This window comes from Mustela lutreola, chromosome 2 (assembly GCF_030435805.1).
Source record: "Mustela lutreola isolate mMusLut2 chromosome 2, mMusLut2.pri, whole genome shotgun sequence".
NCBI classification, from domain to species: Eukaryota; Metazoa; Chordata; class Mammalia; order Carnivora; family Mustelidae; genus Mustela; species Mustela lutreola.
The window spans coordinates 198,356,237-198,500,415 of NC_081291.1; the positions used below are offsets into that span (position 1 = coordinate 198,356,237).

A 144,179-nucleotide genomic window follows, 5' to 3' on the forward strand; every position below is an offset into this window, starting at 1 on the left:
GCCTCTCTGCCTACTTGTGATCTCTCTCTGCCAAATAAATAAATAAAATCTTTAAAAAAAATTAAAAAAAAAATTCAAGAGTGAGTGAAAGCTTAGAAAGAACCACATGTAACTCCTCTTGACAGGTATGTACTATTCGAAGGGTCCAACTGAATGTTATTTTTCCAATTTTTTACATATCAACTTTTCATTTATATGAGATTGGTTCTAAAAAAGACAAAAAATTTGAGATACTTGACCCCAAATTACTCTTCTCCCTAACTCATTTTCATTTATGGCACAGATATAAGGCTTATAGGCATAGTGTTCTTTCTGTCTAGGCTTGCTCATGGATATAGCCTTTATGTAAATCCTGAGCTCTATCCCTGGCTTGCTTATTACAGTGCCTATGATATTTTGGGAAATGTTTACTACTTAAAGAAATGACAACTAAATGCATTTATTAGCATGGTGTATTTTCTTGAAAGAAAATAAACTCAAGATTTCAAATCTAATGTTTTACAGTTCTTTTTCTGGAAAGGAAAAAAATTTTTATTCCTTAAAATTGATTAATACCAGGGTGGTAAAATCAGGGGAAAGAAGGAAAAAAAATGAAATCTCACCCTATCATGAATATCAGCAGATTTTGAAAGAGTTCCTAGTTTTAACTTAATTAAAAGAGTTTTTTTAGGGGCACCTGGGTAGCTCAGTCAGTTAAGTGTCCAACTCTTAATTTTAGCTCAGGTCACGATCCTGGGGTCCTGAGACGGAGCATGAATCGGGCTCTGCGCTGAGCATGGAGTTAGTTTGAGAATCTCTTTCTCCCTATCCCTCTATTCCTCCCCTACAACTTGCACATGCTCTCTAAATAAATAAATAAATAAATTTTTTTTAGCGGCCTGTTGTGTAACCACCCATTGACAGATCAATCAATCCTCCAAAGATAAAAACTCCCCTTGTAGATTTTTTACTTCTTCATATCTCCACAAATCTATAAGCCACTTTTACAGGAACTAAATCTCTGAGTGAAGGGATTAAACTACAAAATTATATATATATATATGTGTGTGTGTGTGTGTGTGTATACACACACATATAAAATTATATATATACATAAGTATACACATACATGTGTATGTAAATATATATGTATTTTATTTTTAAAAGTATGTTTATATGTATATATTATATATACCTACAGTCTTTATCTTTCCCAAAGAATTTATATAGGAATTAATGGTCTCTTCCTTCCTGACCTCTAGATTTTGACTAAGCCCTTGTGTAAAAACATTCTAAAATGGTTCATGATATCCAACTTTGTGACAAGGACTCAGTATATTTGATAATTCAGTCAAGGTATCAAAGTTTGATCATAATCTTATGATCTTTAATTCCTGATTACTTTCTCTTGTTATTTCCAATGGAACGAGTTTACCAAGATCCAACCCTGGGTAGAGATGTGACTGGACCTGCCAGAGTTTGACAGAGAAAAACCATCAACATTTAAAATTCCAAGGCCAGAGTAGACTTTCGAAAATCTTTATTCCTGATTATATGCAGTGGTGAGCTAAAATTTTAAAGATAAATCCGTCAGGATTTTGCAAGTCAGTGTAAGATCTGGTTCTCTTTTATCAGACATAGAGAAGAAATTGTTTAAATATTACACATTTTTCTTCAAATAGAAAAGAGACAAATTATTTCATTGAATAATCATCTAACTTGGGAGTATTATTTAATTCAAGAAGGTTCTAGAATATATGTGAAGAACCATCTTGTTTAATGAGTTCTTTCTCTGTTTCACCACATGGTGCCTCTCCAGCCCCACCTCCCTGCATTCTCCTCATGCCCATCTTTATGTAACAAAACAGGATTTCTCACCCCTCCCTGAATATGGATTTTTAGTACTTTCAACCTTGCCACATTTCAAACCACTTTAAATATGTAAAATTCTACCATTTTCCCATAGAGAGTGATACTTGAGTACCATTACTAATGAAGTATACATCTAAGCAAATGACTCATATAAATAAAAGTTACCTTGATGGTTAAAAAAATCAATTAGTAGGATTTAAAGGCCTTTGTTAAATAACAACTATAATTCTTTAAGCTAGTTTAATGGTAATTATATTTAAATACATACTTTTAAAATTTATCTCTGCAGAGCTAACGCAAAGAAATTGAAACTATTATTATCACACAAGATGATATGTAACATGCCTACCAAAGGATTTGGAATATTGATGAAATACAATGTCTTACCAGGACTTAAAAAAAGTCAGGCTAATATTAATGGACAAAATAATCTCTTAGCACGATAAGAGCAAAGTTCACAAATGGACATAGAGCATTTGCCTATTTTAGACCTTTAGTCTACCAGCTCAAAATTTAATGAGAAACCCATTCTTAGTTTCTTGAAGACAAGTGAGGACTGACAGCATTTTTAGATTCTAACGACTCATAATGACACAGGCCATTTTTCTGAGGTTTTCCTAGCCTATGTTACATGGATCCCATATTAAATATGTATTCCAAATCCTTTCTTAAGCATATTTCTATGACTCTGAAATTCTTAAAGGTAATCCTCATGACTGAGCAATTCATTATTTATTAAATTGACTTCTAAGCTGTGGATATTACAACATATTATCAGTTAGGAAATACTGACGTCAAATTACTTTCTAATAAGAACCTCCCCTCCTGTTTTCCTTCCAGCTGAAATTATCATGGGAAGTCTATTTTCTTTGTCTTGGTCTTAACAAGTGTCTGTGGAACATAACAATTTTTTATGCTGCTGGTACAGGTGATTTTCTATCATGGATTATGAAGATTTGGGGATATTTTTATTTTTATAAACATAATGTTTACTAGTATATATGTGTAGATATGTGGTATATATGTCATATGTTACAAATGTTTTAGAAATATTACACATTTAAATGAATATTTAGACATTAGGGATCACAGGATTCTGGGACACATGTGAATCCAAAGAACTAAAATGTTTATGAATAGCACAGGAAGCTCCAGTCCTGTGACTTTCTTCATAAAGCACCTTTAATACTGCAGTAGAGAGCAGAGTGTGGGAGCTGCCCAATTTTAGTCCTGTTTTAAGACAATGAGAGGTTTAACTGGTTGCTTAATATTTAATGACATATTCATAAAATTAAGCCACGTCTGTTCAAGAATTTTTCCCAGAAAGTTAACTTTCCCTCGACTCATCAAGAACAGGATATAGTGGATTCTGGTTATCTCTGGGTCAGTTGGTTCATTTCTTTAAAAAAAGACAGACTGTCTGCTGTTTTTTAAAATGGTGTTCATTCCCAAAGTGATGACATTCAAAAAGAAAATCTGGGATTTTACCTTTCAAGAAGAACAGGAGAAGCAGACATATATTGGGATTTCAAAGAATGTAGACAATGGAGCTGGGAAGGATATTAGATTCCTCTTTCACACACAGGGGATCCACTGGGCTGCCTTCCTCTAAATTCCCCAGCCAGTTGATACCAGTAGCGGACAAGAGGGCAGACCTCCTGGCTTTTGGTTAGATTCAATTTTCTAGGATCCTGAAATTCTTTATTTTTTTTATTTTTTTTATGTGTCTCTTATTTTTGGATCCTGAAATTCTTAAACTTCATTCTCATGACACTCAATATTTTATTATTTATTAAATTAGATTTCTCTCTGCTCCAGAGTATTTTTCTATAGCCTTTGTACCCAGCGACTGACATAAAAATCAGCCACATGTTTGTTCACCAAGTGAATGAATTTACACACTTGCATTTGAATTTAATATCTAACGGGGAATTGATCCCTGCCTGTCGTTCAGTAAACACTAAAAGTATACTTTATTTCCACTTGTTTTTTCACTTTTTTTTTTAAACAAGAGGTATAATTCATAAGGAAGTCCTGATTGAAATAGCCACATATTTGAGTAAGATGGCTAACTATTGAAGATAATTTGTTTACTTGTGTATTGACTTAACCAAAGGAGGAAAAAATAAAACACATGGGATTAGTTTGTGAATGGTTTTTTTGACACAATAAAAACTGTATTGAGAAGTTGGCCAGACACATACATTCATTCTCCCGAAGATGAATATCTCTGTGATGGCTTTAGTAAAGAAAATGATGTCTTTCAACTGATATATGATGTGTGATTTATTTATTTATTTAAGATTTTATTTATTTATTTGACAGAGAGAGATCACAAGTAGGCAGAGAGAGAGGGGGAAGCAGGCTCCCTGCTGAGCAGAGAGCCCGATGTGGGGCTTGATCCCAGGACCCTGAGACATGACCTGAGCCAAAGGCAGAGGCTTTAACCCACTGAGCCACCCAGGTGCCCCTCTGGTGTGTGATTTAAATGCCAAGCTACATTGCTTCTTCTGGGTTTGTTTGCTCTAAATTGATCCAACTTTTGCGGAAAGCTTTCTACTTCGAGGATGGCCTGTGTCAGTTTTTGTTGTGGTGGTGGTTGGGGGGGGGGTGGATTCTTAACTTCTGCTCTGTGTGCACGTATATGCTTCTAGGGTAAAGCAAAAAAAGCTGTTGATCTTGGTTTTTGTTTCTTATTGGGGGTGGGAAGGATTCTTTTCCAATGCCAGAATCACCTCCCTGTAATACTGCATGTGGAACATTCCTAATCAGGGTTTGTCTCTCCAGGACTCTGGCTCCTTAGGGATTTGCCTCCTGGCTTGATGGAGGTGTTCTAGCTCTGCCTTCTTTCGGATAGTGTTTCTCCTTTATTTTATCTAAATAGAGGATTATATTAGTTCAACAAGATTAAACTTGAGATATGAGTGGGTACATTTCTCGTATCTGCTTTTGTTACAGGTCCTTATAGTCCCTTTCTGCTTGTAACATAATGTTTTAATGTAACCATCTTTAAATAGCTACAACTCCTATGAAAAGTTGGGAAGAACCCTAAGCAAGTTGTTTGAAAGAAACAGGCATTTAAGTGCTTAATTCAATTAGCAACTCATAAAGTCTATACAGAGGAGGTTGCAAATAGCCTTTATAAGAATTAATTTCATGAAATGAACATTTTGCAAAAGTGAATGCGGAGTTTATAGATCCTTAGGCAAATCTTCACTGTTGGTTGAATTTATTTAAAGAGCTTTTCTGGTCACCTTTGAACCTCAATGATTTCTCCAGATGTACAGAAGTGAACAATGTAAAAATCTTGCTGTTTCAGCAGAACTGATTCCAGCTGGCTGGGAACTGGATCTGCAAGTCATTGGTTACAGCTGTGTTTCGATTTATGTGATGGTTGAAAAAATAAATTACCCGATTAGATGGCTAGAAAGAGGACTCTTTGTTTAGCCCTTGTGTGGGGACTGAAAGTGTTTATGGTGCTGTTTTCTACGCAGTCTTTGCAAAGTAAGCTGGACAAATAGACTTATTCAATGCTCCTAAGAAATGTTGCATATTCAGCTTTAATTCTTTGCTAAGGAAACTATTTTTTTTCTATAATGCTGTCATCCAGCAAATGTTTTAAAGGTTTAGCATTTAAGAGTACCAGTAAGTTTTCTGTCTTTCTGAGCACTGCATTTAGTAATGGAAAAGCTGTTCTCTTTTGTTTAATGTGTACTTTAAAACATGTCTTTGTCAGGCACAGGAATGGAAATATGTTTCTCCTAAATTCAAAGCTTTATAATGGCAGAGTGTCTGAACATAAACTTGAACCTTCTCAAATGAGTTATGGCTTGTGGCATGTAAGAGAAAATAAATTAATTAAATTGTTAAATAAAGAAATATAATCAAGCATGAGTGCAAAAAAAAATTTAAAAATAATAATATAAGGAAAAAAAAAAAAAACCCTGATGGGCCCCTGGGCCATTTGAGTTATGAGGTGTTTGAATTTTTATGAATATTTACTTTGTTACCAAAGTAAAATTTACAGGGTAAGAAGGGTGTTAAACAGCATGTAACTTTTCAAGACAATGAAAATCAAAATACTAGTAACTCCTGGAGGTTTCAAGTACAGGGCCTTACAAAATACCCTCATAATATAACACTGTATGAAGGTTTTTAAATAATTATTTTCCAAGGTAATTGGGATCCTTGAGTTTCTTGAAGTGATGAAGCTATCAGGACCTGTGGATGGGGTGCAGTTGGGCCCTTTCCACCAAGGCATTAAACAAATGAATGGGTAGGCGGCCCTGGAAAAGAAGACTACAATGATGTGTTTTCATTTTTATTTTCTCAAACAGACACTCATTTTCTAAATGGATTCAACATTTTTTAAGCTCCCCTCCCCCCCGCAAGACTTTGTAAAATCCTGAAAAGGGACAGGATTCTCGAGTGAACTAGAAAAGGAGGCCAATCCAATCTCTTGATCAGGTGATATAATATCCATCAAGTTCAAAAGCATTCAGGGTGAGGAAGATCCAGATATGTATCATTTTTTTTTTTCTGAGAAAATGAGTGATTCTTTATCCATTTCCTTTCTTAAACTAAGATATGTATTATGAAATTTAAGGGATGCAGAATGAATAACCATAAATGTATCCTAAAGGAAGCAAAGGTGGAATTGATCTGCCTTGACTTCTCAGAAAGTTTGCTGTGTCAGGCTGTTTCCTTGATCAATGAAAGTATACCCTCTAACCCTTAACAAATCAATACAATTGATTGGAAAGGATGGGAACAAAGCATGAGAGTGCAGGATACACTTGAACCTTTAGTGTTCAGATATAGTTAAATGAGATTTTTATGCTTAAAGCATTCCCCTGTACTCCCATGTGATGGAATCTTCTTCATCCATGAAATCGGATGGGAAACCTATGTAATAATGGTGGAGAGTACAGTATAGTGGCAGGATATGTTTTGAGATAATATATAAAATATTTTCATTTTAGAACTAAGGGAGGTAGCAATTTTTTAAGATTTAGAAAAATATGTATATACTGTTACGTTATATGCATTCTTTTCTAATGAAAATATGTTTTGAAGAGTTACATCTGTCTCCCAGTGTTTATACTTCTAAAAAAATATTAATCAGGAAACAGTTTCTATCACTGAGCATAGAGATAACAAAGTGAAAATTCAGCCTTGGACACATATGATTGAATGATGTGAGGTTTCAAAACTAAGCATTTTTAATAGAAAAAAATTAAGAAGGAAATGTAAGTATCTATAGAGAGAATACTTTTAAGATAACTTACTTAATCATTTGTGCTCCCTTCTTACCTATCATGATCAGTGGATAAAATATAAAAATATTAATATATAAAAATATAAAATACTTTTTTTCTTTATGAGGGATAAACCCCTATGAAATTAGCATATTTTTCATATTGAAGGAAACTAAAAAATCTAGAATAGGAATGATTATGAGCAATCAGAATAATAACTATCCATTAATAACTTTATTCCACCCAAATTAAGCAGCATTCAAAATGAGTATTTTTAAAAGGCAAAAAAAAGATGTTTTAAAAGTTTTTGGTAGTTGACAGAAATTTTCAAACCTATGATTCACCTGATTTTCTGATTTTTTTCATTTAAAATTTCAAAGAGCTACTTAAGGAGGTTTTATAACCTGACATATTTTAGCTTGACATTTTGAATGCATTATTAAAGCTGAAATAGGTCTATTCAACCAATTCTAAATTTTTTTTATCCATATAGGCTAATTTTCACAAGTGAGTTATCTAAGGAAACAATGACTTCCTCCCCTTAGTGCATGTACCATAACAGTATATATACATTTTTCTAAATCTTAAAAAGTTCCTATGTCCTTAGTTCTAAAATGAAAAATATTTTATATATTATTTCATGTTATTGAAAATTTAAATGTAAATAGGGTAAACCACATAAAATATCTAATAGAAATTTTAATATTACCGTATTCTGAAAATAATATGAAATGAAATTTTTGAGATTTAGTTATTACATGAGACATCACTGGGACATAGGAAAGGCTATCATTGATCTTTCTGGAGATAGATGTTACTAACAGTACTATGATGACCAAATGAGACAATCATGTATACAAATATCTAACTAGTAAGTAGTAATGACCAACACGTGTTTCTAATTTTACTCCTCTTCCATTGCACAATTCTTTAGAGCTGAATTAGGCCTTAATGATTAACCTAGTCATCCCTCCCAATTTTAAAGGGACAGGAACCACAGTTCTGAGAGTTAAGTGACTTATCCAAGCCCGTAAACTATTATTTACTGAATTGGCACTAAACCCAGTTTTTTGACTCATAGATTAGCTTCTTTCCCACTTCCAACTTCGTTTAGAAGTGTTGTATACAGAACGTAAAAAAAAAAAAAAAGGTATTTTTCTAGAATCATAGTAGCTAAAATAGACATTATTATTGCCCCTTTGTCATAATATTCAAGCTCTAAATATTCAATAATTCTGAAGTCAGTTGATATCATTTAAATCCTTTCTATTTATGTCCCATCTTAAAAAGTCAAGAATGATTCTTTTCTCATTCACTTGCACATCAACAAGCAGAAATGCCCTCTTATTATTGGTGTGCATAATCCTGCTAACTATCAGAAAATACTCTTCCAAATTTACATATAATTTGATATGGCATAATTTTTCATGGTCTCTAAATTGCCTCTCATTATCATACCCTGCCTTTTTCTTTTTTTTTTTTTTCCTTTTCTTTTTTTCTTGATTTCCTGGAATATTCCACCAGCATCCTCAAGACCTGTTTGTTCCGATGTGTGGCTGTTACTATCACTTTCCCCTCAAGACTTCCCTCAAGTTCATGTTCTTGCTCTAATTACCCTGCCTCAGACAAGCTCTCCTCATGGCTCATCTCACTGGTGTGGCGTTGAATGGGGTCCCTTGGTGGATATTGATGACAGGCTGGACGGACAAGGGGTTGCACACTTGGGGAAAGCAGAGGCAGGGAGGGGAAGAGGGGAAAAAAAAAAAGATAGGAAGAGAGATTCCCATTGAGAGTTACTATCATATGCATTTTCTTGAGAGAGGAATGAACATTCGATTTCATGTACCAGGGTCTAAAGGATAATCCCTGAAAGGAAGAGAAACCTATGTGATTATTTTTCCATCCCAGTTGCGATGCTCTGTACTGATCAAGAGAGAGATTAAAAAAAAAAAAAAAAAAAATCCAGGTTGACAAATAAGCCTTTTGCATCCCAGTCAAAAAGTGTCTGAGCTAAACACTGAATCACCCTCTAGTCCAAATACTAAACTTTGAGAGGAAGATGTAGGTCAGGTTTTTCCCTGGTTAAAAACTGTCTCCTTCACCATAAAATTTCTAGAATAGTAACTCAAATCTGTATTATACTTTATTTTTATTTTGTTTAAGATAATTGGTTCCAGAATCTCATTAGTAACTCAAAATTACCTTAAGGTACACACACACACGCGCACACCTGTTTTGCTTTTTTTTTTTTTTTTTTTTTTTTGCCAATGTCTTATTCAAAAGAAAATTCCCAACCAGATCAACCTTGTTTGTTGGCACCTGATTCTTATCTCCCTTACCCTTTAATTACTATTTTCTTTTTAAAAAATGTCTGACCGTAGTTGTTGATGCTCTTTAACTGCTACTCTTTCCTTATATGGGTAGGATTTTTAAAGATTGCTTTTTTCCCTGGATTTTTGCTTCTCACTACTATTATATCCCCCCCCCTTTTTTTTAAAGATTTTATTCATTTATTTGAAAGAGAGACAGAGCATGTGTTACAAGAGGGACAGTGGGAGAGGGAGAGAGACAAGCAGACTCCCTGCTGAGCTCCATCTCAGGACCCTGAGATCATGACCGGAGCCCAAATAGATGCTTAACTCAGTGAGACACCCAGGAGCCCCTATTACATCCCTTCTTTATTGAAAATGAAAATATTTTGAAATATTGAAAATGAAAGATGTAATATATGTTGTTGGACACGAGAAAGAACATGGCTCTCATTTCTGGAAAACTTAGACGAATAAGCATCTGTCAGATTTATTCAGAGACTTTAGCAGGAGTGTTTCTTTTTGGAACTATTTTTTTAAGGTTTTATTTATTTATTTGACACAGAGAGAGATCACAAGCTGGCAGAGAGGCAGGCAGAGACAGAGAGGAAAGCAGGCTTCCTGCTGAGCAGAGAGCCCAATGCGGGGCTCCATGTGGGGCTTGATCCTAGGACCCTGAGATTATGATCTGAGCTGAAGGCAGAGGCTTAACCCACTGAGCCACCCAGGTACTGCAGGAGTGTTTCTTTTTGCGTATGTCTTCTGATGGTTTTGTCACCAACTACCTTAAAGTTATTTTCTTTATAACCCCTCCCTTTAAGTAATCTTGCATATGTCAAAACTATTAGTAAACTAAAGCACTTGATGCTCTTCAGTTAGAAGAAGTTGTCTTCTTTTTGATGTTCAAAAAAATCAATATAAATTGATTCTTCCAGAATAGACTGGAATGAAAGCATCAGGACCCAATGATCAGTTATGCTACAAACTTTTCACAAGGACAGTTTAAGTCAGCAATGTCCAATAAAACTTTCTTCAAGAGTGGAAATGTTCTATAGCTGCATTGTCCAAAACGGTAACCACCAGCCATGTGTGCTGTTATACACTGAAATATGGCTAAGGCAACCGAGGAAATAAATTTTTACTTTTACTTATCTTTAATACCTACATGTACCTTCTTAGAGAGTGTAGGTTAAGTAAAACAAAGAAAATACTATGCAGCTAGTAAAATTATACACACACACACACACACACACATTTTTTTTTCCTACATAGCCATGAATTTTGAATGCAAGTTTGAACTGTAAATCTTTTTCTTGTCCTTTCTCTTACCCCAGACCCCACCAGTGTTTTTAAATATGATTCCCATAATTACACTGATTTCAAATGACCTTTATAAGAAATAAAAGATCCCTCACTGCCTTAGCAGTAAGGTGGAGGACAGGTTGTATTAAAGTATTGCAGAATAGTTATTGCTTCCTCTAGTTTAATATGTCATTTGATATACAGTCATATCTATCTTGGTTATATTTTTAAGAAAGGAAACATAGAAAATAACATATAAAAATAATTGCTCTAGCAAGACCATACTTGCATTAGTGTTGCTTAAATGAAATATAAAGCAGGGTGAAATTTTTCCTTTATAAACACTTCAGCCATAGTCAAAGCCTCACTCAGGGATATCTTAGTATTGATGATTAGAAATTAGAATCAGAAGAGACCTTAAACCCATATCTATGACAGCGGCAATTGAACTGATTGATTACAAGATCTTCTTTCAAATAAATATTGATTTAATCAAGTCTGCATTCCCATTGGTCCTAATGGTGGTCTTGACAGAAGCCTGGACACTCGAAACTGCCTAACTCCTGTTCGGATATAAATATTTTAAATGCATGGCCACTCAGTTATAATCATTATTTGTCTCCAAACATTTATTCCCCCTTGATTTTTTAACCTCCTTCGTTAATATTTTTATGCCTCCTGTAAAGTTGAGTGATGTGTGTGTCTGTCTCGGAATGTAAGAAAAAGAGATGTCGTGGATTCGGCCGGGGTGGGGGAAAGTTGTATTTGCATCTGTTGTTTCTGATTCGCAGAGCCAAAAGTGAGGTGCTTGTGCAGATAGTGCACAGAGCTAAGATATCAATAGGCAGTTTGCTGTAAGCGCATGTTCAATTATTAAAATAGTCGACATTTTATGTCTGATAGCCATAGCAAGGTCATGACATTAATTTATCCAGAGTATTGTGGGCACTGTCTAGAAAAGAAATAGCATAAAGGAGACAGATGCTAGAGAGCTTAAGAAAACAAAAAAACAAAAAAAACAAAAAAAAAAAACAAAAAAAGATGGTTTGAGCAAAGAGCAAAGAGACTTTGAGAGATGACCAGTTCTCTACACGTAGAACAGGAAGGAAGAAGTCAGCAGGCATCTGTTACCCGAAAATAAGAATCTTAAGCTATGCTGGACATGTGTTCATTTCTGTTGTCGTTTTTCATTAAGTTCTAAGCTTGAGCACGATTCCGGAGTCTCGAGTTTCTGAAGTCTAATTTCGTGTTAGTTGTTGCTTCATGGCCCAGGCGTTCTGTGCTCTTTTACTTCCTGTTTCTTTCTCCCCCTCTTTCATTCCTCCTCCCTCTTCCCATTTCTCCATTTCCTCTTCTTTCTCCCTCTCTCAAGCTTCTCTTTCCTGCCTTTCTCTCACGTGAGACAGTGTGTACTTAACTCCATGTTTTCTTGGGTGCCCACTTCTTTTATTATTTGTGGGGTTTTTTTTTGTTTGTTTGTTTTCGTGCTTAAGGTTTCCTTTTCTTCTGTGCTTTTTTCTTTTAAATCAGGAGCCTGTAGGAGCTGATTTGAGAGATACCTCTCCTCCTGCAGATGCGTCTTTCTCTGTAAGGGTTGTGTGATGTTTTCTTTGGAACCTCTGCAAATGGTTGTCCTTCATGTTTGTTGCCGCTCATCTGTGGCCAAACTGCTGCCTTGGTGGGGGCTGCGGCGCTGCAATGCATGCTGGGATCTGTCTGTGTGAGTAAACTGAAATTTCTACAGCACCAGACAGCATTACAGTGGGCTTGAGAATTGTCGTACTTTTCTTTCCTTTGTATGTATTTCCTGCATGCTGCAGAGTCACCGATGGCTAGATCTGGCTGGCAAGCAGTTCAGAAATATCGCTCACGTAGAAAGGAAAGGTAGGCAGCTTACCACATTCAGTTATTAAAAAGAACAATTGAAGAACAAATGAAGTGGCTAACCACCTATATGCTGTCTTTTCTGTTGTGAAATACTGTAGTACAAACACGACTGTGTTCAGCCCAACATTTTAGCTCCTTTTGTAACAAGGCACATAGTAGATTGTTTTCATATATGTACACAAATCCATATTTTATGTGAGCCTATATTCAGTCCTTAATAGTTATCGCCCGCAAGCATGTCTTAATCTCAAAAGCCTTTACCTATTCACCAACACGCCGCTATTTGCTCTTATTTTTATAAGTTCTTCAATCAAAAAATAAAAATAAAAGCTATATTAATATCCTGTTGGTTGATTTCCTTCCAGCAAATTAGGATTTCAACACAGTTTAAATCATGTTGATGATTCAGATCCTGGCAGACCTTATAATTCCTGTGAACTGAGAGCACAGCTAATAAAAATATTAAGCAATTATTTTTATTAAAATTGTAGTTTTGCTCATTAAATAGAAATGATGGATCTATACAGATCGGTCTCACTCGTGTGTCCCTTGGGATGTTTGGATCTCCATATAGAAGTGGAAACACTCCTTTTGCTCTTTCTTTAGCCGGTGGGGGGGTGCAAAAAAAAAGAAGGCGTAGAATGAAGTCTGGGACTGTTAAAAAATTGCTGGCATTTTGTGTCCCCCTCTCTCTCACACACGTGAGCCTGGCTGCCTGCTCTCTGAGGTAGTGGATCCGGGGTGCGACTGTGTCAGAGCCTGTTTCCACAGCTGCATTTGGAGATCCGTCTTATTGATTAGGGGGAGAAAGGGGTGGGGATCGGAGTGTGAGGGGAGGGGAGGGCCAACTGACTACTGGCTCATTGAAACACAAGACATTTTCTTCCGGAAAGATGTCAAACAACTGAGACCTAGCCACAGAGGAAGTAGAAAGGTAGAAAAATCAGGAGACCCTGGAAAAAACGAATGCATTTCTTACAAGAGTCTTGGGGCTTTTTTTTTTTCCAGTCCTTTTCTTTCTTTCCTTTCACCCCCCCCCCACCCCCATCATCTGACCTGCAAAGGCTAGAGTGACAGCGTCATGCAAATGCTGCAGTCCCGCAGGTCTGGGAGAGGGTGGATGCTAGACTGTGAGTTAATGTTAATGATGAACGCAGTGAAAATACCAGCCGCGGCCACCCCCTGCACACAGAAGCGCTCTGAGTCAGCATCAGATGCTGTGCCTCGCCACTCGCTGGGTGTCTGTGTGCCTGTGCGCGCGCGTGCTCGCTCGGGCATCCGTGTCTAGCCGAGGGGAGGGGGTGGCGTGTGAGTGCGTGGAGGGTAAAAGCCAGTCAGTCAGTGAGAAGCAAAGGTACGTTGGAGAGCAACTAAAATCTGACTGATTTCCATCTTTGGAGCATCAGATGTATTCCCTAAGGAGGATGGGTCTCCGTGATGGGGGTGGTATAATTATGTTAATGTCATATTTATGGAGGGGTGAGATTTTTCATTCTAATAATTGGTTGAATGCTATGGTCAAAAATTGTAAAGCCATATTCAGTTTTAAGGAAAAGCATGGACTTATATCTAAGGACTGTTTTCTTTTTTGCTTTTTGTGAGTGCTGCTTTTTTATTTTATTTTTTTTTTAACTATTTACTATTTTAAGCCATAACGGATTCAGTATGGAAAATCAAATGATAAACAGAAAGAGATCTTATATAATGATGCATTACATCATGGAGCAGAATATTTAAAGTCTTACAAGGCAAAGTAAAGATCTGGACAGGGGGTGGGGGGTGGTGGTTGGAAAGGGGTGTGGTACTAGGGTGGAGGAGGGGGGCCAGTTAGCAAATATTTTGTTCAGCATAGCTTTCCTTGCAGCTTACTTGGAAATGGATGATTCACCTGTTCTGCAGGAAAACATTCTAATTCTTTCCATTTTTTTTTCCTCCTCTTTTCCCTTTTAAGATCAACCACTTCAGAAGAACCTGAATCTACTTCTGTGGCCAGGACTGTTATGTTATGGCTGGTCCGATTGTTATACCCTGCGTTCTATGCTACTAAACCTTGGATCATTCCTAAAGTACCAATTCTGTTCTTGAACCACAAACAAGGCTAAAAGAGCGGAGGAAATTCAGTGAATATACAGGATTGGGATTGTGTATTGTCAAAAGTATTGAGCTTTATAATGCAATTATTTAAGAAATAGAGTCTTTTTTTTTTTCTTCTTATGTTGCCAGCATTTTAAGTTACATGTTTATTGAGTGGCATTGCTCAAATAGCTACAGAGTATGCATGGAAATATTTGGTGTCTGAATAGTTTGGAGATTCAGAGAGAAAAATCAAGCTTTGGAGGTATTAAATTATGACATGCAAAAAAGTTTTTGTTTTATTCTTAACTGCAGCAGTATATATTGAAATCAGATTTAAAGTGTTATGTGTCCTTGGCCCACCTTAACAGTTGTACTGTATAGAAGTGTAATGGGAAGCAAAATTTCAATTAGGGTCCCATTAACTGGCATATAATCCTTCTTTAATGTAATAGAGGCTATGGTGTTGCTGTACAAATCTGCTGGAAACCGATTTTAACCCATTTTTAGTCTCTTTCTTTGGAGCTGATGGAATGACTCTTAACTGTTCATTGTCTGCATTGTTTCTCATATTCTTCATTATTTTAAGGTCTGGAATTAGTCTATAAGTGGTCGTTGTGAATATTCAGCTAATCCTAACTTGTATATATCATATCTATTTCTACATATGTATTTTAATTAGTATTTAGAGGAAAAAGTTTAACTGAACCCAACTGTGATTTCTAAGCTAGCCTTATTACTGGAAGAAGAATTCTACCGCATCAAACCAGACTTTTCCTAGTCCCTGAGACCCTAACTTGTGAGGTATTTTAGGAACATCACAAGTCAGGCTCTTGGGACCTAGGCGGAGGGGAACCAGCAGCTTTGGACCTTATTGATTGTCTGCAGTTACCACCAGAACAAAAGAACATACATAGATTCTGCCTAGGAGAAAAGAACAATGCTCTTCTTTATAAATCAGCAATGTCTTCATCATGACCCACCCCCAAAAATACTATTTTCAGAAACTGTACTCAAAAGTGATTACTGAGTTGCACTGAATAGCATTTGTATGATATTAAAACAACCCTATAAAAACAGTGTAAGATAACTGTGTAAGAAGCAAAGTTAAAAGACAGGTGTTTTTAAAATGCTTCTTTGGATGTATTTTAAGGTGGCTAGTCTAAGAGAATATACCTCTTCAGTTAATACTGAAGAGAGTGGCTTATATTTATAACTTTGGTCATTTGCATAGAAATATATACATTAGCTTCTTAAATAAGTCCTATATGTCTCCATGTAACTGTGGCTCAGAATATGTAATGTGTAGCTATAATCGTGCTCGAGGCCTAGAAATAAATCATTTACAATCTTCTTTACTGACCCTATTAGATTTTACTACTGATTTAAGAAGAATGTTACTTTATACTTTGTATTTATTGCCAGAGTTTTCCTTAGTCTTTTAACCAGACAAAATACTCTGTATGTCCTATTATAACAAGACATTCTCTTGTCATAAGAGTTATCAATAATTAGCAAAAATATGGTGCCTTTTAGTCTTTATATTTTACTTTGTATGTATCATGGACCTATGGGAGATAAATCAGTAAATACCACCTCTAAAGTCAGACTGCTCTGGTTCATCTGTCAACGGACCCTGAGCTGCATAGTTTGAGTTTGATGAGAATTTTAGTTTTATAAACTACTCCAACTATAAGTAATGTGTCATATTTGAACACTGTTAGACATTGCCACATCAAATATTGATTTCTTATAAGTAGAATCAATATATTAAATCTATTTACAAATTTTACAATAATATTGCAGATACCAAGATACACAATGGAGATGAGAGACTGCTCATAATAGAAGATACAAAATGATTTCATTCTTTTAACTCTAATGCTTTACATGGGTGCTATAAATTCTATGTACCTTCTGCATTGTTAAAATAAATTTATGAATGTACTTTAGAACACTGTATGGAGTCGTTGTTCACCTTTTCATTGGATTTGTTACAATTACTCATGTTTGGACTATCATACGCTACAAATCACCCATGAGTTATATTTCCTAAAAAATTTGATACTGCCATATCGTAAACATGTTCTTCCTCTATACAAGCCACGTAAAATATGTTAAAGCATGTATCCACATTGTGCCTATTCAGATTCCTTATATCACCTATTTTATTTATGGAGAATCTCTGAAATTTTAAGTGCATGTATGTGTGTGTATGAACATTCGTCTTAAAACTCCAACTGAAAGGAGGTAATATAAACAGTAGACTTTTGATAGTGTTTATCTTTTACTTCTTTGAACCACATTTTCATTATCTTTAAACACTTCTAAAAGCCCAAGTTTCTCAATACAAAGAACTCTATATGTGTGTGTATCTACAAGTGCAAGAAACCTGATTATATTTAATAGCAATGTTTATCCAACAGATCAGAAACTATCTCGTATATAAAACAATATCACACACAGGTATATAGCTACAGACACCTGATTTATCATAATCATAAATAATATGTAAATGATGTTTCATAAATTTAGTTCTAAAATCATGTAAGGGATGGTTGTTTATTGTTTATAGTGATATCAGATATAATCTATTTCAAATGCAGTATTTTTTGTGTTATTATATCTATGAATTAGACTATATGTTAACTTCTTTTTCGTAGAGGAAAGGTACCAAAGCTGAATTTAGAATGCAGTGATGTTTATTTTTTACTAATCATCATGCATTCTTTGAACCCTCCCTGTGTAACCTTCCTGCATATTAACTATCTTTTCTAAGACTATCATTGATAAAGCTTTTCTCTTACTCCTTAAAGGTGAGTAGAGATTTAAGTGGGTGACTTTGTTTATATAAACTACTTTATGCTGTATATGGATAGATGGATGCCACTTTTTTCTGCATTTCTGTCTAAGCTGTCACAGAATAATATTATTTGGAGCTATAAAATATGATTTGGAAAATCAGATCATACTAAGCTTAAAATAAAAGGAGAGGTCTACGACAAAGAGCGAGAAAATGATGTGTGTTGCATACAAAAAAAGCAGTGATATTAACAATTCGATGGCTTCCTGGTTGGGAGACCAGCCTGAGCCAGACGCATATATTAAGAGCTGTCTGCTGCCGATGTGAGCTTGCTCAATGCGGTGGAAATGAGGAATCACCTCCTCTCTGACACCAGCTTATTTTCACATTTTAATTTGGAAATAGCAAATCACTGTTTTACATAAACACACTAACTCCCGCTCGGTTCTTTCTCCTTTGCTTGTTAATTTACTATGAACTTCAAGTTCCTTTTTTTTTTTTTTTTACAATCCTCACTCACTTTAAACTTACCAGCTAAAATCGATCAAAGACCAATGAAGTATTAGTTGTTTCTCTCTCTTTTGTACTGCTCTGTGAATATTGTGATATTCGTGCATTTAACTTTTAATCTTTGTAAGGAACACATCAGTTTTCCAAAATGGTGTTTTTGTTTGTTTGTTTGTTTGTCTTTAAAATCTTTTAGGACCCATCAAGGAAGCCACTTCTGGAATTTTGCCATATCTAAATATGATTATTTTTCATTTCAGGGTTCATGGGATCAATATTTTCTTAGTATAAAAGTCTGTAACACTTTAGTGTTCCAGTGAAGCTGAAGGAGAGCTATATACAGATATTCTTAAGCATTAGGCTATATTAATAATACCTAGAAGAGATGTAAGTATCACAGGGGAATTATAGTACAAGTTAATTACTAATAAAATGAGAAAAGGTGTATACTACTTTATGTTCTTCTTCGAATGGACGTGCCTAGGCTTGGTCGAACTCACCTGATAAATATGTAAATGGTTTTACAAGTTGTCATGTTTGGATGAGTTTGGAGAAAACAGTACATAAAGGGTTAGCTAACGCCCAAATTTTCTTGCCATTTACACACACAGTGCAGCCTACATTTCAGTAGGAGCAAATACAGGCATCGTTTTGATTACTTGGATTCTTTTGTTTAATTTCTTACTAGACCTTTAACTCGGTACTCAAATTCCACTGATCTCTTAGTGACTGTATTTGGAAAAGGAAAACGAAGTTTCTCATACAGAGAAGTTTTTAAAAATCCTGGGCATTTGTAAACATTTCAAAAATAAGACTTTTTAGTGTAGCTCTGCAAATGTACATTTAGTACGCAGAAATTTAGATGTTATTATTATTTGTCATCTGCATACTTAGTTTTCCGATAATCAGTAACCAAATACACAGAAGCATATATACACATATATTATATATGCATATATATGTATATGTATCTTCAGTTTTTAAAAAACATCAGTAAAATCAGTGTAAAAATGAAGACATCTTCATAAAATCATCCACAGCATTTTTTCAATGAGCTAGCTTCAAGCTTCAACTTTCATTCCTTTTTTCCCCAACTCTCTCTATGTTCAATGTAGTTTTAGCACATGAAATACATTAACTAGCCAACAACATTAACTCATATGTAATGTTTTACTTGTGAAGGTTTAAAAGTAAGAGGAACTTGAAAGGTAATGATATTAAGTGAATTTAAGATTTAAATAGTTTTATATAATCAACTAATTTCATGCATGTTGTACAGGGAAATTAGAAGTGAAAAATTATCATATGGTGAACTAAATCTTTCATTGTTCATGTAAGTAATGTGATTTTAAGTTTGTTACCTTAAAAGTTAATTCCTAAACAAGCGTGTTAATAATCATGGTCTGTCTCTCTCTGTTAGGTCAACCGCATAAAAATAATAACTTCCAGGTTTCATCCTAGCCTTGTAAGGCATTTTGGTGTCTTTTGTGTAGGTGGATTTAACCATTCCTTTTTTTCTAAGAAGTTTCTCCCTCTCTGTTGGTAGGTGTCTGACGATTTGTGAGCACCAAGGGACTATTCTGTGGAATCATCTTTCCTTGCCTTTGAATTAGCTTTCCCTAGGCCATGAGTCAACCTCAATCTTTTGTACATCCAAATTGGTAGGTCTTTCTTGAAACCCTTCTATTTATTTTCCTAGACATACAAGGGAATTGTGAGAGATTATAGATTTGCTTTGTGATTATCTTTCCAGTTTCCGGACATCTTCAGTAAGACATTTGGGTGGTGGTGAAACACTAGCCAGTGGAAGGATTTGGTTCTGTAGGATTTAAAAAGTGTAACATCTTTCTCATAGTAGACTTCATATTCTTAGTGGGGAGAGGGAAACCGGGCTGTGGCTAGGTTATCACTCTCTTATATACCACACTAGAAGCCCAGCCTGTGCATTTGTAAACCTTGGGGAGGTTTCTACATTAGACAACATTTTTTGTTGGGGGATTACACCACAGTTGGTTCACTTCACTTCTGTCTCTCTTCCTGCCCCCACCCCCCACCCAACATGGAGTCTTTTCAACTTCTTCAAAGAAGTGAGAAAAAAAGTAGACTCTTTATTAATGGCAGAAAACAAACTGGCTGCTGGACTTCCGAGACAGCCTTCTAATAATAAAGCAGAGTAGGCACTGCGACAAAGAATTCTTGAATGTACTAAATATATAGGGAAGCCTATTTAAATTCACCAGAGGGGCTTAGAGGACAAGCAGCAGAAAGTTTAGAATTCAATTCAAGCCATGCCAGAAAATGAAAATGTACTTAAAAAAGGATTTCTGATACAATTGTTCAAAGACATGTCAACTTTTAAGGTTCTTTCTAGAATAATGAAATTTGTATTCTAATTTCTGTGGTGACTTTTTCAATTAGAAGGAAAATTGATTAATGGATCTCAAAGGAGTTGTATCTTATGTTTAAAGAAAATGTGTTTTCTTTCCATAGAATGTGCTCTAGTGAGGGCCACCTAGTGCACTGTCTAAATCACTTACATATATACATGAAACAAAGAGATAATGTATTTTTCGACAATTAGACGTATCACAACAGGGAATGCGCTGGCTACTTTGGGAGAACGATAACACAACTTACATGTTCTTTCTAGCTCATTTCCTCCCATCCATTTCTATGATTTATAATATTATAAATAAATGTAATAAAATAATCCTGAAAGAGCAAATTGCTGATAAATAATAGCTCTGTATGATGCCAAATTTGAAAGATAAAATAATGATCCCTACCGTATCTGTTATTGACTCTAGAGAATGCTCTTTACCCTTTATTTATCTATAAGACATGCATCTATAAGGAGTAAGAATTTATAACTTATTACTTATTACTTACATCTGTAAGAATTTATAACTTATTACTCCTAGTGTTGAGCGAAAGAACTGCTTATAAAATCCATATAAAGGCCAGTATGGCCCACTCAGGGATGAAATTTCTAGCAACTTCTTTCCTAACGTCTTCCTTTAGAATTAATATAGGTTCTGGAAAAAGATTGTCATTCTTTGTCTCATGGATTATAAGTTGTAAAGAGGACAGAAACTTTGACTCACTAGTGATGCATCTTTGTTACTGCTGTGGAAAGATCCTGCTTGAGAATGAAAACCAGTTCATAAATATAATTTGTCAACTTAAAATAAGTTGTTGATTCATTAATGTATCCATTTATTTGTAAATGTATTATCTAGCTTAAAAAAAAACAAAAACCTCAGTGTATTAAGGTTACATCAACACATGGGACCACTGTGGCCAGTTAAGACTTAATTATTTAGTAAAATGTGATTGGCTTTAAAGTGTAATGTCAGGATACCTGGGTGGCTCAGTGGGTTAAGCCTCTGCCTGTGGCTTGGGTCATGGTCTCAGGGTCCTGGGATCCAGCCCTGCATTAGGCTCTCTGCTCAGCAAGGAGCTGCTTCCCCCTCTCTCTGTCTGCCTGCCTCTCTGCCTATGTGTGATCTCTGTGAAGTAAATAAACAAAATCGTCTATTAAAAAAAAAATAATGTGAAATGTCAGATGTATGAATATTAGTTACGGATTTGAGATATTAATGATAAAAAGTAATTGTTGCCATCGATGCATTGAGATATAGCCTGAGTCATAATTTACCAAACAGCCAAACTGATTTCCATTGAAGTTTTAATGACTCTCTTTGATTTTTTTTAATTTTTTTAATGATGTTTTAATATCAAGGATTTAAGTAGACTTAATGATTGATCAATGAAATAATCCAAGTAGACTTCTTAGCCTAGTTTCTAGCACCAAGAAAACATTCAAAGAATATTAGTTTGTTTCTTCTTAGTTGGGTCTCAGTATTTGCTTTAGCTAAACACACTATTGTTTTCATCACCAAAATTTATTGGGTGTACATTGTCCCCAAGGGTGAGAGGCAGACACCATTGGGAAATTATTTCAGATCCAGGAACACTCAAAAATTGTGTGCTATCAGTGTCTTTATCAGATGTTTCCTGAGTGCCCACTAGAGGAAAGACAAAGAGAAATTCTGCTGTCAAATAGCTTATGATCTACAAAAGATAGCTCTCACTCATCTAACACTTTTTGTCCTTTTTATGTAACTTAGCATTTTATGAATCTTGTAATTTGGCAGTTTTATTCTTTTTTTATTTTATGGATGAGTCTTCTATGTGGTTTGTCCTATTTTCTAGTTGCAGATAAAGCAACCTACCTATCTACTTTGAGTTGCTTTGGGCAAGATATGGATTGTTGTTAGAATTTTGCAGTGTCTACTTGTTGGTTTTATGATTTCCTATATTAGGCAAAGGTCTGGTGATCTAAAACCATAGACTATGAAAATGTTAATAATCACGTTTATAAACATGGTATTTCCAGAATAATTGGACTAAAATGTAGTATTTATATATGATTTCAATCCCTCTAAAAAAGCCATCATTTAATTTCTTAAAAAAAAAAGAAGTAAGTTAATAATATTGATCTTGCAGTTTCTTTTTTCTTTTAATTTTTTAAAAGATTTTATTTATTTATTTGACAGAGATCTCAAGTAGGCAGAGAGGCAGGCGGGAGGGGGGGCAGGCTCCCCACTGAGCAGAGAGCCTGATGTGGGGCTCAATCCCAGGACCCTGGGATCATGACCTGAACCGAAGACAGAAGCTTTAACCCTCTGAGCCACCCAGACACCCCTGATCATGCAGTTTCTTGAAGTAGCAATTACATTACTTAGTCAAAGGGCCAATGCATTCTATTTGGGCTGTTCTCTGGGAGTTAACAGAATATGCAAAATAAACTTGGAGCTTTTGATATCTGCATCATAAATGCCACCATTAAATTTGAATAGTGGAGTAGAAGCTAGAAGACAAGAATTCTAGCACTGGTGCAACCACTAGTTCTCTTATGGAACCGAAACTCTCTTCTTTTCACTTTCCTCATTAACACCTGATTTATCAAATAAAGATGTAAAGGAAAATACTTTTAAAGTGAATTTTGGGTAAAAAAAAAAAAATTAGTTTGTGATTAAGCTGTTGGGTACTATTCCATTCCACAAGGGACTTTTTGAGTCAAAGGGTAGGAAGACTAGCCTTAGCATAAATCACGGCATTAATCAGACTCTTTCAGTAGCTAAGGCTCAAAAGGGAGCTCAACTGTGAAGTGTGTAAACCTGGCGATTCACAGACCTGTACCCCTGGGGCTAAAAATAAATTATATTTTCATAAAAAATTAAAAAATTTTTTTAAAAATACATAAAGCTGAATGTAAAAAAACAAGAACAACAACAAAAACAACCGAGCTCAAATTAGGAAGCTCCTCTACTCCTGTTCTACCCAGGTCCTCCCCTCCACGCCCTCTCCCACTCCATCTCTCTCTCTCTCTTTCTTTCTCCAGTGTGGTATTAACCTCACTCTCAGGCAGTTGACTTTGTTCTCACATTTTCTCTCTGTGGTGGCAAAGATGGCTACCGCATCACGCATCCTTCCTAGAGCCGGGGGTTCCAGAAAGAAAAAATGAAATGTTCTCTCTACCCCAACATCAACCTTATTTCTCAGAAAGTCTCTGATGGGTTCTGTCTTGGAGCCACTTCTCTGTCCAGATGAGAGTTACTCAGCTTAGACAGGCTGTGTAGGGAGGCAGAGTAAGACTAACATAGCAAGGTTAATGTCTAGGGCAGAAGTTGAAGGAAGTTCCAACAGGCAAAATATAGCAGGGCTCCCAACAACCACTACAGATTTCTAAATTGCTTAGCACAGTGATATGATATAGGCTTCTTTAATGTATATTGGTCTTGGTAAATTTAGTGGAGCCTATGAACATACAGGTAGTATTAGCTTATTTAGTCCAAATGTGCTCTGTACAGGATTGTAACTATACAACATCTGCACCAACACATTGCGACCTTGAGTATCCTGGAGATTAATTAGATTTTACTAACATTTTCCTTGATCATTTAATACATGGTATACATCAGGAAAGTCAGTATTTGGACTCATTGGGGAATTTGACATTTTAAAAATTATGTAGGGTCATTAGAAAGGGGAGTTTGGTAAAGAAGCCATAGTGATTATATTCTGTAGTCCAATGTTTATCCTTGGCCACCATATGTTTAGGCTGTTCTGTTACAGAGAATTTTATATCCCTTCCACTTCCAACACTGATATTAGGGAGTTTTATGTTGCTGACATCCTAATCATATAAAATTATATAATGGCTGTAATTATATACAGATAGGACAACTTATTTGGTTGTATTTATATAGAGATATATAATTATACTGTATATAACTGTGTCTACTACATGATTATATATATGTATTATATATGTATATATAATTATATATATCATTATGTCAGTATACAATTGTAGCCATTATATGGTTTTATATGATTAGGATGTTAAATGCTAGCTCATCTCAGCTTGGTTGTTTATCATGATATGACCTGGACAGTTTTAAACATTTTACTATCAAGAAGTGCTATTTAGGGATCTTTCTCAATGAGAAAAAGATTAATTTGCTATGAATAATGTTTCTAATGCAAAACATTTTGGAATTTTTTTTGTGTGATGCAGATGAGCTATGCTATAAATATAATTTAGAGAGTTTGGAAATTGATTTTAACACTCACAATTCTTCTTCTTAATTAATCAAATTACAAAATTATGCTGTGGTTTCCAGTATATTAAAATAAGTTGTCATATTGGGAACATCTGTTTACGCTCCTGTTATGAATATGTGTTTCTAAATGTCTGAAATATAGATTACCATAAATAATGTTGGTTATTTATTCTCTGGAAGTACCATACCTACTTCCTCCTATGATGCTTATTTCCCACCACGTAAATTTTCCAGATTGTATTGTAGCATTTTCTTATCAAGATGGAGGGGAAAGACCTGGGTTTTCATTAAGGCTTGCTGATTGGTTAAGAAAAGCGAAGGCTGTCATCGGCAGCCTTTCCAGACTCTGCAGTGGGGCTCCAGACAGTCAGCTGGTACTATCGCTTTGTCGCAACTATAAATCACAGTCTTGTAATGGCCAGGGCTGACACCTTGACATTTTCAAGAAGAGTAAAAGACCTGATTTGAATGGAAATCAATTTCATTGCACAAATCTTGGGTTCCTACTCCAAGCCTTTTCTTATGTCTTCTGTAGACTTATTTGGGACTTTCATGATCACCAGAGGATTATTTCAGTCATACTATTGCTCCTTTTAGCTATAAAGGCCCAGCCTTATTTCCTTTTTCAATCTCAAAATGGAAAAGTTGCTTTTAAAAATTTTATATAAGAAAAAAAAAATCACCAATAAGCCAGAGTTTATTTTAACCATGCTATACTGGTAGTTTTAAAAAAATGGCAGTATCAGCAGTAACAATAGACACTATTTCGTTTTGCAAAATCTTATAGAATGTTCTATGATTTAAAAATACAAGCTGTGTACACGCATATACAGATTAACCTTTGATTATTTCACAATATATAATGTCACTTATGCAGTGATTTTTGAACTTCAATCAAGCAGATTTCAAAGCCCAGTATTTGTACTTTTACATTATTGCACAGAAACACTAGGCTTACATATTTTAGAGTCAATAAGGAGTAACAACATGCTTTTAACTGTGTTAGGTGGATAAAGCATTCAGCCCTGCCTCAGGGATTTTGAGCATTCAATCCAGGTGACACAGAGATAACTCCACACTCGACTAGTATGAAAAGAAGTTATTTTTAAATATTTTAGGAGATTGGAAGGGAATGATTTAAAAAAATTAACCGACTGTGTGAAGTCTCCCACCTTTAGAAAAACATTCCAGTGTCTTTAAAACCATATAGGGAACGAAACTTATGCTTCCTTATGCTTTTGCTTGCTCCCTCCACAAGAGTGATCTAAACTCAGTGAAACCTTAGATCTGCTAAACACAATTATTAATAGAAAATTTGGACATCGCCTCTCTGGGTCTTGTCCGGTACAGAGAGATTACCAGAATGCCTGGTAATGATTTCTCTTTATCATCTTCATCATTAATCTTTGACTTCATCCCAAATCTTACTTCTTTTTTTTTAAGATTTTATTTATTTTTTTGACAGACAGAGATCACAAGTAGGCAGAGAGACAGGCAGAGAGAGAGGAGGAAGCAGGCTCCCTGCCGAGCAGCGACCCCGATGCGGGGCTTGATCCCGGGACTCTGGGATCATGACCTGAGCCGAGGCAGAGGCTTTAACCCACTGAGCCACCCAGGTGCACCACAAATCTTACTTCTAAGCAGGAATACTCTTTGATTGCTAAATTCATTATTTGGCAATGCCCCACAGACAAGTAGAGTTATAGGTTATTATAAACAGGAGACTTCTAACCCTTCAATCTTCTTATCCATCTTTCCACTCATCCATACTTTCTTTCATTATCTATACAGAATAAGAATCTCTCCCAGGTATGTGGGAAACACAAAATGAAGTTTGAATTCTTTCTTCACAGGATATTATGTTATTATGAGAAAATAAGGAAAACTTAAAAAAAAGTTATCAAGTCATAATGTGATGGATCCTGAAAGAATACGAAAACACAATGCTTTGGGATTTGAAATGTTTGGGGGAAATATTTACTTTAGTTATTAAGAATCAAGAAAAAAATCCCTAGTAGAGGCTGTATTTAGCTGCTCTGTGGCAGATAGGAAGAGTTTCTAGAAGAAATAATGGAGGGGCCAAATTTCAGGAGGAATATGCAGTATGTACAAAAGAGGAGGAACAGAAATGATAGGCTATCTTTGACATTCAGTTTTTTTTTTTTTAATATTGGGTTTATTTTTACAAAATAACTATTAAAAGGTTGGCTAGGATCAACTGAAGGAGGCCCCACAGTGCTCACGGGGAGGTCTTCTGGTAATTGTGGTAGGCACAGGGAATCCTTTAACAATTTGGGGGAGAGAAGCAAGGATGAAAGACACAAGATTAATCTGAGGTCAGTGTAACTTAAGACCTCAGCCCAAAGGACATATCAGAACTACTTATGAAGATACACTGCTCTTGCTATCCTATAAATTCCAATTCATTAAGTTTGGAATAGAGTCTATGCAGATGCATTCTGTAAAATATCCTGGATGATTGACTAACACTCCAACTCCAACAGAGTTGGATAGAGAATGTTGAAATGAGAAGATGTTAGGGATCATTAGACACAAGAAGAAACAAAACAAAACAAAAATATCAAAATCAGAGGTTCCTAACCTGGGGTCCACAGATCCCTGGCCTTTTAAGGTTTTATTTTCCCATGAGATTGCATGAAGATTTTTCAAGTGGATATACATTTTTCTGGAGGAAATGATTGAATAGTGTTTATAAGATTTCCTATGGAGACTAAACCATCCCAAAATGAAGAACCACTACCCTTAGTTAGTGTGAAAAGTAGGAGGTAAATGTGAGAAATCTTTTGACTATACAAGGATTTAATGACTGAGTAGATTGCATGGGGATACAGATTGTGGCAAGGAAGAAAGGAGTAGAAGATGACACTAAATTTCTATACCTTTTGACACTAGAAGAATGAGAATCATGATAATCCTTTTGTGAACCAGCATCAGACCCCTCCTTGGTTCCCATTTCAGTTAATAGAGCTTCGATATCAGACATGTTGGATTTGTAGTGTGATTGTGACATCCAGAGGTAGATGTAAAACAAATCATGGAAAATTTGGAGGTGATTACCTATCTTCAAGAGTCATTCTCCTAGAAACCTAGTTCAGCACTTTGAAGTCAAGAACCTATGCTGCTTCTATTTTGGTGCTCTTTTTAAGTGACTTCCATTTCCCAGGTAGTCTCAGGATGACCACTGGACCTCCACCAAGTTGTTTACTTTTAGTCAGTAGGAAAAAGAAGAGAAAAGGGCACTATACTTTCTTTTAAAGATAATTTCTGGATTTTTTTTAATACACATGTTCCACTATACCCTTAGAGCTTAGGCACCAGGTACTAAAGGTTTTGGAGAGTGCTTGCATAGAAAGGTAGACTTTATTCTGGGCAGTCATTCACCCAGCTAAAAACTGGAGGAAAATGAGAACAGATATTGCAGGAAGACTAGCAATCTCTGTCATAGTGAACATAAGCAATCTTGCAACTTTCAGTAATTAATGAAATAAAATCAGAATAGCTCAGCCTTCAGCCTAAATAATATATTTTGATTAGAAAAAGGTAGAAATTTCTTTATAACATTATTTTATGAAAAAATATCTTATTTCAAATTTCTGTCCTCCTCAAGTGATTCATTTCCTGAAAATAATGAATTCTTCTATGTGCAACTGGGAAAATAGTGTTACTGGTTGTGAATGGAGTTAAACTTGTTAGTTCAAATTTATTAAGCCTAGTAGGCTCAATCCGTCTAGAGCCAATACAAAATATTTTCATATTATTTTAAATGCAGCTACTTTGCTTACAAAATAAATTAAATTCTACCTGCACAGTGATAACAAGTGTTCATATTATAAAATTTGAAATTCTAGACAAAAAAGCAAAAAACATATTAATCTCATCATGTAGTATATACTCATACCTTCCCTCTTTGTCTCTCTCTCATATACACATATACACTCAATATTTTCATAATAATTTCTAACTTACTTTTTAATTATTAAACACCAAATGAATACTTTCCCACATATTGTCATTTTAGCATACGCTAATTATGTTATTACTTCAGTATAATTTATTTAACTAATCCATTTGAAAGTATAAGTTGGGTTTTCTTCCATCCTTTTTTCTCTAATATAAGTAGTATTCTGATGATAAATACACATTTATGTATTTATATATAATGATACCCTTAGGATATTAATTGGGATAGGCGATAATGTCCTGAACAAAAATGGTGGCAGTGGAAATGGAGAGATAAGAAGGGATCAAAGGAATTTGTAGAAGATAGAATTGATGGACCCATTATTAATTGTATGTGGGAATGGTATCTAGAAAATTTCAACCAGGGAGATTTCTTCCCCAGATCATGCTTTTTGCTTTATATTCTCTATCCATGGAGGGCATATGACACAATCAAGGAACACAGTCAAGGGAACCTGGGTGGCTCAGTGGGTTAAGCCTCTGCCTTTGGCTCAGGTCATGATCTCAGGGTCCTGGAATCGAGCCTAGCATCAGGCTCTCTTTTCAGCACAAAGCCTGCTTCCCCGTCTCTCTCTGCCTGTCTCTCTGCCTACGTGTGATCTCTGTCAGTCAAATAAATAAATAAAATCTTAAAAAAAAAGAAAAGAAACATAGTCAACAGAAGATCTAAAGCGCCTAATAGATTATGTTTTCAAAAAACTTTCTCAGCAAATACAATAAGTTCAAAACAAATTGCTCTACTTTTGGAAGAACTAAGTTCTTGAGAGGGAAATGGCTTCATTTTTAATTCCCCAAAAAACATGGCCATAAATATTATTCTGATGCTAGAACCTGGATCATAGAACTTTTAAAAGCTAACGATAAAGGAGAAAAGGGTTCAGGGTATGAGCTAGAGGTAGTTTCCCATCACCTAGGACCTCATGAAACTTTCTAGGCTGTGGGCAGTGAGGAGCCAGCCTAGAGTACAAGAGAAAAGGACAGAAATGGGTGTAGATGAAGAACATCACATATTTGGCTCCTGGTGTTGGAGGTTCTATAGGAAGGAAGTGGGTAATAGATTCCCACTAGGTAAATCTAAAGACATAAAGACCAGAGGGTTTATGGTCACTGCCCACTTGGAATTCTAGGGAGGTATCTTTGTACATGCTGGTAGGAATGACATCAGCGGGGAACTAGAGGAAGTCTGAACCTGCCCGGTTCCCCTCTAAACCTCTAGCCATCACCATCTTCTAAGAGTGGTGGACGAAATCTGAAAAAGCTCCCTTTTTTGCGAGGGCCATCAAGGAGATAGCTGAGAAGAGGAGGAAGATGTTGTGGAATTTCAGAGGATCCAAAACACCAGCTAGACCAATGTGGAGAGGTTTAATCCTCAGGCTGGACTTTTTCAGAGCAGCATTATATGGTTTTACTCCTGAGGGAAGGATTTCATGAATTTTGCAAGGGCGTAAGACCAGCACCCAAGGAAACATATTGGAAGAAGTTAGTGATTACTAGAAAACAGTAGGTAGCCTTAATGGGGAGAAAGTAGAAATCAGAGATGTGAAATGTCACCTTTATTTTATACTCAATTCTTACGTATTCCAGAATGTTCTAGTCCATTTGAAAATGGTAGAACCAATACTGATTATTGTATTTCTGGTTTGTCTTTTCTTTTTCCTTCCTAACGAATGAATTTAGAACATCTAAGAATTGGACTCTTTTTCATTCACAGTTCTTTATCCAAGGGTAGCATATGAGTTAGTCTGTTGTGTGGTTTTTTTTTTCTAGTTTCTTTAAAGACTTTGCATTTTCTCCTTCTATTTTAGTCCTTAGAAGATAGTCTAGTTTATTTATTTTATTCACTCAATCAACAAACGCAGAGTATTTTCCATATGGCAAGCAGATTATTTTAATCATCTATAAACTCAGTTTTAATTTGTAAACTTACTTTCAGCTACAATTTATTTTATTGTATTTGTTTAATGTTAATTGAACATATCAATGCCTTTATACTGGATGGAGTGTATGCTTCACACAATTCTTACTTATGGATGAATTTTAGGATTACACTTAGAAATAAAAACACAAGACACTTATTCACAAAGATATAAAAAAGATTGATGCTTCTAAGGAAAATGTGCAATGGAATAGTTTAAAAAGACTATCCAAAAGAACATCGTGGAACTAGAGCGTATCATGCTTAGCGAAATAAGTCAAGCAGAGAAAGACAACTATCATATGATCTCCCTGATATGAGGAAGTGGTGATGCAACATGGAGGCTTAAGTGGGTAGAAGAATAAATGAAACAAGATGGGATTGGGAGGGAGACAAACCATAAGTGACTCTTAATCTCACAAAACAAACTGAGGGTTGCCGGGGGGAGGGGGTTGGGGAGAAGGGGGTGGGATTATGGACATTGGGGAGGGTATGTGATTTGGTGAGTGCTGTGAAGTGTGTAAACCTGGTGATTCACAGACCTGGGGATAAAAATATATGTTTATAAAAAATATATGTTTATAAAAAAAAAAAAAAAAAAAAAAAAAAAGAACATCGTGAGGAAAATAGTATTATTTCTTTGTTAGTGCTTCCAGTATCTTTTCTGGGAATTCAAGTGGAACAGAGAATCCAGTGAAATCTGGTGCTTTGCATCATTATTAAGCTCATATCTGCAAGCTAATCATGTGTGATAAGGCTAAAATGTAAAAGCATTTAAATCAATAGCTCTTTCAGATGCTTTTTTGATAAAATTGCTTCATTTTCTTTTCTAAGTAATTAATTCATCTAAGTAGAAAGATTAAAAGAAAAACTTATTTATATTAGGAGTAATAGGATCCAAACAGTGTATTGGACTGTATTGTTGGCATCTTTGCAACTAATAAACCCTTTTAATAATCAGATCTCAGAAACATCTGTCTTAGAAAGGGGTATACTTTCTGGTTTCCATTTACTTGAAAGGGAATTAAGTTAGGGTCAGGAGCAGAGGTTAGGTTACTTTTACCTGGAAATTAATCAGAAAATTCATTTTGCCCTTTGATGTTGATTTTCTGCCCCCCCCCCAACCTTTTTATCTTCTTTAAATCCTAAAGTTCCTTTTCACACATCATGGTAGTTTTAATAAATCTGAAATTGTGGACTTGTGTAATTATATAGTGAAAACGGAATAGCGTAGGGTAAAATGTTTTTAAAAGAAGTGCCATCCCAAAGAAAATTCACTGACATTATAAGTGACTCTAATATATTGGCAAATTTCAAGCTAATTTCTCAGTCTTATTTCTGCTGGAAGAAACCTACTTTCCATTTTGTGTTTTTTCATTTGCATTACTGCAAAGTTATTCATGCATATGAAGAGGATATTATTCATCTCCATATTCCTTCCTGTCCATATTCCAAATCCAATATGTTTATGAGTTATACATAAAGAAACACTGCTGTATCTGTATATTTATACATACATGTGATTCAAAGTTGGCATTACAACTGGATAGCAAGCCCAAGTGATAATGTGCTAGATGTGTCTTATTACATCATTAATGGCATATCAAAATTGTCAAATATGGTGAAATCCAATAATTGTAACTGACAAGCTTTAACATGATTTGTCTCCATTGGGAAAGATTGAAAGGAGTGAAGGAAAAAAAGGCACTTCTGAATTTCTCCTCCAGGTATGACTGTATGATAAGCTATTGCTTCTTCTTCTGCAAATATTTTTAGGGAGATGTTGTTTGCACAGTATTCATGATAACTGGGCTTCTGAAGTTTTTATGTTTAGAAGCTATATCATCTCTTAAATTCAGAAATCCAGTGCTGTTCCAGAAACTGCAAAGACGAACTGGCAAGAAGAAAAATGACCAACCTGCCAGGGCTTATCTCCCTCTAATGTTTGATTTTTTCTAACTCGATATTCTAGGAAATCATTTCACTTGGAAGTTTAGGTGGAGTTCACAAGGAAAAACTAGTTCTCCCTTACTCTCCAATTCTACTGCCACCCCTTCAAAAAGCAACTATTATTGCTTAATTCCCCAAAGTTTTCTGTCAAAACTATCTCAGCATTTGGGAAGAAGAAAATAGGATGACAGTGCATTTTGTGGACACAGAACTCATTCATTACAATGATGAGGTATTCAAGAATCCCCACCCTTTGTGTCCTGCTTTCTCTATACTTAGGGATGGCACAGAGGAATAGAAAGAGGAAGCTTATGTATTTCTCTTTAAAATTAATTCTCAGTTAGCCATTTGCTGATGGGTTATTTTTAAGCCCAGAGGACACTGTGATTGCGTTTTCCTTTTCGTAATTGTAGCAGATATTAAAGCGAATAGACAATGGTAGACATGTATAGAATAACCTGGTTTTCCAGACAGACCACTTGTCTGAGATCAAACAGCTACAGCACATTTAGGGTTACAGTCTCCTTCTTTTCCTCCTTATTCTCAACCACAGTGGAGCTTTTTCCAGCGTTGCCATGGTAACACTATATCTGGCTGCTAGCTCTGTCGTAAGTTATTGAACTGAGACTGGCTTTTGGTTTAGCAGATAATTAGGTTCTGTCTCACAGGTTCATTTTCCTGTGACTGGGACGTGAATATGACCTACAGCTGGCCTCAATTTCAGTGTCACAGACAAAACTTTAACCCTTCCCAGGCTCCTGAGGCATTCTCCGAAGCCTGGCTTGTGAGGTGGAGAAAGTCCAGAGCAGCTCAGTGACACCTGGGGGAGGATTACCATGTCTCCATTTTATTTTTCTTCATGATAATACTAAAGAAAATATGGCCAAGGTTGTACACTTAGGGCATTTTCAGAATTAAAAATATATCAGCAATATGACATATATACTTATGCACTTATATATAACCTCAATTACATAAAACTTCCCATAGCCATTACCATTTCCTTGCTTTTAAAATAATTTTTCAGTCCCATCAGAGTGCCTTGCATTGCAATTTGGATTCCACAGTTTTTAGATTTCAAAAACAGTATTCTCCGGAATATTAGCTTGGTACACTGATTCGCGGCTTCAAGAACTGTCTGCCAATTGATTCACGTCCCTCCTCCTTTTTGTAAACCCTAAATTTTAGCTGACACTGCAAGGTTCCTTGGGAGTCACAGGCAGGTCTGTGTTACAGAGAGAAACACCACCACTCTACTAAAGTGCCCAAATGTTCACTCAGGGCTTGAGTCTTGCCGCTTTGGGAAACCAGCAAAGATCTGCCCTTCTTCTAGGACAAAGAAAGAAGCGTAACTTTCACAACAGATACTGAATTCACAGTACCCATTGCAACATGGAGAGCTGTAGGGTTAATACGAGAACATACGCCTCTGTATGTCAAACAAATAGGAAAGACCTTCAAGAAAAGCTGTTCAAAACTTTTGGTGCATTTTACCTAAAAGCTTAACAGTGAAAGGGGAAGGAAGGAGCTACGGACAGGCGAGGCCACCGAAATTAAAACATTAATTAAAGAAATTCCATTAATTGTCTGAAGAATGACATAAATGTGTCAGTAGAGATAAGTAAAATTTATAAAAGGCAAGACTTAGAAGATTCAACTGTTGTCCATCGGAACTGGGACGTGTATGTATGTCTGTGTACATGTGCGTGTGCACTGCGTAAACTACATTCTGTTTAAACCAATTTCTTCCATTCTCAAACTCTAGATGAAAAGAGTATCTTGAATTGGGGGAGCCTCATGAGTCCAAGCAGCCATGGGCCTAGAGTATCCTGTGAATCCATTGTGGGGGGTGTCAGGGTCAGAGTCCGACGGGTTCACTTGTAGGAACTAAATGAGAGAGTTGACAGATGAGGAGCCCAGCTGTTGCCAATGAATGTCCATTCAACTGAACTTCTTTTGACCTCTGATCTCAGGTGCATAGCACCTATCATTCCCTTATTAATGGTCAATGTGTTTGTTGAATAAATGCGTGAATTCTCACCTAGCCTCTATTTTGTGTAGTGAGAACTAAACTAACACTCCGTTATAAAGAAGACTTAAGAAGTCTACAAACATTTTCAATCCAAAATCATTTTAACTACCTCCTTGTGGTTCCTGGGACCCCCTAGACCCTACACATGTAGGTCATCTCTTGCCTGCATTATTGCAATAGCCTTGTAAACTGTCTTCTTCCCTCTTGTTGCCCACTGTCATCTCTACTCTGCATGAGAGCGAGGATGATAACCTACAAGGCAAACCACCTGAAGTCAGCACCCTCCTCACAGCTTCCCAATGGTTTTCCATATAATTAAATATAATACAAAACTTTTACTGTGTCACAAGGTCTATATGGCCTTGCCCCTGCCTACCTTTCTGACATCATCAACCCCTCTTTTCATTCTCTTTCTTTTTCTCACAGCCAATCACACACCCACTGGAGAGCCTTAGCCTCTGTTGTTCCCTCTGCCAAAAATACACAGCTGACCCCTTCACTTTATTCTGGTCTCCCTGTTCAAATGTCACCTCCTGAGAGATGCTTTCTTCCCCCTAAACATTTTAAAAAGCACCTCATTCGTTCCCCAGCAACTTTTTGATTTTAATTTTCTTCATAATGATTATCACATCTTGTTATGATATTAGACAGTATGCAAACCATTATATGCCTTTCCTACTAAAATATAAGCTCCATATGGACAGGAAATTTGATTATTCATGATTTTACCTCTAGTACCTAGAACCTAGTAGGCTGGATCCTAGAAACTTTAATAAATAGTTGTTGAATGAATAAATAATTGAATAAAGAGATCCAGGTAGAAGGTCTGGGTATCCCAATCATCATGAGAACAATAATGAGTGTTCCTGACATCATAAATGAAACTTTCCCCTACATGATGAAATTGAATGAGTAGATACAATAAAATTTAGGGACATATCTTACATTCCTGTGGCTGCCTTCATTAGATGAAGATAAAACAAGGAAAACCAAGAAATAGCTTTTTTCTACCTCATCCTTACAAGAATTAAATTCCAACTAAGATATCTTCCATTTGCCAAACATATCACAACCCCAGTCATCCTGGAAGACTTCTTCTATAAGGGCCAGATAGTAAATATTTTTGGCTTTACAGGCCTTACAGGCCATGTGGTAACTACTCGGCACTTCTGTTAAGGTGCAAAGGCAGCCATAGACAACACAGAAACAAGTGGCTGTGTCTGCGCTCCAGTAAAACTCAGGAAAACAGGAAGTCTGCTACATTTAGTCCACGGGCTCTAGTTAGGACCCCCATGTGGAGAGTGTTCCCCCAGTCCTCCCCCCAACGAAGTTACTGAAAGAATACACAAAGGATCATGGATCTCTTATGTGGTCTTTTCAAGAAATCAAACAAACAAATTGGGGGATGCCTGGTTGTGGAACTCTGTTGATGCTTGTTTTCTTCCCTTCTCCCCTTATTTGTTCAAAGTTAGTCCTAACTTTAACTGTTACTGCAGTAACAGTAACTGGACTCTTAGATCCTCCCAATGACATTTCCATTTACGTGAAGATGAAAGAAGAATACATACAGTGGTGTATTAGTAAATGTCTAACAACTGGCCCGCTGGGGGAAAATAATGACATTGTCTCATTTCTGTAGTGCAAATGCTCCTACCATGGCCATTTAAACTACCATATGATGTCACTTAATGTGGAGTTGGGGAAAGATGTACAGAATAGTCACCCGAATCAGTATGAGCTGGCTCCAGCCCACAGTAGGATGCATATTTAAAAAGCTGCAATAATGGTGTGCCTGGGTGGCTCAGTGAGTTAAGCCTTTGCCTTTGGCTCAGGTCATGGTCTCAGGGTCCTGGGATCAAGCCCTGCATCTGGCTCTCTGCTCAGCAGAAAGTCTGCTTCCCCCTCTCTCTCTGCCTGCCTCTCTGCTTACTTGTGACCTCTGTCTGTCAAAGAAATAAATGAAATCTTTTTAAAAAATTTAAAGATAAAAGCTGCAATAATTTTTCTCACTGCCATTGCAAAGTCTGGAGCAAAGAGTGGTGAGTTTGATGGAAACAACCGGGTGGATGATCTCTTGGAATGCCAATCAATAAATAATGAAAAATTCTATCAATTTAACATTGTATGTAAAGCCCTTTGCCTGATGTTTGATTAAAATACCTACTCAGTAAATGACAGCTATTGTTTTCTTAGTTTAGGTTAGTTTAAGCATTAAAATTAAATGTTTAGCTACAGACTCAATCCAGTTTTAATGCCTTTGTGTTAATAAGACCTCTTGACATTGAAACAACAAAGATAAAGGAATTTTTATGTAGCTATTCATGACTCTGCCCAGCATAAGGTTAAGATAGCAACAAAATACTCCAACCAGGATAAAAGAAGTCTCCACTTGACTCCAGCTCTTCATAACACTTCACAAGGGTCAAGCTGTGTTATTTTCCTTCAATTTTAAGCAGAATGCATCTTAGGAGCATAGTTCAATTATCGATTGAATGGTGGATTCAATTTGATGATAATCCAATCCAATTAGTTCAAGACCAGGGATGGGCCAACAAAAGGGTAATGGTTTCACTCAAGTTTTGATGCAAACACTCAGACTGACTTAGGAACGTGGATGTCTTACATTATTTGACCATGAACAACAGCGTTCAGTCCCAGTTGGAGAAAACAAGTGTAGCAGACAAAATATTGACAAATGATTTGGATAACCAGACACCAAAACAGACATCAATCTGAAAGCGGTGAAAAAATATATATGGACCCTTAAAGTGATTAACACACAGCCTAGGTCTAAACACTCAAAATTTCAGAGAAAAGACTAATAGATGCTGTTTTGAATACTATAAAAGTGCTTTTTGAATTATTTACCCGCTAGTCTCTAGTCTCTACTCATTCTCTTCAATCTATAAAGTTTTTAATACTTCTGTAAAAGGTATGATTTAGAGTTTGGTCTGTGAAATAAGGTAAGGAGAGCATTCCTTTCAACCTTCTAGCTGATCTTCATCTTTCTCTCTTTGCTTCTATTAGCACATAATTCAAATATATTGGTTTTGTTGTGGTTTTCCTGCACTGCTTCTTCAGTGCCCTCTGTTCTAGAAGATTCATTTTAACAATGAAATACCTCATACCAAACCCTGTTCAGAATTCCTCCCAACCCCCAAATATTACTAAATGAGCTGAATTTTCTGTTCTAATGAGTGCTTCCATTTTTTTGCAGTATTTTCTTTTGGTTTCCCACTTATATAAGTATTAATGGAAACATTATAGATAATCAGCTTTCTTTTTTGAAAATTTTCTATTATGGAAAATTCTAAATATACACAAATTAGAATAGCATAATGAACTTCTACATGCCCATTATACATAGAGGTTTAACTATTCAACTTTTTTTTTGAGGGGCAAGGGTAGAATTGATATCTTCTTACTCCGGCTATGTTGATATATATTTGACATATAACATTATGTAATATATTGCAAAATGTTTGCCACAATAAGGCTAGTCAACACATATCCATCATCTTAGATATTTATGTAGTTACTTTTTATTTATTTATTTTTGCTGGTCAGAAGAGTTAAGATCTACTCTTTCAGCAACTTTTGTGTATATGATACAGTATCGTTAATTACAATCTCCATGCTGTATGTTAAATCCCCAAGACTTATTCATTTTATAACTGGTATTTTATACTCTTTGACCACCATCATTCATTAATCCCCACTATTCAGCCCCTAGCAGCCACTCACCTACAATCTATTTTTGTGAGTTTGGTTGTTTTAGACTCCATTTGTAAGATCATATAGTATTTATCTTTCTCTGCTTTATTTCACTTAGCATAATGACGTCAAGGTTCATCCATGTTGTTCTAAATGAAAGGATTTCCCTCTTTTTTATGGCTGAATATATATATGTATGTATATATGACATTTTTATTAGTCAAGAGATACTTGGGTTATTTCCATTTCTTGGCTATTTTAAATGATGTTGTAATGTGCATACTTGTGTAGATATACCTTTAAGATAGTGATTTCATTTCCTTCAGCTATATTCCCAACTATTCAACTTTAATTTATGACCAAACTGGTTTCATCTATACCTACCATTCACTCATTCCTAACTTTCTGGATTACTTAGAAACAAGCCCATATATAATATGCATGCATTGATAAATAGCTCAGTATATATCTCTAAAAATAGAGCACTATTTTTTAAACTATGATGACACAATTATACCCACAAACATTTATAGTAGTTCCCTAATATCACCAAATATTCCATAAGTCTATACATTTTCCTGATTATCTCTCTCTTTTTTTTTTTTACACTTAATTTGTTTGAATGAGGATTCAAACATGAGTCACACATAGTGTTTGGTTAACACATTTCTTTCTTTTTTAAGATTTTGGTTATTTAGAGAGAAAGAGAACGACAGAACACATGAGAACAGGGGGAGGGGGAAAGTAGAGGGAGAGGAAGAAATCTTAAGCAGCCTTCCTGCTGAGCATGGAGTCCAATGTGGTTCTCTTTCTCACCACCTTGAGATCATGACCTGAGCCAAAATCAAAAGTCAGATCCTTAACCAACTGAGCCACGCAGGTGTCCCTGCTTGATATCTTTCTAAAGTCCCTCTCAATCTCTAAATTTCCTCTTCTTTTAGTTCTTTGCAATGTATTTGTTGTAAAATGGAATCAATTGTCCTTCAGTGTCTTTCTCATTCTGGGTTTTGCTGATTGCCTCCCTGTAGTGTCGCTGACCATGTTCTTCTCTACTGGTAATTTCTGTAAACTGAGAGGTAGACTGAAATCTTTCATTCAAGTTATTTTTGTTTGTTTGTTTTTGTTTTTATGTAGCACGATTTATTCATAAATGATATTGTGTACATACTATCAGGAAGCATATAGAAAGTTTGTCTTTCTTGTGGCTAAGTGGGAGGATATTTGTGATTTTGCAAGTATACATTATGGTTGCATCATCTAGGAATAAACTATTACAAACTCATATCATAATTTAATACACCATTACTTTTTTAAGGTTTTATTTATTTATTTGACAGAGAGTGTGCACAAGTGAGGGAGAGGCAGAAGGAGGGAGAAGCAGACTCCACACTGAGTAGGGAGCCTGATGTGTGGCTCGGTCTGAAGGTAGACACTTACATGCAGGTGCCCTAATACAACATTATTTTGTGATATTTCGAATAGAGTGCCTTAATTTTCAGTTATTCTACCAACTGAACGAGTTTGAGCACCATAACCCTACTGATCATCAAACTATGGATTATTCCACTTATATATCTGAAATTGGATTAAATTATGGAGAAATTTTAGGATAAATTCTAGTAGAAGTATCCTTAAACAACTATAAAGCATATATGTAGAACTTCTCTAATCTAAAAAATCTTTAGTCATTCTTAGAAAAGAATGAGTAGGATTGTATTAGAACCAGACTGTTGTGGTGACTCTTAGCTTTCTAAGAACTTCAGAGACGACTAATGTGGACTAAATTTTAGGGGTAATTCCAAGCATCAGAATTATCTTCTGGTGGAGCATGTGAAGTATTTCAGCCTACTTCAAGAAGATGGTACATCCTGGAACTATTGAGATAAAAATATGAAGACCTGGTATGAAATCTCAACTTTTATTTTTTTATAAAGATTTTTTTTGTTTATTTGAGAGAGAGTGAGAGCACACGAGTTGGGGGAGAGGCAGAGGGAAAGGGAGAAGCAGACTCCTTGCTGAGCAGGAAAGCCTAGAATAGGGTTTGGCCCCAGGATGCTGGGATCATGACATGAGCCAAAGGCAGACCCCTAACTGACTGAGTCATCCAGGCACCTCTCAACTGTTTTTTGTTTTTAAAACATAAGTGCACGTGCATTCTTAGGAATGGAAATAAAAGAATGTTATTGTTTATGGGCTTTCAGGAATGTTTTCCAGTTGCCTTTTTTATTCCTCTTATTTAAAAAAAAAAAGGAAAGTTAGGGACTTTTAATTTATAGTTATCTCATTATGACAGAACTCTAATATCATTTCCCTTGTCAGATATGAAGAAGATATATCTTTCCACTATATATTTATTGAGGATAAATAAGTTATAGTTAGCTTTCTGTTTGTGTGGGTGCTTTTAATTCAAAGCTATGGTATCATGTATAAAATACTCCAGTGATCCAATAATGCATCACTAATATTAGACCCATATGCTATCATAAAACTGTTTGAGAATATCTAACTTAGGCTTCAATAATAACTATGTTACCTTAATGAGTTCTCTTCAATTTCTAAGGTTCCCTGGATCTATTTTAATATCATATCAGGAGTTGGAAAGGTTTTTCCAGGAAGTTACATAAGTCTACAAAATGAAATGTGGGAGTCTATGACCCACTTCTTCCTATTCTATTCTTCCTGCTGCCTTTGCCCCCTTTCAAGGTTTATTGGCTGTTGGATGTCAGGATTCTGTCTATAACCCAAAATCCAAAGTATTAGTTCATACTTTACAGTAGTAATGCTTCAATGTAGAGATAGCTTCTAGAACAAGTGAAACGGTTATTTATTTTGTTACCAAAGTTACCCAGAGTTTCTGAGCCTCAGAAGAGAATATTGATAAATCAGGGCTTAACCTACAGAAACACCACTGAGATATGCTGAGCTTCTAGAACTATATTTCATGTCAGATTAAGGAACTGGAGAATTTTATCCAAGAAAATAGTAAATGATACTGCATAGTGAGGAATTTGGCCTCACCCAAGAGAGGTCTGGCCCTTGTACTTAGTGCCTGGGAGGTTCCTATAAACCCTCGGAAATTTCCCTAGTGATAGGAGTCTCTGTTTTTCATGGGACCCTCTGGAAAACCTGGTAAATCAATCAATCCTGCTTATGTAATAAAGCCCCCATACATACTCTGGATGCTGAAGCTCATGTAAGCTCCCCTGTTGGCACTACTACATGCATATTGTCACAGACCAATACAGCAGAGAAACAGGTCCTGAGAACAATGAAGGTTTCATATTTGGATCCCTCCCAAACTCTGCACTATGTCTCTTTTTTTGGCTGATGTTTGGCATCCTTTCCCTGCAGCAACTGTAAGTATAGTTGGTTTCAGTTAGTTCTGTGGGTCTTTCTAGTGAATTAGCAAATGTGAGGGTTGATTTCCTCACTTGAAAGCTACATATTTTTTTCTGAGCTTTCATTTCTTCATAGATGGAGATAATAATAGTACATATATTATGGGGACTAAATGAGATCATATGTGAAATCTTTAATGTATCTTAGGAGCTTAATAAATATTAGTTCTTTTCTGGGAAAAATACTGGATGATATGAATTTGTGCTTGAGAGGTTATCTTATGCAACACTTGCCTATCAAGTCTTCTAGACTAGATAAAAGCATACATTATTAAAACAAAACAGAATTCATTCAATTCATCAAATATTTATCTCAGTCCAACTGAGACGTGTAAATCATTATATTAATAACTTAGAAAAAGACAATTTCTGCCTTCCTGGAGTGAGAATATTTTCATTAATATTTTTGATAGAAGTAGACTGGAATCAGCATTGGGTTAAGATAGATATTAGATGCAATGATGGAAGTGCAGGAGCGAAAGAAATTCTGATTGGGGTTATTGGAGAATGCTTCCATCAGAAGGCAGTATGTCAAGAAAGGATCAATGTACTAGGAGGACTTTAATAACACCTTTAGGAATAATGAATACCATTTTTCAGAATTTCTAAATGTATTTACTTGGTGAAAAAATTTTACAACGAGATGTACAGAAATTTATCATGACTGTAGAAAAAAATATAAATTAAATGGTCTTATATCAGAAACAGGTTCTCTAAAAATAAGAGGCAGTGTTAAAAAAAAAAAACAACTTTTAGCCAAAAGCTTAATTTATATATTAGAAATATCTTGTTGATTGGGGTGCCTGGGTGGCTTAGTTGATTAAACATCCAACTCTTGATTTCAGCTCAGGTCATGATCTCAGGATCATGAGACTGAACATCTCACTGAGCTCCAAGCTCAGAGTGGAATTTGCTTGAGATTCTCTGTCTCTTTTTTTGTCCCTCCCCAACTGTGGTTACTCCCTCCCCCTTTCTCTCTCTAAAATATGTAATAAATAAATAAAATTAAATATATATATAGTTGATTTTATTGGAATATAAAGAAATTGTTTCTGTGAATTATATTTTAAGAATTCAGAAAATTAAAAAATAAAAATAATAAACAAAATAAATAAAAATCCAGGAGATTTAACTCAATTTCTGATATTTATTATGTCATATTTTGAATCCCAGAAAAATGTAGATTTTATTTGAGGCAGGCAGTTCATTTGAGACTAGTGAAAGAGTTAAACATAATTAATTTGTTCATCAAACAATTCATTCAGCAAATACTCACTGGATGTATTCTGTGCACCAGGCACTGTTCCAGGCTCTGTGGGAAACTGACAATAAACAGGTAAATATATGGAAGGTCCAGGAGTGTAAGTACTATCAAGAAAATTAAAGTAGTATAATGGGTGGATAGAGAGTGTTGGAGAATGGTAGAATTGGCTCTTTTATGTAAGTTGGTCAGAAAACACCTTCTGAGAGACATCTGAGCAGAGACAACTCTTGGTGTGGGAATAAGTCAGAGAGATATTCTGAAATGAGGATTCTAGGCAGAGAAAACAGCAAGAGCAAGGTTTCTGAGGTTGGAGCATGCTTCTCATTTTCTAGGAAGAACACGGACTCTGGTGTCCCTGAGAAGAATGAAGAAGAAAGAAGACAGGAGGTTACTACATTACCAGGTTCCATAGGCCACTGCAATGACTCTGCCATTTGTAGAGCTTGACCCATGCCTACCTCTTAAACGTCTGTCTTCACTTCTTATCTTTGTATTCACACTACTTGTGCTACCCGTGTAGTAGCTACTAGTCACTGACTAACAGGAGCTTGAAATGTGGCTGATCTCACTGGACAGTATGAAATAAAGTGAAATATGTCCATAATTTTTATATTGTTTAATATGTTGAAATGGAAGTATTTCAGATGTATTGATTAAGTAGAACAGAATAAACTTAATTTCTTTCTTTTAATTAACATTTTTTATCTTGAAGTAATTCTAGATTCCCATGTGACTGTAAGACATAATAGAGAGAAACCCAAGGTTTCCTTTCCCTAAGGTTTTGCCCAGTGGTAATCTCCATCCTTACAGTGTGACTACCAGGATATTGACAATGATAAATCCTACTCCGCTTTCCCTAGTTTTAATCGTACACGTGTCTGGGTCTACGTGTGCTTTGTTCTGTTTAATCACATATGTAAGTACCACCATGTCAGGATTCAGAGCCGTTCCTTCACCACAAAGATCGCTTATGTTGCATTTCTATAACCACATCCACAGCATATCTGTGCTCCATCCCTCCCCTGGCCCCAGCTTTTAGCAACCATCAATCTGTTCTCCATTTATATAATTTTGTCATGTCAAAAGGTGATGTAGATGGAATCATACAGGGTGTATTCTTTGGGAATTGGCTTTGTTTGCATAGCACAATCCCCTCGAGATTGACCCAAGTCGTTCCCTGCATCAGTAGTCCCTTTTTTTTTTAACCAAAGAGCGTTCCATGAGCAGGATGTAGCACACTCTGTTTACTCACCCACTGAAGGACACCTGGGTTGCTTATAGTTTTTGCAATTATGAATTCAACTGCCATAAACATTCCGGTACAGATTTTCGTGTGGATATACATTTTCATTTATCGGGAATAAATGCTTGAGTACAACTGCCAGTTCATATGGTATCTGCGTGTTTAGTTTCATGAGAAAATGCCAAATCACCTTTCCCGAGTATTGTAACCACCTGTTTCTTTTTACTTTTTGTAACATGGCTACTAGAAAATTTAAAATTACATATTTGGCTCATATTTCTGTTGAACAGTGGCTCTTACGTAGAGCACTGGTTCTGGCCCACCTCAGGTTCTTCTCTCACACCTTTCTTTCTGGAGTGTGTTTGCTGCCCCTCACAAAGGCACATGAACGTCCATAGCACGGGGTGAAAAGCAGAGTCTAAAACCAGACGGCCTGGGTTTGGATCTTGGATCTACCCCTTACCAACTGTCTGGTTTGTTAGGATATTGAATGCCTTTTTTCCCCTCCTTTTTTTTTTTTTTTTAAATTCTGTGAATGGGGTGATGATAGTTTGGCTGGTCTTATTGGGTTGGTGTGAGGATCAAGTTTGCACAGGTGAAGTTATTTCCTAATGAGATCTTTCTGACCCCTCTCCAAGAGCAGACTGAAATCCTTATATAGGCTCCCACTGTAGTCAACATCCTCATTAGAATTGCAATTATATGATTGTTTTGTATCTTTCTTCACTACTGTATGGGCGGTGGCCTTGTCTAGCTGATTGAGTCCCATGTCCTCAGTACTAGCATAGACCTCCCAAAAAGGAGGCAGCTAGTGTACCATTGTTGAAAGCATGAGTGAATGGATGATTTTTTTAAATCTTTTGTTCTTTTTTTTAGTTTTTATTTAAATTCCTGTTAGTTGCCACACAGTGTAATATTTGTTTCACATGTACAATATAGTGACTCATCACTTCCATACATCACTTTGTGCTCATCAAAACAGGTGCCCTCCTTAATCCCCATCACCTATCTCACCCACTCCCCAACCCCTCTCCTGGCTGGTAACCATCGGTTTGTTCTCTATAATTAAGAATCTGTTTCTTGGTTCACCTCTCTTTTTTCTCCCCTATGATCGATTGTTTCTTTTTCTTAAATTCCACATATCAGTGAAATAATATATATTTGTCTTTCTCTGACTGATTTTGCTTAGCATAATACTCCATAAATAGCTCCTCCTATTACTTTGCAAATAGCAAGATTTCATTTTTTAGGGCTGAGTAATATTCCTGTGTGTGTGTGTGTGTGTGTGTGTGTGTGTGTGTGTTTACCACAACTTATTTATCCATTCATCAGTGATGAATTTCATTCAATATAAGCATTTACACAGGATTTCCTTAAAGTACTATTTGACTTAATTTCTTTTTCCTTAATTTTTAAAATCAATGTTATTCATGTTTCTTTGATTCAGAAGACTAGGTTTCTATCTATAAGTTCTATGAATAGCTTTTACATGTGGACCCAAATTATTGTGAAACAAAAATTGTTCTAAAGAGGTGATTGAATTCAATAGTAAAAATATTAAGGTGTATATATATATAGAGAGAGAGAAAAAATGTTCTTTGGCAGTTTTAGTTAAAATTTTCAGTCTAGGTAATCATTTTATTATTATGGAAATCATGTCACTTAACTGCTTCCTTTGGACTATTGGCTTTTTGAAGACTGATCCCCAGTTAGTAGGTCACATTGGGGTAGAAGTAATTTTTTCTACTTCTGTAGATAATTTTACTTTGGGATACCAATTATGTAAGACCCTTAATACATAAGCTCCATGACATTGTTAGGAAAGTCAGAGAAAACCATGGCCTCACATAGACGATTTTCATCTAACTACTCTCTTTAAAAACCCAAACTGTATACCAGTTATCAGGAGAACATGACTGTTTCATACATTCAAAGACACACACAAACATATTCTGTCAGAGATCCACATTTATCTTCTTACCTACAAAAGGAGGTGACTATAGCAGAAAGAACACTTACTTATGCTCACTTTGACCTAAAGTGAGTCGAAGCTCTTGTTATTTCTGTGGTCTTGAACAGACAATTTACATTTCATCCTTCATTACATTTCCTAAGAAATGGGGATGATAATGAATTCTAAGTGGAATTGCAATAACAACTAAATGCAAGTGTCCATCTATAGATCCTAAAAAAAAAAAAAAATACCTCCATTTTTGGGTGGTGTCAGGCTATGTCCTGAGTTTCATGGACATATACACATATTTTCTCCAAATTTACCATCTACTCTCAAAGGCAGGTGTCATTAGACCTGTATTATACCTTAGCATTCCAAATCCTAGAAATGCACATTGTTTAACTCCACACAGTTATGTGATAAGACTTTTCTATAAAATTACAACTCTGGGGTCCAAACTAATCAGAGTAATATCGAGTAGATTAAAATAATACTAAGTACCATGAAATTTGCTACTGTTTATTGAGTTTTTCCTTTGTGCTGAGAACCATATTAATTTATCAGAAATATTTTGTGATATAATTGACATACAATATTGTGTAAGTTTACAACACAACATGTTGATTTGATGCATTTGTATACGGCAGTATGATTACCACAATAGCATTAGTTACCACCACCGTCATGTTCCATAATGATCATTTCTTTTTGGTGGTGAGAACATTTAATCTGGTTTCTTAGCAACTTAGAAGTATATAATGCAGTATTGTTAATATAACAACACAGGTAGCTACTATAATCATCTCTATTTTACACTTGAAGGAACAGAGATTAAATTAGTGGCTCAAGGTCAGAGTACCAGTAATTATTAAAGCCAGGATATGATTCTTTGTAACGTACTAGTTCAACCCTTTACCAGTGATGCATGTTGCCTCTTATTTCAATAATAAGTTGGCCATTTGGGTTAATCAGGGAGAAAGTGATGTTCCCTTTGTTTTCATGTGCCTTATATTTTTAGTATCATTCATTCACATACAGTCTGATAAAATAAAATCCTGTTCTTTCTTTCTTATGCCTTTACATGTGTTGTGTTCTTTTGGCCTTTATAAATAAAACAAACCATAACTATAACACACCATTGCCCAAAGTGAGTGAAAATTCTAGCTCCTTTCTTCATGTTCTTATCGCAACCCAAGGCATTTGAGTTTCCTCATAAATATCTGTATGCCAACAGTATTTAATTTTCATGATCAGGTAATGCCAGTGCTATAGATATGAAAGTGCGACCCCATATTTTCCTACAGTCACTCGTCCTACCTTATTCACATAGAGCTACTTATAACTATCATCTGGAATAACACTATTAAATGGATTATGATTTCTAACTAAAAACACTAAATTCTTAAAGATCGCTATTTGACCATTCATTTACATATTACAAGTCCATGTTTGGATTCTGTTAGCCTTTTCTCTACTATACATCTGCTCCACACAGCTATTTTGATATGAAAATTGGTGCTTTATAGGATCACTTTGCCACTATGCTGCCATTTTATTATTGCTATTATATTTAATTGGAATGCTAGCGCTGTATAACCAGGGAGATTTCTCTCAACTTGGGAATATTTGCTTCAATAAAATAGAGTTATTTATTTATTTATTTATTTATTCTCATTTCCTTAAAATATCAACTTTGATTAATAATTATATATAGGCTTTGTTCTTCTTATCTGGGTGTCAACAGTAATTGGAATCCATATCCATATCCTACCTTGCAATCATGCTGCAAAAGGCCAATAAATTCCCGCTGAGTGTGTTACTTGTTAAATTTAGTGCATTACATTCAGGGTAATGAATAAAAGCAGTGGGCCGTCACCGTCTGGCTGGCTGAGGAAGGCTTGAGCAGGCAGACTCCCCCGAGGCCTTGAGCTGGCTTACAACGGTGACAGGCAGAATCAAGGGAGTCCCAGAGCATCACAGTTCAGTTTGTCTCCCTTAATTTCCTCTTCTGTAGAGACTCAGAAGGCTGTAGGGAGGCGAAGTAATTTTAGCCATTAATTCACCACACTTTCATAAAATGCTGCCTGTTCTGGTTTCATTAACAAGCAAATACAATTTAGATAAATAGTCATGTATTTACATTCAGCGGAAAGATGAGAATACCCTTGAATATAAACTAGTGGGTAGGCTCCATGCAGTCCACTTTGTGTGTCTACCTATGTCTATTGTGTATTCATTTGTCTGTATTAAATATGCACATAGGTTTTTTTCATATGCGTGAGTAACCAGTGAAGCAAGCCCCAAAGATATATATATATACTTATTTCCATCTCATATTTATTGAACATATAAGTAGTTACTGAAAAAAAATGGCTACCACATTCTTAAACCTGCATGCAACTCGTTTTTAATAAGTATATTCTTCATATAAAGAATGTTCTTTCTTAAACTATAACATCATAAGAATTTAATATATACTGTAAATGTACAAATGTAAAAAAAAAGTTAGAGCACTCTGGTCTAGATTCTCAGGTAACTGTTTCTTGATAACAGAGAGTTTTTATTCTCACAGCAAATAGTTGTTACGTACTATGTCTAATGCCAAAGTCAGCGGACTCCTTTAGTCCTTGAGGAAATGTGAATGTTAATATCCATCCAGAAACAAATAGATTCTTAAAGAAAGGAGGAAAAATAATTTGTATGAAATGACCACTTAACATTATTCTTGAATATCTTGGAAAATTTCTTGTAGAGTGTCCTTTGCTATTCATGATAGAGCAGCTGGTTCCAAATAACATGGTGTATCTCATTAGAGAGATATTAGATCTAATTATGCAACATATAAGTGAGATCATTATGGTAACATTATCTCAATGAGGTAAGTAAAGCACATGTGAAATCTAACACTGCTGCTTGAAAGAATTTTTGAAAGCAAATGTGAGGAATTAATGATCACTTAAATGTACTTTAAAAGATGCTGAAAACCAGTCATGAATCTTTGACGTGTAACAGAAAAACAGAATGATAGGTACCCTGATTAATTCTACTGAAAGGAAAAATGAACTTCCTAGGCAAATATAATCTTTCAATGCAGGTAAAATCATTTCTAAACAAAATAAAATAAGCCAGTGGAAGGGTCAGAGGTTTTGTTGTTTTGTGTTTGTTCTAGTACCTGTGTTTTTTTTTTTTTTTTAAGATTTTATTTATTTATTTGACAGAGAGAGAGAGAGAGAGAGAGATCACAAGTAGGCCGAGAGTCAGGCAGAGAGAGAGAGAGAAGCAGGCTCCCTGCTGAGCAGAGAGCCCAATGCAGGGCTCGATTCCAGGATCCTGAGATCATGACCTGAGCCGAAGGCAGTGGCTTAATCCACTGAGCCACCCAGGCGCCCCAGGGGCATTTTTATCATGTCAAAGATTTTCAAATTTCAGAGTGTAACAGAATCACAGAGAAGGAGATCTCTGGCCCTAACCTTAGAGTTTCTGACTCAGTAGGGCTGGGTGGAGCCTGAGGGTTTACATTTCTAAAATTCTCAAGTGCCCTGGCTGCTGCTGGTCCTGGGGCTCTTTGAGAAGCACAGGACCAGGCAAAAATCACTGTAGAAAAAACTTAAGTCATTTTAACTTCTGGATTATTTTTCTATATGATTAATATTTTTTTAGTCAAGCTCTGTATCTTCAGAAATCCAAATTCTATTACAAAGAAAGCTATCTTTAAAATATAATTAAGGTTCTCTGCCTGACAAGTGCATTGGCATATTTTTAACAGCATATTTAAAAGCAACCACACAATAAATAAATGGATACTCCCTAGCAGGCAAGAAACCAAAAATAATAAGTTTTAGCTCTGTGATGCTAACGGAGCTCATTGTTTTCTGTAGATGTTATCTCTTTCCTGAGAAGCCCGTTAATTATTAAATTGATTGATTTTAAGGTACAGCATTGTGACCACAGTTAATAATACTGGCTCATACACTCGAACTTCACTAAGAGTGTAGATCTTAAGTGTTCTCATCACACACACATATACACAACACATTAAATATGTGAGGTAATGGATGTGTTAACCTGACTGTGGTTATCATTTCACAATATGTATGAATATCAAATCAACACATTGTACACTTCAAATATATAAAATTTTATTTCTCAATTATACCTCAAAAAATCTGGAAGAGGAAAGTTAAAAATAAATTGAATGATGTTCTCAAACAAATTTTAAATTAAAAAATAGCAATTGAATGAATATTATTATCATGTATAAAAAATAGTAGATTCCTTTCATTATAACTAATAATAACTACAGTTTGAATGGTTGTTTATTTATTACTTAACAGTGTGTTTAGAAAGAAGTATATGACAAAATGCCACCAAAAGTTGAGTTATTTTTTTCTTTTTTTTTTTTTTTCTTAATCTATATCTTTCCTCAAGTCAAGCATTTTAACTATTATGGTAACAATGCTCAAAGAGCATTTCCAGAGAGAATATTTTCTTGATTCCACTTAGATAGTCTTCAAAACTAGATAATCTGGTCCATATTCTGAATTCAAATGTCTGAGTCTGCATAAAATAAGGAAACATCTATGTGGCAGTTTGTCTGAAAGTAAAGAAAAAAACTGTTAAAACCTCCATATCAGGACGTAACTCCAAATTTTCTTGTGTAAGAGATCCCTGACCAAATTCAAGAAACAGTTTTTAGTTTTAAAAAATTGGGTAACAATCTGTTGTTCCATGTGGGTTTTAGCTGAGCTGTTCATCAGACTCTGAGCCCTCTTGTTGTCTCTTCGCTCCACCCAAAACAGAGCTCGATGCTTCATTCATCGGCATGTTAAAAATGAGGGAACAGTTCTGCAGTGATAGAAGTGTTTTCCATTTTGATGTGGTTATCAACAGTCCTAAGGAAAGCTCTGTTTCCCAGGATCTCTTTTTAAAGTTTCCCAAAAGCTCTTACTTTGCGTCATATCTACAGGCTCAACTAGACTGAGGATTCAGACGTACACTGACTCCCCCGTGTTCTTATTCCTGGCTGGGCTCTATAGTCACCTGAGGAGCTTTAGAAAGTACTGAAGCCTGGGTCTCAACCAGAGTGATCTGAACTTAATTGGTCTGGTGAGTAGCTAGGTCATTAGAAGCGTTTAAGAACCTTCCCATGAGATTACAATGTGCAGCTGAGTTTGAGACCAATGTTTACAGTTATTTACAGGTGAATCCATTAAAAAAGGCTGATAACAATGAAGTCAGTGTAGGTGTCACACATTCCAAGAGTATTAGCGCATGGGAAATGGTAAAGTGTTTATTCTCATTAGAATGGATTTGTGTGTATGTGTGTGGTTGCGACCATGGCAGAGATGGGACTACCAAGGTAAAATCTGCTTTATGGATTTGTCATAATCCTGGTGATAATGTGTTTGTGGCAAACTTGCACTTCTAGAAGCTTATAGAAGTTCACTTGGTCAGGTTCTTATCCTCTCTTTCATTCTACTGCATTGGTTCCTGCACCAGAATTCCTGAGGACGGATGACGTACCAGCCATTATGCAGGAACAGAAACACAACTGTGAATGAACATAAAGGTAAATTTACATAATCAGTGGAAATATGCTTACAAAACTGAATGCAAATGTGAAAACTATTGGCTAAATAAAAAATGTTTTTTTAAAAAAGTAAACAGCATCATCAGTTGGTATTAAATTATGGATTATGTTGACAGAAATTAGAAAAGGAATGTGGACATGGAAGGGGGAGAGAGGAGTGGGAGGATTATAAAGGAAAAATGTACCAAGATTTTCATCTTAACTGGGAGGAGTTTCACTCTTGGCTTTGATAATGACTCAAGTATAAGGTAAAAAGAATGTGTGGAGATATTTTAAGGGGAGAAATAAACACATATAAACTATAAATATGATGTGTAACCACCAAATCACTAGAGAAGAATCATGTAAGTTAGCTAAAATCAAGGAAATTTTTTAAAAAAGTTAATACTTGATATCTATAAATACTTACACCCTACAAAGAGACACCACACATATTTTTTTAAGCATCTCTGGTTTATTTAGTAAAATAGATTAGTATTAGTCAAGAGCAACTAAGTGATAAATAATAGAAATTACAGAAATCACATATGGTACTAAAAATAATTTTTTCACAAAAATATCCCCCAAAATATTTTTTTAAAAAACAAACACTGAAACAAAGCAACATTGAATAAACAAAGAATTTGCCAATAACTGTTGGGACAAATTGGAAAATAAAACCACAATCATATACTATTTAGAAATCTAACATTACAGCACCACATTTCAGCACAGGTATAGTACCAAAGCTGCTCTCAGAAACAAATTCATAGGCTCTAGCCTCTACTACATAAAAAATAAATGTAAACGAATCAAATCTTTATCTCAAGAACCTAAATAGATGACAATAAATCCAAGAGAAGAAACTTAGAGACAGAAGTAACATAAATTTAATTGGGTTAAAGAAATGTAAAATCAACACGTGAATCATGACTAAATCATTTTTTTTTTCTTTCGGTAGAGAGAGAGTTAGAAGGAGGGGAAGAGGGAGAGGGACAGAAAGAATCTTAGCAGGCTCCACGCCCAGCATGGAGCCCAAAATGGGGTTCGATTTCACAATCCTGAGATCATGACCTTAGTTGAAATCAAGAGTCAGATGCTTAACCAACTGAGCCACCCATGGACTCCATGAACTAAATCAATTTTTAAGCAAAGTATCTTTAATTTTATGTAAAGAGTAAAGATAAAAAAAAAAATTAGAAACAAGAAAGAGAATACAACAAATAGGAAACGAAAAAACATAGGGTGATCTTGTTGACTAAGGTCATTGCAATTTTCCTGATGAGATACATAGTGCTCTTGTCTATAGGGGGATATATTCCAAGACCTGCCCCCCAGTGGACATCTGAAACCACAGATAGTACCAAACCCTATATTTGCCATATTTTTTCTTACACATACATATCTGTGATAAAGTTTAATTTATAAATTAGGCACTGTAAGAGATGAACAACAATAATAATCAAATAGAACAATCTTAACAATATGTTATAATAAAAGTTACATGAATGTGGTCTCTATCTCTCTTAAAGTATCTTATTGTATTATACTCAAACTTTTTGCAGTAACATGAGATGATAATGTGTCTAAGTGGTGAACTGAAGTGAGGAGAATGATGTGGGCATCGTGACATAACAGGTTACTATTGTCCTTCTGACACTGTGGGGGAGGACCATTGCTTCTGGACAGTGGGTCACTGGAACTGCAGATGAGTGGGGGGCTATTGTACTAACAAATAAAATTTGTATGGGGTATTAAAATAATACCCTATAATATACCAATATTTCCATCTCAGCCATGCGTAGATAATTTAAATGACCAATATCTAGTATTTGACCTTACCATATAAGAACACGATGTCTCTCCATGTATTCAAGTTTTCTTATATGGCCCATAAATATGTTTTAAGTATTCTTCTTACAATTTTATATTTTTGTGCAAATCTGAATCATTACTTTTATGTGGTTATTGCTGAATTAGAAGTCACAGAAATCCATACATACTATAATTTGGATATAAAAAGAAAATATAGTACCCAATCTCTAGTCTTTCTCCCACACCCAGAATTTGTCAGAATAGTTTTCAGTCTCTGTAAATGTACTCTGATCTACTATGTTAGAAGATATTCAATCTTTTGGTCATAATTTTCTGGGAATTGTAAGCCAATTAGAAATTCAAATCTGCTGTTTAGCAGGATCTGAATTCCAGTTTTGGTTCAGCTAAAGGATATGATATTTTAAAATATCAACATATTTTTAAAATCAATATCATTAAATTGTGTGTAAAGTTTTATTTTTTTTGTAGTTTTTTTAAAAAATTAACATATAATGTATTATTTGCCCAGGGGTACAGGTCTGTGATTCATCAGTCTTACACAATTCACAATTCACAGCGTTCACCATACCACATACCCTCCCCGATGTCCGTAAACCACCCACCCTATACCTCTTCCCCCAACCCCCAGCAACCCTGTTTGTTTCATGAAATTAAGAATCTCTTATAGTATGTCTCCCTCCCGATTCCATCATGTTTCACTTTTTGCCTCCCAACTCTCCATGATCTCCCGCCCTGCCTTTTAAATTCCTCATATCAGAGAGATCATATGATGATTGTCTTTCTCTGATCGACTTATTTTTCTTAGCATGATACCCTCTAGTTCCATCCACATCATTGCAAATGGAAAGATTTCATTTCTTTTCATGGCTGCACAGTATTCCCTTGTTTTGGTAATTTTTTAAAAAGATTTATTTTAGGACAAGAGAGAGAGAAATAGGCAGAGGGAGGAACAGAGGGAGAGGGAGAGAGAGAACCCAAGCAGACTCCCCACAGAGTGTGGAAACTGATATAGGGCTTGATCCCAGGACCCCAAGATCATGATCTGAGCTGAAATGAAGTGTAGGACGCTCAACCGACTGACCTACCCAGGATAACCCATGTGTAGGTTTTTAAACTTTTTACATATACTTTTCATTTCATTTCATAAAAATTTTATGAAATGCTTTATTCATTTATTTATTTATTTATTTTTGCTTTTGGCAGATATGCTGCAATTTAAAAAAGAAAAATACACGTTAACTTACTAGAGACCCACATTTTACTTTCTGCTACATTTGTTTATCGTTACATTACTTACTCCCTGGGTTTTAGGATTTAATACTTTTGGGGATGCCTCTTTCTCATAAACCCCACCCCCTGCCTCCCCTGATTGTTGTGCCTCATTCTGGTTTATTGGAGTGGTGAGGGCAGAGCTGACTCACAGGATCCCTGTAGACTGGACATTAGGATATGGGCCTCTACCATAGGACCAGCAAAGCGGTATCTCAAGCCTCATCCACAAAAGTTGATTTAGTCCAAGTCCTTCCAGATTTCATTCTTACTCTAACAACCCATGTCTTATAATAGGTAAAGAGTTCCATGACCAAGAATAGTAGGAGGAGCAAACTTCCAACACTGTCTGTGCTCCATGATCTCATCCTATGCATGTACTCTTCTCTTCATAGACTGGGATACTTCATACTTGCCAACTTATGCTCGAAGAGGATCAATCTATGTCATCATTTCCCTCATTTCTTAGCATCAATTGTGTTTTTCATTCACAAATGCCTAGGATATGTATCACCTAGGATATTTCACAGAAACTGATATATAGCAAAGGTGAGATGAGCATAAATGTTCATAGGCAAAAGGAGAGAAGTCATACTCTAAATATACCCAATCATAAAAAGAATTTAGAACATGTTCTAAAATAAATGGAAATGCAGTATGTGCCACAAAAAGCAAGATACACCAGTGAGGGTAGATTTGAAGTATCAGTTCAAGGTAGACTTTCACCCTTGAGCCAGGCTGCAGTTCTTTCCTTAAGTAGGATGTAATACATGTCAGAAGTTGCATATAAGAAATGTGCATGTGGGGACGCCTGGGTGGCTCAGTTGGTTGATCGTCTTCCTTGGGCTCAGATCATGATCCCAGGGTCTTGGGATTGAATCCCAGAAGAAGCGGGAAACCTGCTTCTCCCTCTGCCTGCTGCTTCCCCTGCTTGTGCTCCCTCCTTCCCTCTCTCTCTGACAAATAAATAATTAAAAATTTTTAAATGTGCATATATAATCACATTAAATCTTTCCATCAGTTAGGTTTTATTATTGCCCTTGATTTTTAGATAAGAGAACTGAAATTCAGAGAGATTAAGAAATTGGTTCTCTACGTTTGTATCTTTAGGGTAAATACCCAATAGTGCAATTGCTGGGTCCAACATGGATGGAACTAGAGCGTATCATGCTTAGCGAAATAAGTCAAGCAGAGAAAGACAACTATCATATGATCTCCCTGATATGAGGAAGTGGTGATGCAACATGGGGGCTTAAGTGGGTAGGAGAAGAATCAATGAAACAAGATGGGATTGGGAGGGAGACAAACCATAAGTGACTCTTAATCTAACAAAACAAACTGAGGGTTGCTGGGGGAGGGGGTTTGGGAGAAGGGGGTGGGATTATGGACATTGGGGAGGGTATGTGCTTTGGTGAGTGCTGTGAAGTGTGTAAACCTGGTGATTCACAGACCTGTACCCCTGGGGATAAAAATATATGTTTATAAAAAATAAATAAATAAATAAAATTAAAAAAAAAAACAAAGCAATATATATAGCAATCAATGGGATAGAAGTCACCATTAGATAGAGATATAAGAGGATATTTCTTGGAGATGACATTTGAGCAGAGAGTCAAATGACAAGAAGAAACCAGCCATCAAAAAATGAAGGAAGATCACTGCAGGAGAAGCTGAATGGTACGAAAATGGTAAGCTAAGAACACGAAGTCAGGCAGGATGGCTGGAACTTAGTAAGTGGATTGGAGAAGAGTAGCAGATGAGTTAGGGGTGAGAGAGAGAGAGAGAGAAGGACTAACAACCTGCATGGAAGGCATTTGAGTGTTACTCAAAGTGGAACAATTATAGCCAGAAGGAGGGTGTTCCGATTTGCCCAAGTTAGGTCGGGTATCCCTTGGGTTATATATTTTATTTATTTATTTTTATTTTTATTTTTTTAGAAACATAATATATTTTTATCCCCAGGGGTACAGATCTGTGAATCGCCAGGTTTACATACTTCACAGCACTCCCCATAGCACATACCCGCCCCAATGTCCATAATCCCACCCCCTTCTCCCCACCCCCCTCCCCCCAGCAACCCTGAGTTTGTTTTGTGAGATTAAGGGTCACTTATGGTTTGTCTCCCTCCCAATCCCACCTTGGGTTATATTTTAATGTGGCTGCTGTTCCTATAGCCAGAGGGCAGGAGGAGGAGGAGAAGGAGGAAAAGGAGAAGAAGCAAGAGTGATATTTCCTTATGGATGCCAAGGTTCTAGGCAGATAAAGCAAGGAACAATTCTGTTCTCTTCCTAGTTCTGTTCAAGCACTTCTGTTATAAATACCCTTAACTGTTAGTCCCATACCTTGTCAAGGACCAGCAGCCACTATTCTTGCAAAACCAGCTTTATCTAGAAGGTTATAGTTTCTACTAATTTTAAATATTTTAAATTTTCTGTTCTTCCATGGAATGTTAAGGCTTTTTGAAAGGACTAGCTCAGTTAGAATATCATCCAATGTTGGAAAGTTATCTTTGTAACGCTGATTTATTGACCGATTATCTGGTGGCTAGTATCTATTTGGATATTGTCTATTGCTTCTAGGCACTGGCTTCCAGTTAGATTTCACTGGGATTTGTATCTTAAATTCCCTATCTTCCAAGTTGTTATTTGCCATGCTTATTTTCCATTTTCCTAGGAAAAATTATTGCACCCTGAGGGTGTTTGCTAGATCTCAGGCAAGGAGTATCCCACAGCTATAAAAGCAAGTGAGACTAATGGGAAAATGGAGTAAAATAGAAAGGGATGCCAGGAGAAAAGAGAGAATCTGAGAGCAAAAAGAAAAGGGAAACTATACAGAGAGTCAAGATAGTAGTCATATCAAAAAACAAATGGCCTGAAGAGTTATGAATTGCTGCAGCAGAATTAATGGGATGGAAAATTCCTCAAGGAAAGGAGCCAAGTAAAAGAAGAAAAAACAGCATAAAAGCAAGAAAAAAAAAACCAAAATAGGAGTAAAGAAAAAATTTAAAACCCCAAGTACAAGGTGAAAGTGGAAAACAAAAGAATGGATGAATTAAGAAATGGTGCACTGCATTAAAGCAAATGTATTCTGTTTTCTTTATTCTTATCTTTAACTGGCTTTGCATTTCTCCAGTAGCAAAGCCAAACTGAAAGGATAATTTTGTTTATGTACCCAATTTGCATAATTGTGCAATATAAATTACAATGCTAATTAAGGACAGCCCTTGGGCTTCTGGAATTGGGTCAAAGTGGCTCCCTGAGTGCAAGGAGGTTGGGGCATTGGCTCTGTCCCCTCTCCCACCGCAGGGAAGCCAGGCAAGAGAAAAGAACCTTTCTGACAGTGTGTGAAATCTTGTCAGAATTTGTTGAAGACCCAGAACTGTACATCTCACTCTAAAATTTGGCTTTTAAAATCATCTTTGTGTGATTCTGCAATGAGGCGCTTGAAAGCTAAAAGTTCTCCTAAAGGCTGTATTGGTTATCTTTTCATGAGGGTTTGGTTTTTTTTTTTTTTTTTTTTTTTCCTCACCTTTTTTTTATTCAGGGGAAAAAAAAATTTTTTTTTCCAAACTGTAGATAACTGAGTGTGAACCTGGCATGCAATATTTTCTCACTGGACTGTTGCCAGAATTGTCCCAAACCAGTGTGTATGCGTGCTCCTCTCTTCCTGAGCCCAGGGAAGACGACAAGCTGATTTCTGAGCTTTAGTTAAATTCATATCCTTAAAATGAACTAAGCTATTGCACTGTAACTACATCAAAAATTCATTCCCAGAGTCTCTGCTCTATTTCTAATAGGGGTCTGTAAGATAGAGGGTTGATATATTCCTTAGCTGAGATTTTTGAAGAATATTTCTGAGTTCTGTTTGACTTATTTCCAACATTTTGAGGAAACTCTATGCTGTTTTCCAGAGTGGCTGCACCAGCTTGCATTCCATATTACCATAAGTAACACTTAATCTCACAAAACAAACTGAGGGTTGCTGGGGGGAGGGGGTTTGGGAGAAGGGGGTGGGATTATGGACATTGGGGAGGGTATGTGCTTTGGTGAGTGCTGTGAAGTGTGTAAACCTGGTGATTCACAGACCTGTACCCCTGGGGATAAAAATATATGTTTATAAAAAATAAAAAATTAATTAAAAAAAAAGAATATTTCTGAGTTCTATAGTGAAGGTTGGCAGAATAACAATGGAGGAGCCTGTTTTGAAGGTGGTGTTTTATGAGCTTTTTTAAGCCACTGAACCCCGACCTCAAGCAAAGCTTATATACAAAATAGAAAGAAGTATATTCAAAATCACTCACGTTGTGGTGCCTGGGTGACTCAGTGGGTTAAAGCCTCTGACTCTGGCTCAGGTCATGATCCCGGGGTCCTGGAATCAAGCCCCACATTGGGCTCTCTGCTCCACAGGGAGCCTGCTTCCTCCTCTCTCTCTCCTGCCAGCCTCTCTGCCTACTTGTGATCTCTGTCTGTCAGATAAATAAATAAATAAATAAATAAAAATCTTAAAAAAAAAAAAAATCACTCAGGTTGAAGGAAGGAAGAAGGGACAGCAGTGAGAGAGCCCCAATGTCCTATCTGAGGCTTCTCCATCCACTTTCTCCCTTCTCCTCCACCTTCTAAGAGTGTAGAAGCCACCTCCAGGAGGGATTTTTTACCACCTAACTTGGATAAGAGCAGTTAAGGATGTTGGTTATTTAAGCCATCTTTTGACCTTGACACCAAGAGGTTCTTTTCACTGAGATCATTGTAGGAATAATTAGAAAATATGCGGGACCTATTTTCTATCCTGTTACTTTACTTTCTAGAGCAATATTTTCCGAACACTTTAACATCAAGGCATACAAAAATAACTACCATTTCTATGGAAAACTGGGGTAAACTGGAAGAGAATTGCTCATGTTCCAACAGGACTGGCTCTGGGGCTCTGGCCAACCCAAACTTCCAGTTACCTGAGGCCACAGACGTTGGGTCACAGTTGGACATTACACTGAAGTCTGACAAATCCTAGTCTTGGGAACAACTGGAGAAGTTGGCAAAAATCTTGAGAATATTGTTTGTGCATGTAGATACAGCCATGGATAAATTTTCCAATTTACTTCTGGTATATGAGACCATACGCTTCCCATTTTGTTAAAGTTAGCCTGAATTGAGTTTCATTCTCAGTTGGAAGATTCCTTATTGATATATATTTTCATTTTATAAAATTCAGATCTAATAGGTCATGTTCCAGTTTAAAACTCTCTAGGACTCAACATTTCATATAGGATAAGATCCAGACCTTTATCCAATTATAACTAATATACAGGTTTACCAGTAATAAAACCAATATAGAGATGGTATTCCATCTAACCAGTTTACAGATGACAACGTTAGCTAAGAGTGGTCACCAGTGTGCCTCTGGTCTGGCTGGTGTCCTTTTATTACCATAGTTGAACAGCCCTCAACAGATAGATTGCTTGCTATTCCTGGAGCTGATACACGTTTTGGTAATTTTTTTTTTCTCTTTTTCTTCTATTGCTCAGGATTTACTCATTCTAGCCCTTTACTCCTGCATATACTCTGATCCTGGTTGTAAAGGCATAATCTTACAATGCAGGCATTTTATGGAATACTTCTTCTGGTGGTTGCATATATATTGAGAACACTTACTATAGAGCCTCAGAGCAGTGTTTCTCAAAGAGTGGTTCCTGGGCCATGAGTACCATCAGCACCTGGGAAATTTTGAGTAATAAAAATTCCTAGGCCCAACCTCAGACCCACTGAATCCAAAATTCTGGGGATAGGGCCCAGAAATCTGTTTTAGCCAGGGGATTCTCTTGCACAATAAAGGGTGCACACCATTGTTAAGGAGGATCAGGCTTGGAGAACATCTCCAGGACTCCAGGATCATGACCTGAGCCAAAGGCAGTTGCTTAGCCAACTGAGCCACCCAGGTGCCCTTTTCATGCCTTTTTAAACTTGTGTCTCATTGGCACTTTCTCTTCTGTGGGGAACTCATTCATTCCAAGGGTGAAGCTTTCCTAATCAACTTTTTGTAGTTTAACAATTTCATGCCCACTTTGTATGAGGAGTTTGGTTCTCGCTTCTCTGGGTGGTTCTTGGAAGACTAGAAAAATCAAACAAATTAGATTTTTATTAGTCTCCCACCATCATATCTCCTTCAGAGTGGAATTTTGAAATTATCATATACACTTTTCTCCTCCTCTTAGATCTACCTTCTTGCTGATTTCAGCTTAGCATTAAAATCATATTTCTTAAGCATACAAAAACTGATGACATTGTCCAGTCCAAAATAATCCACACTGCATGGCAAGAATACATCATTCCCAAGTTAAACTCATGTCATGCAAAATCCACCAAGAAGGCAAAATACATTTGCGTAGAGTGAACTTTGACTATTCTTGAATCCTAAGTAGACATTGATATAAGCCCTATTTAGGAGTTTAGAGTATCATCAGCTCCCAGACTTCCTGAGCTCAGATTCTGATCCACCATTTACTTACTATGGGACCCTGAGAAGCCCTCTGTGTTTCAGCTTCTTTCTCTTCCTTTCATAAAGAATTTGTTTAGTGAATTTTAGCTAATGCTATAGTTGAAGCAACATTCTGCAAAGGATTCCTACTTGTAGTAGTCAGGTAAGATTTATCTAAGTATTCATCTCTAAAAGCACATAGAAACTAACACTGGAGATAGAGAATTAGTTAGGAATGATTAAATCTGTACTGGGAAATGAAAACAAAATGAGTAGTTCTTATAAAACTTGCAGTATGTACTTAAACCTAATATAACTTTCATCCATATAAAATGAGATTTAGTAAAGTTTTCAACTTTCCTAAGCCCAGAAATTGGTACCAATTTTAGCGAAAATAATTGTTCTGTTATTACTAATCTGCCTTGTTTTCATTTGACTATGTAAGTCTTTCTTCCTTTTTTGAGAGCGTCATTCTCTTCTAGCCCTTCTGGTTTAGAAGATGTTACCTTAATGTTTATGAATAGATTGGGCTGATACGCTGTTACTTTCATGGCTATAAGTCCACATTGTGTGAACATTGTGGAAAATGTTTGAAAATTTGTAAATAGCTCAAAGTTTATGTTATGATAAGATTCCTGATATAAACAAGTCCAAAAGAAGTTTGGCTTCTCTCTACTTTGGCTACAAAAGCCTGCCGGGAATTATTAATTATCCCAGGAATGTCCCTGATCCCTGTTGGCATACTCTTTGGGTGTCTGGGCTTAAATGGTACTGTTTTTCCATTTTGTAAGTTGTTTCCTATTGGCTACATTTCTGCTTTTCTAATTACATCCATCCTATAGTTTCTAGAATTGATAATTCACTTAAATATTACACATCTGACTGTATATATTTATTAAAAATTTATTAAGTGCCAAGCCCTGGTCTAGGCATTAAAAATACAATAGGAACTGGTGTTCTTGCCATCATGATACTTATATTACCTTAGTGAAATAAACTAATTTCCTAGAAGACAGAAACTAAAGTTCATTGTGTCTTCTTGTTCTTAATAGAGCACTTGGGACATCAATAGATGCTCAATAAAAATTACTGGCTTACTAAAATAAACATTACACTCAAGACATTAGAACATTTTGAGGAGCCTGGATGAAGGAAATTTGTTAAGTATAGATTTACACAGTGAGGGATTATTTGAGCTGCAAGGAACTTAAAAGGATACCTTGTGAAAAGGCTTACTTTTTAGGTGGAGTAGCAGAGAAAATACCCATGCCAGTAATTAAAAATTGACTGTAACTGGGTAGCATGCCATACCCCCACATATGATGTTGGAGTCATAGGAAGTATTAGAAAGAGTGCTAAGTTGGGAATGAAGAAATCAGGGTTGGCTTGGTCACTTAGTAGCTATATTACTATAGGCAAGTCTCTTAAATTCACAAAACCCATGTAAAATGGCTCATTGGAACTTTCAGGAATGTTGTGAAAATTAAAGGAATAGAATATTCTGAAACTCTTTGATACATTTTTACAAATTTTAACTGTGTTTCCAAACAGACAGGATTGGGTTTGGAGAATGTGTCTTGAATGGAAAGGTACTATGAAAATAGGGAGTCTTTGGGAAAAGGGGAAACGTGCCCTAATTCATAATCATTTAGGACTGCCATGAAATTATCCTCCCCACCCCAATCTGAAATGTATAAATTAAGAATGTGTAACTTGATTATCAAGACATTCAACCACAGGGTGGTAACACAGAGTTGAGACCATTTTTGTATGGTAGAGCCAATCAAAAATATCTAATCTCTCTTATTGTCAAATATTTGGTACAGAAAAATCAGAATTTAAGTATTTCTCAAGCTAATCATGAAAGTGTTTAGCATATTTTGTGGACAATTTCTTGGATGATTAGTTAGTTTGGTCTTTGTTTTTCAGTAGGTACAACCACATTGTGAGATATTTATGAAGCTTAAAATCATGAAATGACCTAAGGCATTTTGGGAGATCCAAAGCAGTAGTGCAAACATTTTATTAAACTTGAGACCAACAGTTTGGGTTGTATATTTATTTCAAGATAGATTTTTAAATATTATTGAAAATACATTTCTCATTGCCACTTTTTAAAATTAACATATATTATTTGCCCCAGGGATACATGTCTGCGAATCATCAGGCTTACACATTTCACAGCACTCACCATATCACATGCCATCCCCAATGTCCATAACCCAGCCAACCTAACCGTACACCCCACCTCCCAGGACCCTCAGTGTTTTTCATGAGATTAAGAGTGTCTTATGGTTTGTCTCCCTCCTGATCCCATTTTATTTCATTTTTTTCCCTCCCTATCCCTGATGAGCCCCCACACTGCCTCTCAAATTCCTCATATCAGAGAGATCATATGATAATTGTCTTTCTCGGATTGTCTTATTCCACTTAACGTAATACCCTCTAGTTCCATCCATATCATTGTGAATGGCAAGATTTTGTTTCTTTTGATGGCTGCATAGTATTCCATTGTATGTATGTGTGTGTATATATATATATATATATATATATACACATATGCATATATATATATATATATATATATATATATACCACATCTTCTTTATCCGCTCATCTGTTGATGGACATCTAGGTTCTTTCCATAGTTTGTCTATTATGGACATTGCTGCTATAAACATTCAGGTGCACATGCCCTTCGGATCACTACATTTGTATCTTTAGGGTAAATACCCAGTAGTGCAGTTGCTGGGTTATAGGGTAGCTCTATTTTCAACTTTTTGAAGAGCCTCCATGCTGTTTTCCAGAGTGGTTGCACCAGCTTGCATTCCCACCAACAGTGAAGGAGGGTTCCCCTTTCTCTGTATCCTCGCCAACATCTGTCATTTCCTGACTTGTTAATTTTAGCCATTCTGACTGGTGTGAGGTAGTATCTCATTGTGGTTTTGATTTGTATTTCCCTGATGCCAAGTGATATTGAGCACTTTCTCCGTGTTTCTTGGCCATTTGGATGTCTTCTTTGTCGAAACATCTGTTCATGTCTTCTGCCCATTTCTTGTTTGGACTATTTGTTCTTTGTGTGTTGATTTTGATAAGTTCTTATAGATTTTTAGAATCTAGCCCTTTATCTGATATGTCATTTGTGAGTATCTTCCCCCATTCTGTCAGTTGTCTTTTGGTTTTGTTGACTGTTTCCATTGCCATTTTTTGATTTCCATTTTTACATTGTGAAAAATGCATTAAACTGAAAAACAGCAAACATGAAAACTGGGTTGTCAATTCACCCAGCTTGAATGTGTTGTCTTTGGAGACTTCTTTTCTGCACCCCCCAACTTTCCCCAATAAACATTCTTGTATGATGCTATCCTCTAATTTATGCTATCTTCCTCTATCATACTTTTGTGCTCACATGCCTATCTTTTGTATCAGACAATAAATCCCCTGATGGAGGACAGTTAGTCTTTTTTCTTCTTGGTCACTTTGGCACAGGGCCTGGCACACCACTGATGCATAATACATGTTTATTGATTCAAACACATTCTTTTTTTTTTTCTTTTCTGTCTTTTTTTTTTAAATTTTTTAATTTTTTATTTTTTATAAACACATTCTATTGAAATTAGTATGAATCTTTGATTAACTCTGGGAAAATGCTGCAAGGTTAGGACTCTCTATTTTTATTTTGATTCTGATTAAGCAATCATTTGAACCTCAGAACTTCTTAGTACTTGATACAGAGACATAGAAACCTGGGCAAATAACACTTAGATTTTTCCTATTCCTCAAAAAATATACTTAATCCTTTAAGGAAATGAATCTAATGAGGACATTCATAGAAATTGAATGTAACTGAGCAAAACAAAGTGACGTGTGTGTGTGTGTGTGTGTGTGTGTGTAATTTGGAGGTTAGATTGGACAAGGTTGTATCAAGATAGAGAATCTTGCCTGACAGTCACTAGTTGTAACAGACACAGCTAGATGCTTACTCAATATCCACTTCACTTTTCTTGCTTAACAGCCATGCCAGTTAAGTGGAAATATGTCCAGCTAACAATCTTGCTGACAGCTTCCAGTGCAGATAGAAGTGAGTCATGTGACCCAATTTTGGCCAATGATAACATTCCCATCTTTCCAGATGGATGCCTGGAGGAACAATCATCTTGCAATCATGAGGATTGAAACCACATTTTGGGAATGGTTTTAATAAGAGTACTAAAGAAATTTGGATCCTTGATGACCTTGAGCCACAATACTAATCCTACTCTTCCTATCCATGGGCTCGTTGCATGAGACAAACAAATCCCTATTTATTTAACTCACTGTTAGGTTTTCTTTAAACCACACACAGTTCTGATACATTTGCCTTCCTGGGGAAGAGTGTAGGACATGACTTGTGAAGTCTGATGAGACTCACAGGTGACCAAAATATCCTACTGAAACAACTTCATTTCAGCCCTGGGTGCAAGGGAATTGCTGTGAATGACATGTTGTGTCTGATCACTTTGTGTCTTTCTTTTTTAGTTTCTTCTGATCCTAAGGTTAAAGAACCCACAAAAGTTTTCTTGAGGTAAGCATGTAATTTCAGTGGACATCAATAGGTAAATTTAATATGGATGCCTAGGTTGGACAAAAATCAAATAAGCAACACCCCTCACATAACATTGCTTTAATTAAGTTTTATTTCTCTCTGGGTGTGATACATAGTGCAGAAGCACAATCAATGTACATGGAGATGTGCTTAAATCTTGCTCTTTTGTCCTATTTATATAATTTATTGTGTCAGTGGTTCTTAGGTGGTGTGCTTCTGCAGCTCATCATTGGAAAATACTTTCCAGATGTTCTGAAAATGTTTCATTAATTTGTATATTTTATTTTTGATAAGTAAATACACATGCTTGTGACTGAAAGAGAAAACACCCTTCCTTTAATCCCAGAGGATTTTATTTGGCCTTGAGAATAATTGATTCATGCCCTGCCTACTCCACCCTTATTATTCAAATAGAGATTATTGAAGAAAGCCTTGCCCTATAAATATAGCTGATCCAAAAATAAAAGGGGAAAATACTTTATTTTAATGATTCCTGTAGGATCTGGGTATAACTCCATTTTTTCCCTCCATTAAGAATCATATCATCCTAACACAGGTTCCATTCCTAAGTATCAACAATGAAACACAGTTTTAAAACAAGAATTGATGAAGTCTGTGGTAGCCTGTATCCATGGAAGTAATCTTTTTGGTTGGTGAATTTTCAGACTAGAAACCAGACCTATTATTTCTTGGCTTTGAGACAATAAAGAGAGGATGATAGTTCTACTCACATGTAGAACTATCTGTTATGAACAGCTATCATTACATACATTATGTTTCTCTTCACATATTACAGTTCATTGTCTTTGAGCAAAGTGCTTATCCATAGGAATATATATATGTGTGTTTATACTCATGCACATGTATGTGTGTGTGTGTGCTTGATTCATTAATTCTGGCCCCTTGTATATACCAAAGGAATGAGGAGAAATATTTATACCTCGAACTGAGGGACCTGGCTTAGTTCTACATCTGTACCATGTACTTTCTAGTATCTGATCCTTTACCGTAGAGAATGGAACCTAAAACTAAAATTGCATTTGCCAGTCTCCTTTGCAACTTGGTTCTGAATGAGATTATGTTTGACTGACCAGATGACCTCACATAACATTTGGAAGGTGGCAGTGAGAAAAAGATCACATGGAAGGCTGATTGTTTATTTTTAATTAGTTTTATTGGGGAAAACTTTATATAGACTACAGTGCGCACATTTTAAGTGTATAATTTATTGAGTTCCAAAAGCTTTATAGACCTGTGTAACCAGGATCAATATGAAGGTACATAACAAACCCTTCATCACAGAAAAATCCCTTGTACCTTCTTCCAGCCACTCCCCTAGCTCTCAATCTAGGCAACTATTGATCTTCTTTTTATTACATAGATCACCATTATCTTTCGTAGAGATCCGAATAAGTGGAATTATGTATGTATGCTCGCTAACTCTACCTTTATTTCACTCAGCATAGTGTGTCTGGAATTTATCCATACTACTGATGTGGTAGACAGGATTTTAAGATGACCCCCAAGATTCTTACCTCTCGGGATATACATACCTTCTCTCAGTTATTCAAGCTAAGACTAATTCAGGTGCTATTAGGAAAGAATTTTTTCAGATGTAATAGAGTCTCTAATACATTTACTTTAAGTGAGAAGACTTTCCTGTTGAACCTGACCTAAGCAGATGAGCCTTTAGAAAAAGTTAAAGATATTTGAAGCATGAGAGAAACTCTACTGTTGGCTTTTAAAGAGAAAATGCCCCTGTTATCAAGAAAGCCTTGAGGCAGAGAGCACCAGGTAGCCTCTAGGAGTTGAAAACAACCCTGTGTTGACAGCCAACAAGAAAGCTGCTCCCTCAGTGTTACAATTGTAAAGAATTGAATTCTGCCAATAACCACGTGGACTTAACAGAGACTGAGCCTCCTAAGACCACAGCAGTGTTCAACACTTTGAATTCAGTCTATTGAGAGCTGAGCAGAAATCCCAGCTATGCCATGCACAAACTTATGGTGTACAGAAGCAGGAGTTAATAATAGATGGGCCTTATTTGAAGCTGCCAAGTTTGCAGTAATTTGTTATGTACCAATAGAAAAGGAATATATTATACAGATCATTAGATTGTTCCTTTTTTATTGGCAAATATATGAATTATTATTGCAAGATAGCAAGTCAACAATTCAGTGTCTGAAACAACACATTTACTGTCTTATTGTTTCTGTAGGTCAACAATCTGGGCATGGCCTATGTGAATAACCCACTGATTCAGGGTTGCTTATAAGCCTACAAGCAGTGTAGGCCAGCACTGAGGTCTCATCTGAAAGATAATTTGGGAAGAGACCACTTTCAGCCTCACTTAAGGAGATTGTTGGCAAGGTTCATTTCCTTTGGGGTTGTTAGACTGATGGTCTCAGGTCCTGGATAGCTTTAGCCAGAGGCACTTTCCTTTCATTGCCTTGTGTGTCCCCCAACCCACGATGGCAATTTGCTTCATCAAAACCAACAAAGAAGGGAGTCTGCTAGTAAGATGCTACAGTCTCTAGTAATACAGTCACAGAATTGACATTCCCTGAATAATGAGATACTTTATTTGTCAGAAAGAAATTTCTCAAGGAGAGAGAAGGAGATCACACAAAGCTGTGAGTACATTTGGTAGCTGGGATTACTGGGAATTAGAAGCTACCTACCACCATGAGTAGTATTCCATTATATGAATATACCATTTGACTGTAGATAGACATTTAACTCAATGCCAGATCTGGACTATTAATTAGGGAAAAAAACCACAGGAGTTTCTATGAACATTCAAAGTATTAGTGTTTGTGTGCATGTTTCATTTGTCTTAAATGAAATTGCAGGGTAATATAGAAAGGGTATGTTTAATATGAATAAGAAACTGCTCCAAATGCTTTCCAAAGTGATTTTACACTCCTAACAATGTACAAGAATGTACCAGAGTCCCAGTTGTTCCTTATTTCTACAAAAACTTGGAAGTGTCAGTCAGCTTAATTCTAGGAAATATAAAGTTATTCATTATGGTTTTAATATGCATTTCCCTAGTGTATATCAGGTATGTTAAGCATCTTTTTGTATACTGAGAGGCTATTTGTAGATCTTCTTTTGTAAACTATGTTTAAATGAAATGCTAACTTTTTATTTCTAAATTCTTTATTATCGAAGTATCATTGACATACAATGTTATATTAGTTTCAGATATTTAACGTATTAATTCAACAACTCTGTATATTACTCAGTGCACACCATAAGTGTAGTTAACAACAATGTTATTACGACATTATTGACTATATTCTTCATGCTGTATTATTCATCTCCATGATTTATTTTATACCTGGAAGCTTTTAGTTCTTAATCTTCTTCATCTATTTCACCCATCCCTTGCCCACCTCCCCTCTGGCAACCCATTTCTTAATTTGGGTTGTTTTAATTACCGAGTTGTAAGAGTTCTTCCTATATTCTGCACACAACTCATATACCACGTATATGTATTACAAATGCCTTTTCTCAGTTTGTGGCTTGCATTTTCATTTTTAAAAACAACTGAAGAACAGTTTCATATTCAATGAAGTCCATTTTATCATTTTTTTCTGTCATGATTGCTATGGTTTGAACTATTTATGAAAATATTTTCATGTCAAAATAAAAATATTATATTTTTATCACAGAAGTTTTAGGACTTTGGTTTTCATTTTTACACCTTGGATCTATTATGAGTTAATTTTTGTACATATTTTGAGGTAAGGATTGGAATTATTTGTTTGTAGATACTTCCTATTTTTCCAGCACATTTTTCCAACACATTTGTTTCCTTTCCTTATCGAATTATTGCATCTAAATTATTATGTCTAAATTCAAATAACCATATTTGCATAGTCTTCTTTTATTTTTTTTTAAGATTTTATTTATTTATTTGACAAAGAGAAATCACAAGTACACTGAGAGGCAGGCAGAGAGAGAGAAGGAAGCAGGCTCCCTGCTAAGCAGAGCCCGATGCGGGACTCGATCCCAGGACCCTGAGATCATGACCCGAGCCGAAGGCAGCGGCCCAACCCACTCAGCCACCCAGGCGCCCTGCATAGTCTTCTTTTAAACCATTAACTATGTTTCATTAATCTATATGTGTATTTTTCACAAATACCATTGTCTTAATTACAGTAGATTTGTTAGAAATCTAGTATTCCAATTTTGGAATGAAGTTGTTTTTTTATGAAGTTTTTTATGAAGTTGTTTGGATATTTTAGATCCTTCGTGTTTCCCTCTAACTTTTCAAATTAGGTTGTCAACTTTTCTCAAAAATAAGTCTTGCTGGGATTATTAATAAGACTGTATGGAATCTATAGACAATTTAGGAAGAACTGATAGCTTTTAATATTGAGTACCCTAATCCATGAACATGGTATCTATCCCTCTCCATAATGCTCTTCTTTAATTTCTCACCAATGTTTTATAATTTTCAGTGTAGGTCTTGCAGTTTGTTTAATGCTAAGTAAGTATTTCATGGTTTTAGGTCCAAGAGTAAATACTTAAGAAAATTAATTTTCTTTTGTTCATTGCTAGCACATAAAAATACAATTGATTTCTATATTGATCTTGTGCAGTCTTGTTGTATTCACTTGTTAATTCTAGGAGATTTTTTGTAGGTTTCTTAGGAACATTTACATCCATCATCATGTTGTTTGCTAATTCAGACAGTTTTACTTCATACTTTCACACTGTGTGTCTTCAATTCTTTGTTGTGCTTTACTGAAGTTCACTAAAATATTGGTTAAGAATGGTGAGTGTGGAGATCCTTTCACTGTTTCAAATGTTAGGGAAAAAGCAGTTTTTCATTCCTCAGTACGATGTCAGCTATAGGTTTATATAGATACCCTTTATTAGGTTGAGAATGTTCCCTTCTATTACTAGTGTTCTGAGATTATAAACAGGTATTGAAATTTGTAAAATGTTTTTTCTGATTCTAGTGAAATGATATAATCTTTCTTCTCCTTTATGCTGTTAATTTAATGAATTATAATGATTGATATGAAAAAGTTAAATTAACTTTGCATTGCTGAAAAAGCCCTAGATGGTTATAACATATTCTCCCTTTAAAGATTTACTAGATTAAATTTTCTATTATTTGTTTAAGATTTTTGTGTTTGAGCTCATAAGGAATATTTGTACTTTTCATATAATATTTTGAATCAAGGTAGTGCTCTCTCTTAAAATGAATTAAGGAATGTTCTACTTTCCTATAATTTTCTCAAAAAGTTTGCATAAGATGGCATTATTTTTTCTTAAGTCTATTATAGAATTCACCAGTAAAGCCATATGAATCTGGAGATTTCTTTGTGAGGTCATCTTAAATTATAATTTCAATTTCCTTATTGGATGTATGGCTATTCATATTTTCTCTCTTTTTGAGTCATTTGCATAATTTGTTCCTTTAAAGGAATTTGTTCATTTTATCTATTTTTTAAATGCCTTGGCTTAACACCATTGTATTCACTTATTGTCCTTTTAATGTCAGTAGAATTTAAAATTCTGTCTCCTTTTACACCCCTAATACTGCTGATGTATAAATTCTCACTTTGTCTCAGTGTATTTTCCTTTGTATTTTTCCTGCTTAGGGTTTGTTGTGCATCTTATACAGTTAGGTTTTTCTTAAATTTGGAAAATTGTTCATTACAGCTTTAAATATTTGCTTTGTTACCACCACTTTCTAAGACTTCAGTTGTGCAGGTTTTAGACTCCTTAATGTCAATGAAATGCATTTCAGTATTTTCATTATTGCCTTCCTCTCTATGGAAGAGAGCTATTTTAATATCATTTCTGGTTCTGTTTCTATTGGCTAACTTTTCTCCTGGTCATGTGTGTCATATGCCTAGTTTTTACATGTCCAGTAATTTTTGATTAGATGCTGGATGCACACATTTTAAGTGGTTGTGGTCAGCAGTTGTCCCTCTTTAAAGAGCGCTGGTCTCTGTTTTAGAAATCAGTTTAGTTCCTTGCCATTTATCTTGCACTTTTTTGAGATTTCTGCTTATTTTTCTTAGGATATAAGTGGAGAAGCCTTTTATTTTGGGTATAATTTAGCTTCACTATTGAGATGTGGCTTTTGATATCTGAATTTCAAGAGTGATCAACAAAAATTCTCCATGTTGGCTGGACTACACTCAAAGGATCCCCAACTCTCCCAGTCAATTTTTACCTACTCTTATGGTGTTTCATCCTATATGTAAACATCATATTATCTAGCTAAGTCTCCAGGGAGCTTTATTACGATTTCTAGTGTTCTTTTCCTGCATAGTTTCATCTTCTTTGAAACTTCAATTCACTATTTCCATCCTTCTTAGAATTTACGATTTCCAATTTCTTTCTTGTCTACTTGATTTGAGAGCCATAATCTGCTTAGAACCATCTTTTATGCTCTATGTCCTAGAATATAAGTCTGGGTAGAAATCTAGGGCAATGACAAATCTCACCTTATTTGTTTCTGTGTTCTCAAGGATCACAGTCTTGAGTTGGCTGTTGTCCAATGTACAGAAATAGTACTTTAAAAATCTTTAATTGTATTTTTAGTGTATTTTTATTTGATGTCCCCTTATTTGTGTCCCTCCTCCAGTTTTACTGAGATATAATTGACATATGGCACTATGTAACTTTAAGGTATACAGCATAATGATTTGAGTTACATATATTGTCAAATGATTACCACAATAAGCTTAGCTAATATTCAATCACATCATATAGATATAAAAAAAAAGAAAGAAAGAAAGAAAAGAAAATTTCTTTTCCTGTATTGGGAACTCTTAGGGTTTACTCTCTTGACAACTGTCATACATACCATAGGAGTTTCAACTATAGTCATCGTGTTGTACATTGCATCCTTAATGCTTATTTATGTTATAACTAGAAGTTTGTACCTTTTGACCACCTTCATTTCAATGAAGTTTTTTTTTTCATTTACATAGTAGTTTAATGTACTTTAGTATACGTTATCCAGCTTTCTTTTTCTTTTCTTTTCTTTTTTTTTTTTTTTTTTTTTAGATTTTATTTATGTATTTAACAGACAGAGATCACAAGTAGGCAGAGAGGCAGGCAGAGAGAGGTGGGGAGGCAGGCTTTCCACTGAGCAGAGAGCCCAATTCGGGACTCGATTCCAGGACCCTGGGATCATGACCTGAGTTGAAGGCAGAGGCTTTAACCCACTGAGCCACCCATGCACCCCTTTATCCAGCTTTCTATTCACTCAAGTCAGGAAAGACTCAAATTCTTTCTATTTCACCATAGAAGCCGGAGTCCTCCTCTTCCTCCTCTGCTCCCTTTCCTCCTCTCCCTCCTCCTCCTCTCCTTCCTCCTCTTCCTTCTTTTTCTCCTGGCAAGCATGTTTTGTTTTGTTTTGTTTTTTTAATTTCTTAGTATTTTCAAGATTGTTTTCCAGTTACAGTGATTATTTTAGCATGTCTTAAGATTGCATCATGGAATGTTTATTTTTGTTGTGCAGCATGGATTACCTACAGTGATCGTGGCTTCTTGATTCCCAGATTATATCCCAATGGTGAGTTACAGAATGATAATTTAACAAATCTTGTTTTTAACTGGTTATGGTATAAAACTGGGTATTTTCCAACACTTGTACTTCTGTCCAATAGACTTAACTTCTTTTTTTTTTTTTTTTTAATTTTTTATTTTTTATAAACATATATTTTTATCCCCAGGGGTACAGGTCTGTGAATCACCAGGTTTACACACTTCACAGCACTCACCAAAGCACATACCCTCCCCAATGTCCATAATCCCACCCCCTTCTCCCAAACCCCCTCCCCCCAGCAACCCTCAGTTTGTTTCGTGAGATTAAGAGTCACTTATGGTTTGTCTCCCTCCCAATCCCATCTTGTTTCATTTATTCTTCTTCTACCCACTTAAGCCTCCATATTGCATCACCACTTCCTCATATCAGGGAGATCATATGGTAGTTGTCTTTCTCTGCTTGACTTATTTCGCTAAGCATGATACGCTCTAGTTCCATCCATGTTGTCACAAATGGCAAGATTTCATTTCTTTTGATGGCTGCATAGTATTCCATTGTGTATATATACCACTTCTTCTTGATCCATTCATCTGTTGATGGACATCTAGGTTCTCTCCATAGTTTGGCTATTGTGGACATTGCTGCTATAAACATTCGGGTGCACGTGCCCCTTTGGATCACTACGTTTGTATCTTTAGGGTAAATACCCAATAGTGCAATTGCTGGGTCATAGGGAAGTTCTATTTTCAACATTTTGAGGAACCTCCATGCTGTTTTCCAGAGTGGCTGCACCAGCTTGCATTCCCACCAACAGTGTAGGAGGGTTCCCCTTTCTCCGCATCCTCGCCAGCATCTGTCGTTTCCTGACTTGTTGATTTTAGCCATTCTGACTGGTGTGAGGTGATATCGCATTGTGGTTTTGATTTGTATTTCCCTGATGCCGAGTGATATGGAGCACTTTTTCATGTGTCTGTTGGCCATCTGGATGTCTTCTTTGCAGAAATGTCTGTTCATGTCTTCTGCCCATTTCTTGATTGGATTATTTGTTCTTTGGGTGTTGAGTTTGCTAAGTTCTTTATAGATTCTGGACACTAGTCCTTTATCTGATATGTCGTTTGCAAATATCTTCTCCCATTCTGTCAGTTGTCTTTTGATTTTGTTAACTGTTTCCTTTGCTGTGCAAAAGCTTTTGATCTTGATGAAATCCCAGTAGTTCATTTTTGCCCTTGCTTCCCTTGCCTTTGGCGTTGTTCCTAGGAAGATGTTGCTGCGGCAGAGGTCGAAGAGGTTGCTGCCCGTGTTCTCCTCAAGGATTTTGATGGATTCCTTTCGCACATTGAGATCCTTCATCCATTTTGAGTCTATTTTTGTGTGTGGTGTAAGGAAATGGTCCAATTTCATTTTTCTGCATGTGGCTGTCCAATTTTCCCAGCACCATTTATTGAAAAGGCTATCTTGTTTTTAACTGGTTATGGTATAAAACTGGGTATTTTCCAACACCTGTACTTCTGTCCAATAGACTTAACTTCTTCAATGCAGTTCTTATATAGTTCATTTTCTTAAAATATAATAGTGGCTCAGATTTTGCTACATGTCATCCACTTGGGGAAAAACACCAGTATTAGTTTCCTAAGGCTGCCATAATAAATACATTTGTGGCTTAAAACAACAGAGATTTATTCTCTCACAATTCTGGAGGTCCAAAGTCCCAAATCAAGTTGTCAGCAAAGGTGTATTTGCCCTAAAAGGCTCTAAAGAGAGAATCTCCCTTTGCCTCTTCAAGCATCTGGTGGGTCCTGAAATTACTTAATTATATCTGCAAAGTTCATTATTCTAAGTTAAGGCCATATTCTGAGGTTCTGAGTGGATATATCTTTTCTGGAAGGCCACAATTTAATGCACTATAATATTTAATGAGAAGAGTGTCATTTAGTACCAAACCCTTGAATTTCATGTTATAAGCTGATTAGAAAGTGTGAGTGGAAAATCTAACTTTCCAGGAAATGACTATAATATCATGAAATAAAATTTCTTTTTCTCTCTCTTTTCTCTAACTCCTTGTATTAGATCCTGTGCACAGGTTTCTACTGTCTGCTATAATAGTCACAAAAGAATGACATAATACTCTCCTTCCATATAGTTACTGATAAATCATGAATACACAAAAAGTTAGAACTTTGTTCAAGAGAACAAAATAACAGATGCCCAAAGGTGGAAAGTGAGTGGTGGTAAAATGAGTGAGTATGTAAATTTAGAGAAGAAAGGTCTGAAGTCTGGGTTCAACTGGAAAGTTTTCACAAATAAGAGGGAGTGGGAAGAGGCTTGGAATGTGAGGGATCAAATGGAGAATACTTTAGAAGGGAAAAAAGGAATAGGCCAAAGTGAATAAAGGCCCGGTCTTAAGCATGGGAATGGTGCTCAGGAAGAAGAGGTGAAAAATCCCATAATGAAGCAGTGAACTATGAATTAAATCTAGGATAAGAGTGTACCTTTATGATAGTATGATTTACAATAAATATATATTTGGTTTTCATCCTCATTGCTGGCTCAGAGCTCCTAAAAGCTTTGGAATTTACAAAGTGTGAGAGTATAGAAAGTGTCTTTTGCTATGTTACTGTTAACTTCTGGAAAGCACCTAAGAATGGGAGGGGAGAGGGGAGGGGGATGGAGGTCAAATGGCTAATGGCAGATGATTTAATCAGTCATGTCCTTGTAGTGAAACCCAACAAGACAAGGTTCAGAAAGCTTCCAAGTCAACGAACATATGGAAATTTGGAGAGAGTGGTGTGCTGGAGAAAGCATGGAAGTTCTGCACACTTTCCCCATACTTACCCTGTGCCTCTTTTCCATATGGCTGTTCTGGAATTATATCCTTGATAATAAACTAGCAATCTAGTAAGTAAAATGCTTCTCTGAGTCCTATGAGCTGCTCTAGCAGGTTGATCATACCCAAGGAGAGGGTTGTTGGAATTTCTAATCTATAGCCAGTTGCTCAGAAGCACAGCCAACAACCTGGACTTGTGAATGGCCTCCGATGTGGTGCAGCCTGCAGGACTGAGCCCTTAAGTTGGGGAATCTGATGCTATCCCTGGGTAGAAAGTACCAGAATTGAGTTGAACTGTAGGACATCTACCTGGAGACAAAGAATTGCTTGGTAGTGTGTGGAGAAACTTCCATGTGTTGGAATCAGGCATAGAATAATAGCCTTTATCCTACAAAAATAAAAATCCTCTTAGTTTGGGAGCATGGGATTGGAATGAGCTTCTCTCTTCTAGCTTGTTTCTGATTCCCACCTCCACCTCCTCCAATGTTGTTCCAACTTGGGCTTTGTAGTCTACCCTGCACATTCAGAACCTTTCCCCAGTCTTTGGCATTTCTTCACCCCTCCTCAAATCTTATAAACCCCTCTCCTCCCTCCTCTAAATCATTTTCCCAAAATTTTTATAGTGATTCTACTGTCATTTAGATGTGCATGGGGGCAGGTGGGCCATACACAGAAGTAGTTCTACCCACGGGCATTTTCTTTCATGTCAGACGCAGAACCTATTTAGATGTGGACTATACTTGAATATTCCTTTGGTTAATAGGTAGGGTTTCTCTATTTTCTATATATCCAACCCCACTATAATGAATGCAAAGCAGATTTATATTTATATTTAGCAAATGTGAGAGTGAGTGGTTATTTTTCTTAAATTTAGAAATAGTCTCAAAATATTCTTGAAGCTCCAGCCCTGGAATATTACTCTCATCTATTCATTATTTTATAAGAAAAATATGTGTGTGATAAAGGATTACGCACAAAATTGCCTTTAATACTGTACCTATTCTTAATTTAGTCTTTTCTGGAAATAAACAAAAAGGAGAATTAAAAGCTTGCCACAATATCTTCATGATGGTTATTTTTAAAACAATGAAAACAGCTTTATGGCGTAACCTGTGGTGTAAAATGTGGTCAGTTATGCATCTCCATTTCCCTTCCTGATTCTTTTCCTCCACACATCACATGACCACAAATAATCAAGTATCATATACGTGCTTTGTTTCCCAAGCCTTACATATTTTTTTAAAGAAGCACTTTAAAGGGCCCCGTGTTGTATAATGTATCATACACCTCAGGCAACACATGACCATGCTAATGGGTGGGCATAGGAAAACCATCCAGAGCCATGATTATTAAGAAAAAAAATTAATGTAGACTTGCTAGACACACATTCAGAAGTGTCTCCTCTCCTCTTAAACAAAAACAAAGCAATGAAGAAAAGAGTAGCCACAGATTCTGGAGGAGGAAGAATAATGTTTTAGCTATCCTATGCCAAAGTTATCTGCTCCTCCCATCGCCCAATCCTAACTAGAAGGTAAATTGATACACCCAGTAACAATAAACTGGCTCATAAGTGGCCTCAATTTTCCACTACAGTCTCTCCCACAAATGACAGGAAAATCCCAAGGGCCCAAGGAAGAAAACCTTCAACGGAAGGTAAGAGGTATTAAATTTGCTGAGCCTATGGAAAGAAAATATAAACACAGGTGTAAAAACTGTCTTTAGATGTGAAGTGGCAAGCTGCTTATTCCTGTGAGGATAAGGGCTGGTGCCTAAATTAATCCTGCCCCTGGCATGAATTGGAGAGAATCAGGTAATTTTACAAATGTGTCTGTTGCTATTATGGCTAAAGTGATGCAATATATGGGATAAAGGGCTTAGGTTGGGCAGTCTATAAAGTATTTTTTTTTTTACTATTTTTAAAGATTGTATTTATTTATTTCACACAGAGAGAGAACACAAACAGGGGGAATAGCAGGCAGAGGGAGAAGCAGGCTCCCCATTGAGCAGAGAACCGAATACAGGACTCAATCCTAAGACCCTGAGATCATGACCTGAGCCCCCACTCATCCCTAGGTCAGGCAGTTTAAACCACTTGCAGATTTTAGGATTTAAAACAGGGGTTGTCAATTTGTTTCTCTCAAGGGAGATACAGTAAATATTTTAGGTTTTGCAAGCCATATTTTGTCACAAGTTCCAAAATCTGCAACTGGAGCAGAAAGGCAGCAAGAGACCATAGGTAAAACAGCAGGTGTGGCTGTGGTCCAGCATGCCACACCTTGCCAGCTCCTGCTCTCAAGTATTTGACATCAGTTCCCAGAGCTGAGCCAAAACTCGGCTCTGGGTAGCGGGAATGAAAGTGGTTGATGCTGAGGTTTATTGTCGAGAAAGACCAAACTCTGACTCCCATAACTTCTGCTCATAAACATCTCTAAGGCAAAAGCTTGCTGGCAACACAAAGGAAACATCTATACCAATTCCACAGGCCTCCTTGCAACCAGATGGCTGCCCTCTTGCTTCAGTCCACAGCAATGCTGCAACTCGCATGGCCCAGGAAGATCAAGACTTTTCACCTAGCAAAGGGACTGAGTTAGGTGCCCTTTCTGCATGTTGAGAATAGAATATATTGTTTCTTACAGCCAAATTAATTAAGATATTTCAGCAGTTTAAACAAAATTGAAGTCTGATAGTTACACTAGATCAGAGGTCTCAAAAAGAGGGGATAGAACAATGTCTGGAAATGCTTTGGGTTGTTATAATTGGAGATTGGCTGCTACTAGGATCTTGTGGGGGCGGTTCGGGGTGCTGCTGAACATCCTATGGTGCATGGGACAGGCCCCCACAGCAAAGGATTATCCAGCCCAAAATGTCATAGTGCCAAGGTGGAGAAACACTGTGCTGATGCTTTCATAAACGCTTCCTTTAGTGAACATAATAATTACAACACAACTTACATTTTCTGGGGGAGTATTAAGAGCTGTCACAACATTAAAAAGTGGTCACAGTAAAAGACTTCCAAGTAGTTTGCAGAAGGAGCTTTTTAATAAAAATATTTCATTCTTTCAAATTAATACAAGAAATAAAAGAACATCTAATGTTCTTAGGAAAAAATGCAGTATCCTTCAGAATATTATTTGAAACAATCTTGCCTTGAATTCAGGTGTTTTATGGTCTAATTTTCTAATCCCAACTCTGATTGTAAAATATAGATACATTCTGGTTTTCTAACATGTGCATGATATAATACGGACGTACGTCAAGACTGAACAATAACTTACCTGGTTGATTCCAAGGATTGGAACTTTGGAACATTTTTAGAGGGAAGGCTTAAATTACATGACAAACTAGAAGAAGTAATGTTTTTGTAGTTACAAAGAGATTAGTGGGGCCTAAGAACTGCCTGGGAACTATATGATTTTCTGTCAGGAAAGAGGAGCTAAGATAGAGTTGAGGCTAGGCTGACAGAATCAGGTCGAAGTGTTCTGCTTCGTTTTGATATGTTCTTAATATGGAGTTCCTTGGATGGAGCTAAACCTATATAATTCTGAATCTGAGGAAAGAAAAAACATGCATACACATAGAGTTTCCTCCAGTAGCTAAATTCAGTTATGTGTGTTATTGTTACCCCAAAAGTTTCAGGAACTATGGAAACTTAACCCGAACATCCAAATTATTTAAGGACTATGGAGTTGGGAAGCAGGAACTAATAAACACATTCTCCCCAGACGAAAACACAATCAACCAAACTGGCTATTTGCATCATTTAAAGCAAAATTTCCACTACTAGGTAATTAATCTTTTTTTAAACCTTTTCTTTAGAGTTTAAGCTTTAGAAAAAATTGGAAAGATAATACAGGAAGTTTCAGTATATGCCATGCCCAGTTTTCTCTGTTAATATCTTATATTAACAGATCATCATTAATAGTTTACTTTGGTATGGTACATTATCATAAGTTATAAACCAATATTAATACATGATTATTAACTGAAGTCTATACTTTAAACAGATTTGCTCATTTTTCTCCTTATGTCTTTTTCTATTGTAGGATCCCATGTAGGAGGCCGTATTACATTTAGTCATCATATCTTCTTGGTTTATAACAGTTTCTCAGACATTCCTTGTTTTTGATACTCTTGAGAAGTACTGGGCAGGCATTTTGTGGAACGGGGAATTTTCTGATTCTTTTTTCATCATTAGACTGGGACCGTAAGTTTGGGAAAGAAGACCACAGAGATGATAAATTAACCTTCGTTAATCATATCTAGATGACATGCTACCCACATGACATATCAGTCTTGGTATTAATTTTGATACCGGAGCTGATGTAGTGTGCATATTTCAATTTTAAATGGAATCAAATTTATGTATTGAAATTGTATACACTAAGTGATATATATAAAATAACCTGAGAGAACATTCAGGTAACTTTTTTTTTTTTGCTTTGCTTTGCTTTTTTGGGGTCATGTTCTCTTGAAAAGTATTTAGTCAAATATTTCTTTCATTGAAATCATTACTATTTACTACTGTGTAACACCCTAGACTAACTTAAATTAAACCCTTATTTGTCACAAGCTTTGACTTACTTCTGTGAGATAACATCGAAAAATACATTCTTTTCAAAGGTGAAATAAAAGCACTAGTACTATGATAATAATATTTTTAATAAGGGCATCTTACACTTTCTGTGGGATTTTCATATGCGTTTTCTCTCTTTCTCCAGAAGTTAGTGGATTGTATTTCTTTTGTCATAGAAATTACTTTTTTGTAATTTGTGCTCACTATGACAGGTATTTGCATATTATATGTGTCTTCATATGTGTTTTGTGAATGCAAAGACATACTAATAGCTGAGGAAAACTATAGCCCTTCTTTCTCTGAAAAATTTACTTTAGTGCCTACTGTGTATATGTGTGGGACAAATAATTTGTCAAAAGAGGATATTCAGTGATTTCCATTGTAAAGGAAATATTGGTTTTTCTTATTTGTTAGCAGATAGCAAGATTTCATGTTTCACTAGAAGTAAGTTTCAAGACTAGTGTGTCAATAAAGCATATAATTTCATAGGTAAATGCCAAAAAAAGTTGGCATCTGTAAATTATTAGTTATAAGTTATCTATTAGATAAAATATTACTATAGAGATCATTCTGAAATTTTGATTATTAGATTCTGAAATGTATTTAAAACTATCTTATAGCTAAGTTACTTCTCGTAGGAGTAGAAAGATATTTTAAGAAATCAGCTATTTTTTTCTTTTCTCAAAGTGGAGTTTGCTGCCTCTCTTATTCAGATATTGCCTCTTAAGTTTTAACTACTTTTCAAAAACTAAGATAATATTTGCTGACTGAAGGATTTATTAGAAAAAGTTTTATGTGGAAAAGAACAGACCCTGTCTTAGGACAATTTATAATAATAAGCCTTAGCTGTTAAATGTTTCTACTAATAAAAATAATCATCCAGCAAGATGATGGAGATGAAAGAAGAAAACACTCCCAATACAGAGCACTTAAATATGTTGACTAAAATATCTTTAAAAAGCTTTTCAAAAGAACTACTTACCTGGTGTAAATTAAAGGGAACAATCTGAGGCCATAAATAAGGGAAAAAATATGGTAACACAAGACCAAGAAATTTATATTAATTCTAACCTTAAAGTCATCTGTTGGTCCCTGGTGGTCTAGAACCTAGATTTTAGTGGGACACTGAATGCAAAGGACAAGAGACAAAGTCTGGGCCTCAGTAACTGTGGGGAGTAAGATTAGAGTTGCCTACTAAAGTGAGACACAGGAAGAAGAATATTTTCAGCAGATAAATGCAAACACACACACACACACACACACACACACACACAAGCTTATCTAGTTTATCTTTTTGGAATTTGTTTTGCATAGCATAGGAAAAAAATAAACACTCACCTGAGAATTCATGACCATGAACTTGCCTTCAAGTACATACCGGTAACGAAAAATGCATTTTAAAAATTTTATTGAACATGATCCTGGATTGTGCCTATAATTACCTGTCTGAAGCAAAGCCAAAACCTGAGAAAAGAAATGTACTCTAAACACAATCCATAAAGAATTCACATGAAGTTCTACGACACGGGACTTCATAATTTTTAAAAAATTACCAAACATATAAAGAACAAGTTATTATGAACAAGAGTTATTAGAATAAAAACTACAGTCCATATTGAGACCCCAAAAGACTGTAGCCATTGGTATTTTCAAATGCAGAATATAAGGCCAGGACTGACTAGTACAGGAATGCTAATAAATCAAGACAAAAGTGGTAGAAAGGATTCTACATTTATTGCAAATTCCTCTATCCTCCAAAAATAATCCACAATAGGCATGTCAAAAATATCAGCAGAAAACTCATAGAAATCAACAAATTTACAGGCAGACACAATACTGTGGGCTAGAGATTAAAAAGTCTGGAGACAAAGAAAATAAGATTAAACACCAAAATGTGATGAATTAGAATTATTAAATATAAAATATAAGCTTCTAATGTATTAAAGCTTTTTAACATATCAAAGATGTTGAGAAATATCTTGACTAAAAAATTAATATATTAGTTTATTTGTTAAAGAATTGTTAGAACTTTTTGAACTGACAAATAGAATAATTGAAATTAAAAAATTGAATAGTTATTATCTGCTATGTGCCTGGCACAATTCTGTATGTTGGGATATATCTTTACATAAAACAGTCAAAAAATCTATGCCCTCATGGAGCTTTAATTTCTGGTTTGTCTAGAGAGAAAATAACTAAATAACTAAATTTTAGATGACTGAAATTCATTCATGTTGGTGCATGTGTGCATGCATTTTCCTTGCACACATATGGCATTGTATGAATATACCACTCTTGATTTATCCATTCTAATGTTGGTTGATAACTTAGTGTTTTCAATGTTTTACTCTTCCTTATCTTGTGATGCATCTATATGTGCTCGTTTTTGTTGGGTACAAATTTAGAATATAAGTGCATTTAATTTGAGTAGACAATGCCAGTTCTCTAAAATGGTTGTACCCATCACAATTTATTAGGGTCAAGTCTATCCTCATCCTTGCCAACATTTATTATTATTAGGATTGTGCATGTAAGTTTTTCTTTAAAAGTCTGGTAGAATAGCCTGGTAATAAATAATAATAATAGACATTTGGGCCTGGAATTTTCTTTATGGAAATATTTGTGTCTGTGTGTGTGTGTGTGTGTGTGTGTGTTCAATACTTCATAGGGAATATCTCATTTACTTTTTTTTTAAGGATTATTAGATATTTATTCGACAGAGAGATAAGCAAGGGAAGCATCAGGCAGAGAGGGGAAAACCAGCTCCCTGCTGGGCAAGGAGTCTGATGTGGGGTTCGATCCCAGGACCAAGACCCAAGAGGAAGGCAGACTAAGCCACCCTCATTTATGTTCTCTATTTAAATTCAATTAATTGACATATAGTGCATTTTTGGTTTCAGAGGTAGAAGTAATATTGATAATTCTAGATGCATTTTTAATAGATCTAAAACTATACAGAGTTTTCATTCTCCGTGTGATTACTGGCTGTTGTAATGTTAGGAATTTGTCTTGTTTCATCTAAAATTACCAAGTTTATTGATGTAAACTTGTTTCAAATGTTTTTATTTTCCTCTAAATCTCTAGGATCTAAAGGGATTTTCCCTTTTTCATTCTTAATATTGGTAGTTTTTGCTGTTTTTATTCTTGCTTCATTTTACAAGGAGATTGCCAGTTTTGCCAAAAACCAAACTTCCAGCTTTTGGATCCTCAAAATTGTAGTGTGTGTCACACCCCTTACCACCAATGAGCCCCCCCTCCCCGTTTGACTTGCTTTTTAGTAATATTCACTTTATTAAGGTGGCCTGGAACTGAACCGGCAGTATTTCTGAGGTATGCCTGTAGGTATCTTTGCAGGGTAAGTGACTGGAAGGGCATGAGGGGAAGCTTCTGAGGGTTTGTGATGTTCTATTTCTTGGCCTATGTCATTGTTCCCAGGATGCTCTCATTTTTTTTTTTTTCATTAGCTGTGTGCTCCACATTTTTCCCCATTTTTGTTATTTATTTCTCAAAGTCAATTTAAGAAAATGATTTTTCTTCTGTAGAACTTATGTAAGCACATGCGATGGAATTTGGTGCCATATTGTTTTTCCTGACAGTCTTGCCTTGACTCCTTTGCTGCGTTTTTATTCAGAAAACTTTGCCAAAATTGCACCTGGAGGACTTACAGCCTTCCTTCACCAACCTCTTGAAATGGTACTACACAAGATCTTTCTTTCTTCTCCCATCTCAACATGTTGCCATTTTTATGTTTATAGGCAGTAAAATTTATATTTCTAACTAGAGTTTCCTGTGACTAGCAGCTTATCATTATGTACTGCTTAATTTCTACTTTGTGAGGAGCTCATTCATTTTAAAGGATTAGCTTCACTTCGGAGGATTAAATCTGGCCAAGGTTTGTTTAACTGTGTAAGATGAGGCTATTAGAGGCACATGTTAACAACAACAACAAAAATAGATGTTTCTCCTGTTCCTTCTGCTCATGTTGATGGTAATAAGGGAGAAGGTCAGGGGCACAGGCACTGAGGGGATATAGAGAGTCTTCCAAGGGCGTGCCTGAGGAATGCTAGATTTTCTGGTTGCCTCTAGTCATTGATCTTTCATTTTATTGAGTGAAAAATGCAAGCCAAGTGGTTGTTCAAATGTTAGGAACACAGTAAAAGAGATTATTTAGAAATGGCAGGGAAAGAGATGAAATGGTTTGCAGAGACAAATTATGGAAGAGATACATTTTTTTAAAAAAACATTGTAATGGAATTTTACTATATGGCATATGGTTAAAAAACCTTCTATCATGTCTTCACACAAAATGTTCAGTAAAAGATGCATTTTTACTATTGGCATTTTTCCCCAGTGTGATGATGCCTGTTTCAAAATCATGAGGTTGACAATAAAATATGTCTATAAGAAGCCCTCAGTATCTTGGTTACAACTAGAAAAAAAAAAGTACAGAAATATTTCTTTAAAATGCATCAAAGGAACATGGCTTGATTTTAAACCCTCAGTCAATTGTTTAGAAACTTTAGAACTCAACGGCTGGCCAACAGTAAATTATCTAGCCTTCAAAAGCAGGAAATAGAATTTTTCTTCCTTGCTTTTAGCTCATAGACTTGTCCCTGATTCCAGAATTCTTTAGTCCATGAATTTACCAAATTCTGACTTAAAAAAAAAAAAAAAGCTGTTATTTTCAAACTCATCATGCCTTAAGAATTACTAACACTAAAAATAAAATTCCAGCAACTGGCTATTTTTTAAAAAATCAAATGGGACTTTTCCTAAAGATCCCGGATTAGAAATCCTTAGCAAAATACCCCAAGACTCTTAGTTGGCTCTCTCTGCATCCTTCATATTTCTCAACAATTTTAAGAAAACATATTCAAAATCCAGGTTATCTTTTAAATTAAATTTCTAATTAAACTCTCTTTTATCTAATATAAATCTAAGAATCACTACAAAAACTTCAGTAAGCTTTCTAGTCCCTTACATATTAAGATTGGAGATTAATAAAACTGTTAGTGTATTTTAAAAGTTAATTTTTTTGTTTTTTTTTTTGTGCTCACTTCTCAATTCTACAGAGAATTAAAGTTTCTTCAATTTCAATAGAGAGCCCTAGATGACCAATCACATCTTACTGGATGCCTTTGAGCTTTCTTTCTTAGGTAATATATATATTGGATAATATATATCTTTATTATCTTGTTTGGGATTTTAATTAATTTATTAGCTAATCTTGGTATAATACTTATTTGTTAGTCCCATTTTAATAATAGGCCTAAGAAAACACCAATCTATCCAGTTCAGGAAATAAGAAACAAATAGCTTGTTTTAGAATGCATGAGGATATGTCCTAGTTCCTTAAATCATCTCTTAAAAACGCAATAGTGAAAAGTAAAGAATTGCTTGTTCTGAACCTATCATTGAAAAAATATATGGTTGTTATATGCTTTTGTTCCTCATCTCTCCCTTTCTAAAGTGTTTATTTTCTTTTTCTGGCCATCCTAAATCTATCCATGACGAAAGGGCCAGCTCTGACCTTCTCTCCCCTTTCTTGGGCAGCTTGCCACCCCCGCAGCAGTGAATTACATGACTTTGTACTGCTCGCTGTAGCAGATGTCTGGGTCTCTGTCTGGTGTCTTTAAATGCGAGGCAACCACAATTTATTTTGTTTCTCTTATGATCACCTACAACATCCTGAACATTTTTGTCCCCCCAGAGATGGACATAAAAAATGAATACTCATCCATCGATTCTGTGACGCAAATATTCCTTTCTTACGACACCAGGATGATGTGATAGTATGATTAAATGGACCTCTGTGTGTCAAGAGAAGTTTATAGAGTCTAGTACACCATATAATATTAATATTCAAATATTCATTTGCTTAATATGGATCTGTCTTTAGTCAATTCAATTCAAAAAGAATTTCTGGAGCACCTGCTATGCGTAGGACACCATGGAGGTGGGTAATGGGGGTAAAGAAGAGAACAGAAGTGACAAAAAGCTCTGCTTTCATAAAGCTTACATTCCAGTGGGGGATCAGATAATAAGAAAGAAAAACAATGAAGTAGGGGTGTGTGTGTGTGTGTGTGTGTGTGTGTGAGAGAGAGAGAGAGAGAGAATTTTGCCTTATATCTGAGTATATGTCAGAGAAAGGCATTCTGGACAGGGAGAACAGCAAGTTCAAAGGTCCTGAGTCAAGAACATTAAGGCATAGCAAGGGAAATGTTACAGAATTAATAGAAGTCAGATGATCGAAATCCTTAGAGGGTATTGGAATGTAACAGAAAACCACTGGGCAATTTTGAGCAAAGAAGTAAGATGATCTGTAATCTGTAATTCTGTGAAATTCTGTAGCTCCACAACTTTGTAGTCTACCTTCTTCTTTCTATCTTCCTCTTTAAAGAAAGTCCTATCAATGGATAATGCATATACCATGATAGTCTTTCTACCCATACCACATGTTTCCACCATGTACACTTAAGAAAAACATCATACAGATGTGGGAATGAACTTCCTCTTACGTGATCACTCCCAAAAAACTATGGCTATCTAATTTATGGATATCTAAATGCTTTGGTTAGGTCATTATTTTTAGGTGTACACAGATTAACTCTCTCCCTCAAACACGCTGATATTCAAAGCTAGGAAAATTTCCTTAGATATTTTGAAAATCAGCAAGTGGGCTTGGTGTTCCTTTTTATCATTTTTTTTTTGAGATTATCTACAAAGTTCTTTCTCATACATACATTTTTAATTTGAAACAAAATAAGCAATCTTTCCTCTCACCATTCTAACATCTATGTCCTCAGAACTTAATCAGGGTTTAGGTGAATCATTTTCACAGTTGTATGTGTATCAGCCAAACCCACACCCAAAACCCTGATGTTTGACATTGGAATTTATTTTCCATTCCGAGGGAGACTCCTGAGCAAAAATAAAGATATATTATGGCCAGGCTGCCTTTTCATTCAAGCATACTAACTTAAAATTGATAATCAATCAATAAAATACAATATTATGTGATAAAGTAAGAGAACCATTTTTTAAAAACCCACTTGAGTACTTTCCCATCCCTTTTCTTTCCAGAGCACATCTTACTAGCTTTTAGAGATCTTCCCCATTTCCTTGTGGTTCTCAGGGGTTGTCAGTAAGAAAACACATAGGACCTAATCTGAAACAGTCAAATACTTCCGCAGATGTGTTCAAAACACGTTGTGACTGAGTGACTCAAACTAACGTATTTAAAATTCTTTATTGGAATTATACGAATTCCTTGTAGAGGTATAGCCTTATTTTTCTCTTCCTTAGTGAGCTGTAAGTGAAGTGTATCATTCTGGAGCCATCTGTGTCCATGTTTACCGACATATGGAAAAATCCACTTTGCTGAAAGAGACAGAACAGGAGAAACAAGTACAGTCGTGGAGAGGATTTCCAGACATACATGTAGGAGTTAGAGGATGGTAGGAGGAGGATGGAGAAAGATCAATACATAGAGAAGTAAGGAAAGATACTTGTTTTCCAATTCCAGGCTTGTGCTCCTGGCCGAGCTGGTCTACTCTCTCCTCCAGCTACACAGACCAATAAAATCCTTTTTGTTTACCGAAATTTAATGTGGATTTCTGTTCTCTGCAACCAAAACAAACCTGAGGTAGAAATTAACACCAAAAGTTATGTTGGAAAAGAAGACCCTAAAATGGAAATTGGCTGAGCTCAAGTGAACTAAGTTACAAGGATGATTCCATGATCCCAGGATAGAAATTAGATAGCTTGGTTCTGTCATAAGAAGCAGGTTAAAAAGTCACCTGGTAAGTATTTAGGCTTCTTGTGCTTATTAGGCTGCAGCTATAGGAGATTTACTGGAAAATGTCAGAACTCTTGGAATAGGTTCAAACACTTCACTTCAGTAAGGTCTGGAACAAATAACACAAGCTTTTTTATAAACTGGCTCGGCCAAAACTAGAAAGGGCATAACACACAGGTGTGTTGAGAGACTGTGTCATCTCTTCTTTGTCTATCCCTCCTCACTTAGCTTGGGACAAAATATTAGGAACGTTCATCTTTCAAGAAGCATTACTTGCCTGCAGAGGAAGAAAAGAGCAAGAGAAGAGCTGAAGACATGGGAAAGAGCTATTCCATAGACCTGTCGGTATCAGGGTGAAATCTCCAAATTTTAAAGAATAACATTCAAGTCAGATTCATTTGAACAAAAATGTTAACTTAATGGTTTATGGAACTTAAACTCCAGTGATAGTGTGACTGTCAATCCAAGGGCTCAAATGAAATCTTTATGACACTGTTTCTTTCTGACCACTCACTCTGCTTCCTCATGTGTTTGATCAATTCTCAGAGAAGTTCCTTTATTCAGAGAGAAAAGATCATTGTTAGTAAGTCCAGATTTATATCCTATGCCTCCAAGTCTAGAGAAAAGTATCTTTCTTATTTTTCTAGTTCCTCAAGTGCAAATCCAGAGTTGAACACGATGCCTTGGCTGGTGTGATTGGGGAAATAATTTTCTCAATATTATTTGTACACTAAGAATAATAATTATAAAAACAACAGCAATAATAATAATAATACCTACCTGGTACTGTTGCTGTAAGGGATAGAAAAGTTAATTTATGTAGGGGCACCTGGGTGGCTCAGTGGGTTAAAGCCTCTGCTTTCAGCTCAGGTCATGGTCTCAGGGTCCTGGGATTGAGTCCCGTATCAGGCTCTCTGCTCAGTGGGGAGCCTGCTTCCTCCTCTCTCTCTGCCTACTTGTGACCTCTGTCTATCAAATAAATAAATAAAACCTTAAAAAAAAAAAGCTAATTTATGTAAAACTTGGCAAATATAAACTGTTCAGCAAATATAAAGTTCCATAAAAGGATCAGCTTTTGCCATCCACTATAACCCACTCATGGCTGCCTAGCACACACAATAATGTATATTAGAAGCAATAGTAGTAGCAGCATTAGTAATAATAGTAATAATTATTATTATAGCTATCATTTTGAACTACCCAGAATTCTTATGATCATCATCCTTGAGTTAAGAGTCCCTGTCACCTGTAAGGAAATGTCTCCATTTCTGCATGTAGTTGTGTTGGAACTGCCAATCATGGCGCCTATCTGTTCTCCCACCAAGTGATGTAGGCTGGGTCAGATTCAATACTGACTTTCTTAGACATGGTGATTATTCTAAAAGATGAACATGTTGAGTCCAGAGAACTTCCCCGAAATTTTTAAATAGGAAGTGAACGAGAGTAGTTCTTGATTCCTCTGAGATGGAAGGTTGTAAATATGTAGGCATGAGGCCATATGAGACCCAGTGTCTGCTCTGTGGAGATGGTCCATCTGAGAGACGACTGAGAGGGACCTGAGAGCATTACTTGCCGAATCTCAGTCTCTAAACTCCAGTTCTTACTTCTTTGGATTTTATTTTTAGCTCTTTCATTATTCTTCCCAGTCATGATGATAAAGAAATTCCATTTTTTCTTAAGCCAAGCTGAGCAACATTCCCATGTTCACGAGATGTGACTAGAATAAGGTAGGATGTTATTATAGATAATGAGTACTCTATAGTTTGACAAATGCTGCACAGGGAACATGTCATAGAAAATTAATTCTGAAAGATCCATCAGAGATCATTGAGACCAGTGCCCTCTTAGTTATTCATGATTAAGTTGTTCTTGGAGAGCACGTGTTAGCTTGTGATTTCAAGAAGAATCCAGCTGGCTGTATCAGGCAGACCATTGGGCAATGTTAATATCTAGTGTGGCAATAAATGGAGAAGTCTAGATGTGAGCAGTGAACTGCAAATCCACCACTCAGATTACAGGAATTCCTGGAGACTGGATCCTATTAATCAAATGCAGAAGACTAAGCCAAAATTTCCCTACATTAATTTAGATTGGGAGATGAACAGTGATCATGAGGCAAGCCAGTCATCAGAGGGAGGTATCCCTACTGGCAGGCAAACTCAACACTGAAGATTAATACGATCAGAGTGTTTTAAAATTAAAAGTACTCAAGGCACCTGGGTGGCCTTCGGCTTGGGTCATGATCCTGAAGTCCTGGGTTCAAGTCCCACATTGGGCTCCCCACTCAGCAGGAAGTCTGCTTCTCCCTTTGACCCTCCCCCTTCTCGGGCTTTCTCTCTCTCTCTCAAATAAATAAATAAAACCTTTTAACAAATTTAAAAGTATTCAGTATCAATGCATGCTCCATGAAAAATAAGAAAAAAATAAGCTACACTTTGTCAAAAATAAAAACTTTTTTGTCAGAGAAAGGCAGTGTTAAAAGAATCAGAGACAGATCACTGAGTGGCTCAACCAGTGACACAACTGACTCTTGATTTCAACTCAGGTCATGATCTCAGGGTCCTGAGATCCAGCCCTGCATTCGCCCCCATACTGGGCATGGTGCCTGCTTAAGGTTCTCTCTCTCCCTCTTCACCCTGTCTCCTGCTCTCTCTCTCTCTCTCTCTCTCTCTCACCTCTTCCCTCTCTCTCTCTCTCTTTTTTTTTTTTTAAGATTTTATTTATTTTTTTGACAGAGAGAGATCACAAGTAGGTAGAGAGGCAGGTGGGGGAGGGGGGGCAGTGGAGGAGGCAGAGCTTAACCCACTGAGCCACCTAGGCACCCCTTTCTCTCCCTTAAAACAAAAAAATCCGAGACAGAAAATATTTGCAAATCATTCATCTAATAATTTCATATAGAATATACAAAAAACTCTTAGAACTCAACAAAAGAATAAACAACTCAATTAAAACATAGAAGAGCCAGTACCATGCTGTCTTGGTGATTGCAGCTTTGTAGTAAAGCTTAAAATCAGACAACGCGATGCCCTCAGTTTTGTTTTTCTTTTTCAACATTTCCTTAGCAATTTGGGATCTCCTCTGGTTCCATACAGATTTTAGGATTGTTACAGCTCTTTGAAAAATGCCAGTGGAATTTTGATCGGAATGGCATTGAACTGTGGAAAGAACCAAGAGGCCTTTCAGTGGGTGAATGGATAAAGAAGACATGGTACATATACACAATGGAGTATTATGCCTCCATCAGAAAGGACGAATACCCAACTTTTGTAGCAACATGGATGGGACTGGAAGAGATTATGCTGAGTGAAATAAGTCAAGCAGAGAGAGTCAATTATGATATGGTTTCACTTATTTGTGGAGCATAAGGAATAACACGGAGGATATGGGGAGATGAAGAGGAGGAGGGAGTTGGGGGAAATTGGAGGGGGAGAAGAACCATGAGAGATTGTGGGCTCTGAAAAACAATCTGAGGGTTTGGGAAGGGAGGGGTTAGGGGATTGGATGAGCCTGGTGGTGGGTATTATGGAGGGCATGTACTGCATGGAACACTGGGTGTGGTGCATAAACAATGAATTCTGGAACACTGAAAAGAAATTAAAAAAATTAAGATTAAAATTAAAACACACACACACACACACACACACACACACACACACACCATAGAAGAGCCAAACAAACACTTCATCAAAACTATACAAAGGGAAAATAAACATATATAAAAAAATGTTTCATTTGTCATTGTGGCAAACGTGAATTAAAACCATATTGAGATATCACTGCACACTCTTTAGAATGGCTAAAGATTTTTATTTTTTTGCACAAGCATTTTCATTTTGAAATATTCTCAGACGAAAAATTATAAGTGCAGAACCATCTGAGAGTAAGTTGCCAACTTGATGAGCCCATTACTCCTAAAAATCACTCCTGCATTTTTTTCTCCGGAACAAGGGTGTTTTTCCATGAAACCACAAAACAATCATCAAATCAGGACATTGCCATTAATACTTATTACTGTCTAATCCCCGGGCCCCTTAATTTAATGTATTATAACCTAATCCTTGATTTTGTAATGGCTAAATTTCCCCAAACCCTCTGAGAAGGAACACTGGTGATACAAAGCAACAGGCACTCATGCATTGCTGGTGAGATTGTGAAATGGTACAACTCGAAAGACAGTTTGGCAGTACCTTATAAAGTGGAACACAGAATAGCTTCCCTCGTTCAAGAGTTTTGAAAATGTATGGCCACGTGAGAACATGTATATGAATGCTCATAGCAGTTTTATTCATAACCATTAAAAACTAGAAACAACCAGGATGTCCTTGGAAAGTGGAGAAGGAGGTGGAGAAAATGTGGAATGTCCATACAATGTGATACAATGTAGTACTAAAAAGAAACAAGCTTTTAGTTCATGCGATGACATGAACGAATCTTAAGGGAATGTTACTAAATGAAGGAAGGCTGTGTATGATTCCATTTCCATGGCACTGTAAAAAGGCAAAAGCTCAAAAAGTTGAAAATAGAGCTATCCTACACCCAGCAATCACACTACTGGGTATTTACCTAAAGATACAATGCAGTGATCTGAAGGGATACAGGCATCTAAATGTTTACAGCAGCAATGTCCACAATAGCAGAACTATGGAAAGAGCCTAGATGTCCATCATACACCATCATACACCATATATATATATATATATATATATATATATATATATATATATATATATACCATACCTTTATCCATTCATCTGTTGATGGATATATCTGTTGATATAGATACACAATGGAATACTATGCAGCCATCAAAACCCCCAAAATCTTCCCATTTGCAATGATGTGGATGGAACTAGAGGGTTTTATGCTAAGTGAAATAAGTCATTCATAGAAAGACAATTATCATATGATCTCTCTGATATCAGAAATTTGAGAGGCAGGGCAGGGGGTGGGTCATGGGGGGAAGAGAGAGAAAGAAATGAAACAAGATGGGACCGGGCAGGGAGACAAACCATAAGAGACTCTTAATCTCATAAAACAAACTGAGGGTTTCTGGGGTGGTGGGGGATAGGGTAGCTGGGTGATGGACCCTGGGGAGGGTATGTGCTATAGTGAGTGCTATGAATTCGTAAGACTGAAGACTCACAGACCTGTACTCCTGAAGCAAATAATGCAGTGTATGTTAATAAAAAATAATTAAAATAAAATACACATACACTGATTTAAAAAAAAAAAGACAAAAGCTATAGGGATAGAAAACAGATTAGCCATTGTGAAGCACTAAGGAATCAGGGAGTGGTTGGCTAAAAGTGGGACTCTTCTGTATATACAAGGAAAATTCTGTGCAGTATTAGGACGATGGGTACATTATCATTTTCATTTTTTCAAACCTACAGAACTTTGTATCACAAAGGGTGAATTTAGTGAGTTTAGAATATCATATTTTAGCTTGTAGTTTTAAGGATAAAAACAAAAGGCACCAGCCATAAGCTGTGCTTTGGTTGGTAAATTTGTTTCTCAAGGGTGTGTAAGGCTGATACTCTTCAACTTGTTTATATAGACACACTGGGGCTAAATACATAAGTAAAGGGACAGTGGAGGGATGAGCCTGGTTTCTCAAGGTCAGACAGAGAAATTACAGATAAACCAGAAAGGAAGGTTAGAATGAATCCTATGGTACTGGACCAGAGTTGGAAATATTAGTCTGAACTCAGGTTTAACTTTGTGTATATATTTATATTGCCCAATCCCATAAATATATATATTATGTAGAGCTATATGGAGAGAGATTGGTGAAAGACAGGTAGATAAATAGATAGAAATAGATATCCCAGTGGCAATAAACATACCCAGTGCCCAGATCTCAGCATTTACCTACCACATTTTTCTAAAAACATCAGTTATGGCTGGTTGGTTCTAGTCTTGAGGCAGAAAAAATATAAGATGATCCCAGTTCATCTTGTGGCATCAGAAAATAAGGGAGTGCTCAAAAACAAGTACAAAAAGATGGGGCTATTATGGCAGAGACAGAAGAGCCAGCCCCCAAAACCCCAATGGCCCATGCAACAAACAATTTAAGCAACCAAACAGAACCATGCCCTGCTTCTGAGATGCCCCTTCTAACACTCCATTGTATCTTCTCTTGTCCCAAATCCCTCAGGAGGAGTTTTTTCTCCACAGCTCATGAGACACTGAACTCTCCAAACCCCTGGACTGTTTTCCTTTGAATAAAGGACGTCAAACCCTTTGCTAAATTGTTTTGGTCTCATCATTTGGTGGTTTGGCAATGAGATGGGACCTGAAGACAACTGTTGAAGAGGCTGGGGCCGGCTCCTGTTGCTCCTAGTGGTTTGCTGCCTCTTCAGCTGTTCTCTGGGATCTCTAGTTCCAACATACTGGGAAGAGACGTGACCCAGAGGAACACCCCTCATCCCTGACTGACAACATTACTTGTTCGCTTCATTTTCCTCTCTGCACTATGTGGGCCTCTATTATGGGAAAGTTATTTTGCAAGAGGAGTGTGTTCCTTACTTCAGTGGGAAGGAAGCAATAAACCAAGGCACTGGTCAGACTCAAGAAACCTATGAGTTGCTGTGACTCTTCTGGACCTGCACACCTCCATCGACCTAGGCAGTGTGGACACCATCTGCAGGAGCCCCAGGAAGGCCACGGAAGGGGCAGGCTCCCCAGGGAGTTATTGGGAAAAGGAGAAGCTGAAAGGGTGTAGGGAGGACCTGTTCTTCGGATCCCACCTCTCAACTGAGAAGGGGGCAACTGAACTCGTAATCACCGCCAAGAAATTCATGATGCAAACTTCCAGCAACATCTTTTGAAAATTTACTTATTTAAATTCCTTTTATCTTCCAGTTTTAATTTCGTAAATGTTGTACATTTTCTACCTTGTTCTGTCTCAGCTATCATGTGCATTCTTGTCTGCAGGGAGCCTGCTGGAAAAGAGACAGGATGATTCTTCCTGAGCCAGGGGCAGAGAAGTTTCTCCTCTCACATTCCCAAGCCCACAGCTCCCTGCTCTTCAGGTAGCAGGAATAGCACATTAGAGCCCACAATTACTGTGGTGGGCGCCATCCCATCACTCTAGCACAAATGCTTTCAGCCTGACCCCTTTCCTAGAAGCAGGTAGTAGGAACAGAGATCATCTAAGGGGTGCTGGCGGCCCAGAGTCGCAGGAAATGTTATTGTCACTGTCCCAGCTCCACACCAGGAAGGCAAGACAAGAAAAGCAGCCCCCAGTGTCCACTCTTAGAACTGGATGTCACTTCATGAAAAGTGTCTTCTTGTCTCTAGTTCAGGTGCAAAGACACTGGGGATTTTCCAGGGGAAAAAATAGGCCATAATGACTCAAAGCTTTGCTGCTTGGCCTAGAGGGACTGACTTTATATAGAACTGAAAGGGGAGAAATCTATGACCATCAAAGTGAAAACACAACCACATGGGGAAGATTTCTGCAAATTATTTGGCTGATAAGAGACTTGTATCTAGAACATATGAAGAACAATTACAACTCAATAATAAAAAGACAAATATCTCAGTTTAAAAATGGGCAAAAGAACAAAATAGAGAATCCTGAAATAAATGCACACATATATGTTCCCTCACTTTCCAAAAGCAATTCAAAGAATATTTAATGGTGAGAGAGTACTTTAGTAGCAAATGATGCTGAAAAAAAATGGATACTCAATTGCTAAAATTAATATGATTCCATATATCACATCACATATAAAAACTTACTCAAGATGGATCATAAATCTTAATGCAAAATGTAAAACAAAAAAATGTCTAAAAGATAAGTTCTAAAAAAATTAAAAATAAAATAAAAATGGGAAAAAGATCTGAATAGATATTTCTCAAAAGAAGATACAAAAAGGGCCAATAAGCCCATGAGGATATGTTCACCATGAGCCAGCAGGGAAGTGCAGCTCAGAACCATTTCAAACTAATTGGGGTGACAGTCATCAAAAAGTTAGATAACAAAAACTTCCGGTAGGAGATGTAGAGAAATCAAAAACCTTCATGCATTGCTGGCAGGAATGTAAAATATTCCAATCACCTTACAAATAAGTCTGGCACAGCTTCACATGGTTAAACATAGAATTACCATGGCCCAACAGTTCCGTTCCTGATAGGTACCTAAAAAAATGAAAATGTACATCCCTCCAAAAATATTTGCATGAAATATTCAAAGGAGTTTTATTCACATTAGTGAAAAGATGGGTGTGTCCCTAATTAATGTCCAGCAAGAGGTGAGGGAACAAGCAAATTGTGGTATAACCCTACAATAGAATATATTTTTTAAAAATTAAGCAGCTTAGTTGACTGTAGAGTTGAGGGTCTATTTCTGGGCTCTCTATTCTGTTCCATTGATCTATGTGTCTGTTTTTGTGCCAGTACCATGCTGTCTTGATGATGACAGCTTTTAGAATTATTTGTTCCATTTCTTTGAAAAAGATGGATGGTACTTTGATAGGAATTGCATTAAATGTGTAGATTGCTTTAGGTAGCATAGACATTTTCACAATATTTATTCTTCCAATCCAGGAGCATGGAACATTTTTCCATTTCTTTGTGTCTTCCTCAATTTCTTTCATGAGTACTTTATAGTTTTCTGAGTATAGATTCTGTGCCTCTTTGGTTAGGTTTATTCCTAGGTATCTTATGGTTTTGGGTGCAATTGTAAATGGGATGGACTCCTTAATTTCTCTTTCTTCTGTCTTGCTGTTGCTGTAGAGAAATGCAACTGATTTCTGTGCATTGATTTTATATCCTGACACTTTACTAAATTCCTGTATAAGTTCTAGCAGTTTTGGAGTGGAGTCTTTTGGGTTTTCCACATATAGTATCATATCATCTGCGAAGAGTGATAATTTGACTTTTTCTTTGCCAATTTGGATGCCTTTAATTTCCTTTTGTTGTCTGATTGCTGAGGCTAGTACCTCTAGTACTATGTTGAATAGCAGTGGTGATAATGGACATCACTGCCATGTTCCTGACCTTAGCGGAAAAGCTTTCAGTTTTTCTCCATTGAGAATGATATTTGCGGTGGGTTTTTCATAGATCGCTTTGATGATATTAAGGTATGTGCCCTCTATCCCTACACTTTGAAGAGTTTTGATCAGGAAGGGATGCTGTACTTTGTCAAATGCTTTTTCAGCATCTATTGAGAGTATCATATGGTTCTTGTTCTTTCTTTTATTGATGTGTTGTATCACATTGACTGATTTGCGGATGTTGAACCAACCTTGCAGCCCTGGAATAAATCCCACTTGGTCGTGGTGAATAATCCCTTTAAAGTACTGTTGAATCCTATTGGCTAGTATTTTGTTGAGTATTTTCGCATCTGTGTTCATCAAGGATATTGGTCTATAGCTCTCTTTTTTGATGGGATCCTTGTCTGGTTTTGGGATCAAGGTGATGCTGGCCTCATAATCTTCGACAAAGCAGGAAAGAATGTCCAATGGAAAAAAGACAGCCTCTTCAATAAATGGTGCTGGGAAAACTGGACAGCCACATGCAGAAAAATGAAATTGGACCATTTCCTCACACCACACACAAAAATAGACTCAAAATGGATGAAGAACCTCAATGTGCGAAAGGAATCCATCAAAATCCTTGAGGAGAACACAGGCAGCAACCTCTTCGACCTCAGCCGCAGCAACATCTTCCTAGGAACAACGCCAAAGGCAAGGGAAGCAAGGGCAAAAATGAACTATTGGGATTTCATCAAGATCAAAAGCTTTTGCACAGCAAAGGAAACAGTGAACAAAACCAAAAGACAACTGACAGAATGGGAGAAGATATTTGCAAATGACATATCAGATAAAGGACTAGTGTCCAGAATCTATAAAGAACTTAGCAAACTCAACACCCAAAGAACAAATAATCCAATCAAGAAATGGGCCGAGGACATGAACAGACATTTCTGCAAAGAAGACATCCAGATGGCCAACAGACACATGAAAAAGTGCTCCATATCACTCGGCATCAGGGAAATACAAATCAAAACCACAATGCGATATCACCTCACACCAGTCAGAATGGCTAAAATCATCAAGTCAGGAAACAACAGATGCTGGCGAGGATGCGGAGAAAGGGGAACCCTCCTACACTGTTGGTGGGAATGCAAGCTGGTGCAGCCACTCTGGAAAACAGCATGGAGGTTCCTCAAAATGTTGAAAATAGAACTTCCCTATGACCCAGCAATTGCACTATTGGGTATTTACCCTAAAGATACAAACGTAGTGATCCAAAGGGGCACGTGCACCCGAATGTTTATAGCAGCAATGTCCACAATAGCCAAACTATGGAGAGAACCTAGATGTCCATCAACAGATGAATGGATCAAGAAGAAGTGGTATATATACACAATGGAATACTATGCAGCCATCAAAAGAAATGAAATCTTGCCATTTGTGACAACATGGATGGAACTAGAGCATATCATGCTTAGCGAAATAAGTCAAGCAGAGAAAGACAACTACCATATGATCTCCCTGATATGAGGAAGTGGTGATGCAACATGGGGGCTTAAGTGGGTAGGAGAAGAATAAATGAAACAAGATGGGATTGGGAAGGAGACAAACCATAAGTGACTCTTAATCTCACAAAACAAACTGAGGGTTGCTGGGGGGAGGGAGTTTGGGAGAAGGGGGTGGGATTATGGACATTGGGGAGGGTATGTGCTTTGGTGAGTGCTGTGAAGTGTGTAAACCTGGTGATTCACAGACCTGTACCCCTAGGGATAAAAATATATGTTTATAAAAAATAAAAAATTTTAAAAAAATTAAGCAGCAAAATTAATGTAACATTGGATGATAAACCAAAGTAGAAAATAAATATAAAAACCTCCATATTTATATGAATAAATTATTGAGAGGTGAAGAAGAGAAGAGACACATCTTCCTTACAGAAGAGTTTCAAATAATCTGTATAGGTTCTCTCCTCTGGTGATTAATTCCCATCTCGCCCCCTGCCCCAGAGAGTGGGCTATACTTAGTGACTTACTTTCAAAGGATAGAGTAGGGAATAGGCAGCATATTAACTTCTGAGTTAAGAAACATGGCAAACACAACCTTAACCAAATAATAAAAGTTAAGCATTGGTAGTGATTTCACTTGAATACTAGGTTCACAACTGATATGATGTTGTAAGAATGGTACTTCACTTTGCTGGTATTGTTTCAAACATACACCTCCATTCTAATCAAGAGAAAAGCCTAAAACCACCTCAGGGTAGAGGACATTCTATAGGACAATTAGCCAATTTTCCTCAAGGAATTTGTTAAAAAACAAAAACACCACCACAGCCACTTGAGAAATACTCACAGACCAGAGAGACAGGGGATACTTAACAAATAAATGGAATCTGAATAAAATCTGGACTTTGGATAAGAAATGAATGGTCATGTGCCAATGTCAAATACCTTAGTTTTCACAAATGTACTATAAAAATGTAAAATGTTATCCAGGGGGGAAAATGGTTGAGGGCAGTTCATAGGAGTATGATCTTTACAACTTTTCTTCAAATCTAAATTATCCCAAAATACAACATTCATTTAAAATGTAAAAGTATGTTGAATGCTCTTAATAAATATATTCATAAATTTATGAAGTTGTCCTTTTTGACTAGAGAGATACTTCTACTAATTGTGATTGTGTTTGGATCAAAATACATGGAAAATACATCAATGCATTCTTCTGCATGGTTTCTTCTTTTTCTAGCACTCCATAAAAGAGTGCAGAATCTCTTCTGTCACCCCTTACTGTGGTTCCTTATTTCACAATACATATCTGAAATTAGTGGAAAGAGACAAAGGAAGCATTGGCATTTCTATTTTCATAAGCTCTAACAGATCCAGTCGGGAGGTCTTCCTAGCCACAGCTAGTGGACGGTTTCAGTATTTACTTCCCAGCATGGTTTTATTTGAATAATGGTGGCAAATTGCTCTATTAAGCACCTTTCACTTTTCAGAAGAAAACTATCATTAAATGTAAAATAATAATAGTTATATTCATAATGATGCCAACTATCCATAAAAACCACATATTTTTCAATTACTATGAAAATCACCTTAGATTATGTGTTGAACCTCTTGCAAAGTCTAAATGCAACATAAATGGCTCCAGTATGACTTTTTCCGAACCTGAGTGCAAAGGTAAGAAAGAGTAATGCGGGAAGATGCCAAAAGAAGGTGCCCCCAGCTGCATTTCTATCATTTTTCTTAGAGCCCCCTAGCATATGTTGTATAAAGAAGATGTATATCTGGGGTATAAATCCAATTTGGAAAAACCAAGATGAAACTCAACAATGAAACTCATTCAAGACATAGTTGCAAGAAGCTTCTGTTGCTGAAGCTCATGGGGATCAGAGAGACTGACTTCTGAACAACCCACAACTGTCAATCTCAGCTGACCGGACTAAGGGGGTAGGAAGGAGGTAATGGCCAAGGGAACTCCTTTGCATAAACAACTCTAGGGTAACAGAAAAATATCTGATTTCCTTTCAATAAGCTAATATGGTCCTGGCACTTGCCTATATGCAATTTCTACAAATCTGTACTCTGAGAAAGAAACCCTCAAGTAGCTTGAATAAAGTGAATAAAAAGGAGCCAAAACAAAATAACATGAGGAAAAAAAGAGATCAAAATTTAAAATGATAAAGGATACATAAGTAATTCAAAGAGGATTCAAATATGCAAAGTTTGTATCCCAGAAAAAAAAAAAAACAGTGAAATAATGTAACAGAAAAGTTAAAATGAAGTTGAGAAATTTACAAATGAATCAAAGAACAGATCTACATATTGATCTAGGAAAAATAAAAAATTCATGAGGAAAGTTACCCATAGTCGGACTGAAAAGAAAATTAAAATCAAGACTTCCATAAGAGGAATTAGTCTGACCTCACATTTCTCCAACATCTAAGACTAGAAAGTAGTTAAACAATGCCACAATAACTTACATAAATAAAGGTACACAAAGCCAATGTTTATGCACATATCAAAGAAACAAAAAATATTTTGAGCATATAGGAACTGAAGAAACATTGTTCTTTAAAAAAAAAAAAGATATATTTATTTGTGTGAGAGAGTGAGTGGGGGTGAAGCAGGGAGGGACAGAGGGAAAGGAAGAGAAAATCTCAAGCAGACTTCCCAGTGAGCACAGAGCCTGAAGCAGCTCATCTCATGACCCTGAAATCATGACCTGAGCAGAAATCAAGAGTCAGACACTTAACAAACTGAGCCACCCAGGCAACCCAGGGATCATTGTTCTAAAGAAACTTTCTCGCAGAACTACTTGCAAAGCAATTTCAATCAACCAAGATTTGAATTGAGAGAGCCAACAGCAAACGGCTCATGTACAGTATTAAACACAACTAAATCAAGTAATTATGCTTACAGAAAAAAGTATCAGTATTGCAAATCAGACAAAGCCAAAATTATACAAATAAGAGTATTCAGTAAGAAAAGAGAATGATAAAGCCATAGATAGTGAATGAATGACATGAATTTTCTCATTTTTAGAGCTAGGAATTCAAAAAGATCACTCTTTTTTTTTTAAGAAAAATTAAATAATACAATTATAAAGTCAAAGGTAATAGTATCAGCAGCTGAAGTTAAGTGGTGGAAGAAAGGAATGAGAATAAAAATAGATATATAATTACATCCTCGTTCATGGGAGGGGTCGATAAATTTACCGCATGAGATTTAAAAGAATGAGTCTGTCCTCAAAACAGTAATTATTCAGCCTTGAGAAGGAAGGAAATTCTGACACATGCTGCAACATGGACGAACTTTGAAGAGAGTGTGCTAAGTGAAATAAACCAGTCACTCCAGACCAATACTGTATGATTCCACTTGTCCAACCTACTTGGAATAGTCAAAGCGATAGAGAGAGGGGGTCTAATGGTGGCCGCCGGGGCTGAGGGGAGGGGAGTTAGTGCTTAATGGGAGAGCAGTTTCAGCTCAGGAAGATGAACAAAGGGCTGCAGATGGATTGCAGTGACTGTTCCACAACAATGTGAATGCACCACGTGCCCTGGGCTATACACTTAAAAATGGTTAAAACAGTAAATTTTATGCTGTGTATATTTTACCACACTTTCAAAAATAATTTCAGAAAGATAAGTAATGAACTCTGGTATATTTACTAGGAAGGTAATGAAGCTTAAGCTTCAGGGCCCTTCTTTTGACAGACTCCTACGTTTTGTTTTGATTCTTTTCTAGTTCTAAAGAAATGCTCACTTGGCTCATTAATTTTGTTTCATTATTTTGTATTCTTTTTCTTAAAGAATTTCTCCCAGAGTTGGATAAGCTTCAGGTGCCACAAAGCCTGGATTCACTTCTGGTTTTAAAAGTAAACATTAGAATAAAAGACACAAAGCACAACACGCGTGAGCGTGCACACACACACACACACACACACACACAGCAAAAACAACCAACAGAAAAGAGGGACCTAGAATATCTAATGAGACTACTTGAAAATGGTATAGATAAAATAATCATATATTTTGGAATAGAACTAAGATGAAAATAGCTTGATTTTTAGAACCATGAATGGGCTAACCCACTTACCAAGATGAAAACACTTCCATTTGGATCATTATATATATTCATCTATATAGGGTGTCTTAAAGAATCTCCTGACAAATGGATTCAGACTGAAAATAACGAAAGGGAAATGTGTAGCAGACACATGAAAACCAAAAATAAATCAGGAGCCGCAATCTTAGACAAGGTAAAATTCAAAGGAAAAAGCACTAAACAACATAATGTTTCATTATTCATTGTATAATGAGTAAGGGTGAAATCCACATGACCATCGAACAGATGTGTTATCTCTGCTATGACTCTGGATGGGGTAAGAATAGTATTTCCTGAACATGATATACATAAGCCTTCATCGATTATACTACCTGAATAGATATGGGATCCCTCAGGTTGAGAAACAAAAGCTCTGAGTTGCTAGCATCTTTCAGTATCAGGAGGAGCTTCCTCAATCCTTCTCTGGAGATCCTTAATCTTGTAGCACAGGAATTTTAGAGATTATAGCCAGCAACTAGATTTAATGTCAACTCTACAAATAAACAAGTTACCGTGATTGGGGAGTCATAGAAGCAACAGAGAAATACTTTAATCTATCAGATACTGAACTAAGCAAGGAAACACGAGATAAATATTTGTAAAATATTTAAAGGAATATAACTGAAGAAAAGGTGTACTATGAAGAGATTATAATTAGAAAAATGTCTAATTAGTTATGAACAACCAGCGATAGTTTGCCACGGATACAAAAAACATTATTACGCTGATAATTATAGAATGCTCCCAGCCAGGAGCAAATTTTCAAAACAGAAAATGATGAAGAAATCCAGCAGAAGGACTCTGTCAACTAGACTTCGTGTGTCCAAACCAAATCCTTCCCCTCCATTCCCATTGGACAAAATTGTAATTCCATTGCATTTCTTCTAAGAAGAATTGGTAATCACCTATCCAGGAAAAATTGTCCTTTGTAACTGCAATTTAAATACTAGTGTTTGGTTACTTGTGCCAAATTCAACTAAAAATTGTGTAAAGGTCCTTTTAACATTACTTAGGAGAATAATAATGATAGATGCGTACCCCCTTGGCCATCATCACAGCTACTAGGGCCTGGATATGTATTTTCAAGTAAAAAAAAAATGGCTTATGAGTGTGTTATCTGTCCAACAATTACATCTGTTTGCAATGTACTGTATAAACTTCACAGTTGGTGAAAGACTTTAATATAAGCTTTTTGTAAACTGAGATTACATGGCAAAGGAAAATAACATTTCAGTGTTGTCTTCTGGGCCTCTTTCCTTTTATTTTCCTGAGTCAGCAGCATATGTAGGCTCTGTCTTTGAGTGGTTAGCCAAGCTCTGCCAATGTTTCACCCAATGTAAAATTCTTATTTAACAAAGAATCTAAGTCCGTTGCGGGGCGGGGTGGGGGGAGGGGGGATGTTGGCTCATGTTTACAGACTTACAAGTGACCAAAAATCTTACTCAAATGGAAAACCTTTAATTTAAAAATACAATCAATGCAAACCACAACTCCTTACACAGTCTTTGAGAAAGTCCTCCCTTCTCCAGGAACACAGTTAATGAAATGGCCATTGCCAAATACTGAATGATAACTGCCCCCAAAGTAGCACTGTAACTACCTCTTGAAACCCCAAGAGTTCAGATTGGCTGTTTTGAAATACCTCACTGATCTATTAAAAGCCTTCACTTCACAATTTTCTCCCATCTCCTATTCTAGAAGCTTCACAGCCAGATGTCCTGTCTTCTTGTCTCTGGCAGTTACAGCTTGAGAGTTTGACCTGGCAGGAGCTTTATAATCTTGACAACACAACCACATGTTCCCCGTGCCATTGAGAATGCAGCAGCTGTGACCTCGCCTGTCCTCGGAAAGCCAAGTCAGGGGCAGCTGTGCCAGGGGGACCTTCCAACCAGACTGCTCCGGGGTTGAGAGAAAACCTTGCTGTTTTCCTGCTCCCTCTTGTGCCTTGCTCCTGCTCCTTTACCTGACATCCCCATCTCCTGTTCAAGTTATCAGACAGCCTTCGACTAGGTTTCCCTCTGCTTTGAGTCACTTTCAGTCAAGAAGCCTAATGGCCATAACATTTCATCTAAGAAGTAAAGTACCAGATACGAAGGATGCGCGTCTGTTTTTAGTCATCCGTTCCATGTAAGGCAGGTGAATTTACTGGGTGTATGGCCATTTCCTTCCACCCTCCTCTTTCCCGCATTTCTCACTTCTGAATGTGTATATAAATAAGGAAAGTGCAAAATTAAATCTGTCTAACATATGCTTCTCTTCTCTTTCACATTGTTGTGAAGCATATATATGTAGTATGAGGGATTAGGGCAGAAGCCAGAGGGTAGCAGTTCTTAGGCTTATATCCATTCAAGTTTCCTGTGAATGCATCTTTCAGGGGCAAAATAAAAATATTTGAATTGTTTCACTCTGAAATCATCTGCTATAAGAAATTGCAGGCTCTGGTAGATTTAACTCCCAAAGGAAAATATGAAGTACAGACACAATGAAAAAGTTTTTAAAAAGATGGAAAAAGTTGTGTACAATCAGGGGCCATAAGTAAACTTTAATATATTTCAATTAAGATTTAGTACTTTAACAAAAAAATGTTCACATTAGGAACTCTTTCAAGTGATTCAAATCAGGGTTTCTTAACCTCAGCTCCGTCGGCTTGTTGGGTGGGATAATTTGTTGTGAGCAGCTGTCCTCTGACTTGTAAGTATATTTCTATGGAAATATCCTTGGTCTCTAACTCTAAGAGGCTGACTGTACTCATCCCCCCACTTATGACAAACAAGTGCTTCTAGACAGAGAGTCACCTGGGGAGAGGCCAGGAGAATTGCCCCTGTTTGAGAACCACTGCTTTAGATTAAATTTCTCATTTAATCCTCAGAACAAACATATGAGATAGGAATTATCATTACCTCCTTTTCACAGATCGGGGAGAAGGTAGTACGATATTTGGGGAGTCGACCTCATAAACAGGTAAGAAGGAGGAGAACTGAGATTCAAACCTGCACAGTATGGCTGCACGATTTTTGTTCACATTATTTGTCCATTGTACCCAAAGTGGTTGGGCTCAAGGGTTAGTTGGAGTCAAGGATTTATTGATTTCATCTATATATACAATTCAGAAGAAAAAAAAAAACTATATATTCTACTAGTGTCTTTGGATTTTTTTTTTTTTTTTTAAGAATGCCCCTTGGGTATTCAGTGCCAGGGAAAGATTCACAATACTTAAATTCATACAATGAAACTCACACATACGCCATCGCTCCTAGACTTTTTAGTTACAGTTTAAAAAAAGCTTTGGTGAGAAAAAAGATGTAGAGACATGACTTTTAAAAGTCAACATTGGTGTCTTCTAAAGCAAAATTAATAGCACATAGACAATTTCCACTTCCTTTAAACATATTGATCTGGGCTATGGGCAGACTCTGTCACATCCCTGTACAGACTCACCTCATGGTCAAGACCATACTTGCCTCATAGACCCTAAACAGCAACTCAGGTTTTGGCCCAAGCTCTCTAAATTGAGCACTTACAGGGCTTATGTGGAAGAGCTTATGTGAATCCAGAGTGTTTCAGTCCATTTTTCTAAATTTCAAAGGCCTTTTTTTTTTTCTTCCATGTGAGCAAGCAGCATCATTAAAAGAAGGAAAGAAAAGACAAATGTGGAGAGGAGAAGAGAGTCAGGAAAAGGAAACAAGAACTAAAATTTTAACCAAAAAGCAATCCCCCCAGAACGCATTTTTAAATTTATAATTTTAATTTAAATGTAAAATATGAAATGAAAATTAAATTTTAAGCATCATCTGAAACTTCAGTTGGCAAAGTAATTGGATACATTCTGCCAAGAATTCTACTTCTAGTAAACAAATAAATCTATAAAATGTCATTTTTTGTTCCCAGACTCACAAAAATTTTATTCTTAGTACCTTAACATATTGAAACATACAATTTTCAAATCTACTTTGTATATCTTTGTAGCTTTCTAACTTGGCTAGAACATAGGGAGCAGGTGGGATGGAGATTGAACTGCTTTTGCAAATTTAGGAGAAATGGTTCTTTGGACAAGGAAATTCCAGAGAGCACGCGAAGGCTAATAGAACTTAGTGCCTATGGATCTAAAGCAGGTCATAATTGAGTCTTTATTTGCCCTTTCAAGGACTTAGGCAAAGCTTTATTCCCTTAGCATAATACATACAAGGTGACATTTTTCAGCAGTCTGACTTTTCAATTATGGATCTTTTGGAAAGCTAATGATGTCTGTATTGTTGATACTGCCAACATTGTGTCAGTACATTGAAGAACCTGTGATATTAAATATGCTGATGTAAAAATATATGTTATTTCTGCTCAGCCGTGTGCAAACAATCTGGCTGAAATGCTAGAATTATAGGGAAATCCTCTCCGGAGATAAAAGTAGAATGGAATTCTGTTGAGAGCAGATAAAAGGCTCTCTTCTTTCAAGTAATTTCTTGAAATTAAGGCCAAAATTTTAGCAATTAATTACATGGAGTATCTCACTCAAGATTTCTGGGTAAAGTTGTTATATTCTTGCTGGAGACGGCATCATTAGATATCATTTAGACAATCATTTAGAATATTAAAAAATCCATATGAATTGAGTTATTGAAAAACATGATGGATGTTGTTTAAAGTTTCGAAAGGGTGGCAATAATAATTCTTACGCAATATGATCTAAGGATCTGAGACTGAGTAATTTCTATCACATAATTATCATAACAAGGTTAGGATCATATTCCTAATGTTTATCCTTCACAATAAATGTTCCCTAATTGCTTATGAGCATTGACCATTGTTTAGTGTGATGGTTTCCAGATGTTTAACTGCAGTGACAGCTTATTGATAAAATGAATTATAGTGACTAAAGTAACAAGCTAAAAGCACATTCTTCTCAAAAGAAAAAAGAGTACTAAAAGTGATATTTAATCACATATTTAAGATATCATCCTTCCAGATTTTTTAATATTTTTATTACTTAGTTCCAAATCTCTTGCCTAATATATCCTCCATTAGACAATAAATTCCAATAATGACATTATTCCTCATGTATAAAAATGTCTATCTAACATTTCCATTTGGCATGAAATTAAAGGGCCTGCTACACTTTTAAAAAATTTCACTTGTTGGTAATGACCAAATGGAACAAAGTATTTGGCACTGAATGGAAATTATCTAATGATAACAAAAATAATGGGGAAGAAAATGTTTTTATTATGAAGGAAACTCAAGAAACAGCATGTCCTTTTTGTTTTTAATCTCCCGTCTCAGAATAGACTAGGAGGGCAATACTAATATTAATACTAATATTAATAAGTTAGTCAAGAAATATACATATCAGTAAATAATTGTTCTATAGGCCATTACCAGAATATAAATATTAGAATATATCCTTAGGGGGATAGAATATATTCTGGGCTGCTCAGTCAGACTCTTGATTTCAGCTCAGGTCATGATCTTAGGGTCATGAGATCAAGCCCCAAGACAGCTCCATGCTAGGCCTGTAGACTCCTTAAGATTCTGTCTTTTCCTCGCCCTCTGCCCCTACCCCCACCACCTCCCCTCTCTCAAAATAAATAAGTAAGTAAATAAATAAATAAATAAATAAACTATATATATATATATGTATAAATATATATCTTTAGATGCTATTATTTAATGGAATTTTTATAAATTTTAGTAAGTAGCTTCACTTATATTACAAGATAGAAAGAAATCTTCATACTGCTTTTCAGCCTATATGTATCGTTATAATGAGTACTCCATATATAAGTTCCACATGATAATATTAATAAATATTAATATTTATAAAATAATATAAGCAGAGATTAGGAAAGGCCATCTCTCTCTAGAGGTCAACTTCTGTGGGGTTTGTATTTTTTTAATCCCTCTTTGCTTGCATTTCCAGTGGAAATGAGTTTGATGATGGCAGCAAAGTGAAAAATAGGACCCATCTAAAACTAAAGACTTAAATTTACCACTACGTAGTGAAATTTAAGATGAGTATTCCCTTTCAAAATATTTCATAATTATAGAAAGACTTTCTGGAAAAACCTTTTCATACTGGGGGAAGAGAGATTATTTTTAAAAAAACTATAAAAACGGAAATAGTGATAAGTAATCCAGATCCTTGGGTTAAAGATCATAAAAGTTTTGATACAGTTAGGAACGGTTCTTCAGGGAGGGGAGTTTGGTTGGTGGGGGAGAGAATGGATAATGCATACATGATTATTACTAACTTTGATAATTGGAGGAAGGTGGTGGCAAGGTATAAACTTCCGGTTATAAGATAAGTAAGTGTCAGAGACATCATGTACAACTTGAGGACTACAGCTAACATGGCTGTAGGAGAGGAAGGAAAGGTAAGAGGATAAACTCTAAGAGTTCTCATTATAAGGAAAATATTTTTTCTTTTTTTCTTTTCTTTTTGTCGTATCTATACGAGAAGATGGGTGTTCACTGAACCTCTTTGGCAATCATTTCACAATATAGGGAAATCAAGCTATCATGTGGGATGCCTTCAACATACATAGTGATGAATGCTGATTGTTTCCCAATAAACCTAGGGGGAAGTTTTGATAATCCTCAATATTAAACATGAATCAATTATAAAAATAGCCCAAAATGTAGTAAACAATTGAACATCTGAATAAATTTTTGTCTTGTTTTGCTTTTAATGGGCCATGTGGCTAATTTTTCATGATAAACTGCCACAAGATAATTCTAAATGACTCTGTGTTTTAAGTTATAACATAAATGTATTTTCTTCTTTGAATCCGGTATCTCCTTCGTGTTAGTTTTCTGTTGCTTTGTAATAACTCGCACATAGGTAGCAGTGTTTTATTTGTTAGCTCCTGGCTCTGTAGGTTGGAAGTATAGACATAGTTATGGCTGGGCTTTTTGCTGAGGAGTTTACAAGGATAAAATTAGATCGTCCTCTTGGCTGTGTTCTCCTATCAAGGTTGGGATTATCTTCTAAACACACATAGTTTGGGCCAGATTCAGTTCCTAGAGATTGGAGGACTGAGGTCTTTTTTTTTGCTGACTCTCATTGAGCAGTTAGAAGCCACCCACATTCTTGGCCAGGTGATCTTCTTCATCCTCAAAGCAAGCAACAGAGTATTTCTCTGTCATTAAACTAACCTTAGGCTTTCAATCTCTTTGGTCATAAACTCAGTCCTTTTAAGGTCTCCTTTGATTAGGTCCAGCCCACTTGGTATAGTATCACTGTACTAACATCAAATTACTTGGAAATGTAATTATATCTGTAAAATCCCTTTGTCATATAAAACAACATCATCAGGGAAGTCTCATCATGCTCAGAGATTTCACCCACAGAGAAGACAGGAGGTTAAACAAAACGGAGGGACTCGGAATCATTTTGGAATTCTTCCCACCACATCCTTTCTAACTGAATCCCTGACCTCTCCCGTCTCTCATCTGCTGCTGGATCTTTTTTTTTTTTTCCCTAAATGTTAATATGATCAAGTTCATCAATATCATCAACAACACTGTCCCTCCCATAAACGCTTAAATTTGTTTATCCTTACGACAGCACAGTAGACTGTTTTTTCCCCATGTATTTCCCACCCTTCAAAGCTTCCTACTCAGGGCTCCAGTTCCAGTCATCTAATTTCAGCTCCTTTTTTAGACCTTCTTGCCTCCAGGTTCCCTCCTGCTGACAGTGTCTGTTTCTCCAAACTCACTGGCTACCTCTCCATTATATAAGTGTATCGTCTCTCCAGGCTCATTAATATGCCAGCTCAGCCTCAGAGCCTTCAAGAATGTTTCTTATTACCTTGTCTCCACCCCCATGACCTTCAGCTTGGGACAGATGCCTCTCTGTTATTCCATTAAGACCTGTGTGAAACTCCGGGCATCATTCTACCTTTTAGTTGCCTGTTATTCTCTACTCCACTGGACTACAACCCTGTTGAGGAAGAAATTTTTTGAACTTTCATATCTCATTTGTCGTATTCCTGGTGTCAAACACAGTGTCTGTGATTAAAAAAAAAAAAAAAAAGTTAAATTCATTAAACTTTGATATTTTCCAAATATTAATTAATGTCTACAAAGGACAAATAAATTGACTATCCTATATTGTCCTTATTTGAGTTACCTTATGGATTCTACAAGACTAACAGTATATTGGCTTTTATAATCAAGTGGAAATTTAGATTCCTTAGAGCTAACTCAAAAGTTAACTAAACAAATGTCTATTGTATAATTGGAAAGAAGGTTTTTGCCCAGTTAGCCGAATAGATAACACTGCTGCATGTATCAAAAGGCAAATCAACCAAAAAGACGCCATGAGTAAATGCAATTAATGTAATAAATGTAATAAAGAAACTTCTAATAAAGGCATAAAATTGAATAGATGTGTTTTTTTAAATAGATGTTTTTTAAATTAAAATGTTGGAATTACCCTGGCTGCCCTTGAACTTATTTGTAGTTTTTTTTTTTATTTTTTTAAAGATTTTATTTATTTATTTGACAGACAGAGATCATAAGTAGGCAGAGAGTTAGGAGGAAGCAGGCTCCCTGCTGAGCAGAGAGCCCGATGCGGGGCTCCATCCCAGGACCCTGGGATCATGACCTGAGCCGAAGGCAGAGGCTTTAACCCACTGAGCCACCCAGGCGCCCCCCCTTTTTTTTTTTAAGATTTTATTTATTTATTTGACAGACAGAGGTCACAAGTAGGCAGAGAACCAGGCAGAGAGATAGGAGGAAGTTATTTGTAGTTTTTAATTTTAGCCTATTACTTTAAGAAAGTTTAAGTTTTGAAGGTTAGATAATTCCCTAAAGAATTGATTCCCCTAGGTCTGCCAGACACATGAAAGCATTTGTATAGTTTCCTTTTTTAAACAACACTGATTAAATGTCCACTCTGATGTCAGTGACCCATTCTCCACTTATTTTTTTTTTCTTTTCAGTGAATGGTGAATAAAGAAGCCCTTAATTTCCCCATACATTATGCACTGGTCATACCATTTTCTAGGCGTTTTATCACTAATGAGTACACATTGATGGATTAATATTAGTTTTGCTAACAAAATATCTATCCTACTTTGCAGATGATAGAGTTCTAGAAATAACTACTAAGAAAAATAATCTGCTTACAGAGACATAAAATCCCCATCATCATCAAATACAACACACATACATCCTTCAAATGTTTTGTTTTGTTTTCTAAGTGTTTTTTTTTTTTTTTTTAAAGGAGAATTTTCCAGTTGATTCTGGAGAATGAGAACAGGGCCCTATACACTCAATCTTTTTGAGTGGGAGCAACTGGATATGTTTCTGGACAGGAAAAATATTCTAAGCATTAGCATGTATAAATTACATTATAAGAAATAACCCATCCAGTGTTTACACAACACTTCAGCAAGCTACAGTAACAGGATCAGATAAACCTATTGCACTAGTGTGGAAAAATCTTTAATAGTTTACACCTGGTTCCTCGCAGAATGCATTAGCAAGTCTTTCCTTTAAAGAAAAATCCAACACTGTACCTTTCATTCAGATACATGTCATAGTCTTTAAATAGATACTCCTTTTCCTACATTCCACTTTTAAGCAATTGACAGTTTACAGAGGTTTCAAGAGCTTGTGTTTTTAAGAAAATTCTAAGTAAAATAAACAGTTAAGGGTGGCTTTATACACATCAATTTGAGAATTGATCACACTCCTTGTAAAAGTAGTGAATCTAGCTAAAAGTGCCTTTTCTCTATGTCATTTTTACTTACAATAATAAAGTTTCTCCCAAGGTTGATCTTAATTGTCATACTTGCACTAAAAATAACTTCTTTGGATTATATTTTTTATAATTTCCTGTACTCTAATAGTAACAATTTGCCCTTGACACTTGCCCTTACACTTTTATAATGAGGACAAGATTTTCTTCTGGGAGACAGTCCCATGTAACTATCAGTTATTCTTTTCCTTAATTCATTAAATGACATTAAAGTAAGTTGACTTTAAACTAAAGTTTTCCATATTATTTATTTAAAAATTCAATGTGATAAATTTTATACATGTGAAAATTATTTTGATCATTTTCTGACCAAAAAAAATAAATAAATAAAATGCTCATCAGTAGTTCTCAGCCTTGGCTTTTTATTAGAAACACCTGGGGGCTGGGTGAAACTCCTCACGTCCTGGCTACACCACAGATTAATCACATGAAGTTGAAGTGTGGGAACTTGGCATCAATATTTTTAAGAATTCCTAGAAGTTTCTGATGTGCAAGGAAGATTAAGAACTACTCGAAACGAGTGGTTCTCTTTTCTTCTTCTTTTTTTTTTTTTTTCACATTAGAATTATCTGTGGAGCTTTTGAAACTTTTAGAAATCCAGAACCATACTCCCTATCTATCAAATCAGGTACAGTGAGACCCTGAAATCAGGCTTTTTTAAATGAGCCAGACAATTCCAATGGTGAGCCGAGTTGGAGAACTAGTGCTTTATATGGAAAATCAGTTGAGATATACTGAAGTTTGAGAACTCGTGCTTTAGACTGTAGTGTAGATGTATTGGTACTCTGTGTGAGGATGTTGTTTTGGGGTATGAGAAAAGGAGGTGGTGGGAAGGATGTTGGGAAGGGAAATCGCCATTACGATTTTCACAAAAGCTATTTTGTAGATTCTGTGTGAGTGCAGTTTAATTACAACTTAACTTCTATTGAAGGTGAAACGTGAGTAACAAGAGACCTTGGCATGAAAAAAAAGTAAAAGTGTTTAATGAAGATCTGGAAGGTTTTCCCCCAGAATCAGAAAAGAGGATGTGTTGGGGCGCCTGGGTGGCTCAGTGGGTTAAGCCGCTGCCTTTGGCTCAGGTCATGATCTCAGGGTCCTGGGATTGAGCCCCACATCAGGCTCTCTGCTCAACAGGGAGCCTGCTTCCCTCTCTCTCTCTGCCTGCCTCTTCATCTACTTGTGATTTCTCTCTGTCAAATAAATAAATAAAATCTTTAAAAAAAAAAAAAAAGAAAAGAAAAGAGGATGTGAACTATTACGTAATCCATCCTTTATATTTTTCACAGATGAAATATGCCATAAAGGGGACAGGCATATGCTAAATCCATTGTCAATGAACATTTATTTCTTTTCCTTATACATTGTGCCCTTTGTTGAAAACTGTTAAGTGATAGTTTATTTCTTTATATGCTCAGGTTGTATAAGATGTACCATTTTCAAGAACTGTTCTAACGTTTTAGTACGAATTGAGCCTGGATTCTTCCAAGTTCTATTACCATATAGATTAAGTTTCAATCCAAGTTTTAAAACTTACAGTTAGGCTTTTCAACAAGCCTTCCAAAGAAAAGTTACTGTCAGGTCAGTTTCTTAAAATGTGCTAAAATAAAAAGCCAAAATAATCATGAACTTTTCCCCCATAATCATTATGTTTGTTCCTACAGTTGTCCAAATAATATTTGATGTAGTTCACAGTCAACCACAATAATAAAGGTCGATAGGCCTAATATTTCCTTTGTGTGACTCTTTCTGTAGCAAGCAAGATGCCAGTTCAGTCCACTGTAAGAGATATAGAAATTCTAAAATATGGAACAAATTAAAGTTTGAATAAGTTTTCTTATTCTTTGGTGAGAAGGACTGTGAAATTATATTTTAGAATTTGAATAAAAATAAGAATTTTACTAAATAGATCCTTCATGTTCTTAAACTCCTATTTCTACATGTGTCATCAAAATCACCACCTAGATTTCCAAGGGTGTTGTAATTATCTAAGTGCAGGTATACCTTCAGGGCTCCTACATCACAGCCCCCACATATTCCCACATACTCCCACATACCATGAAAAATTTCTTAGTACTTTCTCTGCCCACTTCTGAAATTATGGGAGTAATTATCTTCCTACCTCCTGATTTATTTTAAAGATTTTATTTATTTATTTGACAGAGATCACAAGTAGGCAGAGAGGCAGGCAGAGAGGAGGAAGCAGGCTCCCTGCTGTGAGCAGAGAGTCCGATGCAGGGCTTGATTCCAGGACCCTGGGATCATGACCTGAGCTGACAGCAGAGGCTTTAACCCACTGAGCCACCCAGGAGCCCACCTACCTCCTGATTTTAGCCATATTTCAGTGATCAAACATTGTATAAACAGGATTAAAACTCATCCACGTTTTAATCAGGATCATTTTCCTGGCTGGAGCTATCACTTATATCAAGGGCAAATGTATGAGCACAATTTGAAAAAGACTCAGGAGGCTAGAATAACAGTGCCAAAGCATTGAACCAAGATTCTACATGATCAGCCAAAAACAACTATGGTCTTTGACTCGTTATGGTGATTTGCTCACACACTTGTCCAGGTTGAATTAGTGTTCTGAAGCTAACTGCCTATACTAGATAATTTTCTAAAGCCCCGTTGAGCCCATGACTTAATGAATCGACAATGAGTTTTTCCATGACAGTGGAAACCCTTCCTTTAAAGCTGTCCAGTCTGTTGGGGAGTCCTAGCTGAATCTCTGTCTGAGCTGTAAGGCATGCTTAATATAAATGATTAAAACACCATGCTTGTGGAGCAGTGAGTATCAGATATTTGAGCTCCTGGATCATCCACCCTAAATTTAACTTCTCTCTCCCCATTCTTTGAAAAGAGAATAACTATCAGAAATGAAACTATTTATATTGCCCCTGAATCTATAGTTTAGGAATTAGCTGGCTCAATCCAATCATTTTAGAAATGTTTTACCGGTAGATAAAACGTGAGTTTTGAGATTACCCAGACATGAATATGAGCTTCATCACTTACCTCCTCTCATTGGGAAAATTATGTAATTTCTTAAAGCTTTAGTTTCTTCATTATAAAAATGGAATTAATAAAACTAGCCAAGAGTTTATAGAGGCAATTAAAAGGGATGAAGTTGCACACTTAGGTACCAAAATAACACCATAGCTTTCCTCCTTTATAAGTGTAAGAAGAGAGAAATCTGGGTTCTGAGAGTAGGCTTACTTGAAGAATAGTGAGAAAAATAGTAATATTAGTGTAGTAAAATGAAAATCATGTAAAACTAAAATATTTTTCATCTTTTCTTCATAATTGCATTTACTTTCCTTCTTTGATCCATTTTCTCCTTGTTTTTCTCATTCTTCTCAGGGATAGTATGCTCTTCTGTTAAGCCTAACCATTTCACATACACAAATACCTACTCAGACTACCATGCCTGAAATATTTTAAGGCAAATGTATGAGTTTGAGATCAAAACATACATATAGTTGTGGATATGTGGGCCTCTGAAGTACATTTTTCCACCTAGTAGTAACAACAAAAGTGTGATAAATTAAGAAAATTAGGAACTACCCTGCTGGTACTAACTGATCTAAAAGGACATGTATTGATGCCTCTGTTGTAGTTCCATAAACATAACACCACATTGTCTCAAAGCAGAAGTATCCATGGCAAGGAATAAAAAAAAAAAAAAAAAAAAAAAAAAAATCAATGACTATCACTGTAACCCATTATGAACCTCTATTATGCATGTTTTAACATACCTACTATTTTAATTATTTGATTAATAAAAACCAATATTCACTTTTCTTGGAAAAATTTGGCTCAAGAATATCATTATACTTAACTCACTTGTATTATAAATCCTTGCAGAAGCTCATTTACCTTCCTAGCAATTGTTGCTCAGAAGAATTTAAAAATTCTAAATCTTTCTTTAGAAGAAAGCTGATTGAAATGAAATATTTGGCCATCTTTTTCCTTCATGTCATGATTAGACTACTCCCTGTATAAAGATTTAGGGCCACTCTTTACCCCAAGCCTTTGAGGATTTCAATTAGTACTAACTGTTCAGCTTTATTACCTATAGAAATACTTCTGTGACACCATAGTCTATGCACTAGTCATCACTGTCATGCTTCAATTGTGATCTCAATTTTTGGACATCCATTCTTTTCTTTCACTATTTTGAAAAGTATTGGAAATCAGCCTTTAAATGGTCAATGAGCTTCAATGTAATCATGAGAAAGACACCAGACAGTTGAGGGACATTCTATAAAATAATTGGTCAGCTATGGCGAGTGCTGTGAAGTGTGTAAACCTGGTGATTCACAGACCTGTAACCCCTGGAGATAATGATACATTACATATTAACAAAAAAAAAAAAAAAAAGAAGAAGAAGAAGAAGAAGAAAACAAACAAACAAACAAACAAAAACTGAGAACTCAAAATTAAACCAGCATGTATATGGACAATTAATTTACATTTAAGGATCCAAGAACATATAATGGAAAAAGACAATCTCTTCAATAAATGGTGTTGGGAAAACCAGACAGCCATGTGCAAAAGACATACTAGACCATTATCTTATGTACAAAAATTAAATTCAAATGAATTAAAGACTTGAATGTAAAACCCCAAACCATAAAATTCCTAGTAGAAAACGTAAAATAGAGGGCACATACCTCAATATCATCAAAGCCATCTGTGAAAAACCCACCGCAAATATCATTCTCAATGGAGAAAAACTGAAAGCTTTTCTGCTAAGGTCAGGAACACGGCAGGGATGTCCATTATCACCACTGCTATTCAACATAGTACTAGAAGTCCTAGCCTCAGCAATCAGACAACAAAAGGAAATTAAAGGCATCCAAATCGGCAAAGAAGAAGTCAAATTATCACTCTTCGCAGATGATATGATACTATATGTGGAAAACCCAAAAGACTCCACTCCAAAACTGCTAGAACTTATACAGGAATTCAGTAAAGTGTCAGGATATAAAATCAATGCACAGAAATCAGTTGCATTTCTCTACAGCAACAGCAAGACAGAAGAAAGAGAAATTAAGGAGTCATTCCCATTTACAATTGCATCCAAAACCATAAGATACCTAGGAATAAACCTAACCAAAGAGACACAGAATCTATACTCAGAAAACTATAAAGTACTCATGAAAGAAATTGAGGAAGACACAAAGAAATGGAAAAATGTTCCATGCTCCTGGATTGGAAGAATAAATATTGTGAAAATGTCTATGCTACCTAAAGCAATCTACACATTTAATGCAATTCCTATCAAAGTACCATCCATCTTTTTCAAAGAAATGGAACAAATAATTCTAAAATTTATATGGAACCAGAAAAGACCTCGAATAGCCAAAGGGATATTGAAAAAGAAAGCCAACGTTGGTGGCATCATAATTCCGGACTTCAAGCTCTATTACAAAGCTGTCATCATCAAGACAGCATGGTACTGGCACAAAAACAGACACATAGATCAATGGAACAGAATAGAGAGCCCAGAAATAGACCCTCAACTCTATGGTCAACCAATCTTCGACAAAGCAGGAAAGAATGTCCAATGGAAAAAAGACAGCCTCTTCAATAAATGGTGTTGGGAAAATTGGACAGCCACATGCAGAAAAATGAAATTGGACCATTTCCTTACACCACACACAAAAATAGACTCAAAATGGATGAAGGACCTCAATGTGTGAAAGGAATCCATCAAAATCCTTGAGGAGAACACAGGCAGCAACCTCTTCGACCTCAGCCGCAGCAACATCTTCCTAGGAACAACGCCAAAGGCAAGGGAAGCAAGGGCAAAAATGAACTATTGGGATTTCAACAAGATCAAAAGCTTTTGCACAGCAAAGGAAACAGTTAACAAAATCAAAAGACAACTGACAGAATGGGAGAAGATATTTGCAAACGACATATCAGATAAAGGACTAGTGTCCAGAATCTATAAAGAACTCAGCAAACTCAACACCCAAAGAACAAATAATCCAATCAAGAAATGGGCCGAGGACATGAACAGACATTTCTGCAAAGAAGACATCCAGATGGCCAACAGACACATGAAAAAGTGCTCCATATCACTCGGCATCAGGGAAATACAAATCAAAACCACAATGCGATATCACCTCACACCAGTCAGAATGGCTAAAATCAACAAGTCAGGAAACAACAGATGCTGGCGAGGATGCGGAGAAAGGGGAACCCTCCTACACTGTTGGTGGGAATGCAAGCTGGTGCAGCCACTCTGGAAAACAGCATGGAGGTTCCTCAAAATGTTGAAAATAGAACTGCCCTATGACCCAGCAATTGCACTACTGGGTATTTACCCTAAAGATACAAACATAGTGATCCAAAGGGGCACGTGCACCCGAATGTTTTATAGCAGCAATGTCCACAATAGCCAAATTATGGAAAGAACCTAGATGTCCATCAACAGATGAATGGATCAAGAAGAAGTGGTATATATACACAATGGAATACTATGCAGCCATCAAAAGAAATGAAATCTTGCCATTTGTGACAACATGGATGGAACTAGAGCATATCATGCTTAGCGAAATAAGTCAAGCAGAGAAAGACAACTATCATATGATCTCCCTGATATGAGGAAGTGGTGATGCAACATGGGGGCTTAAGTGGGTAGGAGAAGAATAAATGAAACAGGATGGGATTGGGAGGGAGACAAACCATAAGTGACTCTTAATCTCACAAAACAAACTGAGGGTTGCTGGGGGGAGGGGGTTTGGGAGAAGGGGGTGGTATTATGGACATTGGGGAGGGTATGTGCTTTGGTGAGTGCTGTGAAGTGTGTAAACCTGGTGATTCACAGACCTGTACCCCTGGGATTAAAAATATATGCTTATAAAAAAGAAAAAAAAGAAAACGTAGAAAACATAGAACATAAGGTCCTTATCAATACTTTTGTGGATCTGACTCCAAAGGCAAGGGAGACTAAAAACAAAACAAAACACAAACAATGGGATTACAGCAAAATAAAGTTTCTGAGACAATTATGATCTACCTAATACGAGGAAGTTGAGATGCAATGTGGGGGGTTTGTGGGGTAGGAAAAGAATAAATGAAACAAGATGGGATCAGGAGGGAGACAAACCATAAGAGACTCTTAATCTCACAAAACAAACTGAGGGTTGCAGGGGTCGGGGGTTATGGACATTGGGGAGGGTATGTGCTATGGTGAGTGCTGTGAAGAGTGTAAGCCTGGCGATTCACAGACCTGTACCCCTGGGGCTAATAATACATTATATGTTTATAAAAAAATTTTAAAATTAAAAAATAATAATTGGTCAGTATTTCATCAAAATGATGAAGGACATCAAAAGCAAACAAACAAAAGTCTGACGAACTGTCACAGTCAAGTCAATATGCCTATTAACATAATGTGGCATCCTGGATGGGATTCCAGAACATAAAAAGATTAGGTAAAAAACAGAATATAGTATGGATGTTAGTTGAAAATAATGTATAGATATAATTTAATTGATTGTAACAAATGTACCATACTAACAAAATTGTTAGTAGTAAAGGGAACTGGATGAGGAGTATATGGGAACTCTCTGCACTTTTTTTTTTGTAATTTTTCTATAAATCTAAAACTACTCTAAAATAAAATTTTAATTAAAAAATTTCTTTCTGTAATCCTTATCAGGTATTGGATGCCAATTTGAAATCTTTATAATATGCTCAAATTCAAAGGAACAGTGGTTATTTATCATGAAGCATGGAAATTTTCCTTGTCCTCGAAATGTGCTATCTTCGGCAGGTAGTATGTATAAGCAGGAAATATTTAAAAGAACAAGCCAAGGGCAATGTACAATTAAGGGATAAAGTGAGGTGATAACACACATACACGCAAAAAGACACTTAGGAGGTAAACATGCAAAAAAAGTGAGCGATCTCAAGAAACTATTTCAGGGAGATACACCTGCACTGTCCTATAGAACTTTCTGATGATGGAAATGGGCCTATGTGCTATATAACATGCAGCCTCTAGCCACACTTGCTGCCAAGCACCTGAAATGTGGCTAGTGTGACCGAAGGACAGAATGTGTTATTTTATTCAATTTAAATTAGTCAGTGCAGAGTTAGCACATAAACTGAACACAGAAGCCCAGGTAAGATTTTGTGGACATACCATATCAGTGTGGGGACACAGTACGGTGAATTGAAAGACTGTGGAACAGTGAGCAGATCTTTAAGTTACTGGATTAACCAATTCCAAATCCTACTCAGCTCTGTTACTTGAGCCAACTCCTTGTCTATGTAAACCAGTTTTTGTTGGGATTTCTAGTGCTTTTAGCCAAAAGCACCTACACTTATCTATGAGAATTAAGTGAGAAATATCCATGAAGCACCAGTCGTCACCTGGAAGACCCCAGATGTTCAGTACATGACAGCTCCTTCCCCTGCTGTCCTTTTCAACCAAGTCACCTTCCCTGTATCCCTTGCATTGGTGCTTTCCTGCTGCGGCCCCAGCACGTTCCCTCCTGATCCATACCACTCACTTACCCTTCACACCCCAGCTCAACTTGTGTCTTGCACAAAACTCATCAGCCCATGGGGAAGTGCCTCCTCTGAGCTGACACTAGTGCCAGGCCATTAAAGTCACTCCAGGCAGTCGCTAGGGGGCCATTCTGAGTCCTGGCCTGAGAAGTGCTGAGCTGGAGTTGTAGGTGAAACTCTGTTCACTTTCTGCCCTTGAACTTGGTAAGAAGCATCCTGAGGCCGCTGTTGACCTTGTCTCCTGTTGCATAGAACACGAGAGAATGAGACTTACCTGTAGAGGAGAAAAGATGAAGGAAGGAGTGACAGAGGCAGCAGTGACAGCATTCAAGATCTAGGTTCTAAATACTAACAGTTTCCCACATCTGCTCTGCTCCTTTCAACTGTTCTCTTAATCCCCTCAACTGCCCCTACTTTTCCAATAAGCCTTCTTTTATCTTGGGTTATTTGACATTAGATTTCTCTCACTTACAGAAAACATACACAAAACCTCACATGTGCGCATTCAAATATATATGTTTGTACACATGTAAAATTTCCTACACAGGTAGGAAATACTCTGTGATACTCGGGTGCCACATTTATTGTTTTTTCTATCTAATGTTTAATTCATCTTAGCACCTACTTGCCAAGATTAATGAAAAGTCAAGCCTTCATTGTTTCTCAAGACTCTCCCTGATACTGTGGGATTGCAGGAGAATCTATGACATACCCAGGAAAATGAAGAAGAGTCTTTGAGTTTTTCTTACTATGTCTGCTATTCCCAGGATAGATTGTCCAGGACTGTATGGTCCACATTGAAGGCAGGTGTGTCTTCTATTCTTGTGGGGCTGCAGTTAGTCCCTGAGCCTGCATGACCTCAGAAGTACTAAATGAAAGTGGAGTCCCAATCTCTATCCTCATAGGACATTGTTCTGGCCCTTTTCCCAGTTTCAGGATATCCCTCTCTAATATGTAGCTTGGATATATAACAAAAATAGCATTAAATTATTACATGATTAATTAACCTAGACTCAGCAGGGAAAGAATCAGGGAAACTTCCCAGGATGGAATAATGCTTGACCTCCAACTTAATAGAGTAATCTCAGCCAGCAGTGGCATTGGAGTTGACCCAGATTCATCAGTAACACCTATATGACTTGGAGCAAATTATCTTGACTCCTTTTTAAAAATCAGATTCTTTACATCAAAAATGGAGCGATTAATAAGACTATGAGAAGATGAGGAGATATATGTATATAAAGCGATAATCATAGGACCTGGCACACAGTTGATATGAAGTCAATATTAACTCAACAGAAATACCCTCATCTGATGCAATCAAGATCAGTAGTCATTCTATATGTAAAGGAGAACGTCGTGGAATTATATAGATATATATATATATATCTATCTGTATCTTAAATTTTTTATTTTAACTTAAGCTTATAAATACATATCCATTCATCAAGGTTTTGATTCAGGGCCATGTCTTTCAATATACATATTCTAAATGGAGTTCTAAGTCATCTTCTTTACATAAATCACACCCATATTGAATCATCCAAGATTTCCCACTCCTTGTTTGGGTATGTGCTCCATTACAAAGACACTTACACCACAAAAAATGTGGAATTCTTCTGTTTTATTATAAAACAGAATGCCCCCATTTATTTACTGTTTTCATGCTTTTAATAGACACAGAGCATTTTTTGCACTCGTATTTTATTGGTTTATGTAATATTTATAAAAACTGTATAAATGTATAAGTATAGTAGAATGTGAACTTCCTGAGATGGGGGTTTTGTCTTTTTTGTTTACTACTTTATCACCAATGGAACAGTGGCCATCATATAAATATCTGATGGATAAATAAGTGAATCATTCCAACTGTCATTAAGTAGTTTAGGAAGAAGAATTGTGTGGGCAGAGCAATAAGTTTAATAAGTTGTTGCATTATTCAACATACTTTACAAAAAGAATGAAGACTGCTGATTAATCTGGTAAGTAGCCTAAATGAGAATGTGTTAAGAGCTTCCATTATAACATACACTTTACACACCATGTTGTCAGGTTATACCAGGTGTCACAGTATCAAAGCTAATGGAAAATAATACACCCTGCCTTTTGGGGAATTTGGTGCCCAGTAGATAGACATGTATATTTTAAAAGATCATTAAAATACCTTGGGATAAATTTTACAATAAAATTTGTTTGGGCAACATTCTAGAGAAGACAATTAGGCTTCATCTTGAAAGTTGGTAGGAGTTATGTGTATGGCTAAAGGTAAACTAGAAAAAAAGCAGGTACAGGCTTCCCTCTTCCTATGAGCTTAATATCCAAACTTGATTGTCTCCTTAAAATCTTTCTTTTAGGGGCGCCTGGGTGGCTCAGTTGGTTAAGCAACTGCCTTCAGCTCAGGTCATGATCCTGGAGTCCTGGGATTGAGTCCAACGTCGGGCTCCCAGCTTCATGGGGAGTCTGCTTCTCCCTCTGACCTCCCCTCTCATGCTCTCTCACTCTTTCTTTCTCTCAAATAAATAAAAAAAAATTAAATCTCTCTTTTAGATTAAATCTGATTTTTAGATCAGAGAACTGAAAGAAGCACACGTATAAAAGGAAAATTTTTTAAAAAGGTAGATTTGACTCATGAGGTAGAGAACTCTTTTTTTTTTTCTTTTTTATGTCTCTACTTTTCTGATCTGATTTTATGGCTGGCATTTTGCTATTATGAAGGCCATCAGGCTAACCTTTTTCTCTATACCAATGCCTTGGCAGTCTTTGTAATTGTGAGCTGGCGTTCTTTTGGCAAGGACATCACTGTTATCCTTCTTTACAATTCTTATACACTTAAATTAATAAAGCATAAAGAACAGGAGTTGGTTATTGGCCAACTGTAGAGAGTCCCTCTACAGGTGCAAGCACTTAACAATCTGAGTTATAATCCAGAGAAAGAGGAATCAGGTGAGGATAGTTTCTACCATGTATTTTTTTCATTAACTACCCTAAAATTGCCTAGGACAATGAGCCCAAGAAGCAAGTTATAAAGCTACTGATTATTCATCTTGTCATGAAAAACAATTAGGAATAATCTCAGTATGCTTTTATTCATGTTTATATCATTGGCCACCAAAAGTTCAAACCTCACAGGTCATCCATCTTCACCATCTGAACACATACACCTAATCAGCTTCCCTCTCCCTGCTCACCTGACCCAATATTCCACCCCTCCCACGTGCTCAAACAATTCCATTATGAAAAAAAAAAAATTCCATTATGTTCCTGGGAAGGCCCTTTCAGTTATGAGGAAAATTCTCTGGACACCCAGCATTTTCCGGAGCAATCACTTTATTTTCTTGCTCTTGTGTATCTGAGGTCACTGTTTTCCATGCAGATCTCTCAAGCAGAGAATGTTTTTCCTCCAGCACTCCACAAATGAGACTACCTGGAAGTGGTGTGTTTCTTGCTTCTCATTGCTCCCTTCAGAATATTATCTTTGTCCCTCAATCAAACCTGCTACTTTGAAGCACCCACCACCAGATTTCATGCTACACCAATGGCTATCCCTCTTATGAGTATGCATTTTCCAAATGCCTACTTTCCCTCATTCATTGAAGATTTAGCAACTGATTCACGGTCTTCCTTTCCAATCTACTTCTGCTATAATTCTTGGAAATATCAAATTTCATATATGAAATTAATCTAACATCTACACTGCCTAGTTTCTTGACCTCACTTTGAATAATATTTTTTCCTAAAATTCACTTCAGTCACACAACTCTGTGGGCATAGCCTGAAGCTTACCATTAACTATAACAGTATTTGTGGTTTCAGCCATCACTCTCTGACCACATATTTTTATTATTTTATTAATCTCTTACTCTCATATCCCATCCCAACAATTTTTTGAGCCCATTAGAACTGCTAATTCACCTACCATCTTATTACTTTTTCATCGTGCACAATGTCATTATTGTCCTCTTTACCCAATTTAAGTCAATGGTCAGTCACAATCACTCTCTAATTTCCACCCTCAACTCCCTTAGACCCACTTTCCTCCATTACATTAGTTCGACAAATCCTAACCAAGGTTAAATCCTACTTCCTGCTCTGTACACCTGCTCTCAAAATTGCAGAAAAACACAATGGCACTGATTGGTGTTTCTCTTAATTTACCTTACAACTCTAAGGTAGTTCTTCTTTAGAGCCTATAAATCATGTTTCTTTCACTTTTCTTATCTCTTAAATGAGTCATTCAAACTTTTTCCTCACTTCAAATCTCAAACACCTCTTTTATTTCAGCCAATAACTTCAGTTCTTGTTTCCTTGAAATTAGAAGCAACCAATAGAAAACTCTTTTATTTCTCTATCACCAAATCTAGCAAACTCCCCAAACCTATGCACTCTTGTCTCCCTAGTACATGAACTGTCTTGCTCCTATCTGAGGCCAGTCCCTCCACTTGTGCATCTGACTCCACTCCCTCATTCCTAAACAAGGACTTTAATCTTAATCATTATTTACCTTTCCTAAAGCATCTATTTTTTCTTCGCACTGTATCTTTAGGATAAGTTCAGGAATTTTATACACACACACACACACAAATACATATATAGAGAGAAAATATAGCATTACGGCAATGATCATTGGAACTAAACAGGAAAGACTGGATTTAATGCCTAGATTTGCTGCTTATTAACTGGGTATCTTTTGTGAAACTCTCTATATTTCCTAACCTGTAAATGAATAGTTTTATCTATTTTCCTAATAGGGTTGTTGAGATTATTAAGTGATTGAATACCTGTAAAACTCTTACATCAATGTCTGACATCTAGTAAGCAACTACAAATGTCAGCTATCCGTTTTTTCAAAACAAAAGCCAAAAAAGGAAAACCTGGGTATAATATGCCCCTCCAGCTACCCAATTTTCTTATCAAACTTAGACGAAAATGTCCTGGTTTTCCTCACTTTTTATAAAATCAGAGTCTAACATTCTTCTCTGACTCACCCCATGTCACTGGAGTCCATCTTGCTCTCCTCTCAAGGACTTCACTCTTGCTTTTCCCTTCTTGGAACAATTTCCCGCAGACTATCACATAGTTACCTCTTTCATTTCTTTTACGTGTTTGCTCATAAATCTTCTCAGAGAAGTCTTCCCTTTTTACCCTCAGTAAAATACAGTGCCTATGCTCCTCATTATCTCTTTCTCTCGTCTGTTTTCTTTTTCTCCATAGCACCAGTGATTACTGGAAATTAGAGTTCTTATTTGTGTATGTATGAATTGACCACATTCTCCTTTATGAGAATGAAAGCTGCAAGAGGGTGTGGAAATGATGTGGTTCATGACTCTTCCTATATTTCTACTGAGGAAGCGCCTGACACTTAGCAGAGGATGAGGATAAGCAAATAGTTGTTGAACAAGTAGCTAAATTCTGATATCAAACAGACTTAATAAAAAAAAAAAAAAGTTCTACTTAATAAAAAATATGTGTTCTTGGGGCGCCTGGGTGGCTCAGTGGGTTAAAGCCTCTGCCTTCGGCTCAGGTCATGATCCCAGGGTCCTGGGATCCAGCCCGGCATCGGGCTCTCTGCTCAGCAGGGAGCCTGCTTCCTACTCTTTCTCTGCCTGCTTCTCTGCCTATTTGTGATCTCCATCTGTCAAATAAATAAATAAAATCTTTAAAAAAAAAATGTGTTCTATTAAAAGATGGCCGGGGGTTTCTTTCATGTAAACAAATTTGTCTGGTGAACTTACAACATGGGTAAGTGAGGTGATCAACTCAGATTTAAAGGCAGGGTCAAGACTATTGTGTATTGGCATCCTAATTATCTCATTCATTGTTTGCTTCTCAGTAGGTGCTCAGTAAATATTGATAATTGAAAAAAGGAAAGCAAAAGTCCAAATTAATTGACTGGTCTTAGGGTTAAACCATTGATTATATATGATTCCACATTTTTTCATTGCTGTTGTTAACATCTGGGGAAATTATAGCAAGAGAAGATCATGCATGACAGGCAAGGGTCATTGGTGCTAAGAGTAAGAAAGAAGCTAGTGACATTGGACAGGAAGGAACAGAAACCTCTTCCCCATCTGAGAGAGTAAAGAAGATGAGCGAATAGAGCTTTGTTTTCTTTATTAGACCAGGTTGCTTATATGAATAGCAACAGTGGATTTCCAAATAACAAATCTCAGAATTATCCAGGCTTTCTGTTCATGCTAAATACATCCTCTCACGCCCTCCCACAAGTTAAGCAAAGAAGCATCTCCTATACTAACTGTATATGACCAGTTCTTACTAAAATATTTCCCAGTGGGGATTCAGTTCTCCTCTTCTAGGGAGCAGTGAAGAAATGAAGGAAACTATGAGTTTCATGCTAATGAAGTTCACTCTACATGCAAATGCAAAGAAAGGGGTATGAAGATTCCTCCCAGACCAAATCCTGGAAGACAGAATGATATTCCCGACCCATAGAACTTAAAGATAAAAAACTGAGGCTCAATGAATTTCCCGTAGTGAACTGACTAGTACATGGAAATGTTTTAATATCAATGGGAAAACAGGAAGTCAGAGAGCACCTCGGGAACTGTTTGTAATTTTGCGATGGGGTATTGTCTTTTGGAAGATTTTATACATATCAATAATCTATTACCACAATAATAGTATAGTGGTAACACCACAGAACAAACCACCGCAAAGCTGTAGTGGTGGTCAACAATAATTGTTCATCGCGTGTGCATCTGTACCCAAGCAGGGGGCTATTGTGGAATGTTAGCACCACTGTGCTTCTTCAGCACAAATTATTGAGAAGTGACTGAATTGCTGAAACTAATAGCATAAGGTTTTTCTTCCTATTATTTCCTGAACTGACATTTTAAACCTAGGCCCATTTGTTTGTGCGGGACTAGATCTATTCATGTAGTCCTATGGTGAGATCTGAAAAGTGCTAGAAAATCTATCCTGCTCCCAAACACTCTCATCACAGCCCTTAAAATGAGCAACATTAAAAGTTCTGTCTTTTTTTTTTTTTAAGATTTTATTTATTTATTTGACAGACCGCTATCACAAGTAGGCAGAGAGGCAGGCAGAGAGAGGAAAGGAAGCAGGCTCCCTGCTGGGCAGAGAGCCTGAAATAGGCTCTGTCCAGGCTCTATCCCAGGACCCTGGGATCACGACCCGAGCCGAAGGCAGAGGCTTTAACCCACTGAACCACCCAGGCGCCCCTGTCTTTTTTTTTTTTTTTTTAACATTTTATTTATTTGACAGAGAGAGATCACAAGTAGGCAGAGAGGCAGGCAGAGAGAGAGGAAAGGAAGCAGGCTCTCTGCTCAGCAGGGCTGGATCCCTGGACCCTGAGATCATGACCTGAGCTGAAGGCAGAGGCACCCCAAAAGGTCTGTCTTTGAGGTTAAAACTTTCACTCCAAAATTTCTGTTTTGAAACTAAAGTACCCTAGAAAAGAAGTTTACTTATCTTTTATTAGTCCTTAACAAAATTATACTTTGTCGATCAGACAAAGAATAGAACAGAGGTCAGGTGAACATTTATAAGTAATCAGCTGTATTGAAGAATATTTGGCATAAGATTATTCCATTCACTTGATAGTTTGATGGAAATTTGAAAAATGGGTAACTTTTCATCATCACTCCAATCAAGTACAGAACATTTCCCTCACCTGAAAAAGTTATCTCTTTGCATGTGATTCTTCATATGGGAGCCATTTCTCTGGCTTCTCTTTATTTTTTAATCACTGGTTACATGATACATGGTTTTCAATAATTGGATTATAATATGTCATGGTATATTGTACTTATTCACTTTAGATGCTATTTTTGAATTCAACTTTTTTATTTGAAAGATTTTGTTCATTCTTTCTCTAATATTTCTTTAAATATCACCCCTCATCCACTAGACTCCAATTTTATTTATATTAGACAACTTGGTATTGTTGTAGAGGTCCCTGGTGGGCCAATCTATGTTTTCATTCTTTGTGCTTTATTTTGGATAGTTTCTCTCTGTATTTGTATGCCTTTAAGTCCACCCACTGATGTTCCCTTCTTTTCTTTCCTTTTTTTTTTGTAAGTATGCTCTGCACCCAGCATGCAGCCCAACATGGGGCCTGAACTCATGACCCTGACATCAAGACCTGAGCTGAGATCAAAAGTCAGAAACATAAATGACTGAGCCCCCCAGGTGACCCATCCTTCTGTAAGTTCTATCTGCAATTCCTTCCAAGTTTTCCTTCAGATATTATATTTTTAATCTTCGTAAATTCTAAAGTTTTCATTTTCATATCTTCTATTTCTTATCTCATCGTGTTTTCCTAATATACATGATTTTATTTATAAACTTTATACTAGGTATTTAAAGCATTTTTGCCTGATTATGAGCACTTTTATCATATCTGGGTCTGTTTTATAGATTATTTTTTTTCTGCTGGCTACGGTCATTTAGTCCTGCACTTTTGGATGCTGGTATTTTTTATTAGATGCAAGAAATTGTGAATTGTGTGGTTTTGAATGGTGATTTTCTTTCTTAAATATTTTTGAATTTTGCTGGCACAAAGTTACCTAGAGTCAGTTTGATCCTTTTGAGGCATGCTTTTTCACTTTTTTATTTAAGTTTTAGAATAGCCTTTACTCTGAGGCTACTACGTAGGCATGGTTCTTAGTACTCTAACCAGTGCTTCATGTATCATGACATTTATCAGCTCTGACTGGTGGGAACACAAATTCTTCCCTAGATGAGCTCCAGAGAATTTTTAATGTACTTCTTTCTAGTTGGTACTTATCTTGGCTTCACAAAATTGTATTCCATGCATTCTAGATTTTTATTCAGTCAAAGACTAAAGAAGACACTTCTGTAGATTTCGTGTGTGTGTGTGTGTGTGTGTGTGTGTGTAACCCCTTCCTTTTGGATATTCTGCCCTACAGATTTTAACCAACTTTCTCCCTTAGCTGTAATCTCTGTCTTCAACTCAGCTAACTTGCTCAGTCCTATTTGAATTCCCCCTCCATATACTCTAATCCACAACTGTCCCAGGGAATGTAAGGTAGGGAAACGTTAGGACTCACCTCACTTATTTTCCTAATCTCAGAGATCACAGTTAGGTATTACTCATTGTCCAATGCCTGATATTTTTTTTAAATAAATATTTTGTCTAATTTTATAAATGTTTTGACAGGAAGATAATTCCCACAGTGGTTAAGCTTTCATGGGTAGTAGTGGAATGGTATGCGACTGTTGACCAGAGTAATGATAAGATTTCTAGAAAAATGAACATCTCCCTAACGGGTAATACTAAGTAGAGATGGAAGCAGAGAATTCTGGGAAACCAAAGTATAACAATAAAAGACTCTTATGGATGAAAGAAGCAAAGACAAATTTTAGTTACTGCCCAACTTGTAAGAATATTCTATTTTAGTTATGTCCATCTCCATGAAAAATTCTATGCAGCATTCAGCAAAGCTCTGTAAAGAATCATTATCCCCATGCTCCTCTTTCCAACTTCTGAACTGCTGCAAGACAGGAAGTCTAGGTTTATTTAGCCTTGAGGAAATGTAAGATTGGGTTCCAGTTTCTTTTCCATCCCTCCCCTGCTGCTCTTTTTTGAGCTATGTTTCTTCACACTGTAGGGTGCTTCATTTTTCAGTTCTTGTTGCCTCCAGCTTCCTTGCATTCAAGATGTACAAAACCTGCCAAGGTTTATTACTACTAAGCTTCCCTGGTGCCACACTTAAACCTATTTATTCTCTAAGAATAGTCTACATTTGTAACATACTTTTGCAAAAGGTTCCTATACACATTTTTGAAAAAGCAACCTCTGACAGGCATACATGTTATTTCCATAGCCTCAAATACCACCTATATATTGAAACTTCCCCAATGCAATATGTGTGTCCAAGGCTTACCTCATTAATTTCAGAATCATACATCCAACAGTTTTCTGGACATTTCCACTTAGACAAGTTCAATACAGTGAATTCATCAACTTCTTTCTTCATCAAATATATTGATGAAGGCAATTACTGTTGAGAATCAAAACCAGAAAATAAGGATAGGATGGGCAGGAGGTTGATTGATTTCATTGCACACATTTTAATATCTGGAAAATATATATACATTGATTACTTTTATAGAATTTTTAAAATGCTCATGGTAGACTATGAATAAATAAAATAATAAGCTTTTCATCTAAAGAAAAAGAATTTTAAAAACATTAAAAATGAATGATAAAAAAGGAAAATCTTATTTCCTATCTTGAAAAGCAAACACATCCCAAATGAAATTAGGGTCCTGGCCCTATGGAGAAGTACAAAGCACTCTATAGAGTGTTGAACTCGAGCCATATGATGGCACAAAGGGAGGGGAGATTTCTTCTTCACTTAATGTCTACTCTTTCTCCTTCCATAGTAGTGTAGCATGAAATAAGTCACTTCTGATTTTCTTCATTCAAATGCACAGATCAAATTTAATTCCATGGCAAGGAGACAATTTTAGAATCTTTTAGATAGTCTGTTTAGTAATGGACTGTGACAAAAAAGAAAAAAATATTTAATACTTCGGGAATAGATTGTATGACCTGATTCTTACTGAATGATGGGCAATGATGAAAACAATTCCTAATGTATGATGAAGCTAACTGTTCCCTCTTATTCAGTTTATATAATTAAATTTAAAACATCCCTGCAAGGTGAAGAAAATTATACTTTTAATTTTTTAATCTAATGTTGATAATATTCAATTAAGGCTGTCAACATAGCAGTTGATTCTCTACCTGCTATTTGGAGACCTGCTATTACAGACCTTGAAGAAAATTATGCTCTTGTTAAAGAGGCAGATTTGTATTATTAACTATACAGAGACACAAAGGAAAGGTTGAAGATTTAGTTGAAGATTTTAACTGTTCACTGAATTTACTTGCTTCCAAAGACCCAGGTTAAGTAACTAAGGGGATTATAAAGCACACATGGTAATCAATTCTGTTTAGTTTAAATGAGACAAAACTTTGACTATCTGTACTATAACTTCATTCTGATATATTACTGATGTTGTATTGCTTCACATAGTCAAAGGAGGATGGATCATTCACCCTGAACCATTTTCTCCCTGTAGTTCTAAGTTATAACAAGTAGTACATCTTGTGGTCAGACCTTATGACTTGATATAGTGAAATTGTGCCTTCTACTTTATAGTAATTTTTTTTACAAGCTCACGTACTTGTGATCACTCTGTTTCTGACCCTGAGACTTCTCATCCACATAACAAATACCTCCAAACTAGTTGTATTTTTTTTATTTTTTATTTTTTTATAAACATATATTTTTAACCCCAGGGGTACAGGTCTGTAAATCCCCAGGTTTACACACTTCACAGCACTCACCAAAGCACATACCCTCCCCAATGTCCATAACCCCACCTTCCTTCTCCCAACCCCCCCTCCCCCCAGCAACCCTCAATATGTTTTGTGAGATTGAGAGTCACTTATGGTTTGTCTCCCTCCCAATCCCATCCTGTTTCATTTATTCTTCTCCTACCCCCTTATGCCCCCATGTTGCATCACCACTTCCTCATATCAGGGAGATCATATGATAGTTGTCTTTCTCTGCTTGACTTATTTCGCTAAGCATGATATGCTCTAGTTCCATCCATGTTGTCACAAATGGCAAGATTTCATTTATTTTGATGGCTGCATAGAATTCCATGTGTATATATAACACATCTTCTTGATCCATTCATCTGTTGATGGACATCTAAGTTCTTTCCATAGTTTGGCTATTGTGGACATTGCTGCTATAAACATTTGAGTACACGTGCCCCTTTGGATCACTATGTTTGTATCTTTAGGGTAAATACCCAATAGTGCAATTGCTGGGTCATAGGGAAGTTCTATTTTCAACATTTTGAGGAACCTCCATGCTGTTTTCCAGAGTGGCTGCACCAGCTTGCATTCCCACCAACAGTGTAGGAGGGTTCCCCTTTCTCCGCATCCTCGCCAGCATCTGTCATTTCCTGACTTGTTGATTTTAGCCATTCTGACTGGTGTGAGGTCATATCTCATTGTGGTTTTGATTTGTATTTCCCTGATGCCGAGTGATATGGAGCACTTTTTCATGTGTCTGTTGGCCATCTGGATGTCTTCTTTGCAGAAATGTCTGTTCATGTCCTCGGCCCATTTCTTGATTGGATTATTTGTTCTTTGGGTGTTGAGTTTGCTAAGTTCTTTATAGATTCTGGACACTAGTCCTTTATCTGATATGTCGTTTGCAAATATCTTCTCCCATTCTGTCAGTTGTCTTTTGATTTTGTTAACTGTTTCCTTTGCTGTGCAAAAGCTTTTGATCTTGATGAAATCCCAATAGTTCATTTTTGCCCTTGCTTCCCTTGCCTAGGAAGATGTTGCTGCGGCTGAGGTCGAAGAGGTTGCTGCCTGTGTTCTCCTCAAGGATTTTGATGGATTTCTTTCTCACATTGATGTCCTTCATCCATTTTGAGTGTATTTTTGTGTGTGGTGTAAGGAAATGGTCCAATTTCATTTTTCTGCATGTGGCTGTCCAATTTTCCCAGCATCATGTATTGAAGAGGCTGCCTTTTTTCCATTGGACATTCTTTACTGCTTTGTCGAAGATGAGTTGACCATAGAGTTGAGGGTCTATTTCTGGGCTCTCTATTCTGTTCCATTGATCTATGTGTCTGTTTTGTGCCAGTACCATGCTGTCTTGATGATGACAGCTTTGTAATAGAGCCTGAAGTCCGGAATTGTGATGCCACCAATGTTGGCTTTCTTTTTCAATATCCCTTTGGCTATGCAAGGTCTTTTCTGGTTCCATATAAACTTTAGAATTATTTGTTCCATTTCTTTGAAAAAGTTGGATGGTACTTGGATAGGAAATGCATTAAATGTGTAGATTGCTTTAGGTAGCATAGACATTTTCACAATATTTATTCTTCCAATTCAGGAGCATGGAACATTTTTCCATTTCTTTGTGTCTTCCTCAATTTCTTTCATGAGTACTTTATAGTTTTCTGAGTATAGATTCTTAGCCTCTTTGGTTTGGTTTCTTCCTAGGTATCTTATGGCTTGGGGTGCAATTGTAAATGGGATTGTCTCCTTAATTTCTCTTTCTTCTGTCTTCTTGTTGGTGTAGAGACATGCAACTGATTTCTGTGCATTGATTTTATATCCTGACACCATAAGACAACACAACATTAGAATAATTGGGATTCCAGAAGAAGAAAGAGAGAGGGGAGCAGAAAGAATACTGGAGAGAATTATTGGGAAGAATTTCCCCAATATGGCAAAGGGAACGAGCATCAAAATTCCGGAGATTCAGAGAACGCCCCTCAAAATCAATAAGAATAGGCCCACAGCCCGTCACCTTATAGTAAAATTTACAAGTCTTAGTGACAAAGAGAAAATCCTGAAAGCAGCCCGAGAAAAGAGGTCTGTAACATACAATGGTAAAAATATTAGAATGGCAGCTGACTTATCCACAGAGACCTGGCAGGCCAGAAAGAGCTGGCATGATATTTTCAGAGCACTAAACGAGAAAAACATGCAATTCTTGTACAAGCTCTAGCAGTTTTGGAGTGGAGTCTTTTGGGTTTTCCACATAGAGTATCATATCATCTGCGAAGAGTGAGAATTTGACTTCTTCTTTGCCAATTTGGATGCCTTTAATTTCCTTTTGTTGTCTGATTGCTGAGGCTTGGACTTCTAGTACTATTTTGAATAGCAGTGGTGATAATGGACATCCCTGCTGTGTTCCTGACCTTAGCGGCAAAACTTTCAGTTTTTCTCCATTGAGAATGATATTTGTAGTGGGTTTTTCATAGATGGCTTTGAGGTATGTGCCCTCTATCCCTACACTTTGAAGAGTTTTGATCAGGAAGGGATGCTGTACTTTGTCAAATGCTTTTTCAGCATCTATTGAGAGTATCATATGGTTCTTGTTCTTTCTTTTATTGATGTGTTGTATCACATTGACTGATTTGCGGATGTTGAACCAATCTTGCAGCCCTGGAATAAATCCCACATGGTCGTGGTGAATAATTCCTTTAAAGTACTGTTGAATCCTATTGGCTAGTATTTTGGTGAGAATTTTCGCATCTGTGTTCATCAAGGATATTATTGGTCTATAGCTCTCTTTTTTGATGGGATCCTTGTCTGGTTTGGGGATCAAGGTGATGCTGGCCTCATAAAATGAGTTTGGAAGTTTTCCTTCCATTTCTATTTTTTGGAACAGTTTCAGGAGAATAGAAATTAGTTCTTCTTTAAATGTTTGGTAGAATTCCCCCGGAAAGCCGTCTGGCCCTAGGCTTTTGTTTGCTTGGAGATTTTTAATGACTGTTTCAATATCCTTACTAGTTATGGGTCTGTTCAGGCTTTCTATTTCTTCCTGGTTCAGTTGTGGTAGTTTATATGCCTCTAGGAATGCATCCATTTCTTCCAGATTGTCAAATTTGTTGGTGTAGAGTTGTTCATAGTATGTTCTTATAATAGTTTGTATTTCGTTGGTGTTAGTTGTGATCTCTCCTCTTTCATTAATGATTTTATTTATTTGGGTCCTTTCTCTTTTCTTTTTGATAAGTCTGGCCAGGAGTTTACCATTTTATTAATTCTTTCAAAGTACCTGCTCCTAGTTTCGTTGATTTGTTCTATTGTTTTTTTGGTTTCTATTTCATTGATTTCTGCTCTGATCTTTATGATTTCTCTTCTTCTGCTGGGCTTAGGGTTTCTTTCTTGTTCTTTCTCCAGCTCCTTTAGGTGTAGGGTTAGGTTGTGTACTTGAGACCTTTCTTGTTTCTTGAGAAAAGCTTGTACTGCTATATATTTTCCTCTCAGGACTGCCTTTGTTGTGTCCCACAGATTTTGAACCGTTGTATTTTCATTATCATCTGTTTCCATGATTTTTTTCAATTCTTCTTTAATTTCCGGTTGACCCATTCATTCTTTAGAAGGATGCTGTTTAGTCTCCATGTATTTGGGTTCTTTCCAAACTTCCTTTTGTGGTTGAGTTCTAGATTTAGAGCATTGTGGTCTGAAAATATGCAGGGAATGATCCCAATCTTTTGATACTGGTTGAGTCCTGATTCAGGACCCAGGATGTGATCTATTCTGGAAAATGTTCCATGTGCACTAGAGAAGAATGTGTATTCTGTTGCTTTGGGATGAAATGTTCTGAATATATCTGTGATGTCCATCTGGTCCAGTGTGTCGTTTAAGGCCTTTATTTCCTTGTTGATCTTTTGCTTGGATGATCTGTCCATTTCATTGAGGAGAGTGTTAAAGTCCCCTACTATTATTGTATTATTGTTGATGTGTTTCTTTGATTTTGTTATTAATTGGTTTATATAGTTGGCTGCTCCCACATTGGGGGCATAGATATTTAAAATTGTTAGATCTTCTTGTTGGACAGAACCTTTGAATATGATATAGTGTCCTTCCTCATCTCTTATTATAGTCTTTGGCTTAAAATCTAATTGTTCTGATATAAGGATTGCCACTCCTGCTTTCTTCTGGTGTCCATTAGCATGGTAAATCCTTTTCCACCCCTTCACTTTAAATCTGGAAGTGTCTTCGGGCTTAAAATGAGTTTCTTGGAGGCAACATATACATGGGTTTTGTTTTTTTATCCATTCTGATACCCTGTGTCTTTTGATTGGGGCATTTAGCCCTATTAACATTCAGGGTAACTATTGAGCGATATGAATTTAGTGCCATTGTATTGCCTGTAAGGTGACTGTTACTGTATATGGTCTCTGTTCCTTTCTGATCTACCACATGTAGGCTCTCTCTTTGCTTAGAGGACCCCTTTCAATATTTCCTGTAGAGCTGGTTTGGTGTTTGCAAATTCTTTCAGTTTTTGTTTGTCCTGGAAGCTTTTAATCTCTCCTTCTATTTTCAATGATAGCCTAGCTGGATATAGTATTCTTGGCTGCATGTTTTTCTCGTTTAGTGCTCTGAAAATATCATGCCAGCTCTTTCTGGCCTGCCAGGTCTCTGTGGATAAGTCAGCTGCCAATCTAATATTTTTACCATTGTATGTTACAGACTTCTTTTCCCGGGCTGCTTTCAGGATTTTCTCTTTGTCACTGAGACTTGTAAATTTTACTATTAGTTGACGGGGTGTGGGCCTATTCTTATTGATTTTGAGGGGCATTCTCTGAACCTCCTGAATTTTGATGCTCATTCCCTTTGCCATATTGGGGAAATTCTCCCCAATAATTCTCTCCAGTATACCTTCTGCTCCCCTCTCTCTTTCTTCTTCTTCTGAAATCCCAATTATTCTAATGTTGTTTCGTCTTATGGTGTCACTTATCTCTCGAATTCTCCCCTCGTGGCCCAGTAGCTGTTTGTCCCTCTTTTGCTCAGCTTCTTTATTCTCTGTCATTTGGTCTTCTATATCACTAATTCTTTCTTCTGCCTCATTTATCCTAGCAGTGAGAGCCTCCATTTTTTATTGAACCTCATTAATAGCTTTTTTTATTTCAACTTGGTTAGATTTTAGTTCTTTTATTTCTCCAGAAAGGGCTTTTATATCTCCCGAGAGGGTTTCTCTAATATCTTCCATACCTTTTTCGAGCCCGGCTAGAACCTTGAGAATTGTCATTCTGAACTCTAGATCTGACATATTACCAATGTCTGTATTGATTAGGTCCCTAGCCTTCGGTACTGCCTCTTGGTCTTTTTTTTGTGGTGAATTTTTCCACCTTGTCATTTTGTCCAGATAAGAATATATGAAGGAGCAAGTAAAATACTAAAAGGGTGGCAACAACTCCAGGAAAATATGCTTTAACCAAATCAGAAAAGATCCCAAATCGTGAGGGGGTAGAAAGGGGACAAAAAGAGGTTCAAAAAGAAAGAAAGAAAAAAAAGAAAAAAAAGAAAAGAATTAAAAAAAGAAAATGAATAAAAAAAAGTATAAAAAAGAAAAAATATATATATTAGATAAACTAGTTAAAAAACGTTAAGAAAGAAATGAATAAAAATTAAAAAAAATTTAGCAGAAGAAGAGAAAAAAATGAAAAAGAAAAAAATTAAATAAACTGCAAGACTAAAAAATTACAGGGAGAAAGCCATGAGTTCCATGCTTCTTTTCCCTCCTCTGGAATTCTGTTGCTCTTCTTGGTATTGAAACCGCACTCCTTGGTAGGTGAACTTGGTCTTGGCTGGATTTCTTGTGGATTTTCTGGGGGAGGGGCCTGGTGTAGTGATTCTCAAGTGTCTTTGCCCCAGGCGGAATTGCACCGCCCTTACCAGGGGCCGGGCTGAGTAATCTGCTGGGGTTTGCTTTCAGGAGCTTTTGTTCCCTGAGCGCTTTCCGTAGAGTTCCGGAGGACGGGAATACAAATGGCGGCCTCTCTGTCTCCGGCCTGGAGGAGCCGAGAGCCCGGGGCCCCACTCCTCAGTGCTCCCCCAGAGAACAGCGCCCAGTAACTCCCCTCTGCCTGATCTCCGGCCGCGCTCCGAGCCCACCGAGCCCGCGACGGGTTCAAGGTAACCCCGATGTCTTACTATCGGCTCTGTCTCTGTAGTTGGTCTGTAGCCGGCTTTCCTGTTCCACTACCTGCAAGCTCTGCAACACTCAGACACCCCCGATCCTTCTGTGACATTGCAGGACCTGAGGCCACACTGACCCCGCGTGGGCTTCACCCCAGTTTAGCCTCTGGAGCTATGTCCCTCAGTGGAACAGACTTTTAAATGTCCTGATTGTGTGCTCTGTTGCTCTGCTGCTTGCCGGGAGCCGGCCCCTCCCCCCGGGGTCTATCTTCCCGTCACTTTGGATTCACTTCTCCGCCGGTCCTACCTTTCAGAAAGTGGTTGTTTTTCTGTTTCTAGAATTGCTGTTCTTCTCTTCAATCTGCCGATGGATTTTCAGGTGTTTGCAATCTTTAGATAAGCTATCTAGCTGATCTCCTGCTAGCTGAAGTAGTCTCAGCCTGCTACTTCTCTGCCATCTTGACTCCTCCCTAGACTAGTTGTATTTTTTAATGTTCATTCTTAGCAACACATATTCTTTTTTTATTGACATAAAATTAGTATATAACATTGTATGTTTCAGCTGTACAATATTACAATTCAACATCTGTGTACAGTACACACCCCTATGTTCATGGAAGCATTATTTACAATAACCAAGAATTGGAAACAACCTAAGTGTTCACTGATGATTGGATGGATAAATAAGATTTAGGGTGTGTGTGTGTGTGTGTATGAACACTTATTCTTGTATCTTTATCATTCTGAAGCCATTGCAAGCAAATAAGATTAAATGGGCCCAAACATTTCCCATCTTCTTTTAAAAGGGTCTGGCCAACTGTAATAAAAGTTTTATGCTAACATTTTTAGTTTCCATAGTACATCCCTATATTTACTATGGATTATAAGGAAAACTTACCATTTGTTTGATATTTATCTATAACATTTCAAAATCAAGACCGGGGGCACCTGGGTGGCTCAGTTGCTTGGGCCTCCAACTCCTGATTTCAGCTCGGGTCATGAACTCAGGAGCATGTGATCAAGCCTTGCATTGATTGGGCTCCAATCAATGGAGCCTGCCTGAGAATCTCTCTCTCCTTCTGCCCCTCCCACTGCTCTCACTCTCTCTCTCTCAAATAAGTAAATAATCCAAAAAACAATAAATTCAAGACCAGCTATTTTATTGTGGCTCATCCTGTAAATAAATGGCAGTAGAAGTTCATATTCAGGATTCTAAAGATTAGAAGTACACCATTTTTTTTTTAATATTTTTTAAAAAAAACCTTCATGTTGTTGCAGCCACTTTGGAAAACAGTGTGGAGATTCCTTAAGTAATTAAAAATAGAGCTTCCCTATGACCCTACAATTGCACTACTTGGTATTTACCCCAAAGATACAGATGTAGTGAAAAGAAGGGGCATCTGTACTTCAGTGTTCATAGCAGCAATGGCCACAGTCGCCAAACTGTGGAAAGAACCAAGATGCCCTTCAACAGATGAATAGATAAAGAAGATGTGGTCCATATATACAATGGAGTATTACACCTCCAAGAGAAAACATGAATACCCAACTTTTACATCAACATGGACGGGACTGTAGGAGATTATGCTGAGTGAAATAAGTCAAGCAGACAGAGTCATTTATCATATGGTTTTGCTTACTTGTGGAGCATAAGGAATAACACGGAGAACATTGGGAGATGGAGAGGAGAAGTGAGTTGGGGGAAATCGGAGGGGGAGACAAACCATGAGAGACTGTGGACTCTGAAAAACAAACTGAGGGTTTTGGAGGGGAGAGGGTGGGGGGGTTGGGTGAGCCAGTGGTGGGTCTTATGGAGTGCACGTATTGCATGGAGCACTGGCTGTGGTGTATAAACAATTAATTCTGGAACACTGAAAAGAAATAAAATAAAATAAAATGAAAAAAAATACAAGTAAATTTAAAAATAAAAAATAAAAGAAACCAATTGAAAAGGGAAAAATGAAAAAAAAATCATGCATTAAAAAGTAGCTATGGCATTGTAAATTCAAGAATTAATTACAAAAATGCCAGGAGCCAGAAGAATAGATGAGACACAAGGAAAGGTGTGGAAACAGGTAGGAACAAAATTTCTTTTTGTGTCATTTTGATTTGTGAGCCATATGATATGTTATCTATTTGAAATAAGCTAAAAGGCCTGTGGTAGTGGCATTTTCCATTATCAAAAGGGCTAATAATGAATGATAAGTGGCCCAATCTGTGTGACCCAGACAGTGTGTTGACTATTTTAATGACGACTGAGAGTGCTGTAAAAATTGCATGGATTTCATGAAACGAATTTAGTACAGAGCTGGAGATCCTCCAGATGTACAAGCTGAAGGAAATATTTGAAAAGGAAAGACATGACAAGAGGAAGCAGATGACACTGACGGATGTTTTCAAAGGAACTGTCACATCATCCTGTCTTTGGTTTCTGCAGATGCTGTTAGAACTAATCCTGATGATAAGTGAGTTTTTACTTCAGCATTACCTGCAGACCAAGGATTCTTTGGTTAATAAAGTTTCTCTCTGTCAGTTTTTATTTGTTTTTTGTTATTGAGCACAATGCCTTTTGCCATTTTGCAGGAGAAAGGTAAATATTATAAATAGCTTAAAGTGCATAAAAGACATGCAGTGCAATTATATTTTGCCTTAGTTTATTAAAAATTTATGATTAATTTCTGTTTGATAATTTAAAATATATAAAACAATGGACATTTAATATATTCTTCAAGTGACTTTATGATATATTTATAGAAAAAAGTGTTTAGAACAAATCTTCGTAAAATTTTAGACCACCTATCATATATCTATGTTATGTAAATATATTAACTACCATAATATCTTCTTTATTCTTCACTATTGTGTTCTTTAAAATTTAAGATATCAAAATATTGAAACATTAAATTAGAGCAAGACCAGTCATAGATATCGAAGTAAAGTAATATTTTTATTGCTTTTATTTCTTCATTTATTTTTATTTTTATTTTTATTTTTTATTAACATATAAAGTATTATTTGTTTCAGGGGTACAGGCCTGTGATTCATCATTCTTACCCAATTCACAGCACTCACCATAGCACATGCCCTCCCCAATGTCCATAACCCAGCCACCCTATCCCTCCCACCCCACCTCCCAGCAACCCTCAATAAAGTAATATTTTAATGCAATGTAGCATTTTGCCTAAAATCCTGCATTTTAATTTATATTTATAAAGAACACTAGAAAATATTAAGTCAGAAGTCACTCATTTTTCAAATGAGAAAATTTAAATTCATAAAACCTACCAATTTTCTCAACCCCACAGAACTAACTATTAGACTGAGCACCAGAATGAGGTTTTCTGTCTTTTTTTAGCATGGTGTTCTTGCTTCTAACTCAAAACACAACATGTTTTTTGGAAGATTTTTTCTAATTATTATGAAAGTTTTGATAGCATTTGAATCAACCTAATAGTTTTAAGGTGTATTCATGCATTTTGACACTGGACTTAGTTAAAAAAAATTTTAAGTGCTAAGAATGTTTACCACAATCAAATAAAAGAATAGCTCATGGACAATGTAAGCTCAGAATCATCAAATAAAGGAGTATGAGGAGAAAAATCGTAGCAAGTCCTCCTAAAAATATTTCTAAAGCAAAATAAAACAAAATAAACAATAAGAAATCTCAAAATGACTTGGAATACAAAGGAAAATGACAAATTTTCTATCATCTAAACCATCTAAATGTTGATGTATAACACTAACTAGCTAAACTGAAACTAGAAAGTCAGCTCATCTAGACACAGGTGTTGGTAAGAATGAAGTGATATAGGAGGCATGATGAATTTCTTGCTTTATTTGGGCAGAAATTATAGTTCTTGGTGAACTTTAGATATTGATTTATCTGTTGTTCAATATTTGTTATTCTTAAATATTCATACTCAAAAAGGAAATAGGAAGAATGGATATAGGATTTATAATTTCCAAATCATCAGATGAAAACAAAGAAGCAAGGGAGACAAATATAATAAAAATACTAAAAATAAAAGCATGGGTGGCTCAGTCTGTTAAATGGCAGACTCTTGATTTTGGCTGATGTCATGATCTCAGAGTCATGAGACTGAGCCCTGAGTCGGGCTCCAGACTCAGCACAGAGCCTGCTTCAGGATTCTCTCTCTCCCCCTGCCTCTCCGGTGCCCCTAAAATATAAATAAATAAATCTTAAAAAAAAAAAAAAAAAAGAATGGGAAGCAACAGGCCAGGCAAATATTTATTAAACCATATACTTTGAGCAATATTAATATCAGTAACAATGTGTAAGAGTCAAAGATTCAAAGAAAAGAGAATTTTTTTTGGTAAAAAAGTTACACTGACAAGTACTCAAGAGGAATTTAAAACTCAACAATCATTAAATAAAGACTTTAACATGTTTTTCCCAAATCAGCAGAACAGATTTCCTAGACATCTTCATGTCATAGAGTAGCTTTATGTGAGATAAATTTAATCTTATTCACATACATTTATTTATATATATGTTACTTACATATTTTAGAACCAATATTTTTAACATGGTGGACTAGACCTAGGTACTGTGCCTTGTTCTTACCCTTCATTCATATTTAGATGTACACTATTTGGGGCTACATTGGAATAATGACCTCTGAACTTGTTGAAGTGTTTGCTATTATTTCTGGCAATGAAGTGGAGGAGAGTATGAGAGGACAAGGAAGGAAATTTTCAAATTATAATGAACAATTTTTCATTCTTTCTTAGAATGTACACAACATTCATGTGAATCTGTGGACTAACCAGATTCTTTGCAAAGAAGGTTTTTGAAATATGTGATGAGAGCTATGACTGCCAAATAATTCTAAATGAGAATATCCTCCCAGCTCTAAAAATACCAAGAAATCCTTCAATGTTTCAGTTCTAATTTTTCCTCATGTTAATTAGATGAGATTTGAATCTTAGAAACAACCCTACTATGTTCTATTTTTTTTGTCTAATTGGCTTATCAGATCTTTATTTGTGCTTTAATTACACAAAGGAATGACAATTACAGCTATTACAATGAAGTCTCACTCTTGGGGTCCATACCGCAGGACCATTGGAGGTAAATCAGATCATGAGTCATGGTATGCTTGTGGTAATTAAACTCCTCTTCAACCAAATCCCACATGTATCTTGTTCTGTGTCCTGAAAAATTCAGAATCAAGAAAAAAAAAACTTTCACAAAAGCAAATATCATCCACCTTGTAAGACAAACACAACCCCAAATTCACATTTTTATCCTCAGGAAATAGCATTCCACCATATAGA

General features: G+C 36.4%; 1 long non-coding RNA gene across 1 annotated transcript; it reads left to right on the forward strand.

Annotated features, from left to right (window-relative positions):
• The first annotated feature begins 15,531 nt into the window (after positions 1-15,531).
• LOC131825264 (uncharacterized) lies at positions 15,532-73,356 on the forward strand. The gene is made up of 5 exons (XR_009351180.1): positions 15,532-18,377; positions 19,537-19,651; positions 51,573-51,642; positions 65,737-65,782; positions 73,302-73,356. It is a non-coding gene; the product is annotated as an uncharacterized LOC131825264 (long non-coding RNA).
• Positions 73,357-144,179: the final 70,823 nt, after the last annotated feature.